Raw genomic sequence first — 114,166 nt, 5'->3', positions numbered from 1 at the left:
GATGCGAAAAAGAATGGTTACAAAGTGAAATTCGTTAGAGATAAACTAATCGTAAACGGTAAAGAAGTGTTCCCTCGTGGGGCGACCCACGCACCGCGCCCGACGCACCGCGAATAGGATGTTGCCGAGACCAAAATACGGATTGCGGCATTAAATGTTTGTGGATTATTTAACAAAATGAAATCACCTGACTTAGGCGAATGTATAACATAATTTGACTTTTTTTGTTTATCGGAAACTAAACTCGATGCGTGCGACTCGGAATTAGTTAAAGAACAATTACCTAGCGGATACAGTGCTATTTTTAAGAACAGACATAACCTAGCCGTTAGAAAATCTGGCGGAATTGGGATAATATACCGAAGCGAATATAGTAAATATGTCAAAGAAATACAAACCGAAAATAAGGACATATTATGGCTCCAAATTGATAAATGTGTGTTTAATACTGTGAAAGACGTTCTCTTAGGTAGTATTTATGTTCCACCAGAAGGCTCGAAGTTTTTTAACAACTATAAATTCGACGACATTGAAATAGAAATTGCATTTCAAAAAGTAGAAAGGGATGTCTTCGTTTGTATAGGGGGTGAGTTCAATGCTTGAACGGGTAAACTTAAAGATTATGTTATAGAAAATGACCTTGATGATATTAATCCTTTCAACCGCCAAATGGCAAATATAACCCATAGAAACAATAAGGACTCCAGAATCAACACAGCTGGCTATCAGTTAATTGATCTTTGTAAAAGACTAGAGCTTTTGATTGTTAATGGGAGGGCGCCTGGGGATTTAGAGGGTAATTATACATTCAAAGAAAACAGTGTAATTGATTACTTTGTTTGCTCAGTAGACGTGTTTGTATCAATCGGCCAGTTAAGTGTCGACACTTTTAATCCTTTATTTTCAGATGGTCACCATCTTGTGACGATTGAATTGAATAATAAAAGTTGCCCAGCCAATAGAGTTACTGATACAATACCTAGGCACAAACCTATCAAATCTATTAAATGGCAAAGAGACAAATCTCAACAATATAGAACGCTAATTAACAATGCGGAATTGACCGAGCTTAATAGAAATTTAACTAATGTAAATCCCACAACTATTAACAAAAATTCAGTCGATGACTTGACAAACAAACTTTCGAATATAATGGTCACAGCTGCAGATTCCTGCGGTATGTCCGGATTAAGTCGGCCTAGAAAAGTAACCACTACAGGGAAACATAAATGGTATGATAATGAATGTAAGAGACTAAAGAAGATGATAGTCGTAGGAACAAATATAGATATAACAAAGTGGATACGAATTTAAATGATTTGAAAATTGCTGGCAAAAACTATAAAAAAGCTATGTTTGAACGTCAAAAATCCGCCGAGACTACATTTATTAATGAACTAAGATCCTGTGAATCAAAAGATCCAAAACAATTCTGGAAATTGATAAATTCGCACAGCAATTCTAACATTCCAACTGAGACTGTCACCCTTACATCCAATGACTTTTTTGATCACTTCGCTAACCTAAACGCTCACGATGAGACTGAAGTTTTGGATACGGAAACAGATATACTTTTAGACGATATAGATGACTCTATGCTTAATGCTGAAATAACTATGCTAGAATTAAATAAAGCCATTTCTTCCTTAAAAAACAACAAAGCTACCGGTATGGATCTAATTTGTAATGAAATGATAAAAAATTCCGATGATAACTTACGCTCATCCTTTCTTCAACTCTTTAATATTGTATTGATGAGTGGCATTATCCCAGAAAGCTGGACTATATGCTCTATTAAACCGATATTTAAGAATAAAGGCAATATTAATTGTACGGATAATTATAGAGGTATAACGCTAGTTAGTTGTTTAGGCAAACTTTTTACAAATATCCTTAATAATCGATTAACATGTTTTATGAAGGTAAATCAACTTTTAAGTGAAAATCAAGCAGGTTTTAGAGCGGGGTATTCTACTACCGATCATCTATTCACATTTAAATCTATTGTTGAGCTATACCTTAATCAAGGTAGACGTCTTTTCTGTTGCTTCGTAGACTTCCGCAAGGCCTTTGACTCCGTATGGAGAATTGCTTTATGGAAAAAGATGATGGCTTTAGGTATAAAAGGTCTCTTTTTTAACACCGTTCACAACCTCTATTTGAATTCCAAATCTTGTGTATCGTTTAAAGGTGATACTTCAAATTTTTTCCCTTCAAACATCGGAGTAAGACAGGGTGAAAGTCTTTCTCCCCTGTTATTCGCTATTTTCCTTAACGATATTGATAAATTCTTCAACGATAACAATAGTAACTCACTCACCTTTATTAGCAACCTATACAAAAAAAGTTTTGAAGAAGAAATTGAGGTATTACTGAAATTATTTGTATTATTATATGCAGACGACACAATTTTATTTGCAGAATCAGAATCTGAATTACAAAACAATTTAAATATACTATATGATTATTGCCAAGTAAACAAGTTATTTGTTAACATTGATAAAACGAAAATAATGATTTTCGCAAGATCGAAGCAAAGATTAAAAAACCTTCCCGATTTTCTATTCGGTGATGAGACATTGGAAAGAGTAGATGAGTACAATTATCTTGGAATTTTGTTTAATTGGGATGGAAAATTTACAAAAGCGAAAAAAGCAATCCACGACAAAGCTGTTCGAGCAATGTTTGCTATTATTCAAAAAGGCAGAAGATGTAATCTTCCTCCAGACTTACTTTTTAAATTATTTGATTGTTGTGTGGCACCAATTCTATTGTACGGGTGTGAAATATGGGGCCATGAAAATATCGATATACTAGAAAAAGTCCACACAAGGTTTTGTAAATTAGTTCTAAAAGTACCAAAATTCTGCCATAATACTATGATATATGGCGAGACTGGCAGATTACCTTTATCGACTACTATTAAACTTAGAATGATTAAATATTGGAACAAAACTTTAAATGCTAACAAGTCAAAGCTGAATCTAGTAATGTATAATATTTTGTACGACTTATACAGATCAGATTTATATGTATCTGATTGGATTTGCCAAATTAAGGAAATTATACAAAACTGTGGGCTGAACTTTGTGTGGCAAGACCAGGTAATCGATCTACGGTCGATAAATATCATAAAACAATATCTAAAAGATAGATACATTCAGACATGGAGGGAAAAATTGCAAAATAGTGACATATGCGTAAATTATAGAATCTTTAAACTTAAATATGATTATGAAAACTATTTATCCGTTGTACCGAACCACCTCATGTATAGTCTCGCTGAATTTCGGATCGGTAGCCGTAAATTAGATGCAAACAAACTTAGCAATGTAAATATTGATAGAAACGAACGTATTTGTACATATTGTAGTCTTAACAAAATCGGCGATGAATTTCATTTTCTTTTTGAATGTTCCAAACTAAACAATATACGAAGAGTTTTCTTAACACCTTTTTATGTAAATAGACCAAACGCTTTTAAAATGTCACAATTATTTAATGCTGTAAATAACAATATATTAATTAAACTCGCTAGATTTGTAAATGCTGGTCTCAAGCTACTTAAGTAAAATTCATGTATACATATCTGTTATCTCTATTATTATTCTATTCTATGTGTATCTCTGTTTTCTTGTTTTTAAGTTTTGTAAATTATAAATTTCATTGTACAAATTCTTGTAACCTCTATGTACCAATGTTTGGTTAGAGCGAAATAAATAAACCTAAACCATCACCAACGTACGACATCAGGAGCGCTCCGTCGAGGTTTTGAGAATCACCAAGATATCGTGGGTATCCTCGGTATCATCGGTATCGCAGGTAACCTGGAGCTCACAGGCCGGGAGACAGGTATCCTCGGTATCATCGGTATCGTTGGTATCACAGGTACCCTGGGGTCCCACATGCCATGAGACAGGTATCCTCGGTATCGTAGGTATCGTTGGTATCACAGGTAACCTGGAGGCTCACAGGCCGGGAGACAGGTATCCTCGGTATCGTCGGTATCGTTGGTATCACAAGTAACCTGGAGGCTCACAGGCCGGGAGACAGGTATCCTCGGTATCGTCGGTATCACAGATACCCTGGGGTCCCACAGGCCATGAGACAGGTATCCTCGGTATCGTTGGTATCACAGGTATCAGAGGTAACCTGGAGGCTCACAGGCCGTGAGACAGGTATCCTCGGTATCACAGGTATCGTTGGTATCACAGGTAACCTGGAGGCTCACAGGCCGTGAGACAGGTATCCTCGGTATCACAGGTATCGTTGGTATCACAGGTAACCTGGAGGCTCACAGGCCGTGAGACAGGTATCCTCGGTATCACAGGTATCGTGGGTATCACAGGTAACCTGAGACTCACAGGCCTTGAGACAGGTATCCTCGGTATCGTAGGTATCGTTGGTATCACCGGTATCACATGTAACCTGGAGGCTCACAGGCCGTGAGACAGGTATCCTCGGTATCACAGGTATCGTTGGTATCACAGGTAACCTGAGACTCACAGGCCGTGAGACAGGTATCCTCGGTATCGTAGGTATCACAGGTAACCTGGAGGCTCACAGGCCGTGAGACAGGTATCCTCGGTATCGTAGGTATCGTTGGTATCACAGGTAACCTGAGACTCACAGGCCGTGAGACAGGTATCCTCGGTATCGCAGGTATCGTTGGTATCACCGGTACCATGGGGTCCCACAGGCCATGAGACAGGTATCCTCGGTATCGTTGGTATCACAGGTATCAGAGGTAACCTGGAGGCTCACAGGCCGTGAGACAGGTATCCTCGGTATCACAGGTATCGTTGGTATCACAGGTAACCTGGAGGCTCACAGGCCGTGAGACAGGTATCCTCGGTATCACAGGTATCGTTGGTATCACAGGTAACCTGGAGGCTCACAAGCCGTGAGACAGGTATCCTCGGTATCACAGGTATCGTTGGTATCACAGGTAACCTGAGACTCACAGGCCTTGAGACAGGTATCCTCGGTATCGTAGGTATCGTTGGTATCACAGGTAACCTGAGACTCACAGGCCTTGAGACAGGTATCCTCGGTATCGTAGGTGTCGTTGGTATCACAGGTAACCTGGAGGCTCACAGGCCGGGAGATAGGTATCCTCGGTATCGTAGGTATCGTTGGTATCACAGGTAACCTGGAGGCTCACAGGCCGTGAGACAGGTATCCTCGGTATCGTAGGTATCGTTGGTATCACAGGTAACGTGAGACTCACAGGCCGTGAGACAGGTATCCTCGGTATCGCAGGTATCGTTGGTATCACCGGTACCCTGGGGTCCCACAGGCCGGGAGACAGGTATCCTCGGTATCGTAGGTATCGTTGGTATCACAGGTAACCTGGAGGCTCACAGGCCGTGAGACAGGTATCCTCGGTATCGTAGGTATCGTTGGTATCACAGGTAACCTGGAGGCTCACAGGCCGTGAGACAGGTATCCTCGGTATCACAGGTATCGTTGGTATCACCGGTACCCTGGGGTCCCGCAGGCCGGGAGACAGGTATCCTCGGTATCGTAGGTATCGTTGGTATCACAGGTAACCTGGAGGCTCACAGGCCATGAGACAGGTATCCTCGGTATCACAGGTATCGTTGGTATCACAGGTAACCTGAGACTCACAGGCCTTGAGACAGGTATCCTCGGTATCGTAGGTATCGTTGGTATCACCGGTACCCTGGGTTCCCACAGGCTGGGAGACAGGTATCCTCGGTATCATAGGTATCGTTGGTATCACAGGTAACCTGGAGGCTCACAGGCCGGGAGACAGGTATCCTCGGTATCGTAGGTATCGTTGGTATCATAGGTAACTTGGAGGCTCACAGGCCGGGAGACAGGTATCCTCGGTATCACAGGTATCCTCGGTATCACAGGTAACCTGGAGGTTCACAGGCCGGGAGACAGATATCCTCGGTATCGTCGGTATCACAGGTACCCTGGGGTCCCACAGGCCATGAGACAGGTATCCTCGGTATCGTTGGTATCACAGGTATCAGAGGTAACCTGGAGGCTCACAGGCCGGGAGACAGGTATCCTCGGTTTCGTAGGTATCGTTGGTATCACATGTAACCTGGAGGCTCACAGGCCGGGAGACAGATATCCTCGGTATCGTTGGTATCACAGGTAACCTGGAGGCTCACAGGCCGGGAGACAGGTATCCTCGGTATCGTCGGTATCGTTGGTATCACAAGTAACCTGGAGGCTCACAGGCCGGGAGACAGGTATCCTCGGTATCGTCGGTATCACAGGTACCCTGGGGTCCCACAGGCCATGAGACAGGTATCCTCGGTATCGTTGGTATCACAGGTATTAGAGGTAACCTAGAGGCTCACAGGCCGTGAGACAGGTATCCTCGATATCACAGGTATCGTTGGTATCACAGGTAACCTGAGGCTCACAGGCCGGGAGACAGGTATCCTCGGTATCGTAGGTATCGTTGGTATCACAGGTAACCTGGAGGCTCACAGGCCGGGAGACAGGTATCCTCGGTATCGTATAGGTATCGTTGGTATCACAAGTAACCTGGAGGCTCACAGGCCGTGAGACAGGTATCCTCGGTATCGTAGGTATCACAGGTAACCTGGAGGCTCACAGGCCGTGAGACAGGTATCCTCGGTATCTATACGGTATTTCATACCTACTCGGTATTTTACTCGAAACGGAAAAGGGGAACAACGTTTGAAAAACGGGAGTAAAAAACACATAAAGATACGATATGTTAAAAAACGCACGGCATTTTACTCCCAGGGATTGGCAAAATTTTGAGTTGATTATTCAGTACATGTACTTGTGTGGAGCGGGACGGTCATCTTGTGACACGCGGACCGTGCGAGCGCGTTATTCTCCGGGACTCGACCCTTAAGCCCAACGCACTCGGCACCGAAAAAACGTTTTTTCCTCGTGAAAAAACGTTTTCGATGTTTTTTGTTATGCAGTGTGCGGGGGAGGCAAAACACAAAACGCCGAACTGGAAAAAACGTTTACACAGCCCCTCGATCCCAGCCACTTTATATAAGGGTAATCCACGCAACCACGCAGCCCCTCAATCCTAGCAACTTTATATAAGGGTAATCCACGCAACCACGCAGCCCCTCGATCCCAGCCACTTTATATAAGGGTAATCCACGCACGGATTTGTCTTTTTGTCGGTTCGTCGGTTTGTCGGTTCGTCGGTTTGTCGGTTTGTCGGTTCGTCGGTTTGTCGGTATGTCGGTATGTTCGCACGTCCCTATGGCGTAATGTCGTAAGATTCAATCAGTCCAATATTGGCGGATTAATTCCAAATACCGTTCCAATGTGATAAGTCTCTGCTGGAACTATTTAATGCTATAATAGACTTGAGCCAGAATGTAGACTATAAATATAAGAAATTAATTGAAATAACATTGAATAAAAAATATTTAATAACACATATTGAAATAATTACTAAAAGAATAAAAGATATAACAGTTGCTAAGAATGTAGACTATAAATATAAGAAATTAATTGAAATAACATTGAATAAAAAATATTTAATAACACATATTGAAATAATATCAACTAAATATGGAAATCAATTTGTAGCACATTTAAAATATAAAGGTTTAATAGACTATCAGTTAGCGATTTTAGTTGTATAGATCAATTAAATACTGAAGAAGGGTATGAGTATTTATTGAAAAGTATTTCAGAAACTATTGATATAGTAGCACCATTACAAATAAAAAAAAACACAGAACAATAAAGATTACTGAACCATGGATGACACCAAGTCTGGTTAAATGCTCAAGGAGGTGTGACCGTTTGTACCGAAAGGTCATTGGCTATGACCGACAAAGTAGCAATTTTAAGAATTATGTAGCATATATATAGAAACCAATTGAATTATACCAAAAGGACTGCGAAGCGTAATTATTATGCCAACAGAATTAGTTTATTCAAATCTAATAGCAATAAATTATGGAACCTTTTGCGAAATGCGATTGGTTAACAGAATAATAAAAGTTCCTTACTAAATGGAAGGATTAATATTGATGGACAATCTATCAATGACTCATCTGCTATATCAAACTCCTTTTGTAAATTTTTTTGTGAAATTGGAAAACCTTATTCTGACAAGGTCCCTTGTTCAAAAAATCATCTTTTTCCGATTACATGACTTATCGTAACAGTGACTATTTCTCTTCTAAACGGATGAAAATGGGGTTCTGAAATTCATAAATTCTCTACCGAACAAATCAAGTAGTAGACATGATGATATTGATGACATTCTATTGAAACATCTCATTAATTATCTGTCGCCCATTAGCAGTAATTTTCAATTTTTATTAATCAATGATTGAAGGACATATACCTGATAGCTTCAAACTAGCAAAAGTGATACCAATTTACAAAGGTAAAAGTAAAAATGAATTAACGAAGTACCGCCTTATTGCCTTACTACCAGTCATTTCTGAAATATTAGAATAAAATTATCCACAAACGATTATATGATTTCCTACTTAAGCACCAGATATTATTTTCAAGTCAATATGGCTTCCGCCATGCTCATTCTACTAATCAAGCACTATTAGAATTTCTAGGAAACTGTATCATGGGACTTGAAAACAATGAAAGAATACTTTGCCTATTCCTAGATTTGTCAAAAGCATTTTACTCCATTAATATAGACATTTATGGAAACTTAACTGTTATGGAATCCGTGGAATTGCTCACGACTGGTTTTGTAGTTACTTGAAACAACGCAAGATGTTTGTTCAATATGATAATAGCTATGCCAGGGTGCCCCAACTGGACCATGGAATACCGCAGGTAAATACTGGTTTGGGTCAATTCAGGATGCCTCTTTTTCATGCCCTGCCACCAGCAATCGCTGGGCATTCCACCAGCGAACGGTGTCCCATTTTTAATTGCAAGGTTTGTGGCGTAACGCAAAAAATTCGATTTGTTGAAACCTATTCCCATTGCAGCTCTATTGCAAGCATAATCGACCAATTCTTTTTCCAGATCCTTATTTAGGTAAGTTTTTCGACGTGCTGTACTGAATGGCTCCGTTCTTTTATGAACAACATCTTGAATCGTTGATCGTGGGACACCATACATTTTGCTGGCTGTTCGTATTGCCATTCCATTCCGGATGGCATCCAACGCATTTTGCTTCTGTGCGGCGGTGTATCGCACATAACTCATATTTGATAATTCTGTAAAATCGAAAACTATTCATTATTGGTTATAATAAAGGCTTAAGAAATATACCGTATTTTGTTATTATGTCTATAATAATGGCTTAAGAAATATTTAAAAATATTTTGTTATCTTTATGGGTTTCTTAAAGAATGAAGTCGTTTTTATTATTAGGCCTAGCTTTTATCTTGTTAAAAAATTAATTTAGATATTGATTGGATTAACTTGATTTTAGTTAATGAATTATCTTCCTTGTAAGCACATGTGTGCTATTTTTCAATATGTAGAAGGTTATTCATGGAAAAGACTTTGTAATATGTATCGCAGTTATCCAGTATTCCATCTAGATGAAACTATAGTGATTGATCTAAAGCTGTACTCGGATAATAATGATGTCAAGGCCAACGACGACGATGATGAGGTTGCAGCTATCACTCCTCCGGAACCATCTGATGGTTTAGAAACCAATATTTCATATGAAGAACTACCATCTAGAAATAAAAGGTCGATATTGAGCCTCGTGAACACATGCGTTAGCAAGCTGAAAACTGTTATAGATAAGGTGTATCTGATTATAGAATCTGATACATTAACGAAACTAGATGGAAATTTGACTGACATGATCAAATAATTGGAGGAAAAACTTCCCAAAGATGGTCCATTATGTTTAGCTCAACAAGACCTAAAAAAATCACAACAAAAATGTGCTCCAAAACGTAAGCTCCCAGAACTTTCATCTCTTCATTTACAAAAGAAACCAACATTATCGAAGCGGTTTGGGAGGCAAGCTGATTTTTTGAAACAGTACATCAATGTTCACATACCAGTTACACCAGATGTTCGTGTACCAGTTACACCAGATGTTCGTGTAACAGTTACACCAGATGTTCACGTACCAGTTACACCAGATGTTCACGTACCAGTTACACCAGATGTTCACATACCAGTTACACCAGATGTTCGTGTACCAGTTACACCAGATGTTCGTGTACCAGTTACACCAGATGTTCGTGTACCAGTTACACCAGATTTTCGTGTACCAGTTACACCAGATGTTCACGTACCAGAAAATGATGTATGGGTTCAAATTGAAAATATCACATTAACAAAACAAGATGAAACTGAAATTTGGAAGGAATGTGGCTTAATGATAAGCACATTCATGCCGCCCAATTGCTGATGAAGTTAGAGGCACCATTGATAGATGGACTGTATGATCCCATCCTTTTAGATAATACTCATGAATTTGACGCACCGGTTGCTGGAGACTGTGTACAAATTCATCATTCATCACACCATTGGGTTGTGTCGTCATGTCTCGGAGGAAAAATAAAAGTCTATGATTCAATGTCGCCCAAAGTATTGAAACGATTTTAAGTGTCGTTCGATCTTAGTGGTCGTTGTTTTCTTTTTGCTACGTCGCTTTCGCTACGATATCTCTTAAGTGAACGACTTATGTTATATATCTTACCTATCGGTATCTCTTGTTACCGATAACCTATTTGTAAACGATTTGCCTAGCTCCTAGAATCCGGGATATAAAAAGTATACTTAATTTAACTCAGTAGTTTGCCTTTATCTGGTATAATATGATATATGTTTATTCCATTATCCGATATATAATTTCTTCCATGGTGTGGCTACAATCCTATAGTCGACCCGTCTGATCCAGATCCAATCCCTCGGCTAATCTCCCGTACGATCCCGATCTGATCTATCGGTTCTCCTCTCTCTACTACTCTACTAGTTCCCGTTCTCCTCTCTTACTTGGTCTCGTTCTCCCCGAATCTACTGAACTAACCCTTTTTATCCCCAGAATATCACCCCAAGTCTCCATCCCTTTCCATTAGTTAATTACTAAATAAACTCCCAAACATTCTATATACAATAGTATAACTAAAATACTCTATAAATCTCTACAAGTAGAGAGATCGCCACTCAAGACCATGGTTTCAACCAATGTTTATATAATGATAAGCCTAATGGATACTATGAATTGGAACAATGAAGCCTAAAGATGCCAGTTTGAAGGGTCTTAATTGTCGATCTACACTAAATGTTATAAACACAGCAGATGTTCTGCCCTAAAGTTACATGAAAAATATTTTACAAACAGCATTACTATTTAGCCAAAATAGCTAAATCGTAACAGTATCTTCACCTCTTAAACATCAACTTGCGTTGGTTTATAAAAATTATGCAATCAGAGAAGATGGCATTATAAAATATGATGTCTTTACAGCACAGAAGCAGATTGCGGGATCCAGGGCTCCCAGATGTCCCTTAAATCCTCTAATTTGAAGGAATGTCCTCTAAGTCCTCTATTTCAGCAAATGTATTTTTTTCTAAATAAATATGCCATCTGCAGATCGCGTCAAATCTTTCATGTGGAGGAGGTTATATGGTAAGTACCTTTCTATCTAATTATCTCGTTTCAAAAGTTTTCAGTAATTTGAATTCATATTTCTAGTTGACCAAAACTGTTGTATTTTGTTGTTTCACCAGTTTCTGATATGAAACTAACAACTACATACTAACAAAAACATGTCATCAAAATAATAAGAAACTGAACATATTAAGTTCAGGACGTTGGACCCCTTATTGCCACTGTTTCCTTATCCACCAAAACATGTCAGCGATAAGAAACTGAACATATCAAGCTCACTCTGCTGGACCTCTTATCGCCCTGGTTTCCTTATTCGCTAAAACAAAATTCCCAATCTTGATACTAATGACCTGTATCTTCATCAGGTTCTCATAGAATTCTGCTGGTAAGTTACAGATCATTTCTACTGATCACAAGCTGTTCTTAAATATCCATGAGAAAAAGTTAAATTTTGTGACATTTGAATTTAAATTACAAAATTTTTATGTTTGTTTCATGGCTAGTCAGCCCTATGGGACAGGACAGCATGTGTGATGTCTTAAAGTTTCCTGATTCTCTGTATTGATGTCCCAGTCTAACAGGAAGCTACAATTATAGTTGACCAGTTATCTAATATTCTGTTTATTTTTATCATCACAAACATTGTTGAGATTGAAATACAGCAGATTATTTTTCTTTTTAGATTAGCTGGTAGGAAAGAACCAAAATGTCCTTGAGTTAACGTGCCACATACTATAACTCGAGTTGGGAGCAGCAAGAAGAATTCTCCTGGTTATCTAGGGGGCCCAGTGTTACAACAGCCTTGTGTAAGATATGCAAGACACCAATCAACATTAGTACACAAGGAGTGTGTGCCTTGCGACAACATGCAAAGGGATTGCAACACAAACAGAAGATGGACTCTATGAAGGGGGACAGACCAGTTTCGCATTTTCAAAAAGTGGGACTCTGCCTCTATCAAAGGTTCCTGGTTTCTGTCATGATGAACTTGTCGCCCGGGCTGAGATACTGTTCCTTTTACGTATGGTCAAATATAACCAATCCTTTTCTTCCAATGATGATCTTTGCAGCATGTTACGGTTTATATATCCCGATGATAAGATTACTAAAGATATGAGTCTTGGAAATACTAAAGCTGCGTATTCTATCACATTTGGGCTTGCACCATATTTTGTCAATAACCTGCAAGCAAAAGTTAGAAAGGCACCATTTTACACGTTGTTGTATGATGAATCAACAACTTCTCAAAATATAAAACAGATGGATTTACATGTTAGATTTTGGGATGTTGACAGAGGTGGTATTGCTAGTAGATATTTAGGGTCATGTTTTATGGGGCATGCTACCTCAGATATCATTCTTGATGCTTTGGTAGATTATCTAGGCAAATCTAATTTGTCTTTAGAGAAACTCATCAGTCTGAGTTCTGATGGGCCCAATGTGAATAAAGCTGTTCAGAGAAAGATGGATGAACTGTGTGTTGAAAAAGGTGGTAGTAACCTAATAGACATCGTTTCCTGCAATCTACATACTGTGCACAATTCGCTCAAGGCAGGATTTGCTGTAGTAGATAAGGAATGGAAAATCGAAGACTTCCTGAATGATGTATTCTACTGGTTCAAAAAGTATCCATCTAGAAGGGAAGACTATCAGAATGTCGAGCAAGCAATGGACATTGCATCAAATCAAATGAAACGGTTTGTCAGTAACAGATGGCTATCAATGGGTCCGGTATGTGAGCGTGTTCTTGAACACCTCCCTGTTTTGTCTGAGTACTTTCTCAAGACATTGAAATGTGAAAAGCAGTACACTGGGTTAGATAGGTACAAACGTATCTGCCTGAAACTCCAAAATTTACTTGAGACAAAAGCCCACTTAAATCTGATACTGGACGTCTCCCGAAGGTTTGAGAAGTTCCTGTCTCTTTTCCAACAGAAGGGGCCACTTATCCACCTGCTCCACGAACAGTTGGAAACTCTCTTAAGAGAGTTCCTTCTGTGCTTTGTAAAGCCTGAAATGGTAAACAAAAGATGTCTCAAAACCATTCTGAAATTGGAAATGAAGACGGAGAATGAGTTACCTATGGATGACTGGGATGTTGGCCAAGATTGTAGAGATACTCTAAAGAGTCTGAAGAGAAAACAGGAATCTTCATACAAGCTGTTCAATATAGGTGTCAAGTCATTCTTCCGAGCAACTTTCCAACATATGCAGAAGAAACTACCCCTGGAGAATGTCAGGGTAGCCCACGCATTACTTGAAGCCGGAAATAAACTGCTTACTGAGTGCCGTGAGCGTTACGAAAAGGTGTCCAATAAAATCTATTCGGGCCAACATCAAGTAAAGGCAAAAGCCACTTGTAAATAGTCTTGTCATGCTAACTCTATAATTGAAAATTACATGTATGTTACATTATAAACCGGTTAGATCAAAGAAATTTTAAGTATACTTCTGTAAATTTCAGTACATTTTAATTAAATAGAATATTTTCGTTGTAATCCTTTAGTTTTTGTTTTCTGTTGATACAGTTTTCCTTTGATTAAGTTGCAATTTCTGCATCACAGTCGCTGAAGATTCGTGGTGAGGTATTCCTTGGGCTAATTGAGCCAATGGAATTTCATGTAATATGTCCTATGACTGGTCCGCAGGTAGCTTGAATTGGTCAATTATTGAACTAACTGATAATAATTACTGAATAACTATTTCAAGAATTGAAATATGCATAGTGTGCTATTTGTTACATTTTGTCCTCTATGTCCTCTAATTTTCAAATGATGTCCTCTTTAAATCTAGCAGCTGTCCTCTTAGGCTAGTAAAGGGCACTGGGAGGCCTGTGATCGGACAGCGGCCTTTTTAGTGTTGCTAATGCTATTAGTCTGATGCTAGGGTATGATCCTGTATATATCAGCTTTTATCAAAATCAGATGAGAAAACATTTTCATAGATGCTTAAAAAATCGCCATATTACCATGTTTCCTTATGCAAGAAGATTAAGAAAACCAGATTTAATGGCCAAGACATTCGTTATTTCTTGATATTGTATTTGCCATACGTACATTCCAGGTTCTATAATGATAGAATTCTGCAACTGCAAAACATGGTTACATTATAAATGTGCAAAGTTGTCAGCTAATGATGTTGCACATATGGCAAATGATGATGAGTATCTATGTTCTACTTGCAAAAGCAAAAAATAGGTTTTATCGTTTTGTGGTTTATACATTGTACATGTTGTAATGCATGCATGTAATGCTGCTCGCCTAATTGCTAGGGCTAGAAAAAATGACCATATTACTCCTATTTTACGTGATTTGCACTGGCTGCCCATTTTAGATAGAGTAAATTTTAAAATGTTATTAATTGTCTATAAATGTCTTAATGGTACTGCTCCAGTGTATTTGCAGATTCTTTTAACTAGGTATGTTCCAAGTCGACCTCTTAGATCTAGCAATGACCCAACAATTTTAGTTAAACTTAATAACAGTCGTGTTGCTGGACGTAAAGCTTTTACTTTCATGGCACCAACTTTATGGAATGTCTTACCACAGGAAATTCGTGAAAGTCCAACTGTCTCATGTTTCAAATCACGTTTAAAAACTTTTTATTTTAGAAACCTGTACAATTAGTGTTTTAATCTGCTTCTGTCTTATATGTTTTAAAAATGTGAAGTGCAATGATTATGTTTTATAGTAATGCGCTTTATAAGTAAATAAATTATTATTATTATTATTATTACATAAAAACTCATTCTAACAAAACGGTCCATGCAGTGAATGAATAATTACCCGGTATATACGATACAGAAAATGTATTGGGTGTATGGAAACTTCTATACTTACAAATATCATTTTAATTTGTCATGATATCTATCTTAGATAACATCGGTCAGGATTAAATGTCTCTTTATCATCTTATCTATTCTAGGAATGTTTAAAGTATGTATCAATTGTAAGTACATGTATTATCGATGGTAAGTACATATATTGGTATATGGTGTGGCCTATGTGTGCACAACTTATTTCAGTATATGCATGTAGCTTGGAGTAATCATTTGAAATGATTACTCTAAGCATGTAGCACTTCTATCAACTTAACCACTCTTGATTTCAATATTTATATTTTGCACTGTTTTATATGCACTGTATCATATCATTTAAATGGAATCACAACACTTCAATATATCTAGTTACAGTGGAACATTGTTTTAACAAACTGATATTGCGATTTGGATATTAGAATTTCATGCCAAGTAAGGATAAGAAAAATTGATACCTTGTTTCTCTGTCTGAAATTGGAGGTGGGTGCAGGTGCCCCTACAAGGATGGTCAGAATGCATAATTTGTAAGCTTGCAATGAAATAATCAGCTGTAGCCTATGCTTTAATTTGTATTCAATATATACAATGTAACATTTGTATCGGTGGCTGATCATGTATTTTTGCGTGGTAGCACAAAGAATGTGGGCAAGAGCATTGCTGTTTTTCAATTCAAGTGATTGTCTGAAATAAAGGATTTAAATTAAAGAAACTAGTATTGTGTTTTTCTTCCGGCAACGGGTCGAATTTTTCAGAATAACAAGCGCGCCGGTTTCACAGCATCACTAAAGCCACTTTATATAAGGGTTATCCACGCACCACACAGCCCCTCGATCCCAGCCACTTTATATAAGGGTAATCACGGACACACACAGCCCCTCGATCCCAGCCACTTTATATAAGGGTAATCCACGCAAACACACAGCCCCTCGCTTCCAGCCACTTTATATAAGGGTAATCCACGCACGGATTTGTCTTTTTGTCGGGTCGTCGGTTTGTCGGTATGTCGGTTCGTCAGTTTGTCGGTATGTCAGTAATCAGTCCAATATTGGCGGATTAATTCCAAATACCAGTCCAATGTGATAAGTCTCTGCTGGAACTATTTAATGCTATAATGGACTGGAGCCTACATTCTTAGCAACTGTTATATCTTTTATTCTTTTAGTAAAGTTATTATTGTTTTGTGATTGTTCACTCTCCATTTATTATACATACATTTTAGTAAAAATAAAATAATTATATAATAATTTGAATTTATTTGATATTTGAATAGATTAGAAAATATAGATAGATTAATCATTATTGAAAAATATGAATATAATTTTATAATATTGAAATAGTTATGAAATAATTATAATATATGAAAATGATTTTTATATTTTTAAAAACTACTTATATTTTTTCTAAAACAACTAAAATCACACAGGAGAATTTTATATAAAAGAGAAATATAAAGACACAGTGGGTATATTCTATAAAAGTAACATATTTATATTTTTTAATATTGAAAATAGTACAAATCATAAAACATAAATATAATAAGATATTGATTAAATAGTTATTCATTAAAATAATATTTATTTTTTATCTCATTAATTTTAGATTTTAATATTTATTTCATTATATGTTTCGAAATTATAAAAAAATAATATTATATAAATACTAGAGTAAGTGTATAATAGTATTTTCATATCAAAGGTTGAAAGGTTGAGTGAAAAAATAAAAATAATTTCGAGCCAGCGAGAATTTATTTTATTTTTTTGGAGCTCGACCTTTCGACCTTTTGGTATAAAAATACAATTATACACTTACTTTCGATCTCCCGTGGACATCTCTTCGTTATTTAGAACTGTCTTAATTTGGCCCGTTCCAATTTATAAATGTCTAAAAATCAATTTCTACTCTGCGGTATGAATTCATTTTTTGTAATAAAAATCGTCACCTATTCGTCATGAAGCTGATTGATATAGTTTACCGATTTCATAATATATATATAATTTGTATATTGCCTAAGTATTAATGTATTAGCTACGGATAATCATATATCTTAGAATATGTCTATTGCATATGTTTGAAATTTCCTAGAATTTACAATAGATTGATTTGTCGAGATTTATGATAAACTACAATCAACTGAATTTATTCAAACGTTTCACTGCCCGGGACTCATAAATAAATCATTTAGATACAAATTTCGCGGTAAAATACTCATGACAACGTCTTGCGGGGCCAGTCAACGCGTTTGTGCAAGCGCGCATCTAATTTGGCCCGTTCCAGTTATGGAACCATTTAGGCTGGTCTAAATAGTAATAGTATGAACGCAATGTGGGATCTCGGGAAATCGGACTACTAGCGCCTTGGAGACCAGCCCCTACTGAAGGATCGGTGCCCTGCACCCAAAAGAAGTATGCGGAACATACGGCCTAATGGACCGGACCAATTGAATTCAATATTTAAAAAAATGCGTACAATAAGTAAATAAACCCTATTGGATGTTCGTAATATTGATATCAGTGAACAAAACAGCGAAGTGAAATTATTTGAAATGCATGTACTTAGCGTTTTCACTGTTGCATGGATGCGTGCGTACCGTACGTAAGGTAACATGGGTTAACTTGAACAACTCTTCATTTACCAAGCGTTTTAAACCACAACAGATAAAGCTCAATGTAATAAGCTCCCATGGTAGGAAGGACCGATGGTAAGTTTCACATATCAATATTGTTTACCAAAAATTGGTGGGGTAAAACAGGGGAAGGACCAAATTTTGACGAGTCGAAAGTGTTCAAGTTACCCAATACACTAGGTTAACTCGGACATACAACAGAGTAAGTTGAACACATGCTCGGGGAAATTCGAAAACCTAATATATCAAAATTCACTATGCAGAAATTCATATCATATTTTCTTTATTCTAAACTGAAAATAATTCTCAGGTCTACATATATAGTACGCGCCTCATAGGCCTATGGCAATTTCACATTTACATCATTCAGACCTGAAAATACAATGCAATTACACTCCCTCATTCGTTGTTTCTGTCATCAACACAGGCCTATAAGGCTACATGTACAGTAGGCCTTACCATTACACGAATCTTAAAATGAAATGGAGGGATCGTCAACTACTGTATTGGCATATGTAAAAGCATCATACAATTACGGTAGGATTGTATTAATGCTACTTTACCAACAATAAAACTCATTAAAATAATTCATTAATGAAATCAGAAAACGACTCTAGCTAACAACAACTTTAACAGTTCAAGATCCTCCACTCGCAGGCCTCGAACAACCATTAGCTAATAAAATAGAACTAGGGTACTTCTAAAGTACGAAATTACGAAATTAAGAAATATGCAACGAAATTACGAAATAAGAAACGAAATTACGAAAAGCAAAACGAAACGCGGGTACTGCTAAAGTATTAAATGAAATACGAAACGAAAATCTTGTAATTTTTTGCGCTATAGCAGCGGATTCGTGGAGCTGGCTTAAACATGCGCACCCGGTCTAGTGTGGCAGGGTTCCGTGCCGCGACTGAGTTTAGCGATGCCATCAGGGAGAATGATCTGCGCATGCTCATATACAACTGGAAGGTAGCGATTAATAAATTACGGGTCAGAGAACGAAGTGTGCCTTAAAATATATCCTGCAGTGTTTAGGCTAAAAAATTGATACCTAGTTGCTTCTCTGAGGAGCTTAAAAGTCTGGATTTCGCAAGGGATGCGGATTCGAAAAGAAAATTCACGGCCGGAATTTTTTTCTAATTGCTCGTCACTACGCTGTTAAGTGGTAAAAGATCGTCATGTAGTCCATGTGTAGGGCCTATCATTTCACTATGCTTTACCGCGTCTGAGTTCGTGGAAATGGTGCAGCGTATTCATTATTTGTTTTTGAGAACCTCCTATAAGTTTCTACTAATTGTAGACGTTCTTAAAACCCTCCAGTTTAAGAAAATAAATTCTTGAATATGGTACTTTCTAAAGATCATTTACATGCACCGCCGAGATTTTTACAGTCCCGTAGCGTCATAACGAGCTTTGACCATAGTATGGGCGTGTGTTTGAAATGTGACCATTTCGTTTCGTATTTCGGTTCGTATTTCAGCACTACTGGCAAAAAATTTCCATTTCGTAGTTTCGTAATTTCGTAGTTTCGTACTTTAGCAGGACCCATAGAACTACAGGTAATAAGTCAATTATCCTAAGGTTCAAGCCCTGCAGTGGTGGAATAAAAAGTGAAACACTAGAAAATTAGTTCAGTTTCTTACATTACAATGTTTCGTAATACATTTCAAAAATCCTTTCTACTTTTTCTAATCTTTCATTTTCTAGTCCCGAATCTTGAGCCAATGGTGCACAAATCCTCTTTCGTTACTGTACATAAGATATCATCGTTAAATGTGTCAAGAATGTCACCTTTCTTCTGGTTATATGTGAATCTGTTACAGCGCACACCAGTTGCCGACTATACACGACCGATATATCATATTTTCTGTGTTTTCCTCCTCCTCAACGAATTCAAGTACTTGTCATTATCTGTTTCACTTTCCATATCATCTTTGGTCAGTTTAGTTATGCCATCAAAGTCAATGTTAACTTTCCGGTTTTTTTTTGTTTTGCCACCACTTTTTAGGCTTACTTTGTAGCCTTCATTTATTCATCTGACGTTAGTCTCTGTTATTCTGTTTTGGACTTGGTTTTGTATCTGCCTGAAATTTTTTGATATGCCTTTTCGAAATTTGATTTAGGAGTCTGTGGCTCAGTACCCATCTGCTTCGATGATGGTGGTAAACTTCAGCAGTAACTGTCAATACGTTTGACCGTAATGAAGTTTTTGGTAAAAGATCGACCCTTTCTTTGGACTTTCACTTAGAAACATCCGGTTCGGAGTTAGTTGGTGGCATGTTTTCTTGCTCATCATCTCTTCTAGTTAATGGATACGATACGCTGAGCTGGTCATCAGTGGTTTTGGATTTGTTTAACGGGTATATGCCGCCCTTTTAGAAACCCGATATGGCATTCGCACGACTAGAACAGTGACATTCATGAACTTTTTTCAAGAGCTTCGGGATTGCCTACTTGTCTACATTCTTAAAACGAAAAATTCATCCACCACAGATTTATTACAAGCATATGCCCTATTTGCGGGCAAATTTTGGGCAGTACGTCTCGTTAGAACACCACTGTGTCTTTTTTCAAATCCTGTCATCCAGTCAACTCCTGGCAGATTGTCGACAAATCTAGTTTTTGCACCCTTACAGTTCAAGAAGTCTTGCACGATGTACCTGATATCCAACCGATCTAAACCGAACCCCCAAGCTGCTAGTTTTACGACACCATGAACAATTAGCTGCTCCTCAGATCCATGACTTGAAATATCAAGATGGCTGCAATTTATTGTGGATTTTATTACCTGTACTTTCAATTCTGAGTTCTATAATTTTTAGTGATAAGATGAAAATGTATATAATGAAGGTTGAGGTTTACGTGCGGCTGTCAATTTTACGATCGCAAAAATAATATTTTATAAATCGCCCCACAACTAAAAAAACAGATTTCTGTCGCCATTAGTTACATTACCATTAAGTGGTATAATTGAATTAAGTCAACACTAGGTTGACACTTATCTCCTGACTCTTCCGTGCGTGTTGGACTTAGAGTATTTATATCATGCCATGTAAACTCATCACATTCATTTATGCTAGACTTCTGCGAATGTAAGCGCTTGCTGTCATTGACTTGGCAATTTTATTTCAAAACGGGATAATGGAATTGTGCTTAAAGGGTGAGTGACTGAAACAATATATTCTAACCATTACTTTTTCGCTATGGACCATTCAACAATCCCTAACCAAAAAAAGCTTACACACCTATTTTTCTTTTGAATCTGTTTTTTTATTTGTATTGTTTATCTCCATACAGCGTCATTTAGATTTATGATTCATATTTCTTGTCATGTCAAGGGACTGTATAAGGGTACGGTGAATCATGTATGATAATATATATCATTCATATCGATTACCATTTATGTGAATTGATACTAATCAAAGTAGGCGTAACTGAAATTCTATTTGAAAGTTGTCACACCAGGAACATCAATATGCTGGTTATCTATTACTGCCATGTACGTACCATATTATTCGTAATACATGCACTAATTTATGTATTCTCTTAAATGATTTATTCCATAATATCCATCTGATATCCAGTACATGCAATATATCCACAGAGAATAGAGAGAATAGAGAATACATATTGAAAACTCAGTTTTGCACAATTGATGAGACATGAATAAGATTTTTACATACATTTTGGCTGAATGAAATGCTTTTTCAAGTCATGGAGATATACTTCATTGTATTGTGACTAACTTACTAATAATTCCCACGAACTTTTTTCTAAAAACTCTTAGTTTTACTAATCATGATTATTTCAGACTTGATTTTGATTAATCTATCAGTGAATTAACAATAAAAGGCCGATTTTGAGGGTGATCTAACCTGAATTGCCTTGAGTCACATTTTAGGGCCCAATCTAGCCGAAAGAAGAAGTAAAGAACGTCAAATAGACTCGTTATCCTTTTTGGTATATACTTGAAGCATTTATAAGCCGGTTAGCATTGATGATCGTCCCCGGCCCCCGCAAGAAATAGTCTAAGGGTTTTTAGTGGATTTAGTTTTCAAATGTAGTTCTATGTTCTATCAGCTGTTCGGCACCTTTCGCATCGAGAATTGTTTTAGCTCAGTGAAACGATTCTGGCAGGGTTTTCAGTGTTATACATGTACTTTAGTTACATTATTACGCAGTGAGGAGATGTACTTATTGAATGAAAGTTAGTTTGGCCTATTGGTACTAGCAATCACCAAGACTTGAAATCTCACGGACCTTCCCTTTAAGGTATAATACAGGTAGCTTGGTGATAAGTGAATAAATGTTGTGATAACATACTGTATAGGTATTCAAAACAAAGATTTTAAACCTGTCAATGCATCCCAAATGAATTTAGCCATGCATTTTAGAGTGATTGTTCACACGCACAACTGGAAAAAAAACTGCAATCAACACAACAAAAATATATGTCTTCGCAGTTTTGTTGGGTACAAACATTTGCACTTGGTGCGTACTGGCCATTCATGTGCAAGCAGGAGAGTACCCAGAAAATATATTCGCTAACGTATTAGAAGTACACGTAGGAACACTTAATTGTGCGCTACGACCTCGATTGTAACAGCCAATTTCGATTAGTTGAGATTAGATTGTAAGTAAATTTCACTTTCTAGAATACACTGCCTAAGTGTCATTAATTTTAAGTGTAATTAATTGTACAGAGGGATTAGAATAATCTTGTTACGAAACAGCGACAAGCGGTTTTATCCCCATTTAATTCTTTCGGCAGGAATAGTTTGCCAGTTAAATCACCTATCTATCGTACCAAACATATGAGCAGCTAGTATCACAGAATAATTAAAACAAACGAAATGTGATAAATGGTTTGACCTAAGTAACTGAGGCTAAGTGTCGAAGGTAGGCCAAGTAAAAGGAAAACACATGGACGCTTCTATTTAATGTCTAGAATGTGACAACATTAACTGCTTTAATCTGACAAAACAGTTGCAGGTACAGCTACAAAATGTTGAAATATACGACAGAGGAATAAAATATGTTTGTATGTCTATTTCAAAGTCGTTGTAGGCAATTGTTCATACTGTACTGCTAGAACAGTGAATCCATATCTTTTCATGGTGGCAGGGGCGGCCTTGGCTGGACCATAACTTTGCCGATTATGTGTATATATATATATATATATATATATATATATATATATATATATATATATATATATATATATATATATTTGAACTTGAATTCGAGCCCACTAGGTGGTGGTATTGGAAGACACCAGGTGGTCCGATCAACTTAATATGCTCCAGCGCCGTGGCGCTGTCGCAATAATATACAGTCGATTCCGTTTTTTCATCCTCACCCGTCAAGGGATTCGAATCTACTAAAGCTAAGCAGTTCCCCGCTGGTGGAAGCAGGTTCATTAACGATACTGGACCCCTGGAAAGTGAGGGTTTCCATTTGACTGGTACCCGCATGATCCGGCCGCCCACTTCAAAACTTTAGTCACTAATATCTCGGAACTTAAAGCAATTTTTAGCCGGCTCTTCTAAATCAATTGTCCAATATAGGTCCATGTTTATTGGCGTCAATATCTGCTTTCAAAACACCCGGTGTAATATGTATGATAGTGTTCTGACTGGTAAACCATATATGAACTACGAAGAACGTGTTTCAGTGAGCAATATAGTATTAGTGGACACTCAGATTTATTCTGTGCACAATAGGATAAAAACCCACTATGTACAATTGAAAGAATTTAAAATCGAGAATTTATTTCTAATGTTAAAACACGTCGTTTCGATCTCACACTAGAGATCATCGTCAGGTGTGAGATATAGACTCAAAACAGGGGTATACATACAGAGGAGAACAGGTTAGCTTAATTGAGTAAAATAGTGAGTTAGCAAATAATAAGTGTTTGGCAAGGCATGAAGTAATATACTTAGACAGAAGGGAATTGTGAGGGGAAAAGCCATTATTGGTGCTAATATCTGAGTGACGAGTAATTAATACAGCGCGAGCTATCATCGGGCCAACTCTCAAATTAGTATCAAGTTCACGATTAAATGTAAATGATAAAAATTACCTTGATTTTCTAAATTTCAGCGGTGATTGGTAAAAAATATCTTATATTTACAGAATCTATCAGCACTTTAACTCTATCATCCTCTATTGTCTTTGAATAACGCTTGGAAATCGTACCGAAAGCATGAAATTCCATGCGTTTCTTGCAAACGTGAAAGGATTTCTGTCCCTTTTTTCATAATCAAAAGTAAAAGTGTAGAATTCGTAAGATATTTTTCAAAATTAGTCCATTTGATGCAGAAAGACAGCCACAACATGAATCTATCAGCACTTCGACGATTCTTTAAATCAATTTTCATCTACTTTAATTTTATTCACAAGGACTATAGCATTTTCAATGACGCGGAGCCAAATTTTATTATTGCATTGTTGCACATGCGCACATAGCGATGTTCCAAAAAGTTGGTAATGCTACGCCACTAGCCGGTTTTATTTATATTTATTATATCCTTTTTATGTTCTGAAATTCGAGTTTTTAAATCACGACCAGTTTCTCCAAAGTAATTTTTGTCGAACCGAAACAAGGAATTTTGTAAACACCACAGTCCAAAGGTTTAGATTGATTGTTTTTTACCAAAGTCTTACTTATCCAGCTGCTTATCCATTAAAAAAATCATTGAAGTCAGAAGTTATGAATATCACTGAACGCTTGGTCTAGGTGTCGATGTAGAGCTTTGCGGGGTCGCCTTTTATTTCAATAGTTTATTATCAATGTACAAGATATTTTTGCATTTCAAGCACGAGATAAAGCCCAGAAAAATGACTCAGACCTAATATGACGTCACAAACAAAATAATTTTAGAATTGCATGGTCAGAGCTTGGACGGGGGATGTTCATTTAAAATCAGTCGACAAGTCCCCATTTTTGATGAACAAAAATCTTCTAGACTCCTACAGCTGCGCATACAGTCCTGTCCCGTTACATCAGAAATTTGTTTAAACATGGTCCAGCTGTGGCCCGCAGACTGTCACTATTGCTGACCCGGGCTTGTCGCACACTGTTTTCAAAGGCCACTCTTTCAGAATTGGGGCCGCTACGGATGTGGCCCTGATGGGATGGTCCGAAGCCCAGATACAGGCTGCAGGGCGGTGATCATCGATTATCAGATCCAATCAAGAAATATATACAGCTGTGTCGTTAGCCACCTGGCCTCTCGGTTACGGTCCGGGGGCTTGTATCCACGCTGATCGTTGGATCACCACTTGGGGTCGCCTACGCACCGCCTTGATCAACTCTCCGTGGGGTTTTGTTACGGACAGCCCCCATTTCCCAATTTGACTTTTAACTCCTGGGGATACTGTCACAGGCCGGCCCCCGTGGCTTGGTGGCGGTTGCCCCACTAACCCGTCAATCCATTCATAATACATCCTTGTCTTTATTTGTATTGTTTGGCTTCATTGTGTTGCCATGGAAACCCTTTTATAAGTATATTGGGAACCGTTTTTCACCGTTTCTTTACCAACGGCCAGCCTTTAGTAGTGGTACTCAACACTCGCTGGGTCACTTTCATGGTAACGCATTGGATCAATTACCATATTTTGTAACCTTTAGTTTATCAGCTATTAAACTGCCAGATGTCACGGGCGTCCGGCCTACATCATCAACTGCGTGGTTCGACTTGGTTGTCTTGGCGTAAAAGAGGCTTTTGCATCGGAACTGGGCATAACAATGTTTACGCCGCGACAACCGGGCCGTTAGCTAGCGTCCTCTCTGGCAGCTGGCGCTGCTGCCTGTAACTGTGTCTCTGATTGGCTACATTGCTCTGCCAATCACAGATGACTTCCTGGGTTATTCTTTCTGTTACTGATTCCACAACAATAGATCTAATTTGAGAATTGTACCCTTAATACAACATGAAACAATCAAACGATGATTTCAACCCTAAAAAACTTTAAAATTTTGAAGTTTCCGGTGATATAGGTTAACCAGCGTAATGCAGAAAAGCGATGGTCAACCGCTCCCGCGCGCTTTTCGTTAACTCGACCGAGTGCATTTCTATGATGATATATTTTACGAATGCAGTATCAACAACTCTATAAGTATAAACCCTATAAGTTTAAAACGCTATCTCCATTTGAAAATTCTACATTGTACCTCAAAACATGAACAATTTGCAGCCAATAACACAAAATTACATATTTTGGCGCCTTCCTAAAATGACGTATCTTTTAAAATTGTAACTGTGTCCAATCGTTGCAGCCTAGAAAAATAAAATTAGCACCATCAGAAAAAAGAAATTTTCTATAATATACTTTCTAGCGATATATAACTTTTTAATAACGTTTGTGGCAAAAGGCGGATGGACGACGATTAATCGCGCTGGAGGTTTTAGTGTAAGAAATGTTAAAATCTGTCCAACAACGCGGAACCCGCGGGACCGCCTCGAAATGGCGCCTGGTAACTGGAAACTTCCCTATTCGACTCAATTATGAGTGTATTCAAGCTCAGAATAACTAATTGTATATTGTGATCACTTGATTAAGACAATATCTAGCAATAAACGTATGCATATAGATTATATATCAAACGCACAAAACCATTTTTTGCTACGGCTAAGAATACGAGTGAATGTTCTCAACCGGAGATTAGAATTTTGAAAGGAGTAACATCAAGATTCGAGAGAATATGTGAAATGTACAAGATAGCAAAACAAGATAGCAAAAAGGGGAACAGAGAAAATGATCATGACAGTATAGATTTAATTTTTCTGGCTGTAAATCGATTTGTTTTGAAACTATAATAAGAGAGTGGGCGATGGGTTTAAATTTAGACAGTAAGATTCAATTGGGGTCGATGAGTTTGTTCAAAAAAGGAGCTGATAGAGGTGATCTATTCCAGTTCGCCCTAGTTATGTTTCGAGAGCATAGCTAGAGATTCCGGTAGGATTTGGTGTTTCGGCTGATTGCAAACGCATATCTGTATACCGGTATGTAGCCATTTCTTAGCTTAGTTTTTTCGCCCTCTGCCAGCATTATGTTGAGTTTGTGAAGATTATTATCATTATTCCAGGTAGATGATTGTAATTGCGTAGCGAGTGTGCCTTAGTCTTATTTTAGTTAACTAATAAGGAGGTAAGCTTAGTGCTATCGGCTTTCATTTGTGGATTTGATCTATCTTGCGATGTATCCTAAGAAATCATTATTGTTACGATTCATTTTAATCTGTGAGTTCAGAACCATCGTCATATGAACGAGAATTTTAGGATATTCTAGTTTTTAAAAGAGAGATAAGCTCTTCTTGACGTCAAAGAATTTTTTCATTTGAATGTATTACAGAATTTTGAGGTAGATAGAAAAGGTGATTGGATGGAATGATTTCTTTTGCATCCCATCTTTTATAAGGCCTATTAATTCTAATGTAATTTGGTATTTTTAGCGTTTGGGGTTCCTGTCAACTCTCTAGTCGCGGGTTGTTTCTTGCTACCCGTTTACATGGCTCGTGGTGGCTAGGGGTTGGCCGGACAGTCCCTATGTTTCCTCTAATGCATCTCGGCAACGAATATTTTGCCCTGCTTTTAAGATGCATCAGGAGTTAAACTGTATCAAATTTTATATTTAAGTACAGTCAAATCTCGTTATACCGCGAAATTCACCTTTGCCAAGAATTTCCTTGTGCACAGTTCTTTTGGTATCTATTTCTATATGTAAATATCTCTCGTTAAACCACCTCTCACCCTCCGCCATAACGCCATCGAAATCCTAGACCAGTTCTATGCGAACTCATAGAGAAAACATTCGTTATACCGCCAACGATCTTTGGTCAACGGTGTTTCCAGTCTGTTATTTTATGAATCGATACATGTGCACGTTGGCAGTATCACACATCTACACTGCAGTATCATTTTTGTCTATTATCTAAATGAAATAAGTTAAGACCTTGACGCTTCCTAATTTATGTCAATTCTAGATTTTGTCATATATACTATGTCATCTCTCACCATCGCCATATCGTTATACCGCAAATATTTCGACAGTCTCGTTGCTGGCGTTATAACGAGCTTTGACTGGGGTGGAGGGATCAATAGACATGGAAACAGCCGTTAATTTGTATGAATGCGTTCTATTCAGTAGATAACATAGTTGACAAGATTCTTGTGTAAAGTAATTTTCTAGTTGACTATTTCTTGAGATTGAAATCGAGATTGAATTGTTTCCAGAGCAACACTCAGAATGAATCGGGCACAAATTTTTTCCCATGAAGCGTGATATTTGAAACATTACGTTACTATTCGGTGGTGCTTGCTTATAGTGTAAAATGTTGGCACGTTTCCAGAATGCTGTAAACAGAGAAAGCAGAGATAGGTACCTACGTGTCCCTGTGAAAACCCCACGTTTAACACTCTGCTCACATTTGGCAGGAACGGCCCAATGCCCCCGCCTATCGTAACAAGCGGTTTCGCTACTGAAGTCTCCCTGAAACTCCACTTTATTCTTACTTTTCTTGAAACATCTGAACTGCGTAACTGTGTCAAATGTATGGGCAGGCCCACTTGTTAGACCCCTCTTTTAAATTGTTGTTGTCTCGTTTGTACTAGTTAATTAGCATAAACTGCTGATTTGGTTTTGTAACCAAAAGCGGCAATTGGTCGAATGTGTCAATCAAAGTCGCGCATTCGGATGATCTGACAATGCAGCATCCCTGCTTGCCAGGATTTTATTGCCTTACGCTGAAACGGCTAACGCCAACACAAGCCCTAGTTCGCCTATTACATTGCCAGATTTCTTGGCCAGCAGTCTCTAGCCAATCAAATGCGTAGCGAATCTGCCAGCGAAAAACAGCGCATCTAATACGCTTGAATAGACGGACGACCGGTCGGCAAAGAAATTGGTGGCCGCGCACCTTATCCCTAATAAAGAAGCTAGTACTACTGGCCGCTTGCGCCGTCGATTTCGGATGCTACTATGTACGTAAACATCTATCTTAAACGAAGATGAAATGTAACATCACATCAATTCTCCTACCGATATTTTTTCCAAATTTTTTCGGCAGAATTTTTGGTTACTTTTCTTGATATTAATCCATAATGTGACTTTGTTAGGTTTTCCAATCACAGAAAACTTGATTTGTCTTCTTTGTACTATTAAAGATTAATGAGAGTGGCTAATTGCGTAAACACCCACAATGTGGATTCAAAAACAATGACTATTGTTTTATTCTAACGTTCCAAGTATGCATAGGCCATGGCCATGCTTGCAGTTCACCACATCCTCCTTTCATTGTCTTGGACTTGGAATAAAGGGCTCAAAGCAATCGTGTTATTGTAATACGTGGAAATTGAAAGTAAATGGAACGAAATCCAAGGTTCTTGTATTTTCTAGAGGTAAAAATGAAGGCAGAGTGACTTTACTGTTTGATGGTGTAGAAATTGAATTAGTGTCAGCACGTACCTTGGTATTGTTTTCAACTATAATAGTTCATGTAATGTGTGCAAAAAGCGCCTTATATGACCAAGGTTCTAGAGCAATGTTCTGTGTTGTTCGTCATATTAGAGATCTTCGACTGCCTATTAAAATGGCACTTGAACTGTTTGATAGGATGTGCTACCAATAATAACCCATGGTTGTGGAGATATTTTTAAAGACTGAAAAAAACTAAGAATCAGAGAAATGAACAAATTACAGTTAGGATGGTTTATGTTTAATTATAACAAATCCATGCAACCTTATTCTTTTAAAAATTATTTTCAATTTCGATATGAAATTCACAATTATCAAACTCGTAGCACACGCGCGTGTGTGTGTGCGTGTGTGATTTCCATGGGTGCCGGGCCATGTTTTATGGTCACAAGTTTTTAACTTTTCCTGGTATCTATCGACTTATATTACATTACCATCTAATCGTCTGTAATAAACCATTTTACAGTTGCTAGCCGCCATTTTGTTAGGGTACTTTTGTCCTGTATTGTTGGGTCATTTTTTCTCTTTTTTAAAAACTATCCGTGATGTGTGTTGTATCATATTTCATCTGTCCATGGATGGATTTTGACAGTTTCAGCAACATTCAAACCGCATAAATCTCTAGTTTTCAGTTATGTAAAAATCATTTTTTAAATTTGCAACAATGCGACATGAGAGCGATATAAAAATTGGCGGTCAGTTTTTTCCGTGCGCATAGAAATCCAGGGTACTGAACTTTGAAGTTCGTTATTTTCAGAAATAATTTTCTAAAAAATCCAAGCATTTCAAGAACTGTGCGCATAAATGCCCTCTTTCGGGTGAACTTTGAAATGTTAAGATATCTTGCCTAGTTTTTTTCCTATGGCTCTTTACCTGCAGCGCGTGTATTGTCATTCCGAGATTCGGCGCTGTTTTCTTTGCGTGTATTTCAGTATATGGGTGTTATTTTTCATTTTTTAATGGAAGTGCTGGTGAATTTAGATATGGAATAATCATCCGGAAGAGTTTCTTATGATGAACTCCTGTCTTCTAAGTACAACGACAAATGTGAATTATTGTGTGCTGCATGAACATGTACCTAATTCTAGGTCAGAATGATTTTTTATTCTACTTTAAAGCCGTTTTTCAAGATTACGCGAGCGTATGCTTGGTAAACAATCACTGATAGATGAAAACACAAACAAATTATGCCAATTCATAATTTATTTCTGAATGCAGTTTTCTTACTGAAAAAATTGATGCATAATATTCACGGATCAATTGATTATTAACGAAATTACGGACAAAAACGACGCACGGAGAGCATGTGTTTCAGACAGTAGACCGAAACGTGATTTTCCGGCTGTGCGCGATTCCCCAAGTTTTGATTTAGGCACATAAGACGAACGCCGGGCTTTTGATAAATGCGTATATGTGGATACTTCAAAGTGTCTTTTAACCGAACCTAACATAATGACAAAGTGAGAAATGTTGTCACTTGACTAGTGACAAGTGGGTCGTCATTAGTTCCAAGACGAGTTTGTCGATGACGTCATATATAAATAACAACATAACCACGTGCGTCCTGGTACGCGCTCTTATCTGTTAGAGCAGTTGGAAATGTCTATTTCAACTTGACTTGAGAGAGAGCATCAGACGGTGGCCTAGCTCAGTCGGGCTTGATAGTAAATACCTGATAAAAAGTCTGATCAGGACTAGAAAGGACTGGCAGTTGACCTAAAACATCGTTTTTTAATCCATTCTTTACTGTGAAGGATTGCAAAACACACGTCGGTCTGAATCGAACTCTACTGAGAAGGCTTAATCGAGAAGAAAAATAAAGAATGTTTTGTTTCGTGTTTTATGTTGTTTTTTTCTGAAATCTCTTATGATAAGCTATCAGTTAGTTCATACTACTGAAATAGGACAGGGTTTCGAATTGATATTTTCAGTAGACCCAGTTTCACATATCATACTAAATTTAAGACGAATTGAAGAACTTTGAACTATTCTATGATTCCGGCTATTGTTGAATGGGTATCTAAAAACACATCAATAGTCTACTAGCAAGGGTTGTTAGATTTTATCATTATAAGTCTTGCAAGAAAATTAACATTACTACTTCTACGCAAGTAAATAATTCATTTTGTTTCTTTACAAACTAGTGGTTATTCGTTTTTGAATAATGCTGAACAAAGAATCATCAAAAGATGATAACGAAGGAAAAGATTGCGGCAATTTGTTTATGATCATACAATTCGGCGCACGGAATTGGTTGAATAAAGTCTTTGTATTTAAATCTGTTCCTCACGCACGTGGTTATGTTATTATTTACCAATGACGTCATCGACAAACTCGTCTTGGAACTAATGACGACCGTGACAAGTGGGTTCGAGTCCTGTTGGCTGCTTACAGTGTGCGGGCAACGTTTCATTCAAAGGCCGTCCCGTCGTGAGATTAAATTGATAATCTAGGTAGGGTTAGTCTTGGGAAACCAGGACCCAAGCGGCGTTAAGCCAAAAAAAAACAAACAAAACAAGAAATTTCTTTCGACAATCCGACAATCGAAAGCACTGTCGAAGAAATATCCTGCGACAATATGACAATCAGTGGCATTGACGTGAAATATCGTTCGACAATAATCCTAGAAATAGATGCATTGTCGATGACATATGTTTCGACAATCCGACAATCTTTACTCACTTTCCAATCTTTTTAGGCCCAAGGCCTAATTTTTTTAAATGAATCGAATCAGAAATGAATCAAACAAATAGAGTTGCAGTCATCTTCTTTCCACCCGCATCTTAACTCTGGCATAAGTTTTCATTTTTCCAAGTTTTAACGAAGAATTGATTTAATTTCTTCATTAATTTAATTGGATTGGGCCCAAATCTACATGTGCAATATGAAATAAAATTGATTTAACTTAAAGAGTTAGTGATGTTTATACCAGTTTCGTTGACAACAGTTTATTTTCTCTGTATATCTAGGGAAGTGTAATGAGTATACATATTGATTATTTATTGTCTGTTACATGGAAGGTCCTTTAATAAGTTAAAAGTGTGTGTGTGAAGCAATTTCAAATTTTCAATATTTCTCCTATACCCTCCCTTTTCAAAAAAGTGTTGTCTACAACTTCGGAATGACAACGGAAATGACGGGCACGGATGAATTTCGTAACTCGCGGCTGATGACAGTTTTGAATTCAAACGAACGATTAAGAAATTGAAGATGACAATGGACACATAGAAAGATGATTATTGTTGTATCTGTAATTTTGTTTAATATGTGATATTCATAAGTAACGTCAATACATTTTTACGTTACAAAATGTATATGGATCCGAATCCCATACAACCACACTCTACTTAGCCCTCTCCTTGGCGGCTTTTTTAGAATAACAAGGTTTCAGTATCGCGCAGTAAAATGCACGTTGGGTCGAATCTCGTGGAAACACACGCGCCGCACCACGGAACGTTCTGGCACGCAGCTTCACAGCATCTGCGCAGGATCGAATCTTTGCGCGATCCGTGTGTTGCAAAATGACCATCATTAATATATTGCGATTTGCGACTCGCTGCGACGCCATCGACGATCGCGTCGCAACGACCCGCCGACCTACGCTCCCTCGCGACTGCCGACCTACGCCGGCCATTACCACCACAACTAGAATCGCAGATCGCGTCGCTGATAAATCGCATCGCAACCGACTTACACCCACCCCCACTTGCGGGGCGATTGCGTCGCATTGTAAGGCCGACCTACACCCAGCTTTAAAGGGATATATTATTTATTCCGACTACTTATAATTAAACATTATTACAAATTTAGTTTCTGATCTCTCTATCTATCTAATGAAAATGGGATTTTTCGGCTGTGTGCGCTTCACCAAGTTTCTACTTGGACATATACATACACTGGTGGCATTTAAGTTGCAATGTTTAATTCTTTAAGTCATTTTACGATCCGCTTGAATTGAGTTTGACGACAACAATGATATAGTGGCAAGTGACTTTTATCAGCATAATACCTCCTTGAAACCTGGCGATCCGACGAAATCGTGGGAGTGCGGTGGTCTTTATCGCCGTTCTTTAGCCCATCCCACCACTGAAGCGGTTGTTATGATATAATCGTTTTTTTCACATTCTTGTCGCGCGCAACCATGGCTAATATACCTTCCTTTTCCTCGAATTTTTCGATCATTGGTTACACAAGGGAGGTTTTACCTTTTCTGGTTGTTGAAATCAATATGGAAATATTAATCTCATACCGGTACCATCCAAACGACGTCAAATCCAAAAATCGGTTTATTTTCTAGTTACGGTTAATCAGCTTTATTCGCCAGGTGGTTTGCCTGCACCCGGCCTTTAATATGTGGATTATTCGTGAATCATTTTCTCGTCCATTAGAAGCGTTGTGGGAGGCTAAGACGTAGGCCCTTAAAATCGATGGGATACGTTCGTCCTTATTCTATTACAGCGCTATCATGGATATGGGGTATTAATAACATTTCTCTTGGGTTTATTCCGATTTCTTTCATTCCCATTTCACCCCTTCCAACTTCCCACCTTAATTCTATCCCGTCTCTTTCCCTGATCAACGTTTTCCCATTTTACCGTTGTCCATTTTGCCCCTTCCCCTTTATTCGGTTCCATCTCAATCCTTTCCGATTTTGACCTCCTTCTATTTGCCCCTTTTTCTACATTTTATAGTCCAGAAGTTTTATTCGTTAAGAAATGGTGAAATATAGTGACTCTCAATGCAAGTACTGTTCTGTGATTACCTTTGGCAAAAGACTGTGAATATAGTTCCTTGAAGTTTAAAGGCTGCAGGTTCCAGGAATACGATGTACTTGAATCACTTTTAACCCTTTTCACGAGAACATGTATGACATGTAGTTATGTAGAGGATGATGTGTGCCACTCGAAAGCGTTAGCCCTGTCTGATTGGATAGATGGCGTATGGGTTGTCTATTGCTTAAATTCATGTATACACTGTCTACACGCTAAAGAAATTTTGCAGCACGTGCTCTCTTAAGCACTGACAGCCTGAGATAAGGGTATGTGCTTTTCGCACTTCATTTATATATCTAGTAGAAAGCACATCGCAAAGTACTTCGGGCTAAGGTCAGAATGCATTTTCAGGAATCATTTCATCAAAAGGAATTATTTTAGGATTTGACCGTGATTAACCCCCTCGTCAAAGTCGAATCATCCGAATACAACAATTTCAAACCGCCCTGTTATTATCTACTATATATAAGATATATAATTTTGGATGGTTTCCATGTCCGACAGGGAATCCATCGACTCGATGGATTCTGAAAAAAATGAAATTGCCCATAACGATAAAAGATGATGAGTGAAATTTTGAGGGTTTGAAATGGGAATGACAGGCGAGATGGAAGGGGGTGTGAAAAGGTGTGAAATTGGAAAAGGATGAATTCGGAAAGAAACAATTTCAGAGGGAATTGATGGGTTGAAATAAAAAATCAGACACGTTTTATTGTGCGTAGTTGTTTTTGGGTTGGATGTGGCAGAAAATGTCATGATGCTAATAGGTTAACGAAGATCCATATCATAGATGACAATTAACACGTCTGGGAAAATAAGAATATAATTGCAAAGCAGTGATAACAGATTTTCTGTGCAGCCACGCAGGGTGTTATAGAAAAATAGATTATAGCATTTTCGGGATTCGAAACTAATATCGCAGCAATAGGCAGACAATGTGATTCAGCGTTGAAACCAGACTTTATCAGGTATGCTCGATAAATAAGAATTGATTTCACCCGTCGGAATTTATTTTAACATTCAAACCTGATCATTATCACTTCGCTACAGAATTGGATCTGCTTGCAATGACGTAATCTGGTACGTGTGTAGATACGCTGAACAAAGTAACAGGGATAAAATGCAATACTTATGTATATTTTATTCGATTTAAGAAATAAAATGTTTTATTGAAATACTTGAATATCAGTAAGTTGTATATAGATCGGGGATGGCAAACAACACTAAATCAATAGATTGCGAATTGAATAAGATTCAGGTCTTACGTCGATGTTGATACCAGCTTTTACGGATTATCAATAGGGAAGTTTCCAGTTTCCAGGCGGGTCCCGCGGGTCCCGCATTGTTGGACATACTTTAACATTTTTCTATCCCTCTCTTGGCACAAAATTTAAACTCATGAATCGTTAGAAAGGTGACAATTTCTATTTTCTGATGGTGTTTATTTTATTTTTCTCGGCTGCAACAATCGAATCCAGTTACAGTTTAAAAGATATACATCACTTCTAGGAAGGTGCCTCAAAAGAATTGATAATTTTGTGTCATTGGCTAAAACTTAAATTTTTTGAGATACAATTAAGAACTTTTCACTGAAGATGAAGTTTTATCTGTGGATTTTGTTGATACTGCATTCGTAAAAATATCTCCATAGAAACGCGCGTGGCCACCGGCTGAGTCATGCGCAAAGCGCACGTGAGTGGTTGACCGTTGATTTTCTGCATACGCAGAATACGCTATTTTCATGGAGATTCTCAAAATTTCTCAAGATTTTTTTGGATTAAAAGGATCGATAAACCAGGGACAGCACGTAAATAACGTACTCCTACAGCATCGTGGTGTCCTTAATAGGACCAAACACAAAATGTTCTTAGTCTGAAAACTGAATTGGTAACATTGTTACTTTCATGGCTGAATTGTATTCATGTTGATTGTACAATAAGAAATACAAAATGAATACTGTAATTTAGCCTTATATCATTTTCAACTGAAATGATGGTTCTAAGCTACGGGTTAAAATAGCTGGCAACGTGAAGCTTTCTTTAAGCTAAAGGAAATATTTCCGGGTTCTTGTGATTGGTCATATTCATAGAATCGAATACACTGGTTTCAGGCAGCAGCGATTTTTGAATAAGTTTTCCGTAATTCATCAAAATCCAGAATTCATCCCATCGATTCATTAACAAAACAAAAATAAGTATTAGAAGCAGAAGAACAATTCCAAATTCCAAAAATTACGATGGCGACTTTCTTTTATTTTTATATGAGGTAAATTAAGGCGTTAATGACCTTGAGTCAGAATGGCAACCACTTCACTACCGAATGCTCTCCTGCCACAGTATCAACCGAGTTGCGACCGTGAAGAAACCGGATTATCCGGAATTCCCGGATTTTTTTAAATCCCGGAATTTACCCATAATTCCCGGATTCTTGGTTAAAGGTCTCACATCGCGAGTGGACAGTTCAATTCAATATTTTGTTGACACTAATTTGTCGGTAAATATGTATACTTATTGTAAACTTCATGTTAGGGATAAAGTATATAAGTTTTCGTGTGTGGAGGCGTTAAAAGTTGGCCAATTTTCCATGTTATTAACGCGTGTGGAAGGTGGAAGGTGGAGTTAAATACCAGAATATTGCACATTTTGAAATAAAGTGATTATAATTTTTGTAATATAAATCAGTGTCTTTTTGTTATTCTTTAATGGTTACGTTTGCTATCGGTGGTTTATTTTAAATTCTATCTATCATGATATATACTGCAATATCGGATCGGAAAAGTAATAAAAAATAGAAAATTTTAGACTATGTTTTACCCCGGGGCCGATAAGCCAGCGATGGGTAATCGAGTGTGCTGCATTTTCCATTTTAAACCCGTAAAAAATCTGCGGACTGAGTGGCATTGCATTTTCAGTATAACCAATAATGACGCCGTCAATTAATTTCATAAATGTCGAATAAAATTTAAGCATTGTCCGGTTTTAGCATTTACTCTCATTATGTCGTAGATAATACGCAATTTTGGAATACAATTGGGGAATCCCTTCTATAATCCGAGAATTCCATACAATCCGGAGAATCCGCAAAGTTCAGAAACCATGCGTGCGGAAGTGTTTTTGATTTGAAGGCTGTCCTCACTAATTAGCTGCATAGCCTACCGCAGCCCTTCAGACCATTTCATATTTCATTACATGCCCAGAGATATGTCGTATGAAAATAACGCATTGCTTCCGACCAGAACTTTACATCTCATTAATTTGCAATCATAGTTGCATTATTGTTAGGAAATGTTCCTGGAAAATATTCGAACGCGTGCGTGCATTCGTCGTTCATGGGAAGAATGTTTTTTCTAATGAAAATGTACAGCTAATGGAATAACAAAACTTGTCATGAATTAACAATCTTTGCGTGTTTACCCATCACTGAACAACAACTTCCTAGCGGATGATTACTACAATTAAACATGTTTGCACCTTGCTACGTTGTTGCCAATGTAAACTATAAAAAATGACAGATTCGTCGGAACTCGAGTATTCCTAAATCCTGATGTTCATTAGGCCTACTAGGGGTGTCAATTGTCCCAGCAGGCTATTGCATTCACATTTCGTCCGCCGTCCGTTCGTGTAGACGGAATCCAGTAGTTCTACGAGTAGATGTTTTGCAGAAGATAATTTCATGGATCATCTTGATACCGTTTTTTTCTAAATCTAGACACACCTGCAGCCCAAAACAAATCACGCTGGCAAGTTGTCGGCCATTGTTGCCCGTTAAAATCGACACTCGGCACATTTATGATGTTTTCATGGATATTTTGAAGATGCTTTTTGCAATGGTCCAGCAATTTAGTGTGTATGTGGATCCCTACAGCACATGTTCACACGAAAAATAAGGTTACTCGGAAACAATGTAGTCAACCTATGGCATTTCTATACAAAAAGGTCACTTTTTCGTAGCTTCTTTATGGTTTGCCGATAATACAGTATTCAAATTTTAGCGGGTGCAGTGATGTTAGTCTCTTAGTGCATGGGTGAAAAGAAGGTTTTTGTATGTAAATATCTACGGGTATTTTTGGATCCCATGGATGATTTTCCTACTCACGGTCAATTGATCAGATTTTATATCTGCCAATATGGAATACCCCGGTAACGTCACAACCTGGAGCATCCCATACCCCAGGAACAGGTTTACAATATGAATGCATTGTAATTCAATTCAGTTTTATATACTTCAAAACCCCTCGCGGATGGTATCTGAGGGAATAAAAAATGAATGAGTGAATGAATGAATGAATGAGTGAATGAATAAATGAATGAATGAATGAATGAATGATTTATTCTCTCTAATAACAAATAATTAATATACACACATAAATGCAATTCTAGAAAAGGACATCTCCAAGCCGGGGGCTTTACCATAAGGGGATATGCCCTGTAACTATTACATAGTAATGAATACTATAATAATGAAGTAAAAGTAATAATAATAGTATTAATAATGATAATAGAAAATAATGATAATGATAATGATAATAATAATGATGATGACGATAACGATAACTATAACGATAACATTAATATTAGTATTTTGAATATTGATTAACATTAACATTAATGTTAATAATAATAACAATAACAATATAAATAACAATAATTAATATTGATATTAATATTAATATTAATATTAATAATAATATTAATATTAATAATAATATTAATAATAATAATAATAATAACAATAATAATAATAATAATAACAGTAAAAGTAATGATGACAGTAAAACTAATGATAATAATAATGTCTAATGTCCATATTAATGGTAATAACAAACATAAATATAGCTGCAAAGCAGCGATAACGGGTTTTCTGCACAGTCTTAGAATCCTGTTCAACGGTGGATTTCGACAAAGCATTTGATAAGGCACAACATCAGCCATTACTAAACAGGCTATTAGGAAACAGTATCAATGATAGGTCGCTCAAATGGCTCAGCAGTTATCTCTGAACGAAAACTTGTAGCCGAAATCAACGAACCGCCTCATCTTGGAATAAGTCGGTCTAACTAGTGGAGTCACGCAAGGTAGTATCCTAAGTCATCTTTTGTTTAATATCCTGACAAATGAAATATACCAGACCGAGTAAATTTCCAAAACCCAGAACACACCGTTCGACCAAAAAACTTAATGTTTCGACAAGAAAATCTTGCTCGAATGCAAACAATTCTGTTTGATCGAGCAATACACTTTTTGTTTGAACCAAAACTTTTCTTCATTCTGACATAAAATATGTTCCAATAAAAAGCTATGTTTTTGTTGAAATGAAAAACTTTTTGTCACGGAAAAAAATTTGGTTGAGCGAAAACAATTTCGAACGAATTTTTGAATGAAAACAATTTTGTTCGATTGAACGAAATACTTAATACTCTTGGTTCAGAAACTTTTTACAATATACTTGTTCGAACGAAAAACTGACAAGAAAATTCTGTTAAAATTAAAACGATCCTGTTCGATCGAACGATTGTTCGAACGAAAATCTTTCGTTTGGACACCAAAAAAAAGTTTGTTCAGCTTTGTTCTAACGATTGTTTCAAATTGGTTCAATCGAACAGAATATCATTAGTTCGAACGAAATAAATTTTGTTCCGACGAAAGAATTTTCAAGCGAAAGGTCTTTTGAACGAAAAAAAGATATTTCTGGGGCTCCGCAGTAACTTAAAGCCGGACGTAGGTTGGCCATGCGACGCGATGCGATCATTGCGTTGCATCGCAAGTTTCGGTGCAAGTCGGTTGCGATACGATTGTCAGCAACTAATTGCGACTATAGTTTCTGCTAGTTGCAAGAGCGCGTAGGTCAGTTGTCACAGTCGTGTCGCATCGAAGAAAGTCGAACACATGCGACTCCTTGTGACTGGCGTTGCTGACAGTCGCAACCCGTCGCAAGGGAGCGTAGGTCGAAGAGTCATTGCGACACAATCGTCGCTGGCAGTCGCAGTGAATGGCATCGCAGTGAGTCACAAGCCGTCGCAAAGCCGACCTTCGTCCGGCTTAAGTAATAATAATAATAATAACTGTCATTTATATAGCGCAGGTATCCAAACCTAGTCTGTTCAAATGCGCTCCAAATTTTTGGTATTATTACCCCCAGCCTTTAACTCTATTCATGTATCAGTCATCTCTCCTTAGGGAGAAGTAACATCCGAGCGGCTACTAGGCGCTCAGGAGTCATCTACCCATTTTACCCCCGGGTGGAGAGAGGCTGAGGATAAGTGTCTTGCCCGAGGACACTACGGTAATGTACGGAGTTCGAACACACGACCTGGCTTCCCAGAGTCGAACGCTCTAACCACTCGCCCACACCGCTCGCTCGAAGTCATTAGCAATTAATGAAATACCAGTTTCATTTATGATGAAAAAAAACTCAGATGAAAAGTCTGGCTTATAAAGATGTCTGCTCAGACAATATAATTTGCCAATATAATTGATAATTGTGATTGATCGTTGCAACTCAGAACCAGTCAATCACTAATTAACATGCATTTTAATAAATCTGATTCCTCCTTGACAGTGAACTTAGCTTTAACCTAGTAGAGGCTACTAGCCTATGTAGGCCTATGTATATATGTAGGCCTAACATCCGGACATATTGGTCGTAGGCCTATTGAATAACAACCCTCCTAAATATCGTAAATTTTGTTTTGAAGTCCAATCCAATGAGTCCGTTAATAAACGCAACAATTATATTGTGTTTGTTTGAGACAGTAAAGCTCCGTACCGGTAGGCCTAAAGCCTTAAGGTCGCGTAAAACTCGATAAAATCTTCAAGCGACACAGCGAACGATCTCCTTTCCCCCACAGCGAACGCTTACTCCGAATGTCAAGTGTGAGTCAAGCATACGGATAGAAGTGTGTTATATACTTGTATTTAGTAAATACCTTATGCATTTGACAATGATCGGTATGTACTGTAGGAAATATAGAGTATTGATGGTATTGATATAGAGGTTGAAGCCCGCGGCCGAACAAAGTAAAATATTCTTTTATTTTGATACCTCGTTGACATAACAGCTTTTCTCCGCTATATCTCTTCGGCGTGTTTAGTTTAGGCCTACGACTCCCCGGTACACTAAAGATTTATCTTAGTAAATACGCGGTTATTTTGGTAAAGAAAAATAGGTATTGTTAAACTAACTCCTTGAAGCCCGCAGCCAAAATCACTGGTAGTAATAAATTAATTTGTACTCGATTTGATTCTCATGAGGAGGAGAAACTCGCAGCTGATCCCTGGAACGACGATGTAGTGATACACGTCGATTCGTCGATGTTTACGGCTCGACGGTGCTTTTAAAATCTAAAGTAGTAAATTTCCTGTGTATCGGCAATATGATTTGATGAGGAAAATGGGCTATTGTTAAAATTACTGTTTGAAGACCGCGGCTGAATGTGAAGTCTGCGGCAATAAATTAGTTCATTTATAGTTGAATTGATAATCGAAGTGACAATCGGCCTGCGGGTTGATTTCGGGATGACGACTCGAAAAACATGTCGCCCCATTGAATGGGGCTAAATTTTCGATGTTTACGGCCCGACAGTGCTTTTGTAACGATGATTCGTGAAAAAACACGCGGAGTATTTGTAGATCTCAGTGAGCTGAAGGATGTCATACGGATTGTATCGACAACAGCGGCAAGGTAACAAAGCCTTAGTTCTTTTAGTGAAAATAGTGTGACATAAAATAATAATGAGAAGAAACACGCGAATCTCAATAGGGTTTTCTGTGATGTAACAGAAAACCCTAATCATCATAATCAGTAGTAGTACATAGTGAACAACAATGAATCTTTTTCGAGAAAGACAGTGATGAGGGAATTGCTGATATTTCTATCGAAGTTTCTCTTTGTTATTAAATGTAGTTATCCAAGGCTTGTTTCTTGAATAATACGAAAGAGATTTGATGATGGATGACGTACGAAGACAGTGGGCAGTGGTGCGTGGCATCTGAGCAAAGAATTATTTGTTATAATGTTTGTATTTATGAAAAGCAGCTCTGGGATCGTTTAGGGAGCATCTTAAAATGTCTATAGTTCCGTGAATTAGAATAACTGTCTAATTGGTTTTAACCCCCCCCCCCCTTGATTAGACACATGCTAAAGTTGGAACTACTTATTTTCTAATGAGAGACCACAGACAGAGATAAGACATCTCACGAGTGTATTTCACGAGTGTATTTTGATCACAACTTTTAATTGAAAAATTAAATAGCAAAATTACAAGTGGAAAACCTATTAAACTCCAATAGACTTTATGAACAAAGTCAAATATATCTAAAATACCAACAGCATCTAAAAGAGAGACGGTTAAATCAACTGTGTGTAATTTGAAACTGCAATTCAATTCAATGTTATCTTGCACCGCAATAAATCGATAGTTCGGCAGTCATGATGAACCCGCAGGAGGCCTTAACCCCATCCCCTTCCGCGAGTTATTCTAATTGAAGTAACTATCGAAATTTTGAGATGCTCCCTTAGTTGTCTTGTGTTGTGATGATGGAAGTTAGAGTTCTGCTGAAACATATTTTGTAATGCAATTGGGAGCTTGATGATAGTGTATTGATGTCCAAGTTTTATAATCGCTAAGTTAATTAGTTCTTGAAATTAAAGGATTGTATATTTTCTAAAAAATAGGATATGTGGGGGCGTTATATGTAGCGTTATCTATAAGTGGTATTGCTTTTTTCTGAATTGTGAATATGGTTTTATATTGTCTGGACGACAACATGGGACCCCGTATAATTAGTGCGTAGGTAAGGTGTGTTTGAATATAACTGATGTACAATAAATAATCTTTTCGACCAACTTGGAATAAGATTTTTCAAGCATTTCAATGAATGTAAATTTTTGTTAATCAACTGTTTAACATGATGCTCCCAATTTAAACTGTCGTCAATCCATAATCCATGAAATTTTGACGATTTATCCAATTCAAGAATTTCACTGCCGAAACAACTCTGCAATTTTGATTTCACATTTGTTTTGTCTTAAAAATAATAGACATTTTGTTTTATCGATTTTAAGGGTAAGCTTGTTAGCGTTGAACCAATCACTAACAATGTTTAGTTAATATTTGGTATTATATATTAGTGAGTTGATATTTTTGTTGGAAATTAATAAGTTTGAGTCATCTGCAAAGGAAATAGCTTTAGCATAACGTAGATTACAGTGAAGATCATTAACGTAGATTAAAAAAGCAAAGGTCCAAAGACCGATCCTTGAGGTACACCGAATTTAACTTCCTTTATCAGTAGAATGTTCATCGTCATATTTAACAAACATTTTACGATTAGTGACGTATGATCTAAACCAATTGTAAGCATGACCTCTGATACCATCGTGCGATAATTTTTATAGTAATATATCAATATCAAGGGAGTCAAAAGCCTTCGACAAGTCTAAGAAAAGTGCGAGGGAGCTAACACCCTTTTCCAGATTTTGTATTATGTTGGCATGGCTAGTAGAATGATTCGATCTAAATCTGTACTGACTGATATTCAGAATTTTATGCATACTTAAAAATTAATAGAGTCTATTGTGTACTAATTTTTCAAGTATTTTTGATAATACTGGGAGTAAGGAGATAGGTCTCTAATTGTTAAGCAACTGCTTACTTCCGGTTTTGAATAGAGGAATTACCTTCGAGATTTTCGTGCTATCCGGGATTAAACCCTCTTGGAGAGATTTGTTACACAGTTTGGTTAAAGGCTGTATTATGCTAGTCGATATGCGTTTGAGTTATTTATTACTGAGTAGATCATTACCACCAGTCGTCTATTTTGGGGTGAGGTTATCAATAATTTTGAATATTTCCTCCCTTTCGATGGGATTTAAGAAAATTGAATGTTGATTTCCTTCAGGTAAGTAGTAACTGAAATTATTACTTGACCAGGGGCATCTACTGCCAATAGATGAAAAAAAGTTGCTGAATTGTTGGCCTAAATTAAGGATCATCCACAATTTTTCCATCCACAATGAATATACTAGGAAAAGACTTTCGTCATTAAATTTCCCAGTCGATTGTTTCAAAAATTGCCAAAGTTTACGACTGTTTTTGGATAATGATTCAATTCTATTTGCGTAATAAGTTTTTTTCTGTCGCCTCTCAAAACGTAATTTGAATCGTTACTATAAAGGATATAGTCTTTATAGCGTTGATCAGATCTATCTAATTTTAAAACTTTTTTTAACATTTGTAACATTTTAATATTGATTTCGACATCCAAGGTTCTTGTTTACTAATTTTTTCGTCACCTTTACTAATGGAGACCTCATCGATTACAGGATAAATATTAGAAATGATAAATTCATAACTTCTATTTCAGTCAAGACTTTCGACAGGCGGCCAGTCTAGTGTTGAGAGCTTATAATTTATCAATTCAATATTCTTGGCGTTGAAATTCCGAGTATAATAGTTGCTTTCTTTTGGAAGTTTACGTTTACATGTCACTGTCACGAGACAAGGCAGGTGATCGGACAAGTGTGTAATAAGACGTATTGCACTTTGATGGTCAGTTGCTAATGTAGCGGAAAGATAAATATTGCCAATCAATGTAGCTGTTGTGTGTGTAATTCTAGTAAGGCGTAAAATAGTTCGATAAAGATTGTTTGATAGATTGATATCAAGAAATTTTGAGGTGTTCTTATGATCATTTATTTTCATGTAATCTATGTTTCGATCGGTTCCAATGATCAATTCACAGTTGTTTTCACTTCTAATCTTCTGCAACAGGTTTTCATATACACAAAGAAATTCATTGTCGCTAGTACCAGGAACACGGGAGAGTTCTCCAAATGATAATCTTTTTACTCGAAAGATGTTCAATTTCAACTTCAACAAAACAAGACTCAAAATTACCCACTATAAAAACATCTAGGTCCGAACGCTTTCTACAGGAAAAATTATTACTGATATCAGTGCCACCCCTACACGTTGTTTTTTAACACGATGATTTTCTTTTAGTTGATAGCCCGGTATTCTACATAGTGATACGTTATGATCTGTCAAGAAAGTTTCACGTAACATGATAATATCGAAAGAGATATTTTGAGATTTTAGTTTTTCAATTAGTAATTTCTGATCAGTTCATCCAATTTGTTATTAAGACTATGAATATTTAGTTGAGATTATATTGAGATTATCTTTTTTAACATCTATACTATCACCCAGTTCGTCTAATTCAAGATTTGACTGTTATAGATAAAAAGTTCACTATTGTTGTCTAGAAGGCTGTTGAGACAAAAATTGTTGTTTTTACGGAATTATAATGGAATGATTTCAAGTAACAAAATATTTTTTGATAATATACAAATTACAAGTAACATATTTACAGAATTAATTGTTCACTGTAAACCGTTTGCATCAACGAATAAACATTCCCCTGAATCTCAAACTACAAGGTCCCTACAACTCCTTGAATCCTTGAAAACTCCTTGATTTTTGAATATATTTTTCAAGGTCCTTGAAAGTCCTTTAATTTTGAGAAATATCCATGAACTCCTTGAAACTCCTTAAATTCTGGGAATGTCCTATTAAAAATTTTCAAAAGGTCCTTTTCAGAAGACAGTGTATTCTATTATTCTTCATTGTGTGACTTGTGAGTGAAAGTTGTTTCACTTTGAGATTTAAAACATTTAAACATGTAAAACCAAAACTTGAATTTTCGACTTTTTTCCTTATATATGACCGCGAAAACCTCCTTGAATTTTAAAAATTACTCCTTGAAAATTCCTTGAAAAGTCCTTGAATTCTGGATACCAGGAATTGTAGGAACCTTGAACTAATTAACTTATTCCATATGCTATAATAGGAAAGCAAGGGCAACAGGCTATCCATACAAATAGACAAATTCTTAAATGAACGCAAAATCGCTCTTAAGTTTGTCAGTTCCAATTCTGAACAGTGCAACTTATCGAATCAATATTGTGCGCTCCGGTATTCGAAAAATACGGAAACACAATGTGGCCAACAACATTTAATTTCTTGTTCAAGCAGTCGACTTTTCCTGTTATCAAGTCGACCTCTCGGGTTAATAAGTCTTCCTTTAAAAAGTCGAGCTTTCGACTTAAAAAACTCGACCTTTCGAGTTGCTCAATCGTCTTTTCGAGTTGTTATATTAAGAGAAAGAGGAGGCGTTGTACCTATTTCGTAGTATTTACTGCAATGGATCGCCAATAAGTCTTTAGGAATATACTAGGTTTCAGCAACTCAGAAAACTGTGTGTGTATTTGATATCAAAATTGGTAACCGTATTGCGACTGATAGGAGCTCAGTTGGGCGTGTTTCGCTGAATTACTCAAATATCATTGACATAGCTCTGTTTATAACACATCAGTTAGATAAATCGGGCCATCTGCATGGATATCGATGGACGTTTTTGAAGTGTATCGAACATGGCATGAGAATTCCACAGAATGTGCTGCGACTACTGCTCGGCATATCAGGCCCAGAAGGAGTGACGCAAAGACAGTAAATCGACTCCAGCGGCGTTTGTATGAAATTCCTGGGCCTAACGCAATTTGGCATCTCGACGGATATGACAAGTTAAACTGTTTGGTTTTTGTGATGGATTCTCAAGATGTTTGGACAACGAACAACGATCCCCGTATCATCTCTGGGTATTTCTTAGGGGCAGTAGAGTCCAAAGGTTGTTGCCCATCTAGATAAAGGGCAGGTGGTGGAACAGAGAATACAATACTGAAGCAAATGTAAATATTTCTCAGAAGCGATCACAACGATCGATATTCACAGTTATCTGAGGGGCAGTAGCACTGCAAACCAGAGGATGGAGATGCGTGGGGTATTCCACGGAAAGAGAGCTTTTACTTTTGGTTCGATCTATTTAGACGGCTACAAGAAAATGGCTTTTACACTGGGTGAGAAGAGCCTTCTCCAGTTTTGTTTCATGAATGCGTGTAATTCAGGTAAGAGTATCTTCTACTCTTGCATGTCGAGTGAGTCCTTTACGCTATAAACGTTCGAAAATACCTATGAGACTGTACTTAAGACCTCAAATAAATCAATTGCATTATGCAAAATCCATTACCAATACAATACATACGTTAGATAATGGATGTATAAACTAGACGTATAAATCTAGTTTATACGTCCATGGTTAGATGTAAGTATTGCCGTGAACTCCGACCCAATATCTAAGTTATCATACTCGCGCAGATGTTCCAATACTCGCACGACTAGCTCCGGTCAGATCATGAACCGTACGCTTATCTTGAAATACGTTCCATCAACATTGAGACCCATTACACCTGACCCGCTACAGAATCACGTGAATTTTTCCAAGATGTCTAAGTTTAAGCCTTCAATTAATCTTTTCAGAAATTTAGCGATTTCTTCCTCGTTTGGGCTAGCTAACTGTACATTTCTTCCGAATCCATCATCATGTCAAACCGACAGTCACATCACTTTTCTACCCAGTAACCCTTCACAAAATTAACTGGGCTCATGCAAGACTTTTTTTCTCGCGAGCTCTGGGATAAGACGATTCATGTTTTTAACCATTGGGAATGTCTTCAGATGATAGCTCGTTATGACCTCGGTCACTTCATCGGCGTCAAATACACCATTTTGAGCTTGTTCGAGCACTTCTTTGTCTACAAGTGGCAAATAATGCAGAAAATCGTGTACGGCCAAGTCGATTACCGATGCCTCGTTTCCCAGGAAACATAACTCGGAAAACGATCGTGCAATCTCGATTGGTAAATAGAAATGCCATCCATAGTTCATAATTTTCCCGATAGAATACCAGTTACAGTGGGTGATGTCGTGTCTTGGAACTGGCACTGTACCGGCATTGCAGTTTCTTTTGATCATGTAAATTTGATTTTCCTTGTGTATTTTGTAATCTATACTTTCAATGAGTTTCATCAGTCGATACATAAAAAACATCTTTATAGGCATCAGTTTCTTCATCGCAGGTTAGTGAAGTTTTCTCTTCAGACAACTGTCTCTAACATCTCAGCAGGGATGAGTAGATTAATACGTATAGCTTAATGACCTTATATCTATAATGCTTTCTTGATATTTGGCGGCAAACATTTAAAAAAAACATTGGTGGTGACTTTCCACGAATCTCAGTGTGATTGGTTGATGCCTCAAATGGGATGATAGTGCTTCAAATTTTAACAAGCAATTTCTTGCGGGAGAACCCCAAACAACCCGGGATGGCTTCGCAACTTCGGTGCTCTCTTCCTCGTCGTTCGAGAAATTCGGGAAGGTGCCCATGGCAATTGAATGATTGCTACCGCTTAAATTTGGGTATGGATCCGCCCCTGGTGGCTTTAGCTAGTAGGATAAGTATTAGGAAAATGGTGCTTTCAGATCAGAGGTCGAGAGGTCGAGACACCACTCATCACCACAAGTAATTTTTTTTCCTAATAAATGGGAGATAGAAAAGCATTCTTAGCAACAATAAATAACAGAATAAAACCAGCAAAAAAACAATTTGAAATAAAAAAGTTAGTTGATGTTACAAAAGAAATCGAACATAAAATATTGAAATTAGAAAAGATAAAAACTAAATATGAAGAGGAAGTATCAGCGAATTTAAGCTACTGTAATGTTAGTACATCGCGAGAATTTAAAGTATTTTTACCTGATAAATGGGTTTCATTGAGTACAGAGGAATTAAAAGATTTGGAAGGATTTAAAATAATCTATCATGGAAAAAATGAAGACGGTCATCATGATTTAGAAATTGTTGATTAAATGAAAAATAAAAATAATGAATATCTAGAATCCAATATGACCTTAGTCGTTTTACGAACAACTATAATCATGCCAGCCAAACATCTGTTACATGTTATTATAAGAGAGTACTTCATTTGAATAATGATCGATCAAACAGGTGTTGCAATTCAAACGTTGTAGTTATATTGGATAGCTAGCAGTTATATAATAAGCACGCAGTACATACAACACACAGGATACATTCTCTCTCGTGATTAAAAGGAATTCAGTTTTCAAGGTAAGTTTTAGCAAAACCACCCGACTTGACTTGAGGAGCCACGAGATACCTATCTCCCAACATTTCTAATTACACCCCTGCGACCCACGCCTCACCAATTCTCCTTCAATGGTTGACAGGAAACACATTACAATAAAGGCGCCTAATGCATTTCCTATCAACCCCTTACCCCCGAAAGGAGGATCGAAAGTCGAAACTGAAGGAGAACCACGGAGGGTGGACAAAGGTGCATTTTCGAAATGCCCCTGCAAGCCAAGCCCGGCGGCACTCCAGTGGTGGAATGAATTGCCTTATATACTTAGCTAAAACACTCAAAAGTCAATATAAACGGTATTTACGTTATTTGAAATTACAAATTATTCCGAATGAAAAGAATATAAGAATGAAAACTGATAAATGAATTATGGATTTTTAACTTAATTATGATCTAATTTTTAATCAAATTATCCATGGTAATTGATTAACAAATTCAAATTCAAATATTCATTTCAGCATCACACCCAGTGCTGCCATCTTTCAATTTAAGAAAAAACTAATAATAAGAAACGACTGTAATACAATATTCAAGTAAAAGCTTCAAAATAAGAAACAACTTAACTAACTATTAATTAGGTTTAATATCAAGGTGATATTCAATCAATTTAAAAAAAACTATTTTTTTTGCTTTTTTCTAAAATATTAATCCATTTTTTTATTGTCAATTTTGGAATTTCAGAAGTATTTTCGATTTTAATTTCAGTTGTTTCGGAATTATTAATATCATGAATTTTATTTGATTTCTTATACCAACTACACCCAATCAAAATGAATACAATTACAAATCCAGCTGTAAAATATAGATATTTATCAAATAATCTTTTATTAGATGGAGTAGAAATAACAATATTTTCACCATTTCTATTACTTATTTTTTCTTTTACAGCTTTTTTATATTGTTGTGATTTAATTCCTAATTGCCGAGACCATTCAATTTGTTTCGGACTTCTCGGTTTTTTCTTCACTTCTTCCACCTTGTTCATTTATTATAGAAATATTTTTACTTTCAATATTTGAAAATGTTATAACTCCAGTTGATAATAATGTCATAAATCCACCTAATTGAAATGATAAATATCCAATCCATTTATTTAATTCAGTCATAACTAAATAATCATTTTTTAAATCAGCATATAATCTATTTTCATCTTGAATTGGCAGCATATGATTACATAATTTACTATAACCTTTTACTACATTTTCTGATATCGCATCATTAATTCTAGCTGTTCTCGCGGTTTCATAAATCTTAAATAATCTAATAATTTCATCTGATTTCATTGTATCTAATTCATTATAAGTTAAATTTTTACCGATAAAATTTTTACATTTTCCAGACGCTATTAATATTTCTAATTGATGTTTGCAATAAAGATAATATTCATAATTATTATTTGTGTTGTAACATTATTTAAAGCACCATCATCTGGAGTTAATTTTGTTTCTGTTATTCCTAAATCATCTAAAGTTTTTTCAAGTGGAACATCACCATTTTTAGATTTTATTTTCTTTTCACCTCCCATTTATATAACAAACAAATTAGTTGTATTGTTGCAACTAGAATTCAACTAGAATGTAACTAGAATTCAACTAGATTATCAAGCTAGTTGATATATTGTTGTTTTTATTTATTTCTTGTTAAATCTAGTTGATTTTGTTCCAACTACCAATAACTAGAATTCAACTAGAATGTAACTAGAATTCAACTAGATTAACAAGCCAGTTGAATTTAAATAAATTCATATTTAAATGGGTGTTGTAATCGAAATAGTAATTTTGATCTTTTATTATTTTTCAATTTATCCATATATTCATTATGTAAATCATGTGGAATAATATCATTTTCCTCAAGTGCATTTTTCATCGATTTTCTATCTTTGTTATAAAATAAAACTAGAAATCTTATATTCTCCCTAAAATCTTTAACAATTGAATTATATTTTTGATTTAAAACCCATGTTGTTATCCCAAAATGTCTCCCAGAGAAAGCTAAATAGCATAACTCACTCTCTCTAATTTTTGAATCATGTAGATAAGCACAATCATCTATAATGAATAATGTATTTGATCCTTTATAAATATCAATTGCTATTTTAATACAATTATCTAAATTTTCTTTAACTGTTTTAGGATCTAATATAATGAATTTATTATTTCTAGTAATATTTCTATCATAAGTTTGATTAAATTCATACGTTGGACAAAATGATACTATATTATCAAAATAGTTTTATAAATAGTTTCTAATAAATTTAATATAAAATAAGTTTTTCCACAATTTGTTACGCCAGAAATTAACATATTATGAGGTTCAAATATAAATGATTCCTTATTCATTTATATATTTTTAATTTTACTTGATTACTTACTTAAATTTATCTGGCCATCCAACCCATTTTACTAAAGAATATTTTTTTCTTTTAACAGTTTTTATTTAAATACTTTTTCAATTTTATATTCTTGTTCTAGTCTTTCAGTAGTTAAACTCAATTCTTCTTCATAAAAATACCTATCAACTTCTTCACCATCTAAATCTTCTAATTTATAGACATATGGTTTTGTTGTTATTACCTTTTTTATTTTGTATATTTCCCTAGTAAAATTTCGATCGTATCCTTTATCGAATATCTTTTTATATTTAGAAATTCTAACATTTTGACCAACTTTAAATTTAGGTTCACCAAAATCATCTACAAGAAATGCCCCATATAAATTATTCCAAACAATTTCAGGTTTTCTAGCATCAATAGGTTTCATTCCAATAGTGAAATATTTTGATATTCTTGTTCTCAATGTTCTATTAAATCGTTCAACAACTGCTGCTTTTTTAACCGATTTTGTTGAAAAATATTTAATATTATGAACATTTAAGAGTTCATAAACAGATGAATTATCAAATTCTTTTCCATCATCAAATTGAATTTTTTCTGGCTTTAGTTTACCACCTGAAAGAAATTTTCTTAAAACATGTGATGTTTGGGCATCTTTTCTATAAAGTGGGAAGCTCCGTACATAACGACTAAAAATATCAATTATGTTTAAGATCAACCAATAATCATCATTATCTTTCTTAACATTTTTCATATCAATTAAATCTCCTTGCCACTGTTGATCTACATAACTTAGTTTTACGAGTTTTATATTTTCTAACAATTTTTTTATGCGTTGTATATGTTGGTTGCTCTAACATAAAATCATTTATATCTTTATATTTAACAAAATTTTGTGGGATTATCTTATCAAATTTATCTTGTTTTATTTGGCGCCATATATTTTTTACAGAAGAATAAGCAACCGAACTCTCAGGGTTGTAATATAGATTTCTTAAATAATGTTCTTTAGTATTAGGAGTTTTTTACCACCCATTTATATATCGTTAATTTTAACTTAATATTTCTAATATTGAATACTTTCTAATTGAGAATTCATAATATTTAATTGCGCGTCAGATATAATATAAATGTGCATTTTGAAATTTAAGCTTCCTTTCTTCTTTTTCATGAATAATTGTATTACATCTTTAGTGTTCTGTAGTTTTTTCCCAGAACCATGTAAAAAATTATCTTCAGTTGTTCTGCAATCTAACCATAATGCATATTTATTGCTGGTATAATATTCAATTTGATTACTATTACAATTTTCAGATGATTTTACTTTTTCATTCATAAAATGTTTTCTAATTTCTGGCCATTGATCTATCATTCTCATTCCTTGACAAAATATTTTATTTGCTATTCCTTCGATAGTTATTTCTACTTTTGTTATCTCAGGATTATAATAATTATCAACATTTATTGCGCCATTAGAATATGTTGCAATGGTAAAAAATATTAATATACCTTTAATAGATCTTCTTGGGAAGTTAATATTCTCATTAATTATTTCATCATTTGCATTAATAGTTACAGTTTTAAATTTATCAATATAATCATATAATAATGAAAATCCTTGATTGTATTGAGTTTGAATTGAGTTAGCAATATTTTCATCAGTTACTGTATCATATTCTAAACATATATTCGATAATTTATAACCCATATCTTTAACAACGCTATATAATACAATTTCATTTACAGGAGCAAATGTTATTTCGAATATAACATCTTCTTGAATTGCGTATTCATATAAAGGTGCATTATTATTCATCAATTCAAAGTCTAATGGAATTTTATTTGCTTCCATAAATCTTTTTAATCAAATTATCTACATCATTAGTTACTACTGCATTATTAGCTTCTGATCTTAATTTATTTTGGTTTTCTGATTGGATCCCTTGAAATATCATATTATTTCTATTTTCTTTTGTTAACCATAAATCTTTATAAAGCATAAATAAATTATAATCATCTAATGAGAAAACCGTTTCTGGACCAATCTTCGTAGTTAAATTTTTAATCAAATATCTTCCAACATTATCAATAACATAATTATCATTATTACCGGTTACTTTTATATCAGCTGATTAATAAATACTATTTGGAACATAAAAAGTATTTTGTGTTAATCTAGGGATTCTAACATATAAAGTTTCATCAGGATTAATATTAGAAGGATTATGAGTAATTATATGATGTGATCTTTCTGCTTTAATAGCATTAGATATTCTAGAATTCTCAGAAGGACTTATATAACTCCCATTCATTTATTTAACAAAAAAATTAATTATTTATTTTTAATCATGTTTATTTTCTATTATGTTTTCTTGATATTTTTTGATATCATATTCACTAATCCAAAAATAATTGCACTTACAACTGTAATTAAAAATAAAATAATATGTTCAGCAGCAAAGTTAAGAATATTCCAAGCAGATTTCAATATAAAACCAACAATTGATGCAATAACTCCGGGTAAAGCTGCAGCAGATTTTTTAGATAGTTCCCATAAATATTTTGCTAATATTTTTAAACCATCCTTAACTTTATCTTGTATAGAATTATTATCATTCGGGGGTTTATCTGGTTTATTGGGAGTAGGAGTAGATTTCAATGAATTTGATATAGCTAAACCTATTGTTGTGAATACCATAGTTACAGCTGTTAGAATTGAAAGAATTGTTATACCTTCTAATTTAAATAATAATTTTATTCTGTCTTTCTATGATATTTCAGAATTTGGTTTTATCAACAAATCTTTAAAAATAACTTTTAATCTATTAATATTATAATCAAATGATTTTAATAATAATTTAATTTATTCTTTCTGAAATTCTATGTTATATTCTAAATAATCTTTGTCTTTTCCTAAATATGCATTTCTTTTTTTAAATTCAATTTCTTCAATAACTTTATTATCTCTATCTAATTTTAGGTGTTCTATTTCTTTAATTTTATCAGTTCTATCTTTTTCCAAAGTTCTAATTTTAAAATCTCTTATACTTTTATCATGCGCAATTTTATCAGATGCAAGTCTTATACTAATATACTCTTATTGCTTTATCAGAAAATATATATAAATCTTCTAATTCTTGATCTGTTGCATCAAGTAATCCATTTGGTAAAAGTTTTTCAATTGGAACTTTATTTGATTTAAGTTTACCAGAAGTTGTTTCTGGTTCTAAATTATTATTGATTGTTTCAAATAAGTCGTTAATTCTTTGTTTAAATACTCTTTCATTTTTAATAATTTCTGTGCTGGTAACAGTTTCTCTTTCATTACTATTTCTTATTCTTTTAATTCTAGATAGGTCTAACTCAAGCAAAGTTGATTCTGCTAATATTTTGTTTTGTTTTTTATAAGAGATATCAATATAATAATCATCTTTCAAACGATAATAAAGTTCACCATCTAAAAATTTTAATTCTTGTACTAAAAGTCTAGCACCTCTATCATTGATATTATATCCAGATCATACAGGTTGGAAATGATGAATATATTCATTATATTCTAAATTTTGTCTTACTAAATCTGAATTTTCATTTTCAGGATCTATTCTCGATCTAGTTCTTCTATCATATTCATCTGTTGATGGGGCATTAGAACCACTATTTCCTAAATAAGAATTAAACGCTGTTTCATCATCATTATCATTATTAGTTACAACATTATTATCATCATCATTATTATCATCATTATTATTTCCCATGTCTTCCATTGGAATATCTTCTACACCTTCTGTCATTTCCGATTACAATTCCTATACAAGTTATAGCTAATTTAGCATTTTCATGGGATTTATTATCATTATCAGTTTTAATTATATCATGTTGAATATCACCGTGTGAAGTATTGTAATCTTTTATTTTATAATCATTATTTAATTAAATATTCTTAGTTTTAGTTTCTGTTGATTGAATATGTTTTTTTTAATTTTTTTCGCCTTCCATTAGTTTTGGAGCAGTAATAATCTTTTTATTTATTTCATTTAATCCAAATGAATTATTTATTGTTGCAGTTTTATCAGATTATTGTAACCAATTATGTTTCCCATCTTTAATCCTAAATCATTAGACATAATTAATAGATTAGGGCCTATACAATAATTTAATCTTATATGTGATTTATCTAAATAATTTTGATATCTGACAATGTTTTCTGCAATCGATCTATTTTTGTCATTATGAATTGAATCTTCAAATAATACTTTGAATTGTTTCTGTGTATCAAATGATGTATTTAAATTTCCAATTATTGGGGATCTTGTTTCAACTTGCGCACCTAAAATACATATCAAATAAGTTCTAATTGATTGATTTATTCTTTGTATACCAGCTTTAGTAAATCCTTCACTATTTTCTAAAATAAAATAAACCCAACCGTTTTTGTTTTCTTGTTTTAAATTATCATTGAATTTCGGTAATTTATTGAAATTTAATGTTTCTAAATCTTTAGTTTCTATTTTACCATAACCTAAGTTATTATTATAGATATTATAAAAAGTATTAGATGGTATGGGAAGTGTACAATATGCTGCAACATTTTGATACATTTTAAAAACTTTGATAAATTTATATTATTATCTAACTCTTTAAAATACCTAGATCCTGGTAAAGGGGTCTCTAATTCATTTAATATTAATCTTATTTGAAAGTATGTATGAAATCTAAATAAACTTTGAATCAATTTATATTTAGAATTATTCAAATGATCATTCAAACTTATTCCACATCCTGTTGTTGCACAATAAACTGCAAAATTTAATTGGTTCTGCCAATACTTCATATTAGATTTTAATAACCATTGTTTTTCATCTTTCAATTTTTTAAAATTAATTAAATATACATGAAATATATTTCCCATCTTTCCATTAAAATTATTAGTTTCAGTAATATAAATTTCTAAATTAGTTAATGAATCTAAAACTTTATTTCTATATGTAATATCTTTATTAAAATCTATTGCTGGAATATTATATTTAATTGATTTATTATATTGAAAAGCTTTTGGAAAACTAATTGCCATTTATATAATAAAAAATTAATAATTTATTAATTCTTTTAATAATTTATCTTGTTCTTCAACTGTTATATGGCTATTTAAACTTATTATATAATCTAGTGTATTCTTCAATTTATTAATTTCTTTTATATTAGTTTTAATTTTTTTTTTTATTACTTTTTATATTTAATTTTGAACTTATACCAGTTAAAACACTTGAACTTAATCCTAGCACACCAATTGATATAGCTAAAGGTGTTAATGGACTGAATATTGCTAGAAATTTTATAAACAGAACTAATTGTAACTGAACCACTGATAATAAGATAATATATAATTTTACTTTTTAAATATTTTTTCTTTTTTATCTTTAAGTCACTTTCAAATTCTAATATTTGGTTTTCTAAATATGTATTTAATTTAGTTTTATTTATATCATGAGGAATAATATCAATATTATCAACTTTATCATCCATTTATTTAGCAAAATAAATTACTAATTAGTAAATTTATATGCTACAAATATAACAATAACAGTTCCGCCTAAAATCCAAATTATTTCATATTTCTGTTGTTCTTTACTTGGTGTATAATAATCTGATAATTTAGGTTTGTATAGATGTAATTTTTCTTTATTGGTTACCGCGTTATATAAACTCATTGCATCATCGACTGATTGAAAATCTCTATGTGAAATCTTCTGATCATATAATTCTTTATTGATGTAATCCATATAGTTTTGTATTTTTTCTGTATATTCTTCTGCAGCTTTATTATATTTTTCTAATGCTAAGTTATGTCTTTTTTGTTCTGATAATGAACCATTTTTATCAATATGCTTAAATAAATATCCACCACCAGTAAATGCTAAAGCGTTAACAATTGCCGATCCTATAATAGTTATAATTGCAGATGCCATTTATTTAGTAAAATAATTACGCATTTATATAGGAGGAATATATTTTTGTTTTTCCAAATAATCAATAGTTAAATTAGATAAAGTAACTGCTAATGTTAATTTTAAAATATCATTTATATCAAATCTATCAACATTAACACTTCCCATTTTAAATACTTTTTTTAATACCATTGAATAACCAACAGTTCCAACGGATAGTAAGGCTCCATTATATAATCCAGTTATTATCCACTTATTATCACTCATTTATTAATCAAAAAAATTACCATCTTCAAAATATTTAGTTATCTTAGTGATGATTATTTCAACATTTATTTCATTACTAGTTTCATTTGTATATATTTCAATTATTATTTTTTTAATATCATCGATAATAAAATCTTCATCTAATTCATAAAATCTTAAAGATTCTCTAATTAAATAAGTAATCTTTTCTACATTTAAAGTTTCTTTATCTATTGTTTTTTCATACTCAAATGTTGTTTCATTAGAAAATACAATATTTTTGATATGTGTTATTACATCAGTAATGTTAAATTTCATTTCTTTCTCAAAATTAAATCCAAAACATATGCTCGGTCCAACAGTTATATTCATTTATATATCAAAAAAATTACTCTTTACATCTTATAACTAATTCATAAATTACAGGAAAGTTATTCAAATCAATTAAGTATCCATTGTGATTTCTTACTTCTAATTTGAAATTATTGAAATGTGGAATACAAGGTTTAAAATCACATTCAGCTAAATTATAATTTATTTGTGTTCCAAATTGTTTAACATTTTTTAATGGTATAATATTTAATATACTAGAATTACAAATTGTATCTTTAGTTGCTTCAAATGTTTTTGTAGGATCAATTAAATTGCAATAAATATAAAAGTGTGTAAAAGTCATTAAATTTGTATAAGTTTCGATACTTGAATAATCTCTATCTGGAAGAATTCCAAACAGTTTAGCTAAAGGTTTTCTTACTAGAAATCTATGTTGTTCATTAGTTAACTTTATGCTTACTTTATTCGAACTATCACTTTTAATAAATTTAATTTCAAATCTAGCAGCTGCACCCATTTTTAAACGAGCTCTTCTATTTATTTCTTGCGCTAATGTTTCTAAATTATATAATCCTGGTTTTAGATAAAGATGAAACCATTTATTCAAATTTCTAACATGAATTTCAAAAGCTAAATGATCAAGACTTTTATTCGATATATTATGAAAAGAATTACATAAATTTACATTAAACTAATTTCAAATCTACACAATTCTTAAATTCTCTATCTAATTGTATTAGTAAATTATGTGATTTGTAATTTGTAAGTTTTCTAGAATCAACAAATATTCTGTATTCTTTTAATTCTACCATTATTTATAACATAAAGAAATTACCGCTCATCACTAAAAATTAATTTCAATAAAATTTTTCCTAAATAAATGGATGAGAAGATAGCATGTGAAATTTGTGGTGAACTTCTAAGAAAAAGTAATATGGCTCGACATATGAAAAAAACACGATAAAAATTATAAACCCCCTAAACTAAACTGCCCAAATTGTAATGAATTATTCTCAAGAAATTATGTTAAAAAAACATTCAGAGAAGTGTAAAATTAATGACACAACGGTTAATGTTGATAGTAACGAAAGTAATAGTAATTCTGTTGAAACTGAACCTGAAATTATTTCGAAAAGACCTTTCTTATTCTATGATAAGGATAATATAAAAGATCATTTCTGTGAGCATTGTCGAATAAAATATAGCCCTGAAAATATAGAAGATTGGGAGAATCATCAATTTCGTAAAGTACATATAGATAAAAATTCTAATAAATTTGTAACAGAATTCAATGAAAGAAAAATAGTTTATTAGAAAAAATAAAATATGAGAAAACGTTACCAGATAATAAAGAAACAGTTGAAAAGTTAGATAAACAATATGTTCCGTCGTTGGCGGTCCGTGTTTTAGTGTAGACAGTTATGGAGAATATATTCTGAAACCGTACTCTAATAGTTGGCTCCGTTTTTGAAGTTCTACTGGATATTTCTCTCTATTATATTCCTGCGATTGATGAGATGAAACATATGGTCCCTCGGAGGCGGATGATGTAAAGATTTGATGATTGGATGACTACAGATGACCAAAATTTGATGTTTAAGCGAAAACACGTGAGTCGACGTCGTGTTAATTTCTGATGAAACGAAGAATTGATAAAAATCTAACTATTGATGCAGAATTGACTTGAATACGAATTAATACTGTCGAAAAATTGTGTGCTTGTAGTATTAATCTTAAAAAGTCAGTTTCGAGAAAAATAAAGCAGGGTGCTGATGAAAATTTGATGGATTGCTAATTACCGAAAGAAGACGATCGAGATTGGAATATACCGACCAGAAAGATACAAAATTTCGTAATTGACCATAACGCTGAACAGAGAAGAGATTTTGAACTTAGAAAACGAAAAAGGACACCACTCAAAGCAAAAATCACAAGAGTGAAGTCCAAAATTGATGAAAAATTGTTAGATCAGAAGAAATTAGATGAGAAGGAATTACAAAAATGCAGATGGGCATTAGGGGAATTAGCTGATGCATTTAAAGCAATCTCAGAATTAGATACTGAGACATCTGAAATTATTCTGGAGATCGATGAAGTGGAGTACAACAAATTTGTGTTAGAATCTGATGAATATTTAGAAGAATTGTCCCTCTTTATATTCAACCTTAAACAGATTTTAGAACAGCGAGAAAAAAGGCCGGCAGGTATTGACAAGAGCCAGGACAAGACAAGAAGACCACATCGACAAGTAGAATCGACCTCAGATGAAGAAAGCGACGAGAAACGTCATTCCGATACTTCAACGGAAGCAGAAGATGATAAACCACGACGTAATGTTTTTCAGGGTTTGAAAAAACCAGAATTATCTACATTCGATGGTCAAAAGGAATACTACCATGACTGGCGAAACCAATTTGATGTTTTTGTAGGGAACACAAAGCTACCCTCAAAAACGAAGATGATGATGTTAAAAAACTGTTTAAAGGGGAAAGCATTGAAAATCATTGGTAACCTTGGTTACACAAAAACAGAATATGAAGCAGCCTTGAAGAAATTGGAGCTGAAATTCGGTGGTGAAAAACGTCTCATTAGACAGCACTTAGATAGATTAATGGAAACAAGCTCAATTACAGAAGGGAATAATAAGGCATTGGAAATATTTTCAGATAGACTATGTGACATGGTCACCAAATTATCCTTGAAAGGGAGTGGAGTGGAGTTCGAAACTGACAGTGCCTTATATATTCAAGTTCAAAAGAAAGTACCAGAAAAAATGTTGGTGGACTTTCATCGTCATGTTAAGAGTTCTGGAAAATCGGATGACCTCCAGGAATTTTCGAATTGGCTGGCAGAAGAGGTAGCATATTTACTTGAAGCTGAAGAAACAAAAGGGTCTAGTACTAGAATTCCCAGAGAAAAAAGACGGTCTTTCAGTACTGGTCTTATGAGAAAACAAGGTTGTTACATATGCGGAAAGAACCACAAGTTGACGGAATGTGATAACTGGACGAAAATGGCTGTAGGTGATCGATGGGAACGTGCAAAAATGTATGGTCTGTGTTTTAAATGTCTAAATAAAGGACATAGAAGTGGTCAGTGTAGAGAAACCAGATTCTCTGGATGCAGAATTGAAGGTTGTCAGGATAATAAGCGACACCATACACACCTTCATCACCCTAAGGAATCTAAACATAATGCAAATGAAGAGCTGAACCCTCAGGAGGTGAACCCTCATGCAACACATCAAAGAGGTAGATGTCCTCCGGGGCGAGTAGCTTTGAGAATAGTGCCGGTTAGATTGGTTGGCGCTCGAGATCAAGAAATAATCATCAACGCCTTCCTGGATGACGGATCTGACTCATGCTATATATCTGATGATGTAGCAATTGCTATGGAGTTGGAACGGGAGTCAGAACGCCATATAACAATGAATACTCTGGCTGGTGCGAGTGAATTGAAAAGTCGAAAAGTCAGTGTGAAACTGAAAAGTTTGGATGGGAAGGTTGATGTACTGCTTCAACCATGGGTGATGGACTCTATGTGTAAGGGTATCAAACCAATTGATTGGAGGCGACACCAGGCTGATTGGGGACATATGAAGGATATTGAATTTCCAAAACTACCGTCTACTGAAGTAGACATGTTGATAGGTGCAGATCAACCAGAATTGATGGCGGCCATTGAAGAACGTCGTGGTGATGTAGGGGGTCCAGTGGCCCGGAAAACCCCACTGGGCTGGACAGTGATTGGAAAAGTTTCAAATGGATTTAGTGAAAACCAGAGTTTTACGACAACTCATGCGTATAGAACTGAAGTTAGGTCCTTCGATATAAGAACTGATGATTGCTTGAGAAAGATCTGGGATCAGGATCTAATTGGATTCCAAGATCAGGATGACCTAAAGTACACATCTGAAGAGAAGGCTGCATTGGAGATTGCGGAAACCTCCATTAAAAAAGTCGGAGATAGATATGAAGTCCAAATTCCCTGGAAAGAGGAGAAGAGGTATTTACCGAATAATTTTGAAGATGCTAGTAAACGCCTGATGATGCTGGAAAAACGGTTTTTCAAAGACGAGGAGCTTGCTCGACGATACAGAGATGTGTTTATGGCGAACGTAGAGAAAGGTTATTTGCAGAAAGTGTCAGATGTTGATTTAGAGAAAAATAGTAGCTGGTTTCTACCACACTTCCCAGTCGTTCGTGAAGATAAGACAACAACAAAAGTTCGCATTGTACATGATTCTGCTGCCAAAACTGGAAATATGAGTTTGAATGATGTTATGATGAATGGCCCTAATCTACAGAATAACATAGTAGAAATATTGATTATGTTCCGAACAAAACCGGTGGCATTGGTAGGGGATATTAAGGAGATGTTTTCTCAGGTCCAAATGTTTGAAGATGATCGAAGGTACCATCGATTGTTATGGCGTGATGATACACACTCGCCAGTTGAAACTTATGAAGCAACTAGATTGATGTTTGGGGACAAGGCTTCGCCATTTCTGGCACAGTTTGTTTTTAGACATCATGTAAACTGCAGTGAAGAAAACCCAAGAGTGTCTGAAGTTATTCACAAGCAAACCTATATGGACGATTTAATTACATCAGTGGAGAATGTTGTGGATGCGACCACTCTAAGAAGCGAGTTATCATCTGTATTATCTGCTGCAGGATTTGATGTAAGACGATGGTGTAGTAATGTTATGGCTGTTTTAGATGGCTTACCTCTTGGAGATATTGAGGATTGCTTGAAGATAGTTGACAAAGACAATGCAAATATGAAGACTTTGGGTGTACGATGGTTTGCAGTGGGAGATTACTTGACGTACTCAACTCCGGCTAGTTGCGGTAGGAGTGGAGTCCCGACAAAGCGTAGTCTGTTGAGTTGTATTGCCACACTCTTTGATCCACTGCAGTATTTGGCACCAGTTGTTATACGAGGAAAAATGATGTTCCAGGAGACGTGGTTACGTGGTATTACTTGGGATCAAGCATTACCAGATGATATTAAACAGAGTTTCAATAATTGGTTGGCTGAGTTGGAGAACATTGATTCAGTACAGATTCCGAGATGTTATCGTTCGAGACCAGCTGATGATGTAAAAACTACAGAAATACATGTGTTCACTGATGCTTCGACATTGGCGTATGGATCATGTGCATATGTTCGATATGAACTCAAAGATAATGAAGTTCAGGTTGCTCTGGTTGGTGCGAAAGCAAAAGTAGCACCGCTGAAGTGTACTAGTGTGCCACGATTGGAACTGATGGCGGCTGTAGTAGGCGTTAAGCTAGCTGAAGTAGTTGCAAAAGCATTAGATATACCTGTTGAATCGCACCGATTTTGGAGTGACAGTATGGACGTTATACAGTGGATTCATGGACAATCCAGGACGTATAAGACGTTTGTTGCAAATCGGGTGTCGAGAATCCAAGAAGTTACCAAGCCTGTTCAATGGAACCATGTTCCCGGTCAACAGAACCCAGCTGATGATGCGACACGGGGACTGAAAGTCGAAGACATGACCATGAAGCATAGATGGTTTTGTGGTCCCAGGTTCCTGTATGAAGGGGAGAATTCTTGGCCACAGAAAACCCTCGGTAAAGGTCTGAGCCTGGAAGCTGAAAATGAAGTTGGCAAGATGCTGTCCGTCTTTCAGACTGTTACGGCTGAGAAGCCGCAACAATTGGTAGTTGATGTCAGATGATTCACTAGTTTTACGAAGTTGAAAGCAGTCGTAGCTCTAGTGTTTCGATACTACAAGATATTGAAAAACAAAAAAACGGTAGAACCCAAAGATTCAAATAAAGTGGTATTGGAAGTTGAAGAACTTGAAAAAGCTGAGAATAACTTGTTCGAGTGTTGTCAGATGGAGGCATTTGGTGAAGAGATTACTTTGTTGACAAAGGGTAAAGATTTGCCTAAGAAAAGTCAGCTTAGGCAGTTATTACCAATACTGGATACAGAAGGGATTTTGAGAGTTGGAGAAAGCAGATTTGCCGTATGACACGAGATTCCCAATAATCTTACCTAAGAAAAATGAGATCACAAGGCTGCTTGTTAAAGACAGACACAGATTCGGTGGTCATTTCCGTGGTACAAATGCAGTCTTGGCTGACCTGCGGCAAAAATATTGGGTGATAGATGGCCGGGAAGAAGTAAAACGTTGCAAAATTAACTGCAAACTGTGTCATACTAGAAAAGAACTCGGCATAAATCAGAAAGTAGCACCGCTACCACGTTCACGTCTGCTGGTCAGTCTACGATGTTTCTTTTCTTGTGCGGTGGATTATGGCGGTCCGTTTACAACGAAGATCACTAGACGATGCACTGCAAAGAGATACTTGTGTCTATTTACATGTATGGCGACAAGGGCTGTCCATCTGGAAATGGCATATTCCCTTGACACAGCTGGTTTTCTTCTAGCCTTTTCCAGAATGGTAGCTAGGAGAGGAAAACCTAGCGTTATGACCAGTGACAACGGAACGAATTTTACAGCAGGCGAGAAAGAACTTAGGCAGTTGGTGCAGATGCTCGATAAAGATGAGATCAAAATGAAGGGTGCTTCTCAGGGCATCAAGTGGAAGTTCAACCCACCCGCTGCGCCACATCATGGTGGGGTTTTTGAGTCTATGATCAAACAAGCCAAGAAAGCTGTGAAATCGATACTTGGCAACGCAAAATTAACTGATGAAGAATTACTATCTGCAATCGTCGAAACTGAAGGTCTGTTAAACTCAAGACCATTGACGTACGTTTCTGATGACCCTGATGATGAAGAAGTGTTGACGCCTAATCACTTCATACACGGCCAAGTCGGCGGTAATTTGGCACAAAGCATAACAGATGAAGTAGCGTTCAATCCTAGAAATAGATGGCGGTACGTGCAAAGTCTGGTAAAGAAGGTTTGGAGACGGTGGTCGTCGGAATATCTCACTCCATTGAACACATTCCCCAAGTGGGTGCGAGTGCGACAGAACTTGAAGGTGAACGATATCGTCATGTTGAAAGACGAAGAAAATCCTCGTGGACGATGGCCACTTGCGAAGGTCGTCGGTGTTTATCCCGGAGAGGATGAACTCGTTCGTGTAGCTCGTGTACGATGTCGGGGAAAGGAATATGTTCGCGCGGTGAATAAACTGTGTCATTTGAACTGTGACAGAGACTATGTGTAATTCGTATAATAAACTCTAGTAGTGTAATACCGCGTTTAAATTCATAAACAGTTCGTAAATTTATAAAAACAGTTCGTGCGTTCTTTCGTGGAGAAACATTGTACATGTATATACGCTTAACGCGTTCAGTTATTTAGTGATAGATTGTGGAGGTGAGCCTAGCGCCCTCCTTGCAAGGTCGTGAAGATCTTGCGAGAAACGATTTAATACACTAGTTAATTAGTAATTTAGTTAAGATGCCAATAATAGATTCTTTACATTAGCTTAATTTAGGTAATTAAGATTGTGTGTTTAGTTTAGTTAATTGTGAACCCCATAAGGGTTCAGAAGGGGAGGATGTTCCGTCGTTGGCGGTCCGTGTTTTAGTGTAGACAGTTATGGAGAATATATTCTGAAACCGTACTCTAATAGTTGGCTCCGTTTTTGAAGTTCTACTGGATATTTCTCTCTAATATTATATTCCTGCGATTGATGAGATGAAACACAATATAATGAATAAGTAAAAATAACATATTATTGTAAATATTGTAAATTGATCATTACAACAAGAAATTTAAATCTACATAATAGAACAATAAAACTTAAAGAAAACGTAAGAAAATACCAAGAGCTCAATGATGATCTATTACCAAGCTATGATAGAACAAATTGCCCACAATGTATTTATAGGTATTTAATTCAAGAAGGTCCTGTGATATTTTGTAATGAATGTGGATGGCAAAAGAATTTATGGGATGATGAAAAAACTAGAGATATTCTTATAGAACCAAAATTAAAATATCTAGATGAAATATTTAATATCTTTTCTATGGAAAATCATACACCAGAATATAAGCAATGGCTTGAGAAAATGAAAATAATAGAAAATAAAAATGGTGAAATAACTAAAAAAGATATTATAAAAACAATTATTCCGTCAACATTTAACACACAAGAAAAGAAAATGTATTTATATCTATTATTTAACGATTATTATAAAAAACCTAAATTAACAGAAGGAGATATGGAAAATATAAAAGAAACATTCACAAACATATCAAAATATTATGTGGATAATAGAATAACAGATTCAATTAATTATTTATTCTTTTTAAATAAGATTGTAAATTTTTTAAACATCGATATTAGAAACATCGAGATGAAATGTGGTACAAGATAGAACTTTATTTAAATGAGAAAAATGAAATGGAAGAACCTAAACAAATTATACAAAAACAATTAAATGAAAAAGAAGAAACCAATAGTGATTTCAAGTTTGATGATATTGATTTTATGTTTTATAATGTGCCATCTTCAGTTGATAAATCATAAACATAATCTGTTGGGTTATATATTTCGAATAAATCTTCTTCAGTTAACTCATTTTCTACATGGCTTAAATTAAAGCAATTTGGTTTAGATTTAATCAATCCAATATTCATATTAAAACCTAATGAATTACATAATATATTCAATCCTGATATAGCAACTTTTCCTTTTAGAGCTAAAGATATTGTTTTGTGGTTTTTGAAACTTTTTGAACCATCTGCAGCATAGAATCCAATGAAGAACCATTTTCTTAAATTATTTTTTGCATTTAATACATAATCTGGAACTATCTTTTCTTTTGTTGAAGTATTACTTTTAACTATTGCATGAATATAGAATTCATCATTATATTTAATTGCAAAATCTTTAGGGTTATTAACGAGTATTCTATAAACTGCCGATGATTTCATATGATCCACGATTCTAAATGTTTTATTTGAGTAAACTTCTTCACCGAATTTCTTAATTCTTTCTAATAATTTCAAGTCATAAATACCAAGAATATTTAGTTCCACTAACATAATTATACACACCTGCTGAACCATCTCCCATAAAAAAATCCTTTGATAAAATATTCTTTTTCTTCTAATGTTTCGGATTCTATATTATACATATTATCAATTATTTCATCAAATGATATATGATTCATTCTTTGGAAAAATCTTTTATGTAATAATTCATCTCCAATTTTTATATCAGTTGGTTTTATTTCATCACCATTTCGTTTAATTAAACTATGATCTTCTGTAACATCTACAAACCCTAATTTAGTTCTAACTCTATAGATTTTCTTATTTGTTTTATGCCTAATAATATTCTTTAATATTTTCCATCCATTTCTTGTCCAAACATCCATTAATTCATTTATTTGTATTAATTCTTTTTCATCATATGAAATATAACATTCATTTTGTTTTGGAATTATTTCTGAAATTCTTCTTACCAATATTTTATTATTACATTTTAATAATATTGGGGTGTCAGCTGTTACAGAATCAAAATATAATATTTCAATATGCTTTTCCCCAAAAAGTGGTTGTAAAACATTATAATAAAAATCATACATTAATAATTTTGATACTTCTAAAACAGTTGAACCAATGAATATAGGTTTATTAAATTTCATTGACGTTCTTTTTAATTTAACCGCTGTTAAATAATCTTCAAATCTTTTATTTCCTAAATGTCTAGGATTTGATTGTAAATGTCTCAATCGTTCAGAATTATTTACTAATTCAATATCACTTCTATTTCTAATATTTTCACATGTTTTACCATAAAAACTATTATTCATTAATTTGAAGAAATCTTTTTCAAAATCTGTTTTTGATATGGTTCTCTGTTGTGTATTAAAATCTATATATTTTTCTAACCACTTCGATTGATTAAATTCAATATATCTATGTACTTTCTTTAATTTCATTCCTTGTTTTAAATAAAATTTTAACATCCTATAATGAACAATATAATTATATTTATTATTTTGTGTTAATATCAATTTTTCTGTAAAAACATGATCTTTCGGTTTTGTTTTCTTCTGGTATTCACCTAAATAACTATCATCTACAGTTAAATGTTCTGGGCAATAAGGTAAGTTTCTTGTTTTAAATCTTATGTTATCAGGATATTCCAAATCAACTACAAAGAAATAACCAATTGGTGCTTCATCTTTTAAACTCGCAATTGCGCTTTCCCAATCAGTTTTATCATAATTTTCAACTTCTGCTAATATTAAATTATTGTATGGTTGAGGTTGCATCATTGCCCAACCATATAAATAATTGGCGTCAATATATACTAATTTATATTCATCATTTGCTTTAAAATGTCTCCCATAACACCACTAATTCCACCTCTAATTGATTTTTCAAATAATAAAACCATGTCTGGTTCTTTTAATAAATCTATTTCTACATTTGTATATTTTAAACCGCATTGCCAGGTTAAACCGGGACTTGAATAACAATAACAAGGATCAACATTAAAATGATTCAAATTAACTTCTATTAATTTTTCAAATATGTCAGCCAATATCATAACATCTGATTTTAAATACAAATCTAGTAATTCACCATGATTTTTTATCTTAAAGTGATTCCAAATATTTAATGTTCTATTAAACACTTCATCTTTCACATACTCCTCTTTTAATTGATCATAAAATTGTTCTTTTAATAATTCTGTTACATTAAAATCATCATGTGTTTTATAAAATGAATAAGGAATTGCGCCTTGATATCTCAATAATTTAAAATCTTGTTCATTTGGGTAATAATGTCGAGTTATTACAAAATCATTATCAACTAAACTTTTTGCTAAATTATCTAATGAACTTGCTAGAAATCTATAAGAATCTAAAAATCTAATGCAATCAAATTGAAATTAAATATAATTTTCAGATGTCTTAGCTAATAATTTAAAATCATATTTTCTTACATTTATACCATTCATAGCATTATATTCTTCTATTTCTTGATTAATTGTGCCCAATTTTCCTGATAACTGTTTTATAAATAGATGGGTATCATAACCCGATAAATTATGAAATAATATTGGTACGAAATTAACTTTCTTAGCTTGTAAATTACAATCTTCATGAGCAGCTCGACGATATTTTGAATTTAAATGATCATGATCTCTAACTTTTTTATCAAATGAATGAAAACGTTTTTCACAGTAACAACAATGAGTTGAGTAATTAAAATCAATTTCATCTTCTTTTGTCATAACTATTCTTTTATTTTTGTTTAATAATTTTGCAAAATCACTTTCTAAATCAATTATTTTGTTACAAAAATTATTAACTACATCTTCACCTCTAAAAGGAATATATTGATTTTGATATAATTCAGGATAATTTGATTTTATATAAATGCCATAAGCAGCAGCTCTTTGATGAACTTTTTTAATTGTGTTTATAATTGGTGGATCTTGAATTATATCTTCATTTATTTCATTTCCTTTATCCATTGATTTAAAAATTTGCTTTTTATTATATATTTCTTTTCTATCTTGATTAGTAAATTCTTTATTCAACGATTCAAAATCCCCATAAATTACAAATGGAACAATATTTTTAAATTTATGATTAGTAAATTTCAATTTATAATCTTTTTCTGTTGGCATTATTAATATGTAAAAATCTTTATTATCACATAATTCTTTATGTTTTAATAATGTATTCTCAGTTCTAACTTTAGATAAACATTTTCTACACAGATAAATTTTATGATGACTGTTGAAATCACTTTCTGTTCTAAAGAATAAATCAATTTGTTTTAACCACATATAATGTTCATTTTCATCTTTTTTGTAATATAACAAATCTATAACTTTTTCATCATCATAATATTCTGTTAAATATAAAGCTTTAATGTATAATCTTTAATATTTTCACCTTTTGTCTTTGGTAATTGTATTAATTCGAATACATTTATTTTTAAATCATTATCTTTTTCTGTTTTAGGAATTATTTTTATAGTTACTGGATATTGATCAATTTTATATTTTGTTTCATATTCCTGGTAATTTGTTGTTCTATAAACATTTTCCTGAGTTGGGTGTAAGCGACTAATAATTGACCATAGAAAACATTTATTATCTTCATTTTGAATATTTATTACTGCTTTTGTTGTAAATGGTAATTTGATATAACTTGATGCTTTAATATCCTTTTCTGATATAAAGTTTGAATCATTTTTAAACATTGTTTTACTTTTTGATGTTTTAATCATTTTTGTATTATAAACATTTAAATCTAAAAATATAATTTCAATCAATGTTAAACTAGAACCCTCAAAATATCTTTCTTCAATATGTCGTTTAAATTCATTAAATATTTTTTCTAACTTCTCTTTTATTTGCGTTTTTGAAATTATTTCTTCAGAATGTGTTTGAATATCATAATCCATTTTATCTTCTGACTTTAAAAAACTTACTTTCCCAGAAGTACTAATTTTTGGATATTCAACATCTGTTACCAAATCTAGTATTTTTTCCATGATTTCAATAAATTTACTATAATCTTCTATTGTTGTACCTTTAAAAAATCTAAATATAATGGCTGCATGACCAATTTTACTATGTAATGTTTCTAAAATTTCAATTGTATCCATTATTTCTAGTGAATCGATATAATTTCTAACATTTTCCATGTAAGGTTTATTTGAAATGGATTTAGTTTTTGAAGTTGATTTTTCTACTTGATGAGGTTTATCATAAAAATATTCTGATCCTAAAACATTTTTATTTAAATTTTGTTTGTGTTTATGTGATTCGAGATGTCTTTTATAATTCCTTTTTACTATAAATTCATTACAAACAATACATTAATTTTCATCTTTTTTCATATCATCTAATCGTTCTTTTCTTTCATTGGAATTTTCTGGAGTTTCAAAATCTATTACATTTTTCATCTGATTTGTAGATTTTTCATGACGTGATTTTTTAGATTTATCAATGTATTTTTTACAATATGTACAATAATATTTATTTTCATTAACATCAATTCGTTCTGTGTATTGTTCACTCTCTCCCATTTATTAGGAAAACAAATTACTTGTGGTGATGAGTGGTGTCTCGACCTCTCGACCTCTGACCTGAAAGCGCCATTTTCCTAATACTAGGATAAACTATTCCCAGTAAAACTTCGAGAGTTTACGGGTGAAAAGCTCGACGTTGTCGAAACTTAACTTACGAAAAGTGCGTCTCGGAGCCATCGTCAACATCGATAAATTCTAGAGAGAATCCCAAACTGTCGTACCTTCTAGATCTTGATTTTAATTCTGGGTGAATAGATTTTATTTCTTTTCTTTTAAATTCGAATAAAGTGGATTTTAATCTTATTACATATTTTGGGTGTGGATCCCAATCCCCTTCAAACAAAGTCTATCTGGGACATTGGATTCGGGCGCGGCGCTGGTATTCTGCTGGTTCAGTGTTTGATTTCCTAATGTATTTAACACGGTTCTTTACCCTATGAAATTGTTTTGGTACCGTATCATACGAAACATTTTAGCAACCAAGAGGTTGATTTGATTTGTGTACTTGGACACTCAAATCTCTTTATCAAAAGAAAGGTATATTATTCAAATGCTGTGGAATTGAATTCACTGAAAAAGATACACGTGTTTATTTTTATTTCTATTTCCAGGGGACATCTGTCGAATCACTATTCTAATCACGGTCGTGTTGACAACACATTTATTACTTCTTGGAACGAACGCGTGTGTTATCAGAACCTGTCCTCGCGCTGGTAAACGAGCATCAGTTATTAATCAGGAGCCCACCAAAGAGGTAAATCGCCAAGAGTTTATTAGTGGTTACATCGTAACTTTTTCCAGCGCTATTGCCAAACGCCGAGAGAAAAATGACAATCCATAAGCAAAGGTCAGATTTTGTGTATATTTACAGCAGGTGTATCAAAACCGGTTACTTATTAGAAAAACACGGATTGGCGCACTTATTGACTATAATGCCGTAATGGAGAGAACGTTTATCGTTTGTGTGTGACATCAGAAATAGGATGGCTGAATTTTTAAATCGCAGCATCGGCCATTGGCAGTAGTTATCAAACGCGCTGCCAACGCACTGATCCCGTATTGTAACTTTTTCTGAATACACACCGGCCAGAACGTAAAATATGTTAAAGTGTATAAGTCGATACGTGGCATACCCGATTCTCCGACGCTTCTATACTCCAACGCTTCGATTGTGCGAATAGATTAATCAGAGAAAAGATAATACACGTTGACGCGTCTCAGGTAGAATATGCGTGGGGCCCTTGAACCTTATACCCATATCAAAGAAGTTTAATAAACAACATATCTGAAAATAACTGAGTTGATGTTTGACAACAGCGCAGCAGTTCATCGCAATATGACTATGAAAATTGAAAATATGAAAATTGAGCTTTAAATCGGCGAGAAAGACCGCCATTTTGTTCGTTTTTGCTTATCTCTTTATGCAAATGAGGCATTGTTCACATGCGCAATGAGGTGGGGATGCGTCAAGTATATCATGGGGGATGAAGCAGCTTCTTGTCGCCAAAAGACCAATCAACGACTCACAATATTACCCTAGAAAGCTGTTTTAGTAAATAAACATGGCTTTGTCAAAGCTATCAAAACAATGCGGTTTGGAAATGATTTAGGCCTATAATAGCGCAACCATTGCGGCCGTACCCGCGTAGTGAAACGTGCGAGCAACGTACTCTCCCCATAAAAAAAATAAACTTACCCAGATCACATGATACACACTGCTCATTTGCATAAAGAAGTAAACAAACTGGAACAAAATGACGGTCTCCCTTGCCGATTTAAAGCTCAATTTTCGAGAATATTCATCAATCCTTCAACTCGGTACAAAATGTATATAAAAACGATGATTTGTCTGGACTGCACAACCCTACTGATTCGAGATTAAGTCCTACTGATTAAGACCTATTTGAGGTATGCACACCCAAAATTAAGCGAAATATCCCAAAAAGATCGTGGACAATCTGAAATAGATAGACTTAAGCCCCTTTTCAATATCGTCACCAAGGTGCAATTCCTGGCTGACAAAAACCCCGGGACACCAATTTGCCCCCTTAAGAAATATTTACCCACACCCAGTCGTCGCCAGGACTTAATTTAATGCTTGGGTCAAAAAGCAGTACATTTTCAAACTTTTCTGGGCGAAGACCATTCCTGTTTTTCGTGGGTGCGCGTTGTTAGAAGTTGTCAACTCTCTACAGTTACCACTGAATAATGAATATTATTTCATTCATTGGTCATTTCACGTTTCAAAATCAAAATTATGCTGTGAGGTTATTTGCAAATTAATCTATTCAAGTTAGAATTGAACCCACTTAAACACAATCATACAGAAGTAGTCATAGGCCGGTTTGAAGTGCAGGTATTGTGCCAACCCAAAATAGATACACACCGGTATACGCATATCAAACACATGGGGCCGCTTGCTCAAAAGTTGGTTAACTCCTAACGTGTCGTTAAATCACTTATCGTGTCGTTATTTCTTAACGACACGATAAGTTCGGTTGCTCAAAAGTTATCGTGTCGTTAAATATCCTTAACCAGTCGTTAAATTTAAACAACCTCCTGTAGCCACGTTAACTGCTTAACGTGACCGTTAACTTCAGTAGAAAATGGCGCGACAACTTTTTTTGGGTGAACATTATGATAATTTAGTTTTGAATCGTAGACAATGGCTACCTATACTCGAGCTTGAGCTGGCAGATGAGGAACTGCGAAAAAAATATCGATTCGGCAGACAGGGAATCGAATATATAACGGCGTTAATTGAAGATGGCTTGCAAAGGGAAACAAAAAGAAATCAAGCACTGAGTGCCCAAGAAAATCGTCTTAATATCGCTGCGCTTTCTAGCGAGTGGGGCATTTATGGCGGTGATCGGAGATACATTTAAAGTTCACAAGTCGACAGTATCTAGATGTATTCACCAATTTTGTGAACTAAGTCAGGAGATAATGTCTAGATTTATTCGTTGGCCAATGACTGAGGAAGAGAAGAAAAGTCGAGGGATGGATTTTACCAGATGGCTGGGTTTCCCAGAGTCATCAGAGTGGTTGATTGCACACATGTTCGAATCTCCAGTCACGGAGGCCCAAATGAACATATGTGAACAGAAAAAATTTCCACAGTTTGAATGTGCAAGGAATATGTGATAGTACCCGTAATTAATATGTGGGAAAACTTACTGGTGCCTTCAGCTGAAACTGTAAAAGTTTGATTATTTCCTCCTCTTGGGTCTGTAAAACGCGACTAGTAGGCCTACCCAGTCTTAAATGAAATTTCTAATGAGAAAAAATACAAGAAAATAAGATGACCAGCCAGGTCAAGGGGATTTCTGAAAACAATTGAGCTTTTCCGAAATAGGCCATGTGGTAAAGGGCGATAAGATGAACCATCCGACCCGCCGATGGCGGCCCGAACCCGTCGGTTGGCCTCATGTTCCAAACTTTCGGTACTGGTAATTAGCTTTCCAGGTTTAGAGCTTTTTGTGGAGCGATGTAGCCTGGTATACACGGGCGATGAAATACTTCAATACGGGATATCGACAAATTCAAGTTCTTGAATTACTCGTTTGATGGTGCTAGTCAGAACCGGAAATTGGAACCTAAATCCGCCATGTTCTAGTTCATTTGCAATAAAAATCTCTCGCTTCAAGTTTTTAGTTAGCGATATTTTACTTACTATACAACGGTACGCATTATCCTCTAAGTATGATATCCTGACAATGTGTTGAATTCGATAAAACCCAACTTTGAACGCTAAAGATTACTAGAAATTTAAAAAAACTACCAAAAATAACAAATTTAGCGATGACGCTCGAAGCAGCTAACGGAAGTAATGACTGGTGCCGGGTGTCATCACTAAATTTATTGCAGGCTACACTGATAAATATTAAATAATATTATGAAATAAAATTGATTTTAGAAGGACTAAACTCGTAGATTCATAATAAAAATATGAAAAGTACCAGAACCAACAATCAAAATTGGGCCGTCAAGTGCTGCCACCATGTGACACTTGGCAACCAGTCTTTGCATCGTCAGCCGTTGCAAAATGTTTTTTGATAATTGTAGGACATTTATAGTGATTTCTAGCCTTTGCAGTGAGATTTTATCATATCCAACGTAGTGGTAGGATATCACATTTAAAGGATCATTATGCGTGACGATATATAGTAAGTAAAAATATCGCTCATTGAAAACTTGAAGCGAGAAATTTTCATTGCAAATGAACTAGAGCATGGCGGATATAGGTTCCAATTTCCGGTTCTGACTAGCGCCATCAAACGAGTAATTCGAGAACTTGAATTTGTCGATATCCCGTATAGTTCAACAAGGCCTAACTGCATTTTGAATATTCCTCCCAAGAGTTTTAACACTGCACCGGGATGAAAATGTATTTGAATAAGGTGACCCGTATTGTAAACAGTGTTGACATGGTGGGATTAAGCTCCAATTCAAGGACTACTCTACGGGATCTAATCTCATTAAGTATTCATTAGTTTGACCCTGACCTATGACATCATTTGTAAGGAATCCCACCAAATGTAAACAAAAGCAGACGGTTCAACTAACCGAACCGAAAAATCATGTTTATGGTCTGAATGCAATACATCGTTTAGAAATCAAAATTCTCTTGTTGAATTGAAAATATACATACTCTCATCATTGATACCATCTTCAAGTTGAAAAGAGTCTAAATTAATTGTTCCTTCAATCCCAGTGAAAGAAGGGTTTCCATCTTGGATCTTCAAGATTGCTTGGCTAATTTCCGAGATTTCTTGTGGTGGGGGACGTCCACCAGTTTTCTTGATGCCCTATTAATTTGTATCCCGATTTCTCCAGCTTAGCGTTTGTATTTAACTGTCGCCACTTCTCTCTAACTTCCTCCACTGACCTCACCTCCACACCCAACGCTGATACCTTACTGCTGATTTCTTTCCATATTTTGATCTTCTTTTTGTGGTCTTATTTGTTATTAAAGCCACTGTGAATGGTGTGATAATTTTCTTCAACCAAATTGCACAATAGTGTGATCTCTTGTGATGAGAAATTAGTCCTTTTAAAGCACATATTATTGGGAGCATTCTCACTTAAGTTTGAAGCGGTAGCCATCTTGGAATCAACTAACGACTGGTTAAGGAACTTTAACGACTCGTTAAAGTTCCTAAACAGTCGTTAGCTAACGGTTCCTCTAACGGTTGTTTGAGCGACTACAGTACTCCTGCATACCTAACTCCTGTATTCCTAAGTACACGTTCAACTTCACAAAGACACATCCAGCTTGATCACACTTATTCATCACTATCATAACAAAATGGGTCCTGCTAAAGTACGAAACTACGAAATTACGAAATATGGAGCGAAATTACGAAATACGAAATGGAAATTTTTTTGCCAGTAGTGCTGAAATACGAACCGAAATACGAAACGAAATGGTCACATTTCAAACACACGCCCATACTATGGTCAAAGCTCGTTATAACGCTACGGGACTGTAAAAATCTCGGCGATGCATGTAAATGATCTTTTGAAAGTACCATATTCAAGAATTTATTTTCTTAAACTGGAGGGTTTTAAGAACGTCTACAATTAGTAGAAACTTGTAGGATGTTCTCAAAAACAAATAATGAATACGCTGCGCCATTTCCACGAACTCAGACGCGGTAAAGCATAGTGAAATGATAGGCCCTACACATGGACTACATGACGATCTTTTACCACTTAACAGCGTAGTGACGAGCAATTTGAAAAAAATTCCGGCCGTGAATTTTCTTTTCGAATCCGCATCCCTTGCAGAATCCAGACTTTTAAGCTCCTCAGCAGAGGAGAAACGAGGTATCAATTTTTTAGCCTAAACACTGCAGGATATATTTTAAGGCACACTTCGTTCTCTAACCCGTAATTTATTAATCGCTACCTTCCATTTGTATATGAGCATGCGCAGATCATTCTCCCTGATGGCATCGCTAAACTCAGTCGCGGCACGGAACCCTGCCACACTAGACCGGGTGCGCATGTTTAAGCCAGCTCCACGAATCCGCTGCTATAGCGCAAAAAATTACAAAATTTTCGTTTCGTATTTCATTTTATACTTTAGAAGGACCCGCGAAAAAATGACCATTTCGTTTCATAGTTTAGCATTTCGTATAGTATTTCGTTAGGTACTTTAGCATTTCTTAATTTCGTTTTGCATTTCGTAATTTCGTTGCATATTTCTTAATTTCGTAGTTTCGTACTTTAGAAGTACCCAAACAAAATGTACCCGACATCGACTCTAAATCTAATATTTCTAAGAATCTCAAATAGAAATTTGGCAAAATCTACAACCCCCAAGCAATTCATTTGCAACCAGTCAATGTAATCATAGACGCAAAACAAAATACATTCTCACCTCCAGCTACTCTAATTCCCATCTCTGCGATAACCCCAACTGTTAAAATTGTTCCTAAATCACTCTCTTTGCGTATCTCCTCTTCATTATTTTTCATCGCATTTTCTATTCTTCTTTTTAGCTTTTCAAGCTTGCTATAGCGACCTTTTGGCTTTTCCTTGGCCTTCATAACAAAGCCTTCTTAATTTCATATTTGTTCTGTTTGTAAATATTCTTATAACATGCTTTCTTATGAAATAAATTGAAATTGAGATTGAATGCACATTTACCCGTTAACACGTCAAAAAGAGGAATGCTCCGAAAATAACCAAACCATCTCTACACCTGTTCGCTTCAGTGGCGCCTTTATTTTCTCCAGTTATGTCTGGTTCGAATCCCCGGCATTTAATTTTCATTTCCGAAGGCCCCACTTTTTTGCTTAACAAAAATTTTTTCGTAGCAGCTCGTCGTTCTCTGTACTAGGTGGTTGGCTCACGACTTCTCATGCTTCTGTGAATGAGACCGTGAAATGGCCCCAAAACGCATCTCCGCCGATTGAATTTTCAAATTTTTCTAGGGGAGGACCCCCAGACCACCCTTCAGAAATAAGCCTCGCCACTGAAAAATTCCTTCCACGGCTCTGAAATACGGATTATAGCGTTATGGGCTCAACTCCAGAACAGGTAAAAGTAGATCTGCGCAGAATCTAATCACATCGGACTGGTGTTTGAAATTAATCCACCTGGACTATATTCGACTGATTCTAATGGTCGACCGATTTTACTCGTCGACAATGTCTACAATCCTAAATGTCGGCCGGTTCTACTCGTCGACAATGTCTACAATCTGATTGTCGACCAATTGTACTCGTTGACTATGTCTACAATCTGATTGTCGACCAATTGTACTCGTCGACAATGTCTACAATCTGATTGTCGACCAATTATACTCGTCGACAATGTCTACAACCCTGATTGTCGTCCGATTCTACACGTCGACAATTTCTACAACCCCGATTGTCGACCGATTCTACTCATCGACTATGTCTACAACCCCGATTGTCGACCGATTTTACTCGTCGACAATGTCTATAATCATGTTTGTGAAAATCAACTGATCAATCAAGACGTGTGAAAACCCAAAGATACACATTAACCACCGATATATGCAATCTAACTCAATTGGCTGCCATCTATTGATAACAACTTGTAGTTATGGGTGCCTTATTATGAATTTCCAATCGACATTTGAAAAAATTTATTTTGTTATATACCAATTTGTAGGTATGTCGGTTTGTCAGTAGAAAAATGAGTGTATGCAATATTAAATAGTTCCAGTAGAGACTAATCACATCAGACTGGTATGGTATTTCAAATTAATCCGCGAATATTGGACTGAAGGGTTAGCACGTTAAGTCAATGATTACTCGTCGACAATGTTTACAATCCTAAATGTCTGGACTTGACCCAATACGGTTTGTCTAATGGAGATGTGTGCAAACGAATACTAACGGACATTGAAAAATATGGAAACGAAATCTAAAAGACGAACGATAACTGGTTGCCCGATGACTTACAATTTACATACAGTGTACTTAAAATTTAAGTTTATTAAACAATAATTGGTTAGGTTTAACTAAAGTTTATTTTATTCTACAGTTGCCATTCTGTTGCCGGCCGCAGTGTGTACACGTAGAACTCACTAATACGCGCTATCCTACTGTTGCTGTAAAAGAAACGAAATCTTTAATTAGTCGAGTCGAGCAGAGACCGGTCCCTGTACCGGTCCCTGTACAGTTCTTAAGCACACGTATTAATATGGAACACTCACAATTCATTGGATCGTGGGGCGAAAACTGTTTCATAATTGATCATTTTGTTATCCTTCATTCACGTATTTGAACTACCCGCGCGACGCGGCCCGCAAGTTTCGACGAAAGTCCGTCCGTGACCGTCATTTTCGTTGCCGCGATTTAGCCAACGCCCATGTGTCCCGGATGTAAACTACACTTTTTGAGATGGACGGTATGGAGAAATACAGATAATTTGATTTTGCCTAATTACGCGCGATTAACGTAAGGAGATTCCAGCTCGCGCCTTCGGCGCTCTCTGTGCGCTTAATATGTCGAAGTCGAAACTTGGTGAAGCGCACAGCCAGTCTTAAGTTTTAATGAATAAATAGAGGCGAGTGCCCTTCCCAACTCATATAGAATTCAACAAAAATGTATATATATATATATATATATATATATATATATATATATATATATATATATATATATATATATATATATATATATATATATATATATATATATATATATATATATGTTTTACACAAGAAATTTGTTCCCAAGTTCTATATTGTAAAAAATGTAGGTTTTGTGAAGGAAGGCACCCGGTGGCGTGACCAAAGAAAATCACCCAAGATATGATAGATCTTCGAGCGAATTAAGGGACCCGTGATTAAAAAAGAAAAAAAATCATTTTCTGCGAAAAAACAACGAGAGAGTTTGGGAATGTTGATTACATATTGAGATCCTATTGTTTTATCGATTACACGAAAATTAATTTTTCTGTAGTTAAAAAACGTCAGATTTCTACATTAAATCGCATGGCTTCAATAGTTGTATGTGTTTTACACTAAAGATTTGTTCCTAAGTATTACAACGGGTTGCATGGGTACGGAATTGATGGAACAACGGTATTTTAAATACGGATTATAACGTATACGAATTTTACTCGAAACGGAAAAGGGGTATAACGTTTGAAAAACGGGAGTGAAAGACACATCAAGATAAGATATGTTAAAAAACGCACGGCATTTTACTCCCAGGGATTGGAAAATTTTTGGCGAGTTAATTATTCAGTACTTGTGTGGAGCGGGTCGGTCATTTTGTAACACGCGGACGGCGCGCGCGCGTTATTCTCCGGGACTCGACCCGGTGCAACTCCAGAATAGGTCAAAATAGTTCCATCGTGCAGGGTTTTCTTAAATGAGGGGAGTGGTTCGGTTTCAAATTGCCGCCAGAAACCTGATTGTCGACCATTTCTCGGGTCGGCAATCGGCAATCAGAACCTGATTGTCGACCATTTCTCGGGTCGGCAATCGGCAAATAGAAACCTGATTGTCGACCATTTCTCGAGTCGACAATTGGCAATCGGCAATCAGAAACCTGATTATATATATGATGAATATTCTCGAAAACTGAGCTTTGAATCGGCAAGAAAGACCGCCATTTTGTTCCAGTTTGATTACTTCTTTATGCTAATGAGCAGTGTGTACCATGTGATCTGGGTAAGTTTATCTTTTATGGGGAGAGTACATTGCTCGCACGTGTTTCACTGCGCGGGCACGGCCGCAATGTGGTTGCGCTATCGTAGGCCTAAATTATTGCCAATACGCCTTGTTTTGATAGCTTTGACAAAGCCCTGTTTATTTACTAAACAGCTTTAGGGTAATATTGTGAGTCGTTTATTGACTCTTGGCGACAAGAAGCTGCTTCATCCATGATATAATTGAGGCATCCTCGCCTCATTGCGCACGTGTGCAATAGCTCATTTGCATAAAGAAATAAACAAATACGAACAAAATGGCGGTCTTTCTCGCCGATTTAAAGCTCAATTTTCGAGAATATTCATTAATCCTTCAAAACAGTGTAAAATGGATATAAAAACGATGATTTATCTGGACTGAACAACACTGCTGATTCGATTAAGACCTATTTGAGGTATGCACACCAAAAATTAAGCGAAATATCCCAAAAAGATCGTTGACAATCCGAAATAAATAGACGTTAGCATAAGTCACATTTTCTAAGCTAACTTAAGGCCTTCTTTAAAAATATCCTACTGTGAAACTATTAAAAGGCACGTCAGACGATAAACTTAGGATTCGTCAGTTACCGGCCCTGGATTTAAGACTTGTAGAACTTGGAGTTCCTGATTTCTTATCGTCCGTATGCTTAATGAAAAACCTCCGATGAGACGTACCGTATTGTACCGGGTCACAAATCGTGAGCTGTTTCTGCAAGTTTTAGTTATTTTGTGTCATTCTCCCTCAGGATCTATTGAAATTATAAACAATTCTTTATTCTTAAGTTCCCATAATCAATCTTTCAAAATGTCATTCGAGAACTATCCTTCTGATATAAGTCAGTTTCATCAAAGTTGACACTGACAAGAATCAAGTTAATTTTTTCTTGTTTGATTTTCAATCAAATGATTTTTTGGCTACAGCCTCACATTTTTACTTCACGCTGTTATGGTGAGCCACTGGACCATCGGTCCTTCATATTAAACGTAAACTTACTTCTAAGCTCGGATTGTGCATATGGTATTGTATATTTTATCCCGAGCGTTTTTGTGCTGTCATTTGTGAGTCGAAGGAAGGATGGCTCCGAGTAAACATACGTTAAAGAAACAAGTCATTTGATACAATTATTACTTAAACCAAATTCAACCTTAGCGTTATAAATTATTCACAAGCATAGAGGTCGTCGGAACTTATTCAATATCACCCACCGGCATGTCGCAGGTCTACGGACCAACAATGTTATGAGCTCGAGTACAAATGCCGTAGAATATCGGGCGTAGACCAACAACTTTGTTACGTAATTTATGAGTGAAAACAGGGTGGATATGAGGAAACGTTAACCGCTTGGGCATCAATATGGATACAAGTTATGATCTTACCTTTTGAATTCTCGACGTTGAATTATTTTCTTGATTTCTATCAAATTCCCTTCAGTTAGAATATGAAGCCACAACCCGTTATTGCTGCCTTGTGGCTATATCTTTAGCTATGTTAACTATAGAAACACATGCTTGATTTCAAAATGTGCTTCGGAATTTTATATTAGCTCGAATGCCCATTCGCCCGCTATTTACTATCGTTTATTCTCTTATTAATCTTACATAAATATATATAATATTGTCAACCATACGTATCAGAAGACGTGGGTTGAAGTTGTGTTTAAGGAAAGTTGCATCTCGATTTCGTTGTGGAGCGAAATTGTAAATGGGAAAATTCGGATATTTTATGATAAAATAAAGACGTTTTGCTGAAAATGAGTCGTCGCTTGACCTTTATAAAATGGTGGTGCAAACGTCGCCGTTAACCGTTCGGGACTCGTTGAAGATGATGTAGAATAATCAAACATGTTGATTGATTACATTTTACCGCCCAGGGAGAAACACACTAGATACTAGGATTTTATCAAAGCTGTGAGTAGTTGGGTGTTGAATGGTTAGTGTAGTGTGATCTGTATGCATTTGTGGCCAGCACACAGATCACAACGATCATAGTTAGTGTTAATACGTTTATATGGAGAGGCAACATGTGAAATGAGATAGTAGAAAATGCAGTTTATTTCCAAACCACATATTTCCAACGCATTTTGAAAGAATCGAATTATTTAGATTTCATGTTTTATTTTCGATCACTCACCATCGTACAAGATACGAATTTTCTATTTCAAGCACAAGCGGGGCGGCCGACCGCATGTGCGATCATTTGAAGGCTTTACGACTATTTCTCAATTTCTTAAATCTTCCAAAAGTTGAAATATATGAATGACATTCGTGGCAAAACATAAATATTTTCATATGTTCAAAGATCCATCTTAACCACGGGTCTGACAGGGTATGCTGATAAACACATTGTATGCTGATAAACACGTTGAAACACTAGATACACGAATAAAGAATGCGAAAACGCTGTCAGAAATTGATTTAATCATGTAGATGTAAAATCGTGGAAAAGGTGCCCAGGTTGGCGGGTTCCGGCAGGCTATTTGACGCTGTTTTGTTTGTAGGTGAGAGCCGCGAACGCTGATACAGCGAGTGTAGTGCACACGTGTGGATTGTGTTAACAAACTGAATAAGGAGCATGCGCACTGTTCTCTCTCTCTCTTTTTATAATTGTGCTTTGTTTGAAAAATTGTAAATTTTATTGTTTGTTTTCTCTCAACATGTGTACATAGCCTGTCATGCTTTCTGTGAAATAAATTTGAACTTGAACTTGAACATGAACTTGCAAACAAGATGGCGGAAACTCTCTTGTGGAAAAAAATCGCGTCCCAGGCAACCATGGCGGCCAAACATACTGTTTGTTGTTTATCGGCACTTTATAGCGGATAAGTTATGAATATTTACAAAAAAATATAGTGCCAGTTTCAATGTTGCACCATTCTCGCGAGATTTTCAACAACACGGAAGTAACATATGGTAAATCATGACTTGAATTGAATGAATACCTAACACCCCTCATTATTTTTCCAAAACCAAACATTCCGCACTGACTACAAATTATGATATAATTTTAGTTGTATATCATTATTAGTTGCATATCGTTATTATCTTTCAATTGTGATTGCTATAATGTTTTTGGTAACGGCCATTAAGGCTTCATGTTTCGTCTGCAATTCACTGCAAATAGTTATGTAACTACGCAAATTTATATGTTTTGACCACTGTACACTCAATCGGGACAGTTTGTGACTAGCTTCACTGCGGCATTATCATTCATTTTTGATCTCAAAATAGGGATTTTCCTGTTATCTTTTTGGCTGGTAAATTTCGTTTGATTTTTTGATTGAGCGTCCCTTACAGACCCACCACACCTGCCGGGAGCGAAACATTTGATTTTGAAATCGGAAATCGAAGTACAAATATAGTTGTATCATCGGCGGTCGAGTTAATAGAATCTTTTTTTATCGAAGTACATAATTGGAAATTCGGTTCCGGTTCATTCAAACAATCTTCCATTCAGTCTGAACCGGCAAGCAACTGATTGGGGTGAATTTTCTTGGCTGCCTAATCTAATACATCGAGATTTTGGAAATAGCAATATTACAAGGTTGAAGATCATTTTGTCAATTTTTATATTCTTTGGTCATTTTCTACATGTAAATAGTCCGATAGTTTATTGCATTTATTTTCTCGGGTAGATGTTGATGTAGAAGTCCTTTAAGTTGATGATCCCGCGTGTTGACTAGATAGGAAGAAAGCACATTTCGAAACGCAAATTTTCCAGATGAGAGTATGGCCCTGAGGTATCCGAAGTGTAGTTGTATGACATCGACGGTGCAGCTCCGGTGAGGATGGGTTTCTCCGTCAATGGGTGCGCAGTTGGTACTTCACATATCTGGTGCTGAATTTGCCTAAAAGTAAAAGTTTTACACTGGGTGCAGTTTTGTGTTTCTAATGTACAGTGCATATAGTTAGGTCCGTGAATGTATCGTAATTAAACGGAGAGTGCTATGCGCATTGATAGACCGTCAGTAAGAAAGCGGCACAGACACGTGAATATTGAATACATGTTTGTACATTTACATATATACAGTCTTGATCGGGTTCTATTTACATTGTCACGATTAGGTTTTTGGTAGCTTTGTAATGAGACCGAAGTCAAGAGGCAACCTTCCAGTCACCATTGCGCGCAGATAGACTGAGATTGCATTATCATTTGTTAACATCGCCATATCACATCATGTAGTTATATTGTGCCTTGAAACCCTAGGAGCTGAAATAATTGAAATTCATGTACAATTTATAATACTAAACATTCAAAAGGTGGCCATGTTGATTTCTGCTGCAACCGCGCGGAGTGGGGCCAATACGTCTAGCCCTAAGTTACAGGAAACGTAATTGAGCCGTCGTAAAACTACCGTCAAAATATTCCATCACCAGCTTTTCGAATTGCTGCTTAAAAGGCGTTTGCTATATCATGGATCAAATTGCACCACACATTGTTAAACAATATTCAACTTCCGATACAGTTTCCATAGTTATGACGACCCCCTACCCCTCCCCCCGTCCAATTACACTGCTTAGATATATTCTCAGAGCAACCACAAACAATCGAAGTTCGAGATGGACCTTTGATTGTCCCGTGGGGAGATTAAACTCCTGACTTGGTCGGAGTCCACTGTTTATGAAGGTAACACTCGATTTTATCAATTTCTGATTTTAGTGTATGCGCTGCATGGGCGATGGTTACTGTGTTGGAGTCGATGCATGCTGCGGAAGCTTTGGTTGTATTATGGGATCCGATGCTACGAAAATCTGTCGCCTGGAAGCAAATAATCCCATTCCATGTCGACTGGAAGGGGAATTCGCAAGTTGTGGTGAAATGGGAAGGTGCTATGCTGACAGAATCTGTTGTGATCGAAGTAAGTAGCTACTCAAGCAGATATAGTTTATGTATTAATATGTCAAATGTTTTAGAGTTACCTGGCCATAATCTCAAATTTCCGATATCTGATGTCTTAATGATTTCTTTACCTTGTACCTACAAATGATACCCGCTCAAATGTTAATGTGTGGACATAACCTCATATGACAACTTTACTGCGGTATTTTATCTTTGAAGTCGATTCGTTCACGGGGGTCATCCCTAAATTCCCCAGGTTCTACGTATATTCCCCATGGGAAATAATATAAAAAGAGTTCCATATTCGCCAAATGATAAAAAGGTCGACCGCAGGGGTCCATACCCTATGCGTTTTAATAATATTCCATCAATTTTAACATTTAATAACACGCCGTTTCGATATCACCTTAGAGAAAAAAGAAAGTGCCGATTTCCCACATCGACTTAGGGGCTGTCCATAAAAGACATCCACACAAGATATAGAAAATCTGACCTCCCCCCCCCATGTCCACATAAAATTCATATCAGCTTGACCCCCTCTCCCCTTTTCCAACGGATAATGGAGCTTAAATTTCACACTTGATAAAGATTTGATGCAGCATAAAAAAAACTTTGATTAACGTATCTACATTTATTCCCTTAACCTGGAATTATAATCATAACTTGTTACTGGTAACTATTCATTGGAGGATAGAGTGATTTTACTTACCGTATACATTTATCCACAAAAAGATGTCCCTAAACTAGTGACCCCCTCCCTTTCAAGATGGACTTCCATATCAGACGAATCCCCTCCCCCTTGTCCACAAAAGATTTTAATGGATGCCCCCTAACATTGGTTGCATTTCAGGTTCGGCAGCCTGCCCCTTTATCATGCTCTGAATTCCCAGCGCCGAAATGTAGTGTGTGTGTGGCCATGGGAACAAATGACGTACATTTTCTATAATTTTCCATGAGGTAATAAATAACCAGGGGAATATAGAACCCGGGAACATCGGACTCGGTGAATATAGAACCCCTTCATGTATAATTTCCCTTAGGGGAACATAGGTCCCAGGGAATATAGAACCTGGGGAACACAGGTAGGGACCCCGTTCACGTATGGCATTCACATTGTGATAAGAATATACTTTAGATTTATGTTTTGTTATGAGAGCTTTATCGACATACATGTTTGAAATAATATATTTGATGTATGTTTATATTTCTTCCAGCGTCTTGTCGTAGTGACGACGGCTGTAGCCATTTTGAGTCTACACGAGCGGGAAGCGAAAGAAATGGAAAACTATTAAGAATTCAGAATGTTCTTGAAAAGCTTCTCACGTCAAAGCGCCATGAATGAAATTGACTTATATTAATTTGCCAATAAAAATGAATAAATTTTGAATCCTATTCCATCGTCCAGTAACATAAGATCTGAGTAACATATTATATCAGCATATCAATTTAAAGGTGGAGCTAGTGAGATCGGCAAGATTTGGCCAATAATAATATTCATTTGACTTATCATCTCCATTTTCAGCTTGATTGCTGATGTAGTTAAACCTTCTAAAATTATGACCCCCCTCCCCCCCCAACCATCGAGAATATCCTTCTCCAGGTATTAATTCAAACAAAATATATTCAAACCATGACATTCTCAAAACAACGGACTTGTATTCGTAGGCATGTTATTTCAACCTACCGGGAAAACGGGAAAATTACTTTTTGTGTGTATATAGGGGATACATGATGTCTTACAGTCGTTTAAATGCTCTGTGCCAGGAATTTGAGAAAATCGGGGATTGCTTTTGCGTTTATTAATCGCGCCTTGAATTGGCCGAACATCCGACCAGAACAAACCGAAGGAACTCGAAAAGTTCTCAATCTGCCTGATGCTTCCACGCAGTGAGGCACATTGACGACGTTAAAGTATTCGAGTATTCCGTGAACATCAAGTCGTTGGTGGCCAAACTACAATTTTATTTGCACGACCCGTAGAGGAATATTGCTGCTACAACTGAAGATCAGCGACAGACCACGCTTTGAATCATCTAAAGCGAGTGATCCTATGTACAGCGTGGCAAAAAATCTTTTCAAAGGCAAGAAAAATTTGAAATGAATTTGAAATGTCTTATCAGGCAAATTTCCTTAGGGTGTGCCTCAAACAATTGTTCCCTTGTGGTCCTAAATGGTGTTTTGAATATTCATTCATATGCAGGAAAGTAAGAATATTTCAAAAACCTTTAGAATTTTCTTTCCTAGAAGGGCACTTTGAACATATGCTGAAATAAAACTGAATCTTATTTCTATTGTAAATTGATTTTACTGCAGAAAAGGGCTTAGATCTGTTTTTAGCTTAGTTTTTCACTCAAGAATGTGCCCCTTTCTGGCAAAGGTTGTGCCCTATCCTGTAGAAATCCTGGTGACAGGCATGTTTTTAAAAGGTACATTTAAAGTAAAATTCAAATGGCATTATGTTGTAGTCCGGTTTCCTATAAAACAATAATCAAAAATGAATTTATGCTGTAGTCCGGTTTCCTATAAAACCAACAACAAAAATGCATGGTTGAAAATTATTTGATTCCTATAATACGCCCCTTTTTGAAAAGGTGCCCTTTTTCATTGGTGAGGCAGTCAAAATTGGGCCCTTGATCCGCCCCTGAGACGCGCCATAAATGGCAAACCCCAAATGCACGTGTCGGCGATATAGTCCTGTTAGTGGAGCCTGGAGACCGTTGAAGCCTCACAGTAAAGTCGTCGGAACGAGACCTGACCAGAAGGGATACGTTCATACAGTCGTTGTGGAAACTGCAAACAATCCTGATCCGACCAATCGGTTTATTTCACTCGACGAATTTCTTCTTTTGTTCAAACTCTGAAAAAGTACTTGTAGCATTAGTAATGTGATGGATTCGTGCTGATAGAATGTTTTTACGTCGGCAATTTGAATAGATTTACCCCTGGAGGTTCTTTGGTCTATATGTTTACATTTCAGCGCGGATTGTCGTCGATTGTATTTCGATTTAGTTTGTTAGCTTGCATCCGAAAATGGGTATTTGTTCTGTTTAAACGGTTCAATAATTATGATTGGTTACATTCTTATTTGATCGATAGTTAATCTCTAACTCAAGTTGTTTATTAATCGTCTACTGGTTGCGATATTAGTACTATTACTAAATTATCGGTATTAGGTGATCGGCATAAGATTTGTACAATTTCAGGGTCTGATATTACGTATAGTTAGGATTTTAATCTCCGTGATGTGCGCCGGAGCGCATAGCCTGCGTTTTGGGGGTTTCGTCAATTTTTTTGCACGTGTGTGCATGCATCTAAGTGTGTCTGCATTTTGTTATGGGGTTTTGGTCGATTTTTTGCACGTGTGTGCGTGCATCTAAGTGTGTATATATCTAGGTAATGGACCATTTTGATTTCTTTCTTGCTCTTAGAAAACGGCTAAAGATAAAGATATCATGCAAATTATGTAGAAAAATATCGGGATGTTACGGGGAGCGGACAAAATAAAAACGACTGGAAAATATTAATCACTATTGCAGATTTTGGATTTCTATCCTTTAAAAATATGATCTTGAATTGTTTATTCGGGTGCATTTAAATGCTTTCCTCGTTGCGTCGGGGGTTGATTCGCGCACGATTTTGCTTGTATAAGAAAAAAGGATATCTCTGCGCGGGATAAAGCATACTGTCGACTTGTCAGGTTGGTCACTCTTCCATCCAAATTTTATATAACGACTGTAAGACTATTGATTTACTCTGTCAGACCTTTACCGACATTGAAAACGCAATCGCGCCGTGAAGTTTAGCCAAGGCCAATTGGTTAGATTCTAAGTTAACCATAGATTTATTTTAAAATTATTCCCTGTGATACAAAGTTTTCGGAAGATTTAATTGGTTTTATATTGTGATGAAATTTCATTGAAAACGCATGTCCAGTGTAGACCCATTCCATCCACTTATACTACCTACGTACGTAGCTAATGGTCAAAAGTCAAATAAAGACAAAGAAATGAAGTCAGCGTTGTTGGTGGGCGGGTCTGATTTCCATCGACTCCGAATAGTCGAAAAGGACACGTTTTATTTACGGGCTTTGGCACGACTGAAGTCGTTCGGTTACAAAACGATGGTGCGAACCTAGCTATACTCAAAGATTTGAAGAATTACCAAGAAGTTCCATTATATTACAAATATTCTTTATTTTCTTCTGTGAAAATGGTTTGAAAATCAACACCTTTGATCCAAAAATAACCACATCAAATAAGATAGATTTCTGTTGATTTAACGTAATCGTAATAATCATCGTCACAGAGTTATATCATTTAAATCCTCTTTCAATCAATCGGTAAAAACTATCATTCTGGAATGTAATATCAACTTATCCATTGTACACGATTATCATAACTATTTAAAACACTCTCAAATGTCAATGCTCTGAATGAAAATAATGGACAGGAATTAGGGCACACATGAAAACACATCCATCACATGTAGAAAAATAATTCTTCACATATCGAACATTAAATGCAGTCAAACCTATTTGAATGATAAACCTCGTAAATGCTTCATTGACGATGATTCTGAAAATGAAAAACAACCACGCGAAACATCAAATTTTCATCGACTTGCAAGATTCTTACTGTTAAACATTTGTGTATATTGACCGATTCTATACGTAGCATTGTTCAATATAAACGGTTCTAATAGACGTTAATGAGCACTCTTTGCTATAATTGGCTATAAGCGACCCCAAGGGTAATATTTATCGTTGCCGCATTGCTATCATGAAGATAATGGGTTAGATTACTATTTTCTGCAGATGGCTGGTAACGAATATTTTCATATGCATAACTATAGTTTGCATTTGAAAAGAAATCGGTTATATTTCCTCCATTGGTATGAACTTTTGCAGATGCTGTTGGCGGCTTTCGCGGATAGTTATGTTGGCACGTAGTGAAATAATCGGGGGAAGGAGGAAATTTCTGTGAAAGCGCATCCGATGTCGGCACATACTCATCTGCCAGTCGATACGAAGACGAGCAACTCATATCATTCACCGATTGTTTGTGTACAGTCGTGAGTTCTGTAAGTAATACAGGCGACGCTGATTGTTTGTGTGTATGTCTCTGAGAGTTTGTTGCCTGTGTAAGATCATCATTGCATTCAACTTTGATCGCGAAATCTGTGGGCAGAGTTGAATCCTTTTTTGAATTAAAATCCGTCATGTCTATGACGTTTTTTGCCATTTGGGTAGAACTATTCTCCGTTTCGGCGGTAAACATCATACTGCAATTGGTCTCAGCTGGAATATACGAGTGTCTAGAACTAGGGGGTGACGGTGAATGTCTATTCATTGCAAAGCTCCTTCCATCATAAGCGGAATGTATATAAATTTGGCTTTTATCTTCATTATAATCCATAGAATATACGGATGGGCCAAAAATTCCGTTTGGTTCCTGTCTGGCTGGTGGCATGAAATCCGAATATATGTTTCCATCTAAGTGATCAAAGCTACTACCGTATCCCGGAGTGCGATTGATTTGATGAGACTGTGGTGGACAAAGACACTCGAACGGGGGACATGAACAAATAACGTCTGATTCTGAAAGCAATAAAGACAATTCTAATAACTTATGATAAGACAATTCTAATAACTTATGATACAAAGAATAATATACCACCAGTACTACACACATTTTTACTTCCTGGTAGAAACATACATTGATTCAGTAGGACGCGAAACGCCATCCAATGACAATTGCTTTTGATGCGAAATATGGTTTACGATTTAAATCAATAAATATCAGAAGTTTTGAAGGAAACAGAATTACGTTATCACAAAATGCTATCTTTTATTCCAATCTTGTATCCTTACCTGAAACTCCTAGTTTTGGAACTTTGTAGCGCAGGCGCATTGCATCACTTGATAATCGTTTCCCAGACTTTGAAACATCAATCGCCTGTATGAGGAAATCGAACAGAATGGTATTAATGCACTAGCGTAATACGAAGAAAACCTTCAAGCATAAATTATATCCTTGGTTTATCATTTTTGCTCATAGTTATATGTGTAAATTTTAACACCAGGGTTGAATTTACTGTGGCTACAGAATCTACAAATCATGAAACGAACACACATCGTCGTCATATATACTCGTTTATACTCGTACCTTCATTTTATGCTGTTTAGCTATTGTGCGACGCGTGCTATGTCGTCTCGTGTCAGCAGACGTTTTTGCTTCCGGGAATGGATGATCGTGCGTGCCTTTCGCTTGGAAAAATATATAACCATCCAAATGCCTCCAGAAGTGAGTTACAGGATAACCGCAGTGCCCCCGACAAGGTTGTAGTTCAAGTCTACCGGGACATCTTTCGTTTGGACACGGGCGACCTGAAATAACAAAATTGCGGAGTAATTCATGGAATAGTTTCATATTACATTGTGAGTTCAGGATTCGTCCCTACCCCACTAATTCGCAAAACGTAATTAACACATTCCATCTTTCAACACAGGAAATATGAAAAGCTCAGTATTCGTTCATTGAAAATGAGGCGTTTTGTATTCTGTTTAACTAATGCGCGCATTGTATGTTTCACGTCAACATACCATATATAACTAAAAAAAACTACTTACTATTGTTCATATTTAAAAAAGACCCATAGGCAGAGTGGTTGCCAATTTCAGTATTTTCTTAAACTTTGGAAACGTCAAATGCACTTACATTTTACGATTCCCTAGTTTTCAAGTAAATCTTTTGATTAATTGAGACTATTAAGACCACGTCATTCAGAGTGCGTGACAATGTTAAGTGCTCTATGGATTCCATATCCATAGAATTATGGGCTTTTCACGGCATGCGTGTATCTAGGGAGTCGATCGTCTACCAGCCTATAGTCATCATAAATTGTTATCCATAAATGCCATTTCTACTAACCGAATAATGATAATACGTATATGATAAAGAGCTTTAATTTTAAAGCGCCCCTGAAGCCATTCGGGATTATTAACGGCAACGTCCGTGTAAATACAAAATGAAGAGCACCATTCTGTTTCTAGGTAGAAATTTTGGCCAGTGGTAATATAAACAAATGCCATTCGTTTCAAATTAGGCACGAGACACGAAATTGGGCTTCAGGTGTACATATGAATTTTTGATAAATGAAACTATATAATATAATGACGAAAATAACCCAGCAATCTTTCTATACATGAATTTTCACTAACTGATCTGAGTACGAAGAACTTATGATTCTATCCGTCATTTAATTTCGACGAAGTCTTGTTGCCAATCAAATAAAATTATGATTGCGGCTATCAGAGCTGAGAACAGTGACAGACAATATTAGTAAATCTAAGTACACTGGGCACGGCCATGTATACTACTAGATGTTGATGAGATATTCAATTGCTAGTTTACTCAACGTCTTCGATGGAAATATCAAAACGTGATGTTGATCAGAAAATTTAACTTACCTATTTGTTTCTTCCTGGCTTTATCACATATAGCTGGCCTGAAATGGACATTACTGCCATCGTCGAACACACAGCGCATTGAGCAAATCAACACACCTAAGCACGATTTTTTTAGAATATTTACGTTGTGATTATTGGTGTTTCGCATCGCCCAACCACTGCAATGTCGACGAGCGTCCTCAGATTCTTCTTCGGAGTAAATATACCGACAATGGCCATTTGGCCAATCACGGAAACGTTCAGTTTCAAACGGCTACAAAATATATTTTGTATATTTATTTCATTATTATCACTCGTAGTTATGAATGTATTAATAATTATCTTATATTGATTATACGATCGTTCTATGTAAGCTGGATTATGAATTTATTTTTCTAATTTCATTTACAACTTTATTTTGACGTAATATATTTATGTATACCTAAAGTGCGCTAATATTTTGTATTTCCCCCATGAAGATATGGGACTATACTTATCAGAAGCTTCAGACAAAACAACAAAAGAGGCTTACCTGCGGAAGATTCGTATCATTTATATCCCACATTTTCAATGTAGATTTTTCAACATCACTCTGCAACTTTTCTTCCTGTAAGTATGCGGCTGCTTCCTCGTGGAGAGTCATCATTCAAGTTATTTAACCAGATTGACTATAGAATGATAGATATATTATGTGCAGTTAAACAATTTTCAAAGCGTTGCACATCCTGGTTGGTTTGTTAATGGTTTTGCAGGGAGGTTTGTGATGATCGCTATATTACGCCCATGTGTCACACTTGGTAGGCACGGGTCGGCTCACAAATTATGCAAAGACCGACTTCGTAAATAATGCATTTCATAAAATAGTGGTATTCATATTAACTGGGATGCGCCTGGTAAGAAATGCGCTGTCGATGTGCGCAATAGGCCAATTGCAGATTATTAGCAAATGGATGTCAAATTTTACATTTCAATTGACTCGAAGTAATTAGAATTATATGAGAAAAGTCCATCACAGAGCATCGTGTTGCTGACCACGATTTTCAATGTATTGGCTCAAGACCTATTGTTGTGTTAAGAAACTTCTTTGGGTCACAACTACAAAATTCCATTGTCCAAGTGACTCTCCGCCAATATTGTTTGTCTGGCGACTTATTCACCTGTTCACTAAAGTCAGCGGGTAAATGATAATACATAAGCATAATTACATTTGATACGTCTTGGCAAATAATTGCATCTATTTTCTTAGTAGCTAATTCCTTAGTGACAAATGTGGTTGGCTGCTCGATTCTCGAAAAATACTGATTCCATACCTTTTCGTGTCTTGTAACGGAATTATAAGGAAAAGTAATAACTATTTTCCATTGACATACATGAAGTTAGTTTCAGGTTAATATAACATGTTGCCTTATCGAATACGCCTGACTATAAACACCAAGAGGTTTGTAAGTCCAATCATTTTACATTTGTACGCATTAATGAATAAAAAAATATATACCTTCAGCTTGCGATTGATTATGATATTCCAGTCACTTCTGACACTGTTGTACCTTAAAGCCCTCAAACCTTCTTGCCATTGGTTCCGCAGTCGGTCGTATTTATACCGGTCCCACCTCCGCTCCCGACAGGAGGCAGGTGAATAAAGTATTCTTTCGTTTGTTTTAATTGGCCCCCACCCGCTGCTTCCCATATAAATGATAATCAGCATCACCGCACTTTTAGATGACAAGACAATACAGCGTCATAGGGCAGGTCGAATTAGCATATGAATGAATGTACACGTGCAATATACGATTGAATCATATCGCACAAGTTTGGGGGGCTCATCCTTATTACAAATCAGGGCTATATAAGCGAAAGACTATATACTTGTATGTGCATGAAAATGATTTTTGATAAGTTTGATATATGCGAGTTAGCTAGTTAACAATTTATTTTCCTAATTCTATATCTTGGACATTGTGCACAAAATCATGAAGAAATGTAGCATTTACTAGCGATTTCAAAACTTCAATGACCTAACCTTAACCAAAAACACGAAATTGGATCACGATAATAAACCTAAAAATAATCATTATAAGTTTGCAATCATTATAATCATTATACGTATGATAATTGCATATATAAATCACTGAATCAGCAACGTAAAAAACATATATGCTCATTCCGTTTCGATACATATTGAGGTCCATTAGATTTGACTGGACTGTACTGGAAATTGATGCAAAAATTAGCTGAATGGTCAGATTTAATCAAAAGAATTGTTAGCGGCGTTATTGTAACGGTTGATGCGTAATTGACGGATCGATGAGTAATTAACTGAGTCCCTGATGTCTGCTGTCTCACAATTCTGTATAACCATGGACTCTTTGATTTATAGTCCATGGTTATACGTACGTGAGGCAGTGAAAATAGCCTGTGATCTATAACTTGCTATCACTTGAGTCCCTGACGAAAAATATCGGACTCGGCTCGTGCCAAATTTTGGCACGGGTCAGATATAATTCCGTGTGAATGCCTATCGATTGTGGAAGTGACTCGCACCTAGCTTTGTTTGATATCGAGTGAGTGGTTTGCGCATGAAAGCGGTCTCTAATTATGCGTGATCGCGGCTTTTACAAACACGCGTGACAAGACAGAAACAAGACCAGAAGAAACAAGCCTACCAGAAGAAAACAGACTGACAATATTGGAGATTAATAACAAATGTTGATTAATCGGACGTTCCGGGTACCCTTCTGCTAAATCTGCATTCATTTGAAATGAATGAACACATACTTCAAAAATAAAAGATATCAAACTGATTCCCTAAAACACTGAAATTACGTTGAAAGCTTGTTCTTTGTGTTTCCGATTAGATATTTCAAATTGATGTTTCCGATGTGCGGTTACGTGTCCTTTTAATTCTAATCCCTAATCTGGGTGCATTCCTCGATGTATCAGACCCTATATCTGCATCCGATTCCAAACTTTGTCAAACAGAGAGGAAAATGATAGTTGCGTATGCTCTTACGTAACATCACCTTACCGTTGGCGTAGATGTTACGACATCTGTGGGTCAACAGGTGTGTATTACGTACATTCCACAAGCGGTTTTATTGGGGTTTCCCTATAACTCTTATTGTTGAGAGAACATTAATTCGCACACTAACAATCGATTATATGGGACATGATATCAAAATGCCTATTTCATTCATAATTTCATATGTAATTAATTGTCAAATGACCAAACTAAATTGTATATTAAATTTGTAATTTTCAACTGATGTGGACTTTTGTATTATATATATTGGCTTTCTACTTCATATGTCGCCATTGATTATGTACATTTATTTCACTTGTGACCAACGGACGAGAAGGCGCGTGTGGCACTCAACAATGAACCGCGCGATAGCACAAAATTGTTTGATTTCCAAAACTTTTGCAATTGATGTCAAATGCCTAAATCGCCTAGATTGGCGTCATGGATTTTATGTATATTCATTATATTTGCCGACTGTAGCCTCTACATTCAGATTCAGATTCAGATTCAGATTTGTTATTCAGAAAAAAAGGTTTCCTTTTGCTCATAAGAAAGTAATACAAGAGATGTTTGAAAATTCGAATAATGATAAACAAAATTTAATCCAGAAATAGTGGGTAAGAGACATCCTTGAAGATATTGCATATTTTAGCTTGAAAGGGTACCGAGCTCCCATTTCCCCTGAAATGATCGCAGGACACTTCAACGAAAATATGCTATTTTTCTTAATGAAAAAAAAGCAAGTCAGGTGGGCCCAATGATTGGTTAAATACATACAATTTGAACATGATCGTCAGCTTCTGATAATTAATGGGGACACGTTTTAAGTACATTTTTGGGGCGGTATGCAGTATTTTCACCCTACCTGGTGTGCGATGTCGAGCCTAATTCCCGGTCTCATTCGAGTATGGCTGACTGAGTTGTATTTTTGAGAAAGTCTCAGCGTTCTATTCGTTTCGTGTTTATATGGAGTTAGAGGTTCGACCGGGTCTAACTGGCTACTAAGCATTATTCTAAGCATGTGGCACGGAACTATGTTTTCAAAAACGAGTTTCAGTTTTCCCAAAAATGACACGTGTCGGCGTGTTCTTGACTGGGAGTGTGTACATACGTCTGTAAGCACACGAGAACTATAGACTCGCGGTCGTTAGCCACGTGCAGATAAATGCGGCATCATTTTAGTTAATTTGCTATTTTCGTTGAAAAGAATTAAATACCAGTTAGAGAGTAATGTCGATTCCCAAAATTATGGAAAATTATGCCGATTATCAACTTATTCTAAAATATAATCAAACAGGAAGGACAAACTTCATGTCATAAACGAACAACGAGTCCCGCATATCTAAATAGCTACGTCAATGGACACACATTATCATAGTACGATGGATTGTACTCGATGTGCAATTGCTCTTTATCAATAAATGCTCAATCATGTATATATCTGAAACGAAATTATGTGTAACAATCCCTCGATACTGCAGATTGGAATGCATAAAGTACATACGATTAAAAGCATTACATCAAAATTCATGAAAAATATAATGATTGAGATTCTTGCAAATCTTTATATACATTAGTTAAGGATGATTTTCAAGCAACTATGTATATGAAATGCAAATATATGTTTACAACGCAACACAATCTTAGGATACGTGCCCGTGGAAGGTACTTGAACGGTTCGATTGCTAAAAAGTATGTGCGGTGTATTTATTAAATACGTATAACATATTGCAAATCTTCGCATCGGCCTGAATAAGAAAAATCATACTGTAGAACGAATGATATAACGAATTCACAATCATTATAATGCATGTTCGTCTAGAGGAATAGCAAAATTCTACAGTTCAAATAAAGTATCCCCGAACGTTTTAAATCCAGATAACGTATCATTGATCAAGAGAAGGTCCCTTGTGCAAAAATGTAATTGCTATAGTATTATGATTCACGACGAAATCAAGAAATTGCACTGCTGTTTGAAATTCAGTTTCCGGTTAAATTTTTCAGATTGCGTAGCCCCTCTGTAGAGATTAAAAATGTCGATCTAATCCAAGTGATATGAGATTCAGCTTTCGATGTTAACTATTCTACAATTCCCATTGCACTGATGTTCTCCTGGTGGATCACAAAACTGTCAAAACACCTCGCTGCAACTGCCATAGGCGAGCATGTAGAATTGCTCCATGGATGTGCAGATTAGACATCCACGGTTTCCTTAGTTGATTATACATCAAAGTGAGCAATAGACGGTTTATATATATATATATATATATATATATATATATATATATATATATATATATATATATATATATATATATATATATATATATATATATATATATATATATATATATATATATATATATATATATATATATATATATATATATGTATGTATATATTTGATATAACGAACAGGCCCTTTAAACAAAACATCGCAAGGTGATTTTTAATGTTAACCATTAGCTATGTTTAATGCAAATATTTCGCTCATTAAGAAGTTTTTTTTGTGAAGGATGTCAGATGCTACACAACACGATGGCGACTGAATACGCACAGTTGTGTGTGGCAGCACATGCCATTCCAGAAACACCGTCTTGTCATGGATACGGCAGATCAGTTTTCCTCAAGTTGAAATGTGGTTTGAAAGGCTTCAAACGTTTATGGCAGACTTTTTGGCATGAAAAAATTAAAGGTCTGAATCAAAAGCGCCTGCAAAGCATCAGGCAGCTGTGCTGACTAGCGTCGACTGCAGAGGAGACACTTGGTTCCGTCATCACAACAAAGCTATCAAATGGTCTTTTAATGCAAATAAGCGCAAATGTTAATAAATTGTCACAATCTTTTATAGTAGTATAAAGAAAATCACACTTGTCAGCCAGGTGGACTAAGTTGGAACATCAGCCTGGCACTCGCTTCGCTCAAAACGAAGCTGAAAACACAATGTACACGTCTACTTCTCAGCAATTACCGCGTTATTTATAAGAAAATAAAGAAAAAAGGTGCTTGAAAGGAGAGGAAAAATGTATGCATTTAGAATAAGTCATAAGCACATCATACTGCTACCTGTCCACACCATCGTGATTGGAGCGTCTGAAAATTGTTTGGTTTAACTGGAGCGCTCTTTTTATCCGCCGCTTGATGGCGCCATATTGAAACTATTTCAGAAGTATGAAAGCGCGCGAAAGTCAAAGATTTACGCGCATTCTTTTTAATCGCGCAGGTGGGCCGACGCAAATCAACGCGGATCACAACAGCGTAATATGGAACAATCATGTATCATACCAGGCTAACAAAGCAAGCCCTGAAATCCAAATTTGAGAATTGATAATACAACTACACATTTTAGTGCGTAATGGTGAGATGAATACGCACCATCTATTAATCATAGTTGTAACACATTCAATGAACAAATACATTCGGTAGGTGTAATTCCTTTCCCTGCAATTGTATCGCAGACGCATCTTGATCTGAAATCAAACTTTTTTCGCCAAAAGACTAAGAATAAAACGCAGATTTTATATTGAACTCAGATCATGGATCGTCTTGCTGATTACTGAAATTTAAGTCGTTTATCTTCTCATTTATTAGAAAATAACGTAGGCCATTAGGAAAATATCTTACTATCCTATCGGCATTGGAGGGTGCACCCGGTCCGCATTTGTACAGGGATTAGATCTGTGAAACTTGTAACTGGACTTAACGCACGGAAGAAATTTACAATTGACATTCAGATCCAGGCGGAGCTGCACGTATATTTTGACCTAACTGTAAGAGGCAGGGGTCAATGCCACGATCGAGGCCATAGTACCAGAGCCGTTACGATACGATCATGCTTCTCTGTCAGAATACTAGCGTGAACAACAACTGATGACGAATCGGTTTCATATAAGATTACTTTTATTCATCTTTAGAAATTCATTTGAAAATGAATTGAAAAAACTTGTTTTTTTAAATAAATCTCTGGAGGTGAATAGAAGCAATCTAACCGAAACGTCAGTCGTACAGACATTTTAGTTATTGTTCGTCAATTTTGTGCATTTTTATATATACTACGTACATAGAATTCGCCTAGTTTTAATTGATTGCGATGTACATAGGGTTTGTTGGTTCAGTAAAACGAGGAAGAGGGACACCTGTCTTATTTTAGAAGACTAACGATGTCCGTATAGCAACCGTAACTCTACCGAGGAATCATGAGATACAGCGATATGCGATGACACCTTGTCTTTCTCATCTTATTTCATTTGATATTAGTAACGCATCTTTATATTCTTCTCAAAAGAACAAAGCGCAAGCCAGTGAGTGTAGTTAATATTCACTTTCAAGTGGAATCACGAAGCCCGTATATCACTTCAAATTCATAGTTCACCAATGCTATGCGCAAACAACTCATTTTTATATTTTCAAGATCACATCAACATGTCTCATTATGTTTCAATGAGATCATATCGATTTAAATGAATCCAGTTGAAATATACGATAAAATCGTTTCCTTTCTCAAAGAAGTGGAACGTTCGTTGACGGTAGCTATAGCTGCGTGAGCGCGCAGAATGAAACGTTTGATGGTGATGAGGGTGACGTCGATACCTTAAGATATATAAATCCACTTTGGATAATCTGTGGCTTCTACCAAGCTACGTGTATAAAATGACATTATTCTGTGACTTAGCAAGCAACATTCATGCTACATGTTTCAAACATGACATTGTAGTTTTGAAAATTTCTATGAAGAAATATGATTTTAACGATAGAGTAATGATAAAACATCTATGTGTATGTATTCCAAGATATAATTGTAAAAAGTATCATCTATTTTCATTTAGGGGTTATACTTTAGTTTGATAGAAAAATTCACCACTCCTCACACAGACATCGTGGTAGCGATATGGCTGATGCGCGATGTTTTTTTATAACATTTAGTTGTGATTTTCTTTTACTAAATTGAATGCCTCATCATAATTTTACATACCATACATAATACCATACAATTTTATACCAATACCATTTAATACCAATTTTACATACCATACATACGTTACATAATTTTACATTCACATTTTAAACTGTGCTAAAATCCTGCCCAACGTTAACAAAGACCAAAGAATTGTCACATCAACATTGAACACTCCACACAATAACCGTGATGTGTCTTCCAAAAAACCTCAAAACAATTTGTATAGTTATCTAGATTATATCTATATAATGATATATAATATAGAATAATGTATAAGTGCTTTTTGTGTTTCGAAATATCCATATCATCCAAATCCTCCGCCATTAAGTATATGTACGTACAATGGATTTATGAAAAACTATGAAAATTAAGAACAAAATGGCAGTAAAAGGGATGTGAAATAACTGTCAATACTCACTTCTGGTTGACGGGCCGACAGGTTGCCATCTCTTTTTATAGTTTACTCTAGCTGTCGAGTGTCAACGGTCAACCGCTGTTTCTTTTTTAATCATAAAATAGGGATTGACCCCGTTATTTATTTGGTTGACCTACCACACCTGTCCTTACAGACCTACCACACCTGTCGGGAGCGAAACAGGGGGTTTGATTTTGAAATCGGAAATCGAAATACAGATATAGTTGTGTGATCGGCGGTAGAATTTAAAGAATCTTTTGTAATCAAACTGCATAATTGGGAAATTCGGTTCCGGCTCATTCAAACAATCTTCCAACCAGGCTGAACCGGCAAGCGACTGATTGGTGGTAAATGTTTTTTAGCTGGCTTAAACATCGAAATTTTGGAAGTAGCTAGCTATGTAACAAGGTTAAAGATCATTTTGTCCATTCTTTTTATATTTTTTGGTTGTTTTCTACGTGTAAATAGTCCGATAGTTTATTGTAAGTTTTTCTCTGGTAGATGTTGGTGTAAACGTTCACTAAGTTGATTGTCCCGCGTGTTGACTAGATAAAAGGAAGCACATTTCGAAACGCAAATTTTCCAGATGAGAGTATGGTCCTGGTATACGAAGTGTAGTTGTATGACATCAACGGTGCAGCTCCGATGGGGATGGGTTTCTCAGTCGATGGGTGCGCAGTTGGTACTTCACAGCTGGTGCTGAGTTTGTCTAAAAAAGAAAGGTTTACACGGGGAGCAGTTTATGTATGTAGTTAGGTCCGTGGGTGCGTCGCAATCGAAAGAACAGTGCTATGTAAGACAGCGGCACAGGCGTGTGTTTACTACATACATGTTAGTACACGTACGTGTACAGTCTTGATGATCGGGTTTTATTTACGTTGTCACAATAAGGTTTTTGACGTCTTATAAAACGTAACCAATATGAAACCTAAACAATGTTAACCATTCAGCGTCATTTTACAAACGACAACCGTAAATCGATGTGCAAAACGTCACGTCAGGTTTATTAGTACACGTACAAGCTATTTGGCAAAATATTATTGATAAAGATGTAGAATGGCTCCCTGTGATTATATAATGACCTCTATTTAAACGTCGAAATGTTATATTGCATTGAATATCATGAGAAGACGTATTGTAATAGTAAAGGATGACTTTATGATTATATCAGGAGCGGCAGGCATAAATAGAAATGATAAGTAAATCGGATTATTCGGTTAAATGGCGGATGTATACACGATTTGGAAGTCCGATATAAAAGTCAGACCCTGACATGGGGATGCTAGTGGAATGACGAAGCTATCTACGATCTGAGTAGGGCCGGCATGATATTCATCGGCGGCTACAAGCGGTCAATATAAAAACGTGTAAACATATAATTTCAATATTCAAATGCTTTAGAAAATATGTTCGATATTAGGGGTATGCAGGTTTCATGAGATTAGCAATTTATGATAGCATAGCTGTCATATACGGCTCCGCGTCCACTGATGGCATGTGTATAAGATGACAATTCAATTCAATACTTTATTGATCCTTATTACATTGAAATTCAGGGATAAAATTCCAAAATTCAATAAAGTTACAAATTTTAAAATAAGAAAATACAAAATACAAGACACACGGGTAATTCATACAGAATAACATGAATAAGTTATTTAAATGACAATGTCTACTTCAACCCAGACTCAAGTTTAGGATATCGATTGACAGCCAAACCGGGTCCCGGGACCGGGCCGGCTGGCTACACGATATGCTCGAAGTCATGATGAAGCAGACATCAGAAGAGCTCTTTGTTCAACCATGGAGGCAATTAAGTTGCAGACCAGCTTAGAGGCAAAAGTGAATCGAAGTCGGTCACAAGTTGACAATTTTTTTTTAATTAGACCAGTCGAAGACTGTATCATCTACCCAATCGCCAAATCTCATAATACCCCAAATTTCTTAAAACTTCGATTTCAAATTTGCAATTCCACATTAGCTTATCCCAGAAATTCTTCATTTTTTCGCAGGCGTCAAATAATTTATTAAAGTTAATGTTGTTAGTAGTTGTTGGTAGTTTTAATGAGACTGATGTCAAGAGGCAACCTTCCAGTCGCGATTGCGCGCAAATAGACTGAGCTTGCTATCCTGAGGCCAAAACGGAGGCAGCTTTGCAGCTATAACGGCAATGGGACTGAGTTTACGATTCAAACATCAGAAACAGTAAACTAATGCGTATGTGATGATATGGAACAGAATTGGTGAGACAGTTCTATACGCATTGATAGACCGTCATCCCGGTTCGATCTAAATCATAACATACCCCAAGTGTCAAAGTCAGAATACATAAGTGAAACTAACAAATGGCATTTGGCTTAATAAATAGAATACGCTAATGGTGTCGATTGTGACTATGTTGAACTGAATTTATCCGCTTGCGTACAGGTGTATAAGTATATTGTTAGGACTCCAAATATGAAGATTTTGTTGGAGTATAATTTCTTGGTTTCGGTGATCTATTGTCGACTGCTGTTAACACTAACCGAAGAAGGTGTAACTCTAAACGCGCTGACTTTAATGTCGTACTGGAGTATAGCGCCCGTATTTCTATCACTTATATCGTATAAATAATGCAGTCCCGGTAAGCTAAATCGATTAAATTTTCCTCGAATATAATGTATCGGAAAAAACGAAAGGTGACGAAAGGTGATCTTCATTGCGTTATCGGTTTTAATCATTCTCTGTTGCCACCTATCGGGAATAGCTAAAACCACTCCGTGAGACAAATAGTATCTTATATAAAAATTCAGAAATTGGAATTCGAACGCACGCACAAGAATACAGGTCTACGGTAGTATTCTAACCACTGTGCCACCGAAGCAGCAACCCGGACACCTCAGCTTTTTAACTACTAAGCCACCCGAATCCTAACCTTAACCCTCTGGAGCAGCTACCACTCTTCTCGCGCCTTCTAGACACTATGGGCCCTAATTTAATGGCATTGAAAAGGCCACCATAATCCGTCATTTTATGAACATTGGTTCATCGATGAGCATATCCACCCGCTCAGCGAGCAAAATGCCGATTCTAATCCAACCAAGATGCCGCTCTCCGGAGAAGTGCAGTGATATGAATTATCGTTACTTATTGACGGGAATATGGTAAAATTCACGTTAGATCAGGCCATACTAAAAAATTTTTCTGTACGGCTAGAGGAACGATAGAAAAATTTCATATTGGCCCGTTGTTCGATTATTTTTTAATTTAGGATTTTCGTTTCAAATTTCATTTAGTTTTTGTCAGTATTTCAATGTTAATACAAGTGTGAGCATTTCGGTCTATTAGTGCACGAGTTACATTTGTTAGTCGTGTGGCCCCATTGTCTATGGTAGACCTGTGACCTCGCTTGAAGTAAAAAAAAAAACTGATTTAATGTTTTACTTCGCGTGATGACACAACTACTTTAAAGAATTATTCATTACAGAATATGTTTTGTTTTAACTCCTGATAGAACACCATAAAACACTCAGTGACACAAATTCAGTGACAGCAACACAAAAACGAAAGCTCTGCGGCAGGACATGGCAGAGAAGATGAAAACGCAAGGTTATGATTATTACATGGCTTCAATTAAGGACCAAATGGGGTAACGAAAAGCAAGTTTATAGGAAAAAACGTGATCAACAGTAAAAGCATGGAAACATCTCGCCAGCAGAGCCAGGAAAAGTTTTTGAGAAGATGAGGAAGTAGAGAGAACAGAAAAAATCTCATTCAATCGATCAATCAATTAATGTTTATTGTCTTTTAAATCAATATTAAATGACTATAGGTGACAAGAATGACTTGATTTGCTTAAGAAGAGTTTACATGGCAATAAGGTGTAAAAATTTTCTATTGTTACGAAGGTTTTTCTCACACTTTTGGAATGAGATATTTGAGATCTGTCTTACATAATGTGCTTACCCAAATAACGGGATGTATGTTTTAAGCGTTTATGTTTGTGATGATATTCGATTTTATATTCTGTTTAATAAAGCTATATTATTTGTTTTTTCTTGTGAATAGATCAATTTTTATACATGTATTGCATACTTTCTTTGTTTTTCTTAACCTCGAGTAGGAAGAATATCGTATCACATGATATGGTCTTGTATATTCAGTCATCTGGTCAAGTGGTGCAAACAATCTTTAACCATTTCAGGGTTCATCGGTCCTAGAAAGTCGTGGAATGGAATCCTTGAGTCGTGGTCCTTAAATGGCATCTGCCTTACCCCGCCAATATATTTTGAAGCTATTGGTCACTGTATCCTTGGCCTACATTATATCAGACCTGGTAATTCTAGTACACTGCAGCCTCATTACAGCGAATTCCACGGGACCAGAATATACGTTCGTTACATATATGATATGTATAACCGATAGTTCGTTATATCCAGTGAAATCAAACAAATTGTCTCACTTGGGACAAAATTCTATATTCGATGAATCGTTGTATCCGAGTTCTCTATAACAAGGTTGCACTGTTGTCTGGTAAGCATGGCAGTTAGTTGAGAACGGGGAAGCGGTCATTTTAGTTCAGTCGAGGACAAGTCCTGGGACCTGATTGAGGAACAGTGTATATCAAAAGAGCATGCTATCAAAATAGAAAATCGTGTAAGTTATTTTCAATATGTGATATATTCACAAATATCAAATTCGACTTTTAAATCGGTAATTTCAGCACGTGCTCACTGTTATTGTTTATGTTAGCAGGTACGCGTTTCTGACGTCATCGATGACAAGCGCTTACTGCTTCCAGTCATTTCACTAGACATTTCATAGGGTATTTAATCATTTTAGAAGTGTCTGAATTTTGAACTCTTACCATTGTATACTGTTGCTACTGTCTGTTGTGTATGAACGTATATTAGTGAATGGTGCTGTCAGTCTGTAAATGTTGTCTGTGAGCAACTGATGTTTATTCCATCGATTATACATAGGCTACGCGTACTAGTGCGCGCACGTGCCTGTGTTGATTGTCATAAGAGCATTTAAACCATTTCCCAAATAAAATAACATCATACATAGCGCCACGGCGGGTGGTATGTGAACTATACGCACGGCTAATTAGAGAAATCGCGTAAAGTACATATATATATATATATATATATATATATATATATATATATATATATATATATATATATATATATATATATATATATATATATATATATATATATATATATATATATATATATATATATATATATATATATATATATATATATATATATATATATATATATATATATATATATATATATATATATATAAATATATATATATATATATAATATAATATAATATATATATATATATATATATATATATATATTATATATATATATGTACTTTCTTTATTTACGTGTCACCTTTTTTACAAAGCCAGCCTCTTAGAGGCTAACGAGACACGATATGCAAATAAGTAGAAGTAGATAGTACGTGTTATTCTAAATGACGGCATTGCGCAGTTGTAGGGCTGTATTTATAAAGTTAGCGACTAATTTATATATATATTATATAGCGACTAATTTATATATATATATATATATATATATATATATATATATATATATATATATATATATATATATATATATATATATATATATATATATATATATGTACTTTCTTTATTTACGTGTCACCTTTTTTACAAAGCCAGCCTCTTAGAGGCTAACGAGACACGATATGCAAATAAGTAGAAGTAGATAGTACGTGTTATTCTAAATGACGGCATTGCGCAGTTGTAGGGCTGTATTTATAAAGTTAGCGACTAATTTACAGAGTTTACCTTCATTTAGGAGTAGAGAGATTCTATTTGATACAGGTAGGTCTAAAATATCGATATTCAACTTTACATTAATTCTATTAAATAAATCAGCTCGTTCATCCGAGTAACGATTAAAATAAAGTAGAAAGTGTTCTTCTGTTTCTATTTCTCTTTGGTTGCATGATTCACAGAGTCTATAATTAATTGGGATATTTCGGTATCTGCCTAGTTCAATATTAATAGGAAACGTTCCATTTCTCATGCGTGCAATGTTAGATCTGTTCATTCTTGACAGTGGAGCTTTTACATAATCATCAGTTTTAAAATCAAATTTGAAAGTGTTTTGGTTGTAAGTTTGGGAAGTGAGGTAACAGTTCTAAGCCATTCAGTTTGGTAAAGTGATAAACATTTGGTTTTACAGTACAAAATAGTTTCCTTAATCGTAGAATTGCGTAGTATATCATTTCCTATATGTTCGTAGTATTGAGCTATATTTAATTTATACATAATTGAACTTACGTCCTTACACCAGGTATTTCTTGTTAACGATAAATGATAGTCCCAAAGAAATATTTTCCTAGTAAGTCTATAAACTGGTAAGTTACACAAACGGAACCACAATCTCAAAGTTTCAAGTTGGTGGCTGATTTTGACGGGAGTCCATCCCATATCACCCTCCAGTGTCACAAGTGCGGAATATTTTCCTACACCTAGATAAGATCTCATTGCTCTGTACTGAACATTTTCTGCCACTCGCCATGGTTTGAGTCCCCATACACCGGCACCGTAATCCAGAACAGGAACCACTGTCGCATTATAAAGTTTAGTTTAAACCGCATACGGGAGTCCATTAGTAGAGAAATGTTTCGCTAAAATTCCTGCTAAAATTTTACTCGCAGCCTTACTCAACGCATTCGCAGTATGGGCGAAGTCCAATTCCGAGTTAAAATCGAGACCTAAATAGCGGTAGTTGTGAACAATTTCTAGTGGTTCGAGTCCATATCTAAAGTTGAAATTAGTTTCGGGCGATGTCTTATTTCGGAAGTGCATCACTTTTGTCTTATCGGTGTTCACGGCCATACGCCATTTATCGCACCAATTATGTAATACATTTATCATGCGCTGTAACGAATCCTCACTATCGCTGATTAAAACAATGTCATCGGCATATAACAGAATCGACACTTTTATACCATCTATTTCTATCCCAAGGTCTAAGCTTTTGATTTCTGATGATAAATCGTTAATAAAGATATTAAACAGCGTAGGCGATATATTACTCCTTGTCTGACTCCTTGAGTTGTTTTAAATTCATCGGTATAGTGTCCGTTAATTCGAATACGCGCGCTAGTGTTTGTACACATGGCTTCGATAATCTTGAGAAAGTTACCTCTAATTCCTTGACGGTGTAGTTTATACAATAATAAAGTTCTATTTACAGAATCGAACGCTTTCGAAAAGTCAACATAGCACACAAACCTTGGTTTTTTAACTAATTTACGATTTCTTACGATACAAGTGAGGCTAAATAGGTGGTCAAGGCAACTGCGATTAGGTCGAAAGCCGTTCTGCTCGTCGCATACTAGGTCGTATTTCTCGCAATATTGGGTTAAACGGTTATTCAGTACGCTGCTGAATAGTTTTCCTATTGTTGAGTTCAGGCTGATCGGTCTATAGTTCAACGGATTTTCGGGGTCCTTTCCTTGTTTATGTATCGGATGAATAATACTTTCGTTCCACGATGTTGGCACTTTCCCATAACTGAATATCTTATAGAAGAGTGCATGTTGAATATTCGTTAAGTGCGGGCTTTTTAGAATTTCGTTTGGTATCTTATCAGAACCGGTTGCTTTTCCATTCTGTAATTTACAAAAAGCTTTGACAATTTCAATTCGTTTTATCGGTTCATTCAGTTCTGCATTATTGGGTTCAGCGTTTGGTGTATTGTCCGATCGAATGTTCGACCATTCCCGTTGTATCTCGTTAAAGAACGTATCGTTAAATTCGTGATTTTGTTTATTGTATAAGTTGTCCCATTCGCTCTTCCATTTTTCTAAGGTGGTATCTTTTTCGGATGAGGTACTTCCGTCGTCCAGTTTAACAGATGATATTCTCGAGTTTTTTCCGCTATTAGGGCCTAGTTGTTTGATTTCACCCCAAAACAGTTTTGGGTTGTTTGTTTGAAGTAGTTCTATATCCGATCCGACATTTTGCCACTATGATAACGCCGTTCGGCATTACGATATTCGCGATCGAATTCATTTCGGGCTTTTTTAAACGCGTTTAGATATTGGTCTCTACGAGGACCTTTGTGTCGTAGATATTCGCGTTCTCGAGTTTTGCATCGCGTCCATAATGATTTCAAGTCATTGTTCCACCACGGTTTTTCTTTTATTTCTATGGTTGTTACGATGAAAGTTAGTTTTTAAGTCTTTATAAGGTATCGAGACATCCATTTCATTCTGAAGTTCTCGTATTAATTCCATATACGATTCGTCTATGTCTTCTGTGTTGAGCGTGATTTGATTTTATTGTTGCATATAGCGATAATGGCGCGACGTCTACGATCATTCAATAGGAAATTTAACTGCGCTCCGTTTGGTGAATATTTTCGCTCTTTTCTTGTATCGCGTTCACGTTGCGGGGTTTTTCGAGAGAATTTACAGCCATCTATATATTCTGAATGTTTGATCGTGCAGCATAATATAGAGTGATCGGGTATCCGACAGTTTGCACCGTAGGTGGATATATTTGCGAGATCGGAGATAGTATGCACTTTAAAGTTTTCGATTTTATCAAAACAGCTGATCAGTGTTAAGAGGTAATCCACTACCGATCGACCTTTCGATGACACGCATGTGTAATTATCGTGTTCCGATTCAAAGCGCCCGTTTAATACACAAAGATTGGTGTCCTGCACGAATGATAGGAGAAAGTCACCGAATTTATTGTGTGTTTCATCTACATTTATTCTTTCGGGGAGGTTTTGTTCTTCGTGGTCTTTTTTACTACCAATTCTTCCGTTTAAGTCACCTGCAATTATGAGTATATCGTTATTCCAGTAGTAGTACATTTGCGTCGTGAGCGTGTCGTAGAACTCTTGAGCTTTACTGTCCCGTGACGATCTTTCCGGTGGCAAGTATGTCGCGCAGAGTGTAAATGTTGAATTATCTTCTTGGTTACAAAATCGCATCCACATTACATCTTCATATGAACGATCAAGTACTTGCGGTTCAAACCTGTTTAGTACTGAGTTTTTAACTAGTATTCCTACCTCTCCGGAGTCTCGCAGTACTTTCTTGTGTATTTCTTTACGATTATGACCGTACCAAGTATATCCTGTCAGCGTTATCACCTTCTCGTTCATTAGTGTTTCGTTAAGTATCAATATATCTAGATTGAGTTTTTCTCTATGATATCTGAGCGAAGAAGATTTGCGGCGTGATTTTCTGTTTCCGTCCAGCCATATACGTTCCATTGTCCAATTGTTATATTACAGTCTAGAGACTGGCTGATGTCTTATTCTGTGTGTTCCTTGGTATTGTCCGGTCTTGTTTCCAACCGATCAGGATCCGGCTCAGGTTCAGCATTTTGGGTATCCATTGATTGTTGACCTGATACGTTTCGGAGATCTTTGAGATCTCCGGTGTGTACTTTCCCGTTGAAAAAAAGCTTCCCTTCCCAGTTGAAGTGCGCTTTGTGCCCCTGTTTGATAGCTTCATTTTTAGCTGGTAGTTTTTCCTTGATTTCAGCTGCTGTTTCTGGGCAATAATCTTCACTAACGGATATATTAGAGTTCTTCAATTTATGCGCTTTACGACGGGCATTTTCCTTGTCAGGGAAATTAGCGAATCGTGCTATTATTGCGCGAGGTCCGGGTTTGGCATTTCTTCGGTTTAATCTGTGGACGTGTTGGAATTTCACTTCGTCTGCATTGGTTATTTCCATCGTATTCTTCAGAATATCTCGAATCAAATTTCCACAGTTCTCACGGTCAGCTTCAGGCACGCCATAGAATATCAGGTTGTCCCGTCTACTATAATTTTCGATATTACGTATGCGTTGGGCGTTTCGCTTCGATTGTTTATTTATATCCATGATGAGCTCTTTCGTTTTTGTGATATCTTTTCTAATTTCATTGTGTTCCAAACGGGTATTAACAATTGAGTTCTTGACTCTGGTCATTTCAGCTTCGACTTTCGTTACTCTTCCGGATAAATCGTTGATCGATTGGGAGATAGTTTCAATCTTTGCATTAAGATCTGGGAGTATATTTACTTTCTCAATTACGGTATTCAGCATCAGTTCTAATTTGTTTTCCAATTTGCTGCAATCGGGACACCTTTCACAGTCCACTTTCGTGATTTTTCCGGTATCTACGTTCAGGTACTCCAGGGTTCTATATTGTTCTGTTTCTGGACTCCTGTGGATTCTCGATCGTTTATCTCCAGGTCGGGGATCTATATGCACGGTCACAGGCGTTTGGTCACCTTGGTTGTACATTTTCACCGTGTTGTGATTATTCAAGCGGAACGGATTTCGGTATGTACGGTAGACGCTATACGGTATATCGCGACTTAGAGTTTCCAATGAAAATTTCGAGTGAAAATAAAGGTTTTGCGATGTCTATATATTACCAGACGAACCGATGAATGTTCTTCCGTACTGTTTCTTATGGTTAATCGCCAGTCACTGATATAATATTGGTACCCAGTTCCATCAGGAAACGGTCATTATAAAGGTTTTTGATCGAGCCAAAGTACAGCGTGTCCATTGGTGTCCGCCATCTTGAATCCATCCCCAAGTACAATTGATAGCATTTTACCTTTGCGAGTTAGTACATTAGGTGCAATTCGAATCGGGTCATGCAATTGGAGTAAAAAGGTCTTAGAAAGTCATGGAATGAGACAGGTCATGGAGACTATGAATCCTAGCATGTTATGGTGGCTGATAAGGGCCATGGCGAAACATTTCTGGTATGCAAATCAGGGCGCCAGAACGCCAGAACGCCAAAACGAAAAAAACGTCCAATTTTCTCTAAAAATCCGTTTTGGCGCGCCAAAACAAAGATTATTCCGTTTTGGCGCCCCCGCCAAAACAACGAAAAACGTCCAATTTTCTCTGAAAGTTGCTTTGGCGCGCCAAAACAAAGGAATTCCGTTTTGGCACCCGCGCCAAAACGAACTTTCATTTTTGTATTCCCGCCCAAACGAACTTTCGTTTTCGCGCCCCCGCCAAAACAACTAAAAACGTCAAATTTTCTCTGAGTTTGGCGAAAAAATTATTTACTTTATTATTTCGTTTTGGCGCGGTAATTTCCATTTTGGCGCCCCCGCCAAAACAAGCATTCAACTACAGTAAAATCATTTTTGAATTTGGCGCGTTGATCCTGTGTGTAATTTGCATAAATTTGCATATATAGAATTATTTTACGTGGTTGAAAGTTCGTTTTGCGGGGGCACCAAAACGGAATTTTCTTTGTTTTGGCGCGCCAAAACGAACTTTCAGAGAAAATTGGTGGTTTTTTCGTTTTGGTGTTCTGGCCTTCTGGCTCCCTGATTTGCATACCAGATATTTTTCGCTATGGCCCTTATCAGCCACCATTGCATGCTGACAAAAGTGAATAAAATATTTCCTTGAAACGGGAAAAAGATTTATTCTGGTACAATCAACAAAGAGTTTCTAAGATTTTATGAGAGCAGACAGTTGATTAATCAGAGCAGTAATGATATCCTAAAGTGGGCAGGTGCTATGTGTACCCCATTAATCTCACGAAGTAAAAAGAATAATTGCAATGTCATGCCTTTTGCCACCCAAACTGGGCCTAACCGCCAGCATCCTCGCAAATATTATGATCAGCATCGGTCCGACACCCTCCCTCAACACTGAGTTCATCGATATCTATAGTAGCAAAACAGAAATTGTGCATTGCAAAACATCTTTTACAAAATTAATACATGCACGTTAAGTCGATTCATATGTGTATATCTATGTACTTATATCTTCGAAATCTCCATTTAAGAATTCCGGATTTCCAATTACAAGACGTGTAACACTATGTTTATAATTGTAGTCTTGTTTCCACGATCTCACAGGAAAGGATTTCTCAGGGAATAGAATTCTCCTTTTAACCATGTCCTCAGCAGCAAGACAAAGTTCGATATCATAAAAGACTCTGGAGCCATGGCTAGTCGATCCAGGCCATTCAGTTTTTAAGGCTGGCTTATGTCGAGAAGCAACGCGACGCCTACCGACGAGACTAGGTTTATCGCCGATTAGCGGCAACTAGCGGCCTACGAGAGGCCGCCAGTTGCTGCTCTATCGGTTCGACATAAGCCGGCTTGAGACGGCAACCCGACGCCTACCGACTCGTCGCAAGCCGTATGCGGCTAGTTGCCCATGTTCTACTCCGGCCTACGGTAGGCGGACAGTTCCTTTTTATCGCAACCGACATAAGGTCATCTGCGACGCGACGGAACTGGGCGCAGGAGTTCCAGCCAATAAGAGACCGCATATACATAGTACAAATTATGACCGCGTCATTCGTAATTAGTCATAAATTTTCAAATTCAAGTAGTTCAAAACGTAAACCAAACCTTCAAACGAAATTGGTAGAATTATGGTGAGAGCGGCCATCTTTATATGATGTCGCTAGCACATTGTATTCAAAACCGAATCAGAAAAGATAAAGATCTTAAATGAATAGCTTTATCATCGTGACCATCTGAGCCAGTGCAGTTGCTAGTAATCGTAACCGAAATAATAATTTTCTTAATTAATCATGCAAATCTATGCAAATGAGGCACGATAATGAGGT

At 35.8% G+C, this 114,166-nt stretch overlaps 4 protein-coding genes across 5 annotated transcripts; 3 read left to right on the top strand and 1 right to left on the bottom strand.

Moving 5' to 3' along the window:
• The first annotated feature begins 21,084 nt into the window (after positions 1-21,084).
• On the top strand, positions 21,085-87,073 carry LOC141899626 (conopressin/neurophysin-like). The gene is made up of 4 exons (XM_074786040.1): positions 21,085-21,160; positions 71,808-71,950; positions 85,535-85,733; positions 86,929-87,073. The coding sequence occupies exons 1-4, from the start codon at positions 21,142-21,144 to the stop codon at positions 87,054-87,056; spliced, it is 489 nt and encodes a 162-aa protein (XP_074642141.1). The 5' UTR covers positions 21,085-21,141; the 3' UTR covers positions 87,057-87,073.
• Positions 46,871-63,879, top strand: LOC141900829 (uncharacterized). The gene is made up of 3 exons (XM_074787877.1): positions 46,871-46,910; positions 47,016-47,216; positions 59,972-63,879. Exons 1-3 carry the CDS (start codon positions 46,871-46,873, stop codon positions 63,877-63,879), a joined length of 4,149 nt encoding a protein of 1,382 aa, XP_074643978.1.
• LOC141900828 (uncharacterized) lies at positions 64,042-65,347 on the top strand. Its single transcript, XM_074787876.1, has 2 exons — positions 64,042-64,152; positions 64,208-65,347. Exons 1-2 carry the CDS (start codon positions 64,042-64,044, stop codon positions 65,345-65,347), a joined length of 1,251 nt encoding a protein of 416 aa, XP_074643977.1.
• Positions 87,074-89,919: 2,846 nt separating the features above from the next.
• LOC141899959 (uncharacterized) lies at positions 89,920-97,071 on the bottom strand. Of its 2 annotated transcripts, none has more exons than XM_074786604.1 (6): positions 97,046-97,071; positions 93,694-93,829; positions 93,183-93,435; positions 91,879-92,099; positions 91,584-91,668; positions 89,920-91,310 (listed from the first exon to the last, which is right to left on the bottom strand). In XM_074786604.1, the coding sequence occupies exons 2-6, from the start codon at positions 93,805-93,807 to the stop codon at positions 90,436-90,438; spliced, it is 1,548 nt and encodes a 515-aa protein (XP_074642705.1). In that variant the 5' UTR covers positions 93,808-93,829; positions 97,046-97,071; the 3' UTR covers positions 89,920-90,435. The 2 variants fall into 2 exon arrangements, with proteins under 2 accessions (XP_074642705.1, XP_074642706.1); XM_074786605.1 differs by lacking the exon at positions 97,046-97,071 and having other exon boundaries at positions 93,183-93,220; positions 93,307-93,435; positions 93,694-93,823.
• Positions 97,072-114,166: the final 17,095 nt, after the last annotated feature.

The sequence above is a fragment of the Tubulanus polymorphus genome, chromosome 2 (assembly GCF_964204645.1).
Source record: "Tubulanus polymorphus chromosome 2, tnTubPoly1.2, whole genome shotgun sequence".
Classification (NCBI taxonomy): Eukaryota; Metazoa; Nemertea; class Palaeonemertea; order Tubulaniformes; family Tubulanidae; genus Tubulanus; species Tubulanus polymorphus.
The sequence above is the reverse complement of the archived record's forward strand: the minus strand, read 5'-3'. Positions and strand labels throughout refer to the sequence as shown.

Excerpts from the sequence above, each read along its gene's own strand:
- LOC141899626 (XM_074786040.1), top strand. Across the intron at positions 71,951-85,534 it reads ATCAGGAGCCCACCAAAGAG|TGTATGCGCTGCATGGGCGA; the intron begins GTAAATCGCCAA and ends TTCTGATTTTAG. Across the intron at positions 85,734-86,928 it reads CAGAATCTGTTGTGATCGAA|CGTCTTGTCGTAGTGACGAC; the intron begins GTAAGTAGCTAC and ends TATTTCTTCCAG.
- LOC141900829 (XM_074787877.1), top strand. The coding sequence starts at position 46,871 with ATGTTTGGACAACGAACAACGATCCCCGTATCATCTCTGG. Across the intron at positions 46,911-47,015 it reads GATCCCCGTATCATCTCTGG|AAGCGATCACAACGATCGAT; the intron begins GTATTTCTTAGG and ends AATATTTCTCAG. Across the intron at positions 47,217-59,971 it reads CATGAATGCGTGTAATTCAG|AAGACGATCGAGATTGGAAT; the intron begins GTAAGAGTATCT and ends AATTACCGAAAG.
- LOC141900828 (XM_074787876.1), top strand. The coding sequence starts at position 64,042 with ATGGAGGCATTTGGTGAAGAGATTACTTTGTTGACAAAGGGTAAAGAT. Across the intron at positions 64,153-64,207 it reads ATACAGAAGGGATTTTGAGA|AAAAATGAGATCACAAGGCT; the intron begins GTTGGAGAAAGC and ends ATCTTACCTAAG.
- LOC141899959 (XM_074786604.1), bottom strand. The coding sequence starts at position 93,807 with ATGATGACTCTCCACGAGGAAGCAGCCGCATACTTACAGGAAGAAAAG. Across the intron at positions 92,100-93,182 it reads AGCCAGGAAGAAACAAATAG|GTCGCCCGTGTCCAAACGAA; the intron begins GTAAGTTAAATT and ends TTGTTATTTCAG. Across the intron at positions 91,311-91,583 it reads TCCAAAACTAGGAGTTTCAG|AATCAGACGTTATTTGTTCA; the intron begins GTAAGGATACAA and ends TATTGCTTTCAG.